This window comes from Misgurnus anguillicaudatus, chromosome 7, assembly GCF_027580225.2.
Source record: "Misgurnus anguillicaudatus chromosome 7, ASM2758022v2, whole genome shotgun sequence".
Classification (NCBI taxonomy): domain Eukaryota; kingdom Metazoa; phylum Chordata; class Actinopteri; order Cypriniformes; family Cobitidae; genus Misgurnus; species Misgurnus anguillicaudatus.
In genome coordinates this window covers 27,063,540-27,207,718 of record NC_073343.2, presented here as the reverse complement: position 1 = coordinate 27,207,718, position 144,179 = coordinate 27,063,540, and the positions used below count along the sequence as shown (strand labels likewise).

Here is a 144,179-nt window from a genome sequence, read left to right as displayed (position 1 = left end):
GATGGAGTAACATATGGAAGCATAATGTTTTTGACGATTCGCTCAAAACATTTCATTATAATAGAGGTTAATGATACAGGCCTGTAGTGATTTAACTCGACTGGATGCATTATTTTTGAATATCACTACGCCTGCTGCAGCCATGTTACCTCAGCAAAGTCATTGATTATTACGCCAGTTTGAGAGTATAGTTCCTAAAATGAAGTTCTTTTAGTTCCTAAAAAGAAAAATCGCAACTTTTAATTTTCTGTTGGTCTTAGTAAACGATGTAACTACAGAAGAGTCAAGTTTTAAATCTTTGGTTATTTTTTAGCACGATGCTAATGGTCTAATCAGATTCAATGGATTGTGCTAAGCTATGCTAAAAGTGCTAGCACCAGACCCAGAGATCAGCTGAATGGATTCCAAAACAGTAAGATTCAAATGTTTAACTCTAGGGGAGCTGGAAAATTAACATATTTTCAAAAAAAGTTGAGTGTCCCTTTAAGAAAGTTTGTTAACAGAATGAAGAATTCAATAGCCCCGTGGTATAAATACCAAATAATTGCACTTTGCGTTGAATTACTAACTGAAAGTTCCACCTATTTGACACCTGTTTAAAATGTAACACTTAATGTAGATTTTGAAATAAAACCCAGCACATGGTCAAATACGACAGCACTTACCATTCTGGCAAAGCATGCAGTGAGATATCCACTTCCTGAACCTACATCCAGGGCTGAAGCTCCTTCTGTTAACTTATCACTGAGAACTTCAAGAGCGTGTGCGTGCTACACAAACAGCAATATTAACAATAAATAAGATGTAAATCGTGACATTTAAAGCACACTCTCATCATCACCTCCTCATATATTATTGCAGTATTACAATACAAAACACATCTTGGAAACCCATGCTTGCTGGCCTACCATATGAGGGGCACTGATGGTGGCCTTGAATCCTTTGCACAGAAAGACAAACATTGAATAAGTAACTTTGGCATGCATTATTTAGATTTTGTTTATGTATTTAAATCATTAAGGTTGCTGATGCATGGGACATAACTGTTACCTATGGATTGGGGGGAGTCGGTATAAGGATGATCCTTGGAATAAATTCCTCTGTCAGTGGCAAGCATGGCATTAAACACACGGTCGCTTCGGATAACCCCATGATCTGTCAGAGTTTTAGAAAAGGCATAATGTTACGTTAGACATATCAGGCCATTGAAGAAGTTGTAGTTTTTATCAGTCTATCCTGCCTCTTAAACGGGTGACGAGTTCAGCATGTGTTTTGCCACTAGATATCCATGCCATGGTTCTGGAAAGCAGCAAACCCATAGGGACCGCTACCGCAATTGCTGCCAGTCTGACCACAGCCTGCATTTCCTAAAAAGCAACGCCTGCGACGAATGAAATTTGATTTCTCAATCACTCTGTAAAAACTCCGACACATGATGTGCTTATAAAACTATAAGCTCTACTATTTTAATATATATGACGTGTGTGTTTACTTGTGGTGTCGTAGCTCCTCAGACTACTGACGCGTCCAACATGCGTACTTGATTCACAACAAACGTATCTGACAGGAAATCAGTAGAAAGATCAGTTAACAGAATAGCATTAACGTTACGTGCTCGACAGCAAGATCACAAACTTTGTTGTTTTCCTTATGCACAAGAAAATATACTTTTTAAGCAACTGTGTACAACGACGTAACATAATTGCGCATTATATATATTTTAGGGCTGTCAATAGATTAAAATATTTAATCGCAGTTAATCGCATGATTTCATGAGTTAACTCGCGATTAATCGCAAATTAATCGCACATTTTTATCTGTTCTAAATTTACCTAAATGTAACACTTTTTAAGATTTTAATGCTCTAATCAGCATGGATTTGGATAATATATATGCTATATGCAAATGTATGTCTACAACAGCCTGTTTACATTTTCAACAGAACCATCAGCCATAGTTTTATAAATGTTTTTGCCTTTAGAAGACCTTGTTCTTTCTCCATTTCTGTTTGCTGCAGCATCATTTGTGACATGTGCTGGCAAATTGAGTTGGGATGAGCACATTTTCAAAAATGTGTCATTTATATTTTAACATTCTCTATTAAAAAACTTCAAAACAATTGGAACAATTGTTGGAATCTGACAAAGCATGACAGAACTATACCTGTTAATGCAGAGCAAAAACAATATCAATATACATACATGTTTTTCTTTTCTTGTTTAATTTTGACATTGAGACAGACCACTTTAAGACTGTAGGATAATGCAAGGGTTTAATATAAATGACACAACAGATACTTTTCCTTAACAGTTAACCAAACATTCACTTCAGATATAACAAATTATAGGTCATACCTGCGTGATTTCTTGTCAAAACAGATATTTTTAAACCTGTAATTTTGTGTTAGATGTCTATATATATCGAGCCCAGTCTCCTGAAGATGCGTATAAATAGCACGAAGTGTCACGCACTCGCCCGTTTGTGTGCATATGGAAGGCCGTGGAGGTCAAAAACGCGCGAAATCTTACACGTAAACAACACGTAAACAACGTGTTGTTTGCGCGTAGAATACGTGTTGTTTGCGCGTAGAATACGTGTTGTTTGCGTGTAGAATATGCGTCGATTTTTCACACGTAAACAACTCGTATTCTACGCGTTGTTTACGCGTTGTTTACGTGTGAAAATTCGCGCGATTTTGACCCTCGTGGCAACATGACCAGTTTCAACGAGTGAGCCTGATGAGTTCCTATTGGCTGCTGGGCAGTTGGGTTAAACCATTACTGTAGGCTTAGGGGGTTCCCATCCATTTCTAGGCTATGACACCAAAATGCAAGTAAAATGCTAAGGATCAACTTATTTCTTTGTGCTTTTTCCTTCTTACATGTTGGCTATAATGTAAAATACTGCAAATAAAATAACAGATTGTCTATACTTACACAAATTGCCCACTTTGTTGGCAAGCACTATGTACATTAACTAAAACAACACTCACTTTTCTTATCAGGCTCAGTGGTGTGTGGTTGGTGATGCCTGCATTTGGCGCGATAGACCCAGGTTCAATTCCACCTTTTGCCAAGCAAGTTTTAATTTTGCTTTTGCTATCCCTGATTAGATTCCAAAAGCATATATATATATATATGGAAGGTGGAAAACAGCACTTCACTGGTACTTCATAATATCCGGCAGGGCCTGCCTGCAAGTGTACATGGAGGGTTCCAAATGTCCCAGTAAAGACACGTGACTAAGCCTATTGCTTGCACATTTGGTGTATGTGCACTTGGAGATAACATTAATCAGAAAGATAACATCAGTCAGTGATATGTAAGAGCCACCCTGCACTTGTTAGAAAGACACATGGATTTTTAACCATTTCAGTGGCTTGTGGTGGGCAAGCTTCTCTCTTTTTACTATCACAGATCAGATTAGAAAAAAACATTTTCAATGCAAAAAAGAATTATGTCTAAAGTGGAAATAAAGTGCTTCACTGGTACTTAATAATGAAGTGTTTTTCTGGTAGTCCTATTGTTTGTACTATAAGCACTCTTTCAGTTTGACCAATACCGTCTGTACAACAACTGCATAATGTTGTAAAGGGTGCAGGTATATATCAAATTAATAAAAAATAAGCCACTACATGGTAGTACTATGATTGTGTTTAAATGTTAAAATATTTATATATAAATGAATAACATATACATGTTCATCAGTAGAAAAAACGTTTTTCTTTGGGAAAAATAAATGTCTTGAAAATGAATACAGACAGTTTTGTACACTTTCTTTATTGTCATCTGAACTTAGTTTAGTTAGTTTGTAACTGCCGATTTAAAATGATGCACTGCAGCACACATAAGCATACATATATTCACATTTAGAACATCAAGAAGGGTGTGACATAAGATTTAAAAACCAAACAATCAAACATTAGCATGTAGAACACCAATGCCCGGTTTCACAGATAAGGCTTAAGGCAAAACTAAAATGAATGTTTCAGCTGTCTTAACTGAAAATAACTTGCACTGAGATATCTGAAAGTATTTATTTAGAAAAATGTGTTATTAACCAACCAACCAAATTAGCATGCAAAACACCAAGTAATTAAACTAAGTTATCAAAATCTTGGAAAAATAGGCAGTATTTTGTGCTCTCAAACGGTGGTGGTATGTACGCCGTCAAAGCTGAAACAACACCCACTTACTGTTTCTCAACTTTCAAATACCACTTTAACCTGAATGGATGGTCACAATTGTGTTAGGGGCGGGGCCACGCTGGGTGGCTCAAGTACATTATCGAGCAACCATTTTAGGACCATCTAAAATATCCTGAACTCAGAAATACACAATCTTTACTCTGCAATTCAGAACTACGTAGTTTACAGTCTTTGTTGTGTATTTCTGCAATACATTTTTTAAACATTTATAAGGTGTTCAGAAACAATTTTTTAAAATTGACTTTACAGGGACTTAAGAAAACATTCAAATTTGTAAACATGTTAAGATTAAGTAGTTTCCATCACTGTGCCACAATGAGTTGGGACCTGCAACACGGTAGGTTCTTCGGTGCAGTCTTTGGGCCAACGCTCTACGTGCAGCTCCAGTTGGGTTACTTGTTTAATAAAAACAAGAGAAAAATTATAGGACAACAAAGTACAGCGGCTCAGATTAAACCGTACTAGTGAGCGGAGTAATAATGTAATGTAACTCTTTAAGTTAAGCTAATGTCAGCCGACCCCAAGGGGTTTAAAAAACTCCTAGGAAAAACCCTTATAGGGGAAAAAGTCACTGGGAGAAAGAAAACCCTTGAGAGAGACCCAGACCTAGCTGATCCTAGAAAATATATACTATATATTGAATAGGCCTTCTATATTCTTAAAATGTATGGGAATTATTGTTAAAGGTTTAAATCATTTAAATTAAAAGTTAAAGTAAGTGGTTGGTTGTCACTAAGCAGAATTACGCGATCCAATAAAAAACTATACTATACGATTTATTAAGAATTAAAAAATTTAGAAATAAAGGGAAGCAGCGGGTGGTCGCTGGTCAGACATTGGCAGGGCATCACGATGATGGGAGGCCAGTAGATCATGGTGTGATGAGCTTCATGGCAGCAGGAACTGGGTCTGTCAGTCTCAGTGTCCTTGGGTTCTAGGACGAGACAGGGAAAGAGAAACAAAATCCTATTAGCATAAGTCATCACATATAATGCAAGTGTCATACAGTATAATGGATGAAAGTGTGCTCTGTTCCAGACAAGCTAACTATTGCGGCATACGTATATTTAATAGGCGAATTATGTGAATCCTTTGTTAAAGAGATATGTCTTTAGTTTAGACTTAAATTGAACATTGTTGGGCAAAACATTCCAAAGCTTGGGACCTAAGTAGGTAAAAAGTATTTACTCTAACCATACAGTCCAAGTCTCCTTCGCGGCACTCGAATATTTATAGCTGCAAGCCTGGACCGAACAGCATTTGCCCCAATCTTCTAATTTTCTCCAACCAAATTCTGAACAATATCATAAAGTTGGGAATCTGAAAGGTGTGAATATCTCAAGACAGAAAGGTTGAACTCTCTAGGAAAGAAAGGAAAGATTTCATTGTAAGTGTATTGGCTTTTTGATGAACATGACAAAAGAAACATCTGATACAGATTAGGACAGCTATAATAGAGAAGCATTTAAGACAAACTCCTTTCAAAATGTTCTATAAAACGACTTTACAATTTATACTTTTAAATATCTTAAAAGCATGCTTTAACAATACTGTAATATATATGTATTGCAAAACTATAAAAAATTATAGTTCTTTATAATTTTGTTTAAAATAATAAGAAGAGTTCATGTTCCCCAAATCAGCATATTACAATGATTTTGAGGGATCTTGTGACAATGAAAACTGGAGTAATGGCTGATGAAAATTCACTGCTGTCAGATGTTGCACATATAAATGACTTTGACAGACAAAGCATTGTTTGTGAAGTTGAATTAGTTAATAAAATAATAGTCTGATTACACAAGTCATGCTGCATGTGGTACCTGATATTGCCATGACAAACACAAGCCCACAAACAAAATAAATCGAAGTGCAGAACAAATGGTTAACACTGTAGTCACTACTAAGATAAATGATTAACTAATCAGTAGGTATAACATACTGATGTTTAGGTTTAAGTAAAAATTACTTGTGCAGTTAATTATTTAATAATTAATATTACACTCTGTAAAAGCATGTGTTAATTTTTTTACACATTTTTTGTGTTATGCGCTTTAACACATTACGTGCAGTTTTAACATACTATGTGTCACTTTGTGTTAAAATAAATAAAAGTGACAACACTTGTATTTAAAGTAACACAAAATGTTTTGTTCCAATAATAACAGAGATTTGTCTGTTTTGGGACAATGCATTTAGTGTGTTGTCCCAAATCTAACACTGTTTGTGTTGTTTCTAACATCAAAACAACATTTTTAATCTGTTTAGAGTGTAGAATGCAATTCTCCATATTACCATATAGAAAGTGCCCCATTTAACTCTTGGGAGTCATCAGATTTGGTCATGTATTGCACAAGAGTGACCATTTTCACATAGTGGTGTACTTGAGGTAATATTCTGAAACATGATAACAGAAATAATAAATAATGATTGTCTAAATATAACACGTAAAAAACATAAGAGTTTACAAACATCAATGATAAACAACTAACTTTACCATTAAGTTACACAACGCACTGATATATGACCAATAAATATCAGCATAAGATAATAACAAACTGCATAATGAAGTAAATACTACAAAACAACAATAATAAATTGAATATAGAAATGATACTGTATTGTTAGTAAAGCAATAATTAAGCAGAAATGTTGCACTTTTGAAAGAATAAACAAGTAAACATTAAACATATTAGCCGAGATGCTAACGGCACCTGCTCATAAAACATTATCAAATTTCACTCAAACAGATCTCGGTGCATCAAAGTTAACACAGCTGCGGTACATTGTAATAATCTGCATTGACGACGACAACAACATAGAAGAAAACTTACTTGTCATGGACTTTCACTTCCACATAAACGCTACATATGAATAACTGCATATGAATCCGCGATCTGACTGGTACTCTGGAGTTACGGAGAGTTCTTCTTCTGGTGTTTTATGGCGGTTTGGCACACAAATAAACAAGTGATTACCGCCACCTACCGATCTGGCGTGTGGAGTGAACAGATTTGGAAAAAAGAAATACAAAAAATAAATTCTATCTCTTGTTCTTGTGTTTTACAGGTATTTAATTACTAATGAATGTACTCTTGGTTGTCTTGACTCGTTTCCTAACAATACTTTTAAAGAAGTATTAACTCCCAACCATAATTCTTGTCTTTACGGTGAGTTCTTTTCTTGAAACACTGCTATACGTGTCAAAACGTCACACACAGAAAACTTTAAGTTCTCAACGATACCAATTAAACCCTTAGCATTGTTATTCTGTTTTCTATCATATTGATGATAAAAAATATCCATAAAAATGCAAAAAAAAAAAAAAAAGGATTCCATGTTTTCAAACCCTGTCCGATTCCTTCTGTTTAAGTGTAGAAGATAAAGACTCAGGAGGTGTGCTTTTTAACATTAACCTTTTCTTAATATTAAGAAAATATGGTACCTATTAATTAATGTAAGTAATTGTGGGGGACGTGAAAAATGTAGCCTACGTTTGTGTGTAGAAGTCTGAGCTAAAGATACGCGGATTGTCCGCTGTCGGTAGGTCAAGCTATTCTGATGAATATGAGAGTGGATGAGTGAAACCACTGACAGTGAAATATTATCTACATTTCTAACATGTAAACGCGTTAAAAAGTTCTGCGGATGTGATAATTTACTGGTCTGCATGTGTGACAGACACATAAACTTTAGGCTACACGTTCGTTTAAAAACATATTAATTTACCATATCTGTCACAGTAATGAGACTATGGAGGGTTCGGGTGAGGATATAAATTAAAGAAAACCATTAGGTGACCCCAAATAGTCAAATTGTCAAATCATCACAGACGTGCTATGAAATGAGGATCATTCAATTTTGGCCATATGGGGGACACATTATCTGATTTCACATAACAGCTTTCTTCCAATATATTAATATAGGCTACAGCATATTATTTGCGTAGCATTATCATAATATGTGAAGAAGTAGCCTAGCTTTCAATAAATATTTAAAAAAATGCGTTAATAAATCCAATAACCCCCGTGACAGGGCTACATGGCCATAAGAGGTTTCTAGGCTTTGTTTCTGCATTTAAAAAGACAAAGCTGGCAATTCTGGCTACTCTTTCGTTATTTTAATAATTTCTTCATTTTATTTTATTTTATTTATAAATTACTCGGGTTAATCTAATTTAATTATTTGGCTTGTGTTTTGTTTCCGTGCACTTCAGGCATTTTGCACATATTTGTCCTGCACTCTGTTACTTCTGACCTCTTTTTATTTAATTTTTATTTATTATAAAGGTAAATTCTGATCTCAAGTTAAGTAAATTTTGGATTGCTTCTTGTTGTAGTTATAGCCTATCAATGTTGCACTGTTGCGTGCTGGCCCTGGTGCTGGCGAATGCTAAGGTGCTAGGTGCGCTCTGAGTGTCATATTTAGGAGTTCATCAAACTAAACTTAAAAAAATATTTTTTTTTCGACAGGTATAAGTTTAAAAATGTATTTAAAACAGGGTGGTTATCTTGTCAAAAGTATAAAACTGCACCAAATTAATTCCAGACGCGACTGTCTCTCTTGTGATTTAAATTCTTGAAATAAATGATATTAGAATCATCAGGTTTTTCTACACTTAAAGTGAATACAGAGATGATAAAAGTCAAAATAAACAAGCAGCAAAATAATACAACGTAGTGTCTATAAAATTATTAATTTCAGTGTTTATCTTGTTATAAATTAACATTCAAGGAATTGTATATAGGCTAAAGCTTAGTTTTTATCATTTAGTAAATCATATTCGTGTGGCTGTCAGATGTTTAATTTAAAATCTTTGTGTACGTTTGTGAATTACAAATTCTGTAGAATGTATAAAAAGTATGTCTCTTTTTTAATCACTAGGCCACCCCTGAAAAAAACCGTTCCGGCACGCCCCTGTGTAGCAGAGTTTGATTTCTGACGACTAAAATAAAATTAATGTGACTAGATTAAAATAAGTGTGCTTTCACCGAATTGACCCAATTACGAAGAGCAAAACATTGAATATTCAGAAGAATAAACCTTAATCATTTAATGGATAAGTGATTGAGATTTCAGCACTCAAGCACGCAAACTCCACCGCACCTTGGTGTAAAGTGCATAAAAATGAACAAGTTACCTTGCGCACATAATGCTCATAATGCTTTTTGCTGTATTATGCGTTTTCATGACATAGCTTTTAGCCTTTAATATTTTATTAATATGTTAAAATATTTGTTCATATATTTGTAGTGCTTTGTAATGCTATTGTTTGCTAATTTTTGCTATTTTTAATGTGATTTTGTGATATTTTATGCTACAGAGGTAGCATTATTAGTTTATTTAGGTCTATGTATAGAGTTATACATTTTACCGCCTCGACTTAAACCTTTAACCTCAGTTTATTGCTAAAGCTACATTTCTGATTTTCGTTTAGTTTAGATTAGTTTAAAATAATATTTAGATGGTCCGTGTACCTTCGGACAACCCGTCCACTCGTTTCCGTCCCCAAAACGGAAAAACAAACAAACAGTTCATTTATTACATATTCCACTCTACTCGTGAACATAAAACACCAGTTTTGGGTTTGTTTTTGTCAGAATGTGATCCAATGCATCAAACAAATCCACAATAAAACCAAAACGAAAAATCAAGCATTTCACGATCAAAGTTCGTTTTTTTCCACCGGAGGTTCTCTTGTGCTGAGCGCTTGTGAGCAGGAGCATTATAAATATTAACATTAAATAGCAACTTAAGGGGAACACTATGTCGCAGTACATCACTTTAGGAAGCGACGGACACATAAAGCTGCCTGCTGTGTTGGAGCGTACACGCGTGTCCCAGCGAACAACATTATTATACTATAATAAAAATATACTATATAATAGGCATATATTATAATATCAATTTAATACCCTAGCAGACATATGCCAATGAAATCATTTTAATAAGGTTGTGCATATGACAGAGCAATCATGCTCTCCTGTAAGTCTTATTCGCTTATACAGTGCCACTTTTAAACTTTTTCTGCTATTATTATTTATTCGGATATGGCATGCACCGTGATAAAAAAAAAATGTGTAGGCATTGCCTAAACAATAAATGGTGCACAAACCTCTTCCACATGAGAAAAGACGTGGCTGCGTTGCGATTTCACTGTTTGCAGCATACCGTGTCAAATGCCTATAAGGATTCTTGTGGTGTGGGATTAAATTTAAGAGTATAAATACGTCAGGGGTCGGAACTCTGGTCTCCCCTGACGGGGACGGGCGGTCTGGCCTGTGTTTCCCGATAAAATTGAACTTAGCACTTAAGAGCGCTTTCTACGAGCTTTCCCAAAAAATGCACTTAAACTAGATCGCACAATGGCTGGCTATACGTTTGTCAAGAGCTGAAATGTCGCCTATAGAATGACTCTTAATTGTAGCACAAGCTTGTTAAAAGTTTAGCCTAATGATCTTCACACAATGTGCATGTAATAATATTGTTAATAATATTGTTTAATGTTGTTCAATGACTAATTGCACGTTTTAATATTTTATGTTATGTGAAATCCTCTTTTCCATATTCAGTTTGGACTCATACCATTGTGCATTGCCTTTTAAAGTTTATTTTATTACTTATTATTGCTATCATTACTATATTAATATCTAATAAATAATTTTAAACAGAACAAGTACCGTAACAGATTACAGCCATAATAAGGGCGTGAATTGCACTGTGCTCCCATGTAAGATCTCATTCGCTTACAGTCCGAGTTTTGAATTTTATTTCCTTTTTTATTATTATTTATTCGAGACACACACATACACACCGCGGCATTTTTTTTCGTCCCGCACCGTGCACCCACTTAAATTCACTCTGTGTTTCACCGCTTAGAATGCTTTTTTCCCAACTTTTTTTCCCTACGACGTTTGTCATATTAGCAAAATATGAATGAAAGGAAAACGTAGGTTTGTATCTAGTAAAAAATTACTTTTAACTGAACTATAGCTTAACTGACATTTAGCCTATAAAGAATGTTCCTAAGACTCTCTTTTAAGGTGCACTGTGGCATCATCGGGATGCAAAGACAAATTGACAGGTTTACAGGGCATATTTATAAAAAACATCCACGGTCAACTCAAAATGTAACAGAGAAACAGACATTAGGGCAAAGCATATCACTAAGCAACATATAAACATATCACTAAAAACCATAAAAACCTATTTTCTGCCAAACTATTTCAAACATTCGTGCAGGTGTACATGTGATCAGAATGAAGTGCGGATTCGCCGACGCTAAACGCTGTCAAAAGATGTCGGGAGTGCGCTATTGTCAGTCAGGGCTGCATTTCCAAAAAGCATCGTAACTTAAGTAGCACAGCTCTACCGTGATGATGTTTCGCCTTTCATCTATTCTTTTAAATGTAGAAGGCAATACAGATTTGCAGAGACATTGTATTATTAAGCTCTTATAATTCATTATTTGATTGTGAAGTTAATAATGACCAAAGGTTGTGCTTAATATAATGTGTACAGTATGCATAACAGTGTACATCCGTGCTGGTAAAATAAATGTAAAATAAACATTACATAGAATAGAAAGATATTAATATATCAATGATAGCCAAATAAGTAATATTATAAACTTAAAAAGGCAACCCACAACGGAATGAATCCCAACTAAACATAGAAAAGATGACCCCACACGGCATAAACTACCAAGACGTGCAATTAGTCATTGAACAACACCAAACAACATTATTAACAACACCACTACATGCACACCGTGTGAAGATCACTAGGCCAAACCCCCAACAAGCTTGTGCTACAACCAAGAGCCATTCCACAGGCGACATGTCAGCTCCCGACAAACGTATAGCCAGCCATTGTGCGATCTAGTTTAAGTGCATTTTTGGGAAATGCACGTGAAAGAATAACTAACGTTCATTAAAGCTCGTAGAAAGCGCTCTTAAGTGCTAAGTTCAATTTTATCGGGAAACACAGGCCAGGCCGCCCGTTCCCGTCAGGGAAGACCAGAGCCCCGACCCCCGACGCTCAAGGCCGCCTTAATGCACGGGCTTACCTGGGCTGAAGCCCAGGGGCCACCCAAGTTCAAGGGCCTCCGAAGTTTGCATTCATGACGAGCTGAAAATGTCATATTGTTTTGTAAATTGTCGGGTTTTCTGTCAATCACTCTAATTGCACGTTACATGGCTGCTGATTGGTCCGTTGTAACTTAACGTGAAATAAAATGTCAGACGTAACATATTTTTTATTCCGCGTAATGTAATTAAGTGCGCGTTGTCAACTTGACATTCCTGCACGTTAGACTGAGTGTGACAGAGAAACGGGAAATAATCCACCAACAAATATAGGAGTAATTTCTGAAATTTCATAATAAGCACTAGTGAGGTGCAGGTCTCTCTCTCGTGCGCGCGCGCGCTCGTTCGCTCTCTGTGCTCGTTCAGCTGAGTCTCTGGCATGCAGAAGTCTCTCCCACCGTGCACAAGAAACTGTGCCGCTAAATTAAGAAAGGAGTTCCCGCACATAATGCTGTTAGTTGTTATAAAGTTTAAGTTTACTCGCGTTTATATCAGTGACGCGTGCGCAGCTGGAGCGATGTAGTTTGACGCGACGTCAGCTCACAGTACACACATCTGTTGGTAGAAAGACGAGAAAGAGACGCAACGGTAAAGGTGCAAGTCTAAGAAAGTAAAGAGCGACAAAACCATCTCAAATGATCATCCCCTGATAGCACCATTATAATCTCATTATCTAAAGATCTTATATACAGGTATGTTCCCTGTCTGTCTTGTGCATATTCATACTTGGTCGTTTTACATATGTATGCATAAATACTAAATACAATGCATAGGCCTACTATATCTTCAGTAGCCTACAAAATAAACAACTGATTAAAAAACAAGATTCTGTCTATAAAGACTTATCTTTTGTTATCATTAATGCATTTAACGAGATTCTGTCTATAAAGACTTATCTTTTGTTATCATTAATGCATTTAACAAGATTCTGTCTATAAAGACTTATCTGTTGTTATCATTAATGCATTTTCACTTTAAAACTAACTTTAACTTATTCTATTTTTAAAACTGTGGTGAGCATTTAGTTATGAGAGGCAATTTTCTGCAAATTTGTATATTCCAAAAACTATATAAACATAAAGCTAATATTAAACATATATACTTTTACACATTTTGATTTTATTATCACCACATGTTGCTGTGTGTGGTTGTTAAATAAAGTGTCTAAAGTTTATGCTTAAGTGGGCTCAGTGATATGTTAATAACAATATTATGGTGTTTTCTGGCTCAAAGAGGGAAAACTCACTGTTGTATATCTCGAAAGAAACTAATGCATTTTGTGATGTAGATTACCTATTACACTTAAAAAAGAGACTATAAATCGAGGGGAAGGGGGGCCTACAAAACCTCTTAGCCCCGGGGCCTCACATTAGGTTAAGGCGGCCCTGCTGACGCTATACTCTTAAATTCAATCCCACACCACAAGAATCCCCACAGGCACCCGACACGGCACGCTGCAAACAGCGAAATCGCAACGCAGCCACATCTTTTCTCATGTGGAAGAGGTTTGTGCAGCATTTATTTTTTAGGCAATAGCCTACACATTTCCCTCACCACGGTGCATGCCATATCCGAACAAACAACAATAGCAGAAAAAAGTTCAAAAGTGGGACTGTACAAGCGAACAAGACCCACAGGAGAGCATGATTGCTCTGTCATATGCACAACCTTATTAAAATGATTTCATTGGCATATGTCTGCTAGGGTATTAAATTGATATTATAATATATGCCTATTATATAGTATATTTTTATTATAGTATAATAATGTTGCCCGCTGGGACACGCGTGCACGCTCCAACACAGCAGGCAGCTTTATGTGTCCGTCGCTTCCTTAAGTGATGTACTGCGACATAGTGTTCCCCTTAACTTGCTATTTAATGTTAATATTTATAATGCTCCTGTTCACAAGCGATCAGTACAAGAGAACTTCCGGTGGACAAAAACGAACTTTGATCATAAAATGCTTGATTTTTCGTTTTGGTTTTATTGTAAATTTATTTGATGCATTAGATCACATTCTGACAAAAACAAACCCAAAACTGGTGCCCCATGCTCACGAGTAGAGTGGAATATGTAATAAATGAACGGTTTATTTGTTTTTCCGTTTTAAAGACAGAAACGAACAAACGAACCATCCGAAGGCACACGGACCTGAGATCTATATTTTATTTGATATCAGTTAAAAGAAATTATTAAAAATGGTTTAGTAAATGATAATAACCCTACTATGGTAAAGAAATGAATGAAAATGAATAACAAAGCATGCAGTCTGAAAATGAAAATTCTGTTGCATCATGCTGCTGTTGTGCCCTTCCGAGGTTGCAAATACAAATATATCATGTGATACGACATTTGATAATATGCGTTTCCATCAGCTATATCTGTAAACTGTTTAATAATGTCTTTTTATTTAAAAAGTGTTACGGATCAAATCATATCTGTTATATTTGCTCTTTGTATGAAAGTGACAATCAATCAGAAGATATTTCAAGATTTTAAATGTTTCAAAGCATGAAATTATTTTGCCCACATGTGCCATGAGGGTTCCACATTATCATCCCACGTGGGCAAACCTTTATATGGGACCCACCCACATAGTGAAACCCACATGGACCCACACATATTGCCCATGTTAAGCCCATGCCCACATGGAACCCATGCTGAACCCACGTAGGTCCCACATAAAAGAATATTATGAGTTTGCATACATTGAAATATAAAAGTGTACGCTTAATAAATAAGAAAAGCACACTCTTTTAACTAGCTTTTTAAAACAGGACATGGCAATGCCTACAGAAACTACATCGTCACATCTGAGGTATTTTAATGCAGAATAGCTCTTATAATTAATCTTACGAATTTAATGCAGTTAACTGAAATAAACCAATGAGTTCTCCATAGGATGCAGCCTTCCCAACCCAGTTAATGAAAAAAAATTTAATTCATGGTTACAGATAGATTGGACGCCATTCCCGCTGGGGTCAAAGCAGTCCTTAAAGACTCATCCCAGCTTACTGTTATACTGTATGAATCTGTTTGGCACTTTTTTGGAATATATTTTTTTTATCCAGTTGCGTCGCAGCACTTCTCGTCCAGTGTGCGACCCCCTATAGATTTTTGAATGCATGTGAAGATTTTTTTTTCACTTAATAAATAATAGTACTGTCAAATGTATTTCAGATAATAAAAATACTCTAGTTCACTGTATGTATTTGTTTGTTTCATTAAGAAAAAAGTCTGAAGGACACCATCAAATAATTATATAAATTCATACAGGGCTAGTAGTATGCATGTACAGCTGTATGTACAGATACACCGCCAGGTATCAGCTTAGACTAGTCTTACACTAAAATATAAACGTAAGATCAGTCCAAAGTGAAAACATCTTGCACTGTCATATCTTAAAACACATCAGTGCCCGCTTTGCCATAAAATGCACACAAGTAATGATTTTAGTAAGACATGTTTGTTAAAACTTGTTATATTTCCTAATTAAACTAAGACCTAGTCCTGACTTAAGATAATCCCCGTCCAGGAAACAACCCCTATAGGTGTAAATATGTATTACACATTTAATCATAGTACTAGCATGTAATGGCATCCTTGTTATTCTTTTAATGTATTCCTGCACCCTTTTTACCGTTAATGTTGTTCAGCCTGTATTGGTAAAATGTTTTGAAAACTGAGACATTTAAAACCCTCCATATACACTTACAAGCAAACCCTGCCAGATATTATGAAGTACCAGTGAAGTGCTGTTTTCCACCTTCCATATATATATATATATATATATATATATATATATATATATATATATGCTTTTGGAATCTAATCAGGGATAGCAAAAGCAAAAATAAAACTTGCTTGGCAAAAGGTGGAATCGAACCTGGGTCTTCCACGCCAAATGCAGGCGTCACCAACCACACACCACTGAGCCTGATAAGAGAAGTGAGTGTTGTTTTAGTTAATGTACATAGTGCTTGCCAACAAAGTGGGCAATTTGTGTAAGTATAGACAATCTGTTATTTTATTTGCAGTATTTTACATTATAGCCAACGTGTAAGAAGGAAAAAGCACAAAGAAATAAGTTGATCCTTAGCATTTTACTTGCATTTTGGTTTACTTGCATTTTGGTGTCATAGCCTAGAAATGGACGGGAACCCCCTAAGCCTACACAGTAATGGTTTAACCCTACTGCCCAGCAGCCAATAGGAACTCATCAGGCTCACTCGTTGAAACTGGTCATGTTGCCACGAGGGCCAAAATCGCGCGAATCTTCACACGCAAACAACGCGTAAACAACGCGTAGAATACGCGTTGTTTGCGCGTAGAATACGCGTAGAATACGTGTTGTTTACGTGTGAAAAATCGACGCGTATTCTACGCGGAAACAACACGTATTCTACGCACAAACAACACGTGTTCTACGCGCAAACAACACGTTGTTTGCGTGTGGGATTTCGCGCGTTTTTGACCTCCGCGGCCTTCCATATGTGCATGCGCTTCAGACGTCTGCGTCAGACATCGCTTTTGAGCTTGTCACTCTTAATAACTCTTTTAACATCAATCAGATCCCGAACTTTATCTCTCTTAATAATTATTTTAACATCAAGAAAGTCCTGCGGTCTATTTTCTATAATTTCTGAATGCTTTTTAAAACGAAACTAAAAAGTGAAAGAAGACGCATCTTTGGTTTATATGGATTTGGGACGGTACACCTCACAGAAAACGTGCAGATAAAGAAAACTGCACGTGCAGAAAACGTGCATTTTAGATGTTTAATTACCATTTAGAGCATTGGATTCGCTAGACGAGAGCTTAATGTTCTTATTTTTATGAAAAGCTCCGACTCATCTAAACAGCGCCAGTCACTTGCTGCGTCTCAATTCATCCAGCTGTGGGTCAAACAGAAATTGCGTGTTGCCTTAATCGCGCGTTAATAAAATGAGTGCCGTTAAAATGAATTTGCGTTAACGCGTTATTAACGCGTTTATTTTGACAGCCCTAATATATTTTAAAAATTATATATATTTTAAATACTTGCACAGAGTAGAGCAGTTGATAACATTCACAACTATGTAACTGTCAAAAAACAGAATAATCTTACCTATAATCTTTAACGATGTCAGCGTGCTAAAGAAGTACACGGAAGTAATGTTTCTAAACAGATCGCATCAACCAATCACATTCACGTTACTGATGACGGACAGGTATAATGGCCAATCAGATTTGGTGGGTAATCCCTGCCGGTTACGTCACGTGCTCGCATTGCGTGCATCCAAGCAGTAAAACATAGTCGGGTAGATGGATTTTATATGCTGAAGTTTGTATTTATTTAACAATTTTAATAAATCTTCTTAGATCTGAGGTGCTTCGAAAGTATTCTGGATAAGGTAAGTATAGTTTAATATAACCTACAGTCATTTATTAACAGGTTTTATTTAGGTTTGCCTGATTGCTAGTAATGTCAACAATTATTCAGACTAACGTTAGTAGTGGTCTCCCATTGGTGTTAACAACTAGCAAATATAGATCTAGTAATTTATCCACTGAAAGTACTTGACGTGTCTCTTTTTGTGTGTTTTATTTTAAACGCAGAAGCGTGAATTCATAACGTGCGTGAGTGTTTACATCTGAGGTTTATTGATCGATGAAGGACGCGATGATCGACGATTCTGAAACCCATGTGGTCCGATCTAGTGGAGATCTGTGGTCTGAGATCTGCTCGAGTTTGCCCCAGCCACAGGAACTCGATGGACAATTTACAGACTCGTTTCAGCCCTCTCAAGGGTCTCCACAACCAAACTTCCCTAGGGCTTCTTTCAGCCCATGGGAACCAATGGCTGACTCTGAAGTTTACATTGCCAGTTTAGGTACAGGAAATGATATACATATACAAATATGCTTTATGGCCTGTTTATTCATTCCTAAAGAACATGTTATGTATTAATACTTTTTAGAAAATCGGTTGAAGAGAATCAAGGGACAGTCAAATGATGTGACATCAAGGGAAATGCTCCGTTCTTTGTCCCAGGCAAAGAAGGAATGCTGGGATAGATTCCTCCACGATGCCGAAACATCAGAACTGTTTCAGGAAGGAAATTTTGATCCGAGGTGGGGATATAATCTAGATCAGATTTGTAGATTCAAACAAACATATACAGTAATAATTACATTTCTGTTTTAATTGGGAGAAATATTTGTTAAAGGGACAATCCATTTTTTTAAATGCTAATTTCCAGCTCCCCTAGAGTTAAACATTTGATTTTTACCATTTTGAAATCCATTCAGCTGATCTCCGGGTCTGGCGATACCACTTTTAGCATAGCTTTGCATAATCCATTGAATCTGATTAGACCATTAGCTAGGGTGACCATACGTGACATTCTTCCCGGACACGTCCTGGCCAGGAATTCGGTGCGTCTTCCGGAAGTCGTATTTGTTGACAGCATACGCCATTCAGTTAAAAACATAAGACATACAATCGTAGTTTCATTCTTACCTTAAAATGTAATGGTTGCTTTTCTGTAATAATAATAATAATCATCTATGACGTATGCGGTCGAAAATTACGACTTCCGGAAGGCGAACACGAAATCCTGGCCAGGACGTGTCCGGGAAGAATGGCACGTATGGTCACCCTAAATTAGCATTGTGCTTAAAAATAATTAAAGAGTTTCATTATTTTTCCTATTTAAAACCTGACTATTCTGTAGTTACATCGTTTACTAAGACCAACAGAAAATTAAAAGTTGCGATTTTCTAGGCCGATATGGCTAGGAACTATACTCTCATACTAGCCTAATAATCAAGGACTTTGCTGCTGTAACATGGCTGCAGCAGGCGTAGTGATATTACGCACTGCCCGAAAAATAGTCCCCTTGGTTACTTTCAATAAGTTTAGGAGGAGCATGATAACTATATTGTATGGCGGAAGTGCACTTAGTTTGCAGCAACTTTGCAGTAACATCATCAATCCCCTCTCGCTTAAACTTCCGTCAATATTACTGCGCCCGAGTTTGAAGTGCTGCAAACTTAAGTGCTCTTCCGCCATACAATATAGTTCTCATTTTTTATCCGCTTAAAACAAATCGCCATGTTTTATTTTGTGCCACCATACTTACTCGTGTAACTACTCATGTAACAGTCTTTAAATAGGGAAAACATGGAAGTGTTTGGTGGCTTCTAAATTCATCCCTGTTTGGATCCTAAGGAATGAATGGGGCTTGGCTAAATGCTAACACATTCACGACGCGCTATACAAAGATTAAGTACACGCATTTAAAAAAGATAGGTATGTATTAATTCGTCTAAGTTGAGGTAAGAACATAATAAAATATTGAAAAACGGCGGTGTTTTCCTTTAAGATGGGGGGGTACTCTGGGTTCAGACTAAAATTCCAAGCTCAAAGCCCTCCCCTCGGACAGCACACCAAATATGCTTAATATCATATTTGATTACATGTATTAATATGAATTTGTGAACTCGACAGTCTTTAAAAACCTTTCACTTGCAGGGTCCTCTGAAATAAATGAAGATTTTAGTTTTGATCTATTCTACATAATTTCAAAGGATTATTTTTCATCGTAACTAATTGTCTCTTATTATGTTGAAAGCTGTTGAATAAATGCCATTGATTACTGCGTTCTAATGAATTCAATATGCTATTCAGTATGCATGTGGTTATTCTGCATTGTCTTTTTTGCAGTGCTTTGGAGCAGTTCAAGCGTTGGTTGTCGCCTGAAAGGGTGGCCATCAATGCAGAAGAGCTAGAGTACCTTCTTCTGCCCACACAGAACAGTGAGCTTCCTGTCAGCTCTGCCCAAACTGATCAACTATGTGAGGAGGAAGAATGTCCAAGCCCGGAGAAATAATCATACAACAGAAACACCGGGAAGTTTGCTGTACTGACATGCAGAGAGATGAGCGTAGGTGGGGTCTTGTTGTGAAAAGCAACCTGGTATTGTGATCCATCTGAAGGAACCATACTATAGGGGGGCACAAATAATCATGTACTAGTTCCTAAACTAATATATGCTTCAACATGAAGAAATTGTGAATAAAGGCATTGACTATTCAGGAATGAATGGAGTCATACTGACTACCTAAGAATCAGACATTTTTAGCATAGCTGTTATTATTCTATCCTCAATACTTTATAGAAATAGTTAGGTTTTGTTTCTGATTAGTTACTGTCAGTTTATGTACATAATGCACTGGTTCATTATAATTTGTTTTGTATTCATTAATGCATTAAAGGGATAGTTCACCAGAAAATTCTGTTTTTACTCACCCACCAGTTGTTCCAATCTGTATAAATGTATTTTACACCAAGGAAGATATTTTGAACAATGTCTGAGGTAACAATCTGGGGCACCATTCAGTTCTATAGTAGGAAAATAATAATATGGAAGTGAATGGTGCCCCAGATCTGCTTTATGAAAGTGAGAAAATGATGAGAATTTTCTTTTTTTTGGGTTAGCTATTCCTATAAGACATCATTTTCTTTACAACAGTGTTAGGCGTTTACAGGATTAAACACAAAAGAAATGGAGGAAAATACTTCTGAGTGTTATGTAACATTCCACAAATGTAAATTTTATTATTGGCTATTGAATATAAATTAAAATTGTTTCTCGTCCCTTTTTTTGCAGTATTGACTCTGATATGCACAAATCCAGACATTGTGTTATTACAATTATGAACGTTTCAAGTATGATTTAATGGTAATATCCTCTCAGACTGAAATGTATAGATCAATGGACTAGATAACCACTATTAAGGGTGGTTAAAGAATGTTAAGCTTTATATTATGCCCATTGTTTCTACATGTTAGTAAGTGTACACTTGAAAAAATAAATGACAAAGGTGTGATAATGAGATTCTTGTGTGACCTTTGTTGATTCGTAATTATGTTTTTGTGCAGCAGTAACCAATAGATGTCACTAATGTAAATGAATATGGATGAGGCAACACAACAGGGGGTTTTCTGTCATTATATTGTTGCTTTGTTCTAAAGTTGTATGCTGATATGAACTGCAATTCCTATTAAATGTGTTAAAACATTTATTGTTGTTGTTTGATTGATTTATTTATTTATCTTATCTTAAAGGGATAGTTCACACAAAAAAATAAAACTCTTGTCATTTACCCTCAAGTTGTTCCAAAAAGAGTTTCTTTGAACACAAAAGAAGATATTTTGATAAATGATGACAAGCTGTTTTGTAACAATAGTAACTTCCAGAGTAGGGAAAAAATAATATGGAATTCAATGGTGCTCCAAAACTGTGATTACAAAGAAATTTATACAGGTTTGAAACATAATTGTGATGACACAATTTTTTATTTTTGGGCGAACTATCCCTTTAAGACTATATAATTATGAACATCAATGAACATTTTTCTTTATTAAAACGCGATACAGTTTCTCTGATAGTTTGCTAGTTTTCAAAAGGGCACTTTGATCAAGCTTTTGTGCGTCTGCAAACTATAGTTTCTTCAACCTGACAAAAAGTTAACCGTACAAAAAAAGTCTCTTCATTTGCTGTAACAGTCATTACTGTTGGCAGGTCTTGAAATTTATGTTTGGTTAACACAAAACCTTTTTCTCCCATTATATAAATAGGCTGGTGATCGTGAAGGTTTCTCGCGTGCTCGTTAGTGACTTGAATCTCCAGTCGCCTGTGCGCGGCGCGTGTCTGAGGTCCGCGAGCCAAATGAACACGAGTTATGAAGCGGCTCACACAGCATACACGGCAGGTTGGAAATGTCTGTCTGGATCGTTTTTCATAAAAGCAATCTCCTGATTTACTCGTGAAATCTTCAAATCCAGCCGTATATTTGTATAAAGTACGTGCACTTGGATGATGCTTCGCCCACAAGAGGTGAAAATAATCAAAGGTGAGCAAAATATTTTCTTAATTTTTATTTATTAATGTTTAGAATACTTAATAAGGTTTACCCACCGGTTGGGCAGACTGTACAAAATCGGTAATTTTGTGCAGGAAAATTTATATTTTTAAAAGTAGGCTTTTGTAATGATTAATAAAGTAATAACAGGCTTTAGATTTATGTAAAACATGCATGGACTATTATTTATGTAACGCTTGTTAAACAGTCAATATTTTTGCCGATCCTTATTATTTTAAACAGAGGGGAATAAGTTATTTCTGCAGGCTGTTGTCTCAAAACTGATGTATTGCAGTATTGAATTAAATCTGTGTCTTTGGGTATCTACCAGCACAACTAAATTACCTTCTAGGGATGCTAAAGACAGAAATACCTGGATAATGCAACTGCTGCTTTTTACATTTTGAGATGAATTTACTGCTGCTCACTGCTATAGTGTTTCTGTGATGGTCAAACACATCATACAATACTGATCACCAATGTTTCTTTCTGTTCCGAATATTTATTTTACTGAAACACTGTTTGATATAATCACTCTACACAGTCAATACATGTTTAGTGAACTGCTTGAAATCAATTTGAAATCAATGCTTGAAATCAAAATTTAATTAGATAATTAGATTATGAGACTTTCACATTTAACATAATCTAATAAATTACAGTCTCTTTTGTGTAGACAATAATACAGATCATTTCATGTTTTAAAGACCGAAATTACTACATGTGGACAATTACTGTCCTCTCATCACATTGATCATCTTCATCTCCCTCTACTACACACAGTCACCTGACTATACAGGACCATTCATCTCTCTCTTGCTTCCTCCGTGCTACCTACTGATATTTTATTCAATTTCTTTAAAACTTGTATTGCAATTTAATATTAAAATTAGATGCACTGATATATTGGCCAATAATCAGTATCGGACGATAAAAGCAATTTTGTTTTGTTTAATAACAGTCGATAGACTTGGCCGATATCAATAAAAAGAGAACAGGAAAATGCAATGAATTTGAGCTCTGTGTATAGATAAAATCACTATTTTAATGTTCAATATAGTCATTATATAAATGACATAATGACAATAACATTCAGAAAATGTAATTTTTCGAATATAGTTAATGCAAGTTAATATAACCACCAAACTATCAATATTAGCATCGAGTATCGTAGCCGATGTAAGTCAGAATAATCGGTAAATAAGTTAATATCGGTGTATCTCTCTAAAATCTATAATATTGTTTAAAGGAACAGTATGCAGGATTGTGGCCAAAACTGGTACTGCAATCACAACTCCACTTTTTAAATGTCAATATCCTGGCCGGACCACTGTTGTCAGTGATAAAAGTATTTGAAATGAACATGATTTCTTAATGTCTAGTGACATATCAGGGCCATTTTATGATTAATTGATATAAATTTCTTACATACTGTTCCTTTAACCCTCAATTGGTCATTGGGGTATATGACCCCAAGCAACAAAAGGTTCCCTTAATCTCAGATATATATAATTGTGTGACTTTTCCTAAATAATCTATCCATACAAAAAAAAACTGGGCTTGATTCGGTTGCTCTGAAGGTATGTAAAAATATATATATCTATGAATCTGGTCTTTGTGGTCAATATGACCCCAATTGAAAATGAATAGAAAATGCAAAAAAGTATTTTTTCCCATTTATCAAAAACATATATATCAATAAATACAGCATAAATTTGAAAATTTCCACACAGAAATAAAGGCCTGGTACTTGTGCTCAAATGCAATGTAGAAAACACATGCTCACACAAACACACACATGGTATGACTGCCACAGAGAGCATTTGTATTGAATATGGCAAATAAATCAACCACAAATGCAAAAAAAAAAGATATAAAGGGGTGTGACCTAATGCACTCACATGTACACACACACACACACACACACACACACACACACACACACAAACACATGTGCACGCACACACAAACGCACACACACTTACATTCAGTCAAATTTCTGTGGCATTTTGTAAAACAGACATTTCAAAATGCATCAAAAACTAAAAAAATCTACTTTTTGAAATAATATTTATTTTTAATGTCATTTCTAATATTTATATATACATAAATTCACAAATATATCACTAAAGTAGTGATGTGAGCAGTTGGCCATTTCCAGTTAAATGAATCTGCTGGTCAAAGCTATTTCTTTCTTAAACGGTAATTCCTTTAGGTTTAACTCTAACCAGCAAAAGGTGAAATTCTACACCTAACACCTATCAATATCCAGAAACAATTTAAATTCAATTTAGATAATCATTTAGGTGATTTTTTCTAAATTTCACATGCAAGCTAATGGTGTAGTTGTATTTTTGTGGTAAATGGGTACAAAAGTACTTCAAATCTCTCAAAACACAGCTTTATGGTATAGATGAGAGTTAAACAACAACAAAAAAAGATATATTATTTGTATTATTGAAAATGTATATTTTTCTTACAATTATGCTTTCAATTTTGGGGTCATATAGAGCCCAAGGGCCAGTAGTGTAAACAGAAAAAGAGGACCATTTGAGGGTTAAATGTCAGTGTGAGAATCGCATTATTATTTTACATTTAAAAATAGTTACAGTAGAGCTGAATGAAAAAACCTTGAACAATCCAGTCTAGTGTCCTACACAGTGTACAGATGTTGTACACAGATTATACTTTCTGAAGGTGTTCCATTTATATAAAGATAAAGTATGGGTTAGTCATCAATCATAGTGGTTTGGATCTTAAAGGTCAAAACGGCCTTTAAATATCTGCCCACTGTAGTTGACATTATGCATTAGAGGATTATTAATCACACGAGTGATGAATTGGTTTGGATTACTTAGTTTGGATCTGACGTGACTAAAATGTTTTAAAAGTTTTAAAATGTAAGTGCACTATGGATGGAAATGTCAAATATCATTTCAGTCTTTCAGTTTTTGTTCTGCATCATTTCTCCCTGTCTATTATTTGCCGTGGGCACTGTTAACTGAGAGAGTAACAAACAGTCTCGCATGACTTTTACATTCACGTAAGTGTCCTCTATAACAACAGCCTTGGGTGGAAACCAAAGGGTTTGCTGAATCATTCTAGTCCATTTTACCAATTTAAAAGTGCAGGTGGCTGCTCATAGAATTTGATCTCAGAAAAGCTTTCTTTAATGCACTGTAGCTTTTGAAAATGAAGAACAAAAGTGGAGTCTGATTGATTTTAGGAAAGAAAAAAATAAGACCCCCCCCACACACACACACACCACCAGTATTATTAAATTATTTCAAGATGATTTTGTGCATCATTTGGCTTAGAGATGAAACATTAATGACATTATTTATTTGCAATATTTTACATTTAAAACTATTTATTACATATTTTATTTATGAAAGGTGCTAATTCGTTTTTCATGTAAGTCTTTCCCTTTGATAATTAACAGTGGCCGTTTTGCAAACACAGATCACATGACCTCTCCACTCTTCATCACCACACACAAATAATCTAAAGTTAGGGTCACACCAAAAGATTTTTTAACATTTTCGAGATCACAAACATGACAAATTTTTTACGATTTAACAGTTTTGTTCCTATAGTGACAGAATTTTCATTTTTGGGTGAATTATCCCTTTAACACCACACACCACAGGAAAGTCTGCTAAGATAATCGGTTCAAGATAATCGGTTCAACCGCGAAGATGATAAGGACTTTACCTAGGCTTGTTGGGGAAAATTGGCCCAAAATCATCCTGATTATCTTGTGGTGTGTACCGGGCTTAAGTGCACATTCAATCAGGTTCCGGGTAGCGTAGTGATCAATTATCTGTGCTGGAATCACAAATGGCACAGTTTTGATCCAGAGTTACTGAATTTGGTACAGTATGGCTGGTCTGGCGAAGCATTACTGTAATTCATATCTGAAAAACTACAGAGAAATTAAAGCTTTTGATATCAAGGACCCCTAAATATGATGGTCCTCTTGCAAGGGACCCCCAATCTAAAATGAGGCAGCTATACATGTCTACGTATATGATGACATTTATGGTGGTACTAATAAAGTTATTGTAATTAAAGGGATGGTTCCCCCAAAAATGAAATTTAGCCTAATCTTAACTTTCTTGTTAATACGCGTACGGCTGTAGTTATTAATACGTTTGAAATATAAATGTTTTCTTACAAAATCATATTACACTGGGTTGGAAGGCATTTAATAACTGTATGAATTCATTTTTAATGTATGGATCTGCTTTTTAGAGCTTTAAAAAATGGGGCACTATTCATTGCTATTATAAAGCCGAAAAGAGGCAGGGGGCTTAAAGCACGCAGTTTAAAGGCTGTGTCTGAATCCACTTTTGCTAGTTTAACGACACAAAAACGGTTTGTGCGCCTAGAACACAGTGTAAAAGGGTTGTTCCTATTTACGTAATGAGCAATGGATGTGTTTTGGGCGTAATGTGCAATAAACCAATGAGAGTCTCATCTCCAGTCCCCTTTAAAAGCCAGTTGTGCTCGCACCATGTCGAATCCCTATTTAGATGGCAGAATTTGTAAACTGAAAAACTAAGCGAAGAAAGAAGACCACCAGTGAAAACTACAAAAACTTGCTTTATGGCAGACCTACAATCCAATCAGAGCCAGCTATGCTGCAGTATTTATGACAGTGGTAATGGACAATTACGCTTCTAACCTGTAGGGGAGGCAAAGAGTAAAAACTCTTTAGTGTTGCTTTAAAAGTCATTTTTTTAGTCATGGAAGTAAAAATAGCAGGCTTTTAATTGCTGTAAATGTATGGATAGCCTACATGATAAGTGTAATCTCGAAGTATAATTTACAAAAATGCAAGAAAAGGTTTGCAAGAAAATACTTTATTTGTAACAAACAGAAGATAAAGAATTTACAAACGTGTGGTGAGCGGAAACGTTTCAGCACTCGGACAGCGCCGTGAGTGTTTCGAAAAGCATTACTTAAAAAAGGTTCTCATTTCACCATATCCACAAGTATAAAGTCATCATGTACAATAAATCAGTGTGTAGCATTTAAAAAAAACATTTCAAAATAAATGCAAAATTTCCATTTGTTTAAAGCAAAACATTCAATTACTTACCAGGCTACAGGTGAATCAGCTCTTTACGCCTTTTAACATCTCTAATCGGTCCTCATTTATGTCCAAGAGACTCAATAATAATATTTTACATTTTAATCCTTTAATTTTTCCAAAAACAATACTGAGCCATTGACTTTAGACCATGTGCGCAAATGCATTTGCTATTTAACAACGTGGGGCTGAACGTAAAATGCTAACCGTGCAGAGCTCAAACTAGCAAAAAATACTTGTGTCACACATTGCGCCATATGTATAATAGGGCGAAGGATATTATTTTATATAACTCCAGAGGTTGAGTAAATTTTCCAAGCATCTGTGCTTTATCAGAGTGTTTGTCTTGGGAAAAAATGTATTTACTAAAAAATGTTCACTACATTCTAAAGCATAGAATCATATAGTGTATTTCTTATATATTGCATATTAAAACTGATTTAATACCTAATTACATAAAAATTGTGTACTTTTACTTTTCTTGAGTAAAAGTACAAAACTACTAGATTTTTATTGTACTTAAATATTAAATATAAACCAAAAACTTGAAATTATGAAATGTAGTGGAGTTAATATTATGATAATATGCTTTGGAATGTCTATTTTCCAAAGAAAAACACTGATAAAATACGAATACTTAAAAATTTACTTTTATGTAGAATGTAAAAACACTTAAGTAGTGTCCACCTCTGTATAACTCAGATTGTGTTTGGCTGAAAGAAAGGCGCATATATCTTGGATGGCTTGAGGGTAAGCCTAAGGACTTATTTTTATTTTTGGGTGAACTATTCCTTTATTATCATGAGTCATTCTCACTTTACATTGTTTACATCTCTGCACATCATCTGTGTAGTAGCCTAATATATTATGTATTATCTTCTTACTTTTATTCTCGTCTTTTTCTTTTTTTGTATAGTTCATTATTTGAACTTAATTTTGTCTTATTTTTCTAAAAAGATTATGCAAGATCTACATTTCACTGCTTGTTGTATGCCACAATCTTAAAATGGCTGGGTTATTTTTGACCCAAAATGGGCAAATATTGGACAGAACATCTGCTGGGTTAAAAAGTCCCCCATGCTGGTTTAAAAATTACCCAATGTTGGGTTGTTGTTATGTAACCATGGGGTATAATAACCCAGCAGTTGGGTTAAAATAACCCAGCATTGGGTCAATTTTTAACCCAGCACGTGTTCCAGGGGCGTAGCCACAAGGGGGCCTGGGTGGGCCTTGGCCCCCTCATTTACATGTCCGGCCCCCTCAGATTTCCAATTGCTTAAAATAAAATAAGGAAATATTTATTTCTTAGTTTGATTGATAGATTGACCAATCAAAATGTAAAATGCAGCTATTTTCAAACTTGATTGGATTAGCTCATGTCACGCACTGTTGTGCGTAACTTACGCTGTCATCTTCGCATGAGAGTTCATTAATATTCGGTGACAATGTGCCATCTACATCATATATACAGTTGAATTTCCCCCTAATTTTAGGATAGGACCCCCCCAAAAATAAAATTCCCTGAAATGTTCTGTCCAATTACCCATTATGGGTCAAAAATAACACAGCCATTTTTAGAGTGCGTAATACATATCATTAGTTAACATCTTTAGGTAAAGGATTTAACTTGGTGAACTCTTTATTAGCTCACTTTTTTACTGTGCTTACTTTTTTACTTGTCCACATTGTGACCAAATCAATTACAGGATTTTAAGAAATAACCAAACTTACCATGTCTATTTGTTTGAAACAGGTACCAGCTTGTAGCATGACAAACATGGACTATATCTATAACGAAACCTGGAACAACACAACCATAAATGCGTTATCCTCATCATTCACTGGACTCCAGCTTCTGATGGATCTTAAACCTCTCTTCATACCTCTTTATGCCATGCTGGTCCTCGTAGCGGTCTCTGGAAACCTCCTCCTCCTCATCTTCATCGGCCTGAACAAGAAACTTCACAGCACTACCAATTTCCTGATTGGAAACCTGGCCCTGGTTGACCTAGTGATGTGCCTGTCCTGCGTTCCTCTGACTGCGTTTTACGCCTTTAATGAGCGCGGTTGGATTTTCGGCCGGTTTATGTGCCACTTTGTTACTCTCATGCAGACGGCGACTGTGTTTGCTGCGGTTTTATCTCTGACTGCTATTGCAGTGGACCGTTATGTAGTGGTCGCCTACCCTATTAGGCGGCGTGGAGGTAAATGTTTCTGCACATGTCTGGTGTTCAGTATATGGCTATGTGCTTTGGCGATGTCCACCCCTACTGCTCTACACACTGTGTACCTGGATCTGAGCGCAGCGGGCCACGAAATGATTATCTGTGAGGAGTTCTGGACCGAGCAGGAGCTCGGTCGCCTAATATATTCTTGTTTTTTCCTGGTCCTCTCCTATTTTGTTCCTCTAGCAGCGGTTTCCATCTCATATTGTGCAATTTCTTACCACCTGCAGCACAGAGCTACACCTCGGTTAATGGCCTCCACGCCCTCCAACCAGGAAAAGTGGGGACGCAGGAGGCGCAAGACGTTCCGACTACTGCTGGTGTCCGTTCTTTCGTTCGCCTTCTCCTGGCTCCCGCTCCAGGTGGTGAACCTCATCCGTGACCTCGACACCGACTTCGCCATCTTGAACAAGAATCACGTCAATGTAGTTCAGGTGTCGTGCCACCTGTTAGCCATGAGCTCAGCCTGCTACAACCCCTTCATCTACGCCTCCCTGCACAACAAGTTCCTGCTGTATCTTTGTCAGAACATATTTCAAAGAAGACCTCATCACACCCAGAACAGCCTCACAACCTCGAGCCGCATGATCCGCGTACGTACTTCCAGTACTCTTGCTGACATCCCCAGGGCCATGAGCAAGATCTCACAAGACTGAATCCTAACCCGTCTGAGAAAAAGTGTATCTGCAGGGGTAGGACTGAAGACAGATTCTGTTCTACAGCTCAACTGGCAGATGATGACATTAACAACCTCTGAATCATGATAAAAGGTGCAAAAGTTGTCACTGGGAAGGTGCCCTTTTAAAATACAACTTTCACATTTTTTTGGGGGGGGATTAAAGTATTAGTCAATTTTCTTTAAAAAAAATCCAGATAATTTACTCGCCACCATGTCATCCAAAATGTTGATGTCTTTCTTTGTTCAGTTGAGAAGAAATTATGTTTTTTGAGGAAAACATTCCAGGATTTTTCTAATTTTAATTGACTTTAATGGACCCCAACACCTAACAGTTTTAATGCAGTTTAAAATTGCAGTTTCAAAGGACTCTAAACAATCCCAAACGAGGCATAAGGGTCTTATCTAGCGAAAAGATTGTCATTTTTGGCAATAAACAATATGCACTACTTCTCTTCTACCTCCGGCTGTGTGATGCGCTAGCGCAACCTCACGTAATACGTCATCACGTCAAAAGGTCACGAACCTACACCCCAGTGTTTACAAGTATGGAGAAAGAGGACCGTTCCGACGTTGTTGTATGTGAAATGATACTAATTAATGTCTTTTTGTCAGTTTATTGTTTAAAATGGTCCGCAAATGTGCGTTTCATATAGGTAACACGTGACCTTTCGGCGCCATTACGCAATTACGTGAGGTTGCGCTGGCGTGTCACAGGACCAGAGGAAGAAGATAAGTTGTGGTTTAAAAGTGCTTTTTTTTTGTTGCCAAAAATGACAATTGTTTCGCTAGATAAGACCCTTATGCCTCATTTGAGATCGTTTAGAGATCTTTGAAACTGCTATTTTAAACTGCATTTAAACTGTTAAGTGTTGGGGTCCAATAAAGTCCATTAAAATAAGAAAAATCTTGGAATGTTTTCCTCAAAAAACATAATTTCTTCTCCACTGAACAAAGAAAGACATCAACATTTTGGATGACATGGTGGTGAGTAAATTGTATGGAAAATGGACTAATCCTTTAAGGGATTTTTATTAAAAATTTGGCGTTTCCATCACTCATTTTTGATGCGATACTTCAAATTTCGCATAAGATCATGGTGATGGAAACATGGCTATTTAAAAATGTCTGTAGAAATGACAGTATTACTGATAGCTGTTTGATAGTAACTTACTGTAGATTTGAATTTGTGTTGTTTGCTGGCAGGAGTTTGTTCAAAGTTTGAGCGTTGAACATTGGCAGGTCGTTTGCAGAATAAAACTAAAATAAAATCCAAATCTGAAGGAAAAAACAGAAAAAGGTTGAGGATTTCTGGTTCCCAGAATGATTTGCATGAGGCTTTTATTTTGTAGTTTTATTCTGTAAAGACAAAGACTTGTTAATGTTTAACGTTCATTTAACTTGGAACAAACTGTTGCCAGTAAATAACATACATTTAAATCTACAGTAAGTTACTGGCAAACAGCTGCATAACTACAGCACATTTTTAATTTCTAATTTTCTAGCTTTTTTATAGTACCTCAGTAGTACACAATGTGTACCTAAATCATACGTTTCTTTAAGGGCCAGTGACAGCTTTTGTACATTTTTCCAAGAGTGAATGAACTGAATGCACTGTAAATGCTTTGGATAAAAACAAATTGATAAACTACTGAACTATATAAACGATTCTTTTCATAACTATACAGAAATATATGCTTTTTTAACCATGGAGAAATTGAATGTACAGTGTCTGCTATAAAGGTAAATGTAACTAACAAACAAATCTTTTCATATATATATATATATATAGAAATATGTGCTTTTTTAACAATAATTGGGAAATGTAATGTACAGTATCTGCTTCAAATGCAAAAATTATGCATTCAGAATTATTCCGCTGACCGATGGCAGTTGTCTTGACACCATTCACAGCAGCATCTTTAAAGAATGCATAAAAGATTGTCGAAATTATGTTTTGTCTTATAATGATCATAAAATTATTAGAATTAACTACACATTTTAAAAACTATAGCTGTCACTAGGGCTGTACCCTTTAAAAAAGTACAGCTTTGCATCTAAAGACTTCATATTAGTACCTCAGAGGTACATAATGTTACCAAAAAGTGCATATCGGCACACTCTAAAAAATAAGGGTGCTTCACGATCCCATAGAAGACTAAATGGTTCTTTGAGGAACCAAAAGAACCTTTTAGGCACCTTAATTGTTAAGAGTGTACCTCAAAGACATATGTGACCCTGGACCACACAAAACCAGTCAATGTTTTTAAATTGAGATTGATACTTTCATATGGAAATAAATATAATAAATATAAAAAATATGAATAAATAAGCTTTTTATTGATATATGGTTTGTTATTTGGCCGAGATAAAACAGGAAAATCTTAGGGTTCAAGTCCTTAGCAACACATATTACTAATGATAAATAAATGTTTATATATTTACAGTAGGAAATGTACTAAATATCTTCATGCAACATGATCTTTACTTTACATAAAAAAATTATAATTTTGACACATAAAATGTATTTTTGGCTATTGCTACAAATATACCCGTGCGACGTATGACTGTTTTTGTGGTCCTGGGCCACATATTAGTATCTCAAAGGCACATATTAGGACTAAATGTATACATATGTGTGCCATATTTTCGGGACTATAAGCCGCACTGGAGTAGGCATATAAGCCGCATCATTAAAAAATGCGTCATTAAGACGAAACAACATAAGTCGCAGTGGACAATACGTCGCGTTTATTTAGAAAATTATTTCACAAAATCCACGCCGAAGAACAGACATTTAATCTGGAAAGGCGAGTTATTCAACCAAACAATAGCAGATAGAACAGCAGGCTGAATAGATGTCTGTATGTTAAAGTAATATTATCAGTTATTTAAACGATAAACCATATCATACAGAATTTACCTGGAAGGTTGAATAGGCTAAATCAACCGAACAGGCCAACTAGCGTGAAGTTTGCATACTCGTCATTCCACACTACTGAATCCATTGAATGACATAAATACAGAAGCAGCATATGGTGGCTGTAGACGGTAATGATGTCTCTTGCCTCATAAATGTCAAAATTAATTCATACTGACTTACAAGGCGCACCTGACTATAAGACGCAGCACCTCCAAGATATGAAAAAAACGTGGCTTATAGACCGAAAAATACAGTACATATTTGGACCTTTTTAAAGGGTACTGGCCCAATGACAGCTGCGGTACAAATACACACAGTACATAAATATTTTCTGCTAATTATGCTGGCATTGTCAGCATATTTCAAATGTGTTTAGTTTGTCCAGCTGCCTGTTGTTTCGTGCTTTTTTCAAATAACAAAAAACAGTGTACTGTAATATACACCATATTGTTCTTAACAAATAAAGATCTAGCAAACATAAAATGCATTTTATATTTCTATAAAGGTAAAAATCAAATTTTTTACCTGCAGTTAGTGTGTAATGTTGCTGTTTGAGCATAAACAACATTACAAGCAACGTTACAATGCTCAAAGTTCAATCAAACGGGAGATATTAGTTTTAACAGAAATCACTTCTAAAAAACTACAGCGAATGGCTGGATTGCCTCTTCCTGGTATAGTGATACACTATGCCCAAAATTTACAGGAAAAAAATACATTTCGAAACAGCCAATCACAACACAGTGGGATAGGTAACCAATCTGACCATATTGAGTATTTCTGCGGGTGGGGCTTTATAGACCTAGGAACTAATTAGGCTGTTTTTATTAGAATAGAAACAGCGGTGCAGAGTTACCCCATGTGTGTACCCCATAAACACAATCAAACCTTAGAAAACTTCAGAATTACATCCCCCCAAGAATACTTCACGGAAAAAGCAAGTATACATTAAATCAATCTTATCTTTACTGGTGCAAAAAGCTCTTGTGTTTAGTTAAGCAGATAAACCAAATTACCTAATAAACATCCTGCCTTTAAAACAATTACGATGCCCATTACTGTAACAACATTACATTATACACATCATACACCAGACTGTGACCTCACATAAATTAATACCTGATTACATTTTGAGCAATTTCTTATTACAAATTGATGCATTACGCAGGTGGATTTCAGATTGCCAGTGAATGTAGATAATATTGTAGATCAGCTCATTATTGTTTATTGTGTACAAAGGAGTATGAAGATGCTGAATGTGGTTTGTGTTTTGCGCAGTATTAGGTTTTATTGCTCACTGTCTTCAAAGGAAAAGCACAAGCCACCGTCACGCTACATGAAAAGCTTTTGGACTATTACTGTATTATGAAAGTACTTTCATCTGCTGCACCTTCTGTTCAAATTTGTCCTTTTTGTTTTATACACTTAGCTGCTTTCATATTGTTGCATATCAACAAACAGATGGTGCACAAATATTAGACCCACAATGTTTTTATTCATATTTTTAAGGAGCTCTCAGTGTGGTATCTTTAGATTTTCTTTTCAAGAGGTAATCTACTAATAACATCGAGCCAACTAAACATGCTCTTATTAGTTTTGAACTAAAAAAATAAACAGTATTGAAAATGCGAAGTTTAACTCTGAACTTATCTTCTTGTTTTGTGTGTGTGTGTGTGTGTGTGTGTGTGTGTGTGTGTGTTGAGGGTCATGTCATAGCTGTAATCCATTATTCTGTGGGAGACATCATACTAGCAGCTGAAACAATAGTTTTCTCGGTGGTGTTTGCATTGGCAATTGTCACTTTTACTATCAACAAACCTCTAACACTATGTTGTACTCTACTGTGTAACATGCCTTCTAGCATTTGTGCTATAGATTTGAATGATGCATTAAATCAAGCTGTGTTTTAACTAGCCTGATCTCACATAAATGTGTACATATTTTTAAGTTGTCTTATAATTCGTATGAAAGTAAATCGTATAAAAACATATGATTATCATAAAAACAAACAATAACGAAACCCACCCCTAACCCCAACATTCACAGGCAAATCGCAAAAGCAAATCGTACAAAAACAAATGTGTTCGTACAAAATAATATGAATTAGCCACCTCAAGATACATATGAATTGCCAGCCTGATTTCACAAAATGTTTATTTATTTAGTATTTTACGAGTTGGCTATTTTCGTATAAATTCATACCGAAAAAACAAAAGTGAAACCCCAACCCTATCCCCAGTGTCAGAGTGGTGAAAGCAAGTCGTACAAAAACATATATGTTTGTATGAATTATGAATATCAAATTAGCCACATTGTAAAATATGTACAGATTGCCAGCCTGATCTCATGAGTATTCGTACGAGAGTTGGCTAATTCGTATGAAGTAAATAGTACAAAAACATACGATTATCATAAAAAACAAACAATAACGAAACACCACCCCCCTAACCCCAACATCACAGGGGCAAGAGCAAATTGTACAAAAACTAATGTGCTTACAAATTAATACGAATTAGCCCCCATATAAAATACGTATGAATTGCCTGCCTGATTTCACTAAAATTTGTGTGTATTTTACGATCTGGCTATTTTGTATGAATTCATACCGGAAAAAAACAACAAAAGTGAAACCCAACCCTATCCCCAGTGTCAGAGTGGTGAAAGCAAGTCATACAAAAACAATTATGTTCATATGAATAAATATGAATTAGCCACATCGTAAAATACTGTATGTACGAATTGCCAGCCTGATCTCATGAGTAATCGTACGAGAGTTGGCTATTTCGTATGAACCGTACAAAAACTTACGATTATCATAAAAAAACAAACAATAATAAAACCACACCCCTAACCCCAACATCATGGGGCAAAAGCAAATCGTACAAAAACAAATGTGTTCGTACAAAATAATATAAATAAGCCCCCTCATAAAATACATATGAATTGCTAGCCTGATTTCACAAAAATTTGTGCGTAGTTTATGGGTTGGCTAATTTGTATAAATTCATATAGCAAAAACTAAAGTGAAACCCCAACCCTATTCCCAGTGTCAGAGTGGTGTAAGGAAGTCGTACAAAAACAAATATGTTCGTATGAATTAATATGAATTAGCCACATCGTAAAATATGTACGAATTGCCAGCCTGATCTTATGAGAATTCGTACGAGTTGGCAAATTCGTATGAAGTAAATCGTACAAAAATAGACGATTATCATAAAAACAAACAATAACGAAACCACACCCCTAACCCCAACATTACAGGGGCAAAAGCAAATCGTACAAAAACAAATGTATTCGTAAATTAATATGAATTAGGCGCCTCGTAAAATATGTATGAATTGCCAGCCTGATTTCAATTAAATTAAATTTATTCAGTATTTTATGAGTTTGCTATTTTTTATAAATTTCTTTCGAAAAAACAAAAGTGAAACCTCAACCCTATCCCCAATGTCAGAGTGGTGAAAGCAAGTTGTACAAAAAACAAATATATTTGTATAAATTAATATGAATTAGCCACATTGTAAAATATGTATAAATTTGCCAGCCTGATCTCATGAGAATTCGTACGAGTTGGCTAATTCGTACGAAGTAAATCGTACAAAAACATATGATTTCCATAAAAAACAAACAATAACGAAACCCCACCCCTAACCCCAAAATCACAGGACAAAAGCAAATCGTATAAAAACAAATGTGCTCGTACAAATTTATATGAATTAGCCCCCTCATAAAATATGTATGAGTTGCCAGCCTGATTTCACAAAAATTTGTGCGTAGTTTACGAGTTGGCTATTTTGTATTAATTTCTTCTTGAAAAAAACAAAAGGGAAACCCCAACCCTATCCCCAGTGTCAGAGTGGTGAAAGCAAGTCGTACAAAAACAAATATGTTCGTATGTATTCATATGAATTAGACTCATCGTAAAAAATGTACGAATTGCCAGCCTGATCTCATGAGAATTCGTCCGAGTTAATCATACAAAATTATCATAAAAACAATTATCATAAAAAACAAACTATAATGAAACCCCAAAGCAAAATTTAATGAATCTGGTCATATGAATTAATACCGATGACCACCTCGTAACATGAATACAATTTGCCATTAGATAGCGTTGGAATTGCTATGAGATGTGTTGGTTTTTACTTTTTTACGTGATTAGAATTGTTGTTTTGACACATAAGAAAATGGGTAAAAAAAATCACATTGATGACTTGACTTACCCAGACCTGTAAATCTACAACACCCTAGCAACCATCTAGCAACAACTTAGCAACCACATAGCAACACACTGAAGGTACTCAAAAATTGCTCTTAGCAACAACAACAGTGATGTTCTGGCAACCATTTTAGCACTATGGCATTGATTTTTATACACGCAAGTGTCACACATTTAATTTCAAATATGTGTCATTTATCTTTAAAATGTTCAAAAAAATTTCAAAATGCTACCAGATTCTTAGAGCTATAGTTGTATCAAATGCTTGTTTTCAAAAGCTCCTGAAACATAAGGAATAGTAATTACCAAAAGATGTTTTGAGCACTTCTGCCAAATACATGTTTGATGTTTGCCAAATCCTAGCGTAATTAAGAAGAAATTAAAGCCCCATCAGCCAGGTGTCTAATAACATATTCATGTCTTTCATTTCCCCATAACACTATACATAATGTGCATTCTCAATTATGTAAAATTTTATGTCAAACACCTGAGAGCCCCACAATTGTACCATTAAACACCAAACTTTTACATTTATGTATTTGACCCTGTATACACGTTTAACGCCAAACTGATGTTGTGCCACAAATCAATCTCCGGTCTGAAGTGTGTTGAGTAATGAACGTGCAGACTAAGTGCAGTGACAAAGGAAATAAGAATAGCTAAACAAATTATTTCTTTGTTCTGCTGAACACAAAGGACGATATTTGTAATGAAGCAAGAAAGAGAAGCACCATTGACTTCTTCTAGGAAAAAATATACCATGGAAGTCAATGGTGCCCAAAAATCAAAACATCTTCCTTTGTGTTCAGCAGACAAAGACATTAATACAGGTTTGAAGCTAATACAAGTTTCTTCCTCGAGTAAGGTTTGCATTTCTTATAAGCTAACAAACATACACTCACCTAAAGGATTATTAGGAACACCTGTTCAATTTCTCATTAATGCAATTATCTAATCAACCAATCACATGAAAGTTTCTTCAATGCATTTAGGGGTGTGGTCCTGGTCTCCTGAACTCCAAACTGAATGTCAAAATGAGAAAGAAGGGTGATTTAAGCAATTTTGAGCGTGGAATGGTTGTTGGTGCCAGACTTGAGTATTTGCTCAGTTATTGGGATTTTCACGCACAACCATTTCTAGGGTTTACAAAGAATGGTGTGAAAAGGGAAAAAACATCCAGTATGCGGCAGTCATGTGGGCGAAAATGCCTTGTTGATGCTAAAGGTCAGAGGAGAATGAGCCGACTGATTCAAGCTGATAGAAGAACATCTTTGACTGAAATAACCACTCGTTACAACCGAGGTATGCAGCAAAGCATTTGTGAAGCCACAACACGCACAACCTTGAGGCGGATGGGCTACTGCAGAAGATCCCACCGGGTACCACTCATCTCCACTACAAATAGGAAAAAGATGCTGCAATTTGCACAAGCTCACCAAAATTGGACAGTTGAAGACTTGAAAATTTTTGCCTTGTCTGATGAGTCTCGATTTCTGTTGAGGCATTCAGATTCAGATGGTAGAGTCAGAATTTGGCGTAAACAGAAGTAGAACATGGATCCATCATGCCTTGTTACCACTGTGCAGGCTGGAGATGGTGGTGTAATGGTGTGGGGGATGTTTTCTTGGCACACTTTAGGCCCCTTAGTGCCAATTGGGCATCGTTTAAATGCCACGGCCTACCTGAGCATTGTTTCTGATGTCCATCCCTTTATGACCACCATGTACCCATCCTCTGATGGCTACTTCCAGCAGGATAATGCACCATGTGACAGCTTGAATAATTTCAAATTGGTTTCTTGAACATGACAATGAGTTCACAGTCATCAGATCTGAACCCAATAGGGCATCTTTGGGATGTGGTGGAACAGGAGTTTCGGGCCTGGATGTGCATCCCACAAATCTTCATCAACTGCAAAATGCTATCCTATCAATATGGGCCAACATTTCTAAAGAATGCTTTCAGCACCTTGTTGAATCAATGCCACGTAGAATTAAGGCAGTTCTGAAAGCAAAAGGGGGTCAAACACAGTATTAGCATGGCGTTCCTAATAATTCTTTAGGTGAGTCTGTCAAGTCAATAATTTCTGTACATAAATTTACTCATGTGGCCTAATGTCAGGGTCCACCTTGTCGGGGTTTATTCTGCAATAACAACCGGCTGTTTGTTTGTTATACTTTACTCCAATCTCATGGCAATTAGAATGTATTTTACAAAGTGGCTAATGCATATGAAGTTGTATAATCAACTTTGTATGTTTTTGTACAATTTCCTTTCCTCCCTTTAGGGGTGGGGTATTATCGTTTTTCTTCCTAAAACGACTGGCTGCAGGATGACTCAACCTTCTCGCTCATGTTTTATCAGACAATAACTAGGCTACTCAAGATTTTGCTTCAGTATAATATTCGGGACAGTTAAAGCAGGATTCAAGATTAAGATTTTGCTTAAGAATAATTTTCGGGACAATAAGAGCAGGATTCGGGATTCCGAACAGCAGCTTAGATTTCGGGACTGTCCCGAATTTTTCGGGATGTCTGGTCACCCTAGTCACCTCCCTAATGTACACCAAGGCGTTTTCACCTGCGGTTGGTGTACATTTTCAATTGTTTCCAATGTAAGAGGCGCACATGCTTGCCGTTTTTTCCGTGTACCAAAGTTGGAAAATGTTAAACTTTGGGTCAAATGCTTAATCAATGTCACTTTTTACTCAGCCGTCCAATCACAGTAGAGGAGAGTTTAACTTGGGACAAATACAACACCAACCAACTGGGACATCATACACGACAGATGTATAATAGCAACCAAAGCACTTAGCTAAATAAACGCTAGCAAGTTGGTGTCCACCTGGCGTTATTAGCCGCGTTAGTGTACATGCCCCTTACAATGGTTTTGCCCACTGCTCACTATTCAATTTCAGTGTATGATAAAGATCTCCATACATGTAAAAAGATCATACAACATGAATATGAGTATATGTGTGGGCTGAATATTGAGCGCAGGGAAAAACTTATTCAGAGCTAATTACAAGAAAACAGAGGAGGCCCTTGTGGGTTTTATTGTCGAGTCTGGCTGGTTTAAAAGATGAAAAGTAAATAGCCATCTGAGTCAAAACAAGGCTCTCAAGGCGCTCACCAGCATAAGGGCATCAATTAGGATCCATTTGAAGTGCTCTCTCTCCTCTCACCCCAACTTTGCTGATCCTTTGCTTCATGTATCTAAGCCTTGTCCTACACATATAACACCAGGTCTTTCACAGCACTTGTACTAGTATGACAGTGGTTCACAAGGTTTTTGCCGTGCACCCAATGTAGGGTGCGTCCCTACACGGCCACATAAAATGTGATTAAAATGTCATTAATCAAACCCCCCCACCAACCGGAACCATCGCTCACCCCCTAGTTAAGGAACCATTGTGGTACGTGTACTAAATTAAGATTGCTTCATAATGCATAAGTAGTTGATCAAACCCCCTTCACATTCTTGAGGTAGATTTCTTACGTATGCTTTCACAGTATAAGGCTGTATTGCATAAAATTAAATAAATAATCTGTAATTACTCTTTATTCATGTTCATTTTCACATGGACGCGTTTTACAGGCAATGACTTCGTGCTAATCGGTGTAGACAGAAACAGCTATTTGCTTGCTTGTTCATGCAGAAAAGTCGAACACCACAGCAATGGTTTATTCATTTGTTTCAAATGCTCTTATCTGATTTAATTCATATGGCTCAGCATATGAGTAGACAAGAGTAACTAAATGACTTCATTATACACCGAACATAATAAAACGCATCTTATGGGAAAGAATGGCAGATTTTCATGCCGATGCTGATGATACCGTAAGTGCACATAAACAAAGAGAACATATCAGAAGCTAACTGAATTACTTTAGACATTCACTCAAGCCAAATTTCACACTTTATTAGACAAAATGCATTCCTGCGTTCGTTTCTGCTTGGCCGGATGTAGCGTAAACTTGAGATACAGAAAGATTTGTGAGGGGCATGTGCCTCATACACTCGAATATTTATATTTCATAAATATATTTTCAATAAAAATGCAATGTCATGTTGAAATATAAACTTGAAATCTTTAATCTGACTAAGTAAGGCAATGTCAAAGATTAACTGTAACACTTTAAAATAAGGTTGTATTTGTTAAAGGTAAACATCACAGTTTTTCAATATTTTACTATGTTCTTACCTCAACTTAACAAATTAATACAAACCTATCTTTTTTCAATGCGTGCACTTAATCTTTGTACAGCGCGTTGTGAATGTGTTAGCATTTAGCCTAGCCCCATTCATTCCTTAGGATCCAAACAGAGATGAATTTAGAAGCCACCAAACACTTCCATGTTTCCTAGTAAAATATTGAAAAATGGTGTTTTCCTTTAACCTCCTAAGACCTGGTGTGTCCACATACGTGCAAAGCATACAAACCAAAGCTCGGGTCTTATGTTGCGTTCAGACCAGCTGTGGTAGAGGCGTCAAGCGTGAGTGATTTCAATGTTAAGTCAATGTGAAGATGAATTGACACGTGTCTGGAGGTATCGCGGCACGAATGAGGCACTTAACGCGACGCAGTAGACGCGATTCCGTCTCATGCGCGGGTCTAGATTGCGCGAATTCCTGTTGCCATAGGAAACGCCTAAGTTGAAAATTTTGAACTTTGGCGGAAAAACGCGCTGCGTTAACCAATCAGGAGCTTGCTCTAGTAGTGACGTGATTACAGAAAGCGAGCGGAGTTGCAGAAGCCCCTCCCATGACGCAAATTTCCGCGTGAATGTCTCGAAGACTAAAATTTCACCTGCGGCTTTCACGCGTGAATGAAGCGAGTAAACTCAAAATGTTCAAGCGGCAAACTAGACACGGTAGACACGAATTTGATGCCTCAAACATGGATGGTGTGAACCCACGGTTAGGAGGTTAAAGGTGCAGTGTGTAAATTTTAGCAGCATCTAGTGGTGAGGTTGCGAATTGCAATCAACGGCTTGGTCCACTGCTCATCCCTCGCTTTTAAAACACAGAGAAGCTATGGTAGCCGGCACCGGACAAACATGTCATCGTAAGAGACACCTTAGTAAAAAAAATTGTCTGTTAAGGGTTCTGTAGAAAAAGGGCGGCACAAAATGGCGACTTCCATGTAAGGGGACCCTCCGTGTATGTGGATAAAAAGGTCTCATTCTAAAGTAATAAACACATAACGGTTCTTTATGAAAGGTCTTTATACACCCCTGATAATATAGTTTTGTATATTATTTTGTATTTCTGTCAAGAGTTCCTTCTAAAAATTAAACACTGCACCTTTAAAGGAGTCACATGAAACAGATCATGAGCCCCATTCACTTCCATAGTAGGATAAAAGAGAATACTATGGAAGTGAATGGGGCTCATTAACGGTTTGTTTACAAACTTTCCTCAAAATATCTTCCTTCGTATTCATAAGAACAAAGAAATGTATACAGATTTGTAACAACATAAGGGTGAACTATCCCTTTAACTAACATTAAAGGCAGGGTGCATGATCTCTGGAAGCCAATGTTGACATTTGAAATCACCTAAACAAACACGCCCCTACCCCAACAGAATCTGGACATTCTTTTGATAGACACATACGCAACCAAGGCAACAAGTAGACATGCCCCTTACTGCTGATTGGCTACAAGTGTGTTTTGGTAGTCGTCCCGACTCCAAAGTGTTTTTTTAAAAATCACGCACCCCGCCTTTAACAAGAATTAATGCATGCTGAAAAACTATATTCTTCATTGTTTGTTTATGTTAGCTAATGCGTTTACTACACAAATACAACCATTGTAAAGTATTACAGACAGCAGACGACATAAGATCATATCCGCACCGCATCCGTTCCGGACCAGCTGACTTCAGTGCAGATCCGGCCCGGAGTGGTTTGCTCTCTGAAATTGAAGTGAAATCAAACTTTAATGCTTCTAATCTCATCATTATATTATAAAACTTCAGCCTGGATTTCACAGACAGGGGCACATTTAGCATTTAATCAGTACATTATTCAAATGTAACTTCATTATGTTAAGGTCCCGTCCCCACTGGTTGAGATCGAATGAAACGTGTGCCTTACCCGGCTGACTCGCGTTTTGTTCTTAATGTAGATGATCCCTTTCTCGTTTTAATTATACTGATTTTACTTAGAAGTCAGTGTGTGAGATTCCAGAAAAGGTCTCCATAATAGCTTTAGATTAAGTATAGCTCTGTAGCACCTGATCTCCAGTGGCTAACCCATTTACCCTGACCTGTTATCTGTGCCGGCTGGAGGCGGCCGTAATGAGTAACCTCGAGTGAGCGAGAGAATGAGACCAAAGGCAGAAGGAGGTAATGCTTATCAATCTACACTTATTTGAATAAGTCACTGGGGGTGACACTTTAAAGCATGCAATGCCACTAAACCGCTACACTTCAAAGCAGAGCGTGATGCAGGCCATAAGGCTATTATACAAGCTCTAATAAAACATTTTTATTTAAATGCACAAATGGAGCTCAACAGCGGTTCAGCTAAAGGTTGTTAACTAGCATTCAAAGATGAAAACAAAAGTATTGTAGCCTCTTAATGATCAACAGCGGGTTAGGTGATATGAAATAAATCTGGGCTGTTAGTTTTCTCATTACCATGCAAATGCATGACTCATAAGAGTTCAGGGACCTATAGCTTTAGTCTATATTAGATTCAACACTGGGTAGACTTCTCATTTTCATTCAGCACCAGGTTACAGTGTCTGGTTTACAAACACTCTTGTTACTTTCAGCCACTCAGGATAAGAAAGCAGCGTATGCTTCATAAATATTTTTCTGTTTATTGAGTATTCTGGGATGCATGTCTTACATGCAAATGACATACAAATAAAGATGAGAGAATATATGCACGAGTAAATATGTGCATATAATTTTAAAGCTAAGACAAATTGTGCAACTGGGTGGATAAAATGATAACATATGTTTTCATTGTGATCTTGAAAGGGTAACATTTGCATTCAGTATGTTCTTATGCATACAGTGGGATCCAATAGTCTAAACTACATTAACAATAAGATTCAACATGTGTATATATATGGGAGACTAAAGTCCTAAAGTCATTTGATTAGAATTAGAAATTAGGATTTAATTTCATTTAGGTTTAAGAGATGCCTGCTATTGCTCAAGTGAAAGGGGAGTTTACCCTGAATACTTTTTTAATACCACATTTCCTGTATTTTCTGGTTGTATTCTAATAAAGAGACTGAGAAATGATTATATATGATCACTTTACAATGCAAAAACAACAAATCTAATGGTAGCATGATGGCTTAAGACTTTTGCACAGTACTGTATATATGTATCCACCTTTTCCTCAAACGCGCAAGTAAGTGATGCGACATATTTCCTTTCTGGTCCGAAACTGCCGGTTCAATAGCCAGCCGGTAGAAAACAGTGAAGTGGGAGCATGCATAAAACATGATTTAAACAGTTAATATTTACTATACCTGCCATTTATGAACCAGTGTGAGGATGAAATTTAGAAGTGTCTTGATATATGAAGATTTATTTAATCATTTTGTGTTATTGATCGGAGGTGACGGGTCTTCAATGTGCAAATATAAAAGCACAGAGACATACTATTATCTTTACAATGCGAAAGTCAGTCGAGTGTTTGTACATGGAATTGACCAAGACTTTGTGTTTTTAACTTTTCAGGGGCTGGTTTAAAATGTCACAACTGTCCCTCTAATGTGAGATTTTTTTAACAGCAATTTTTAATAGACTTGTTTATGGTGACACGTCGAGCTTCACGCGTTCCGACACAGTCAGCAGTATCTTTCTCATTCAACACACTGTAATTGTTATTTGAACAAACTATAATAAACATATTAAACTCCATGTATTGACTTGAGTATTGTTTTCGTTTTATGAGAATTTTATTACATTGCTTCTTACGCGGTGGTGACATGAGCTTTTGAAATCATTGCTTAATTTTTAAAGTATTTTCTTTTTCCTTTAAAACATAACAAAAGTACACGCAAACACATTACAAACTATTATAAACATTAACTAAACAGATTATGTCGTATATATTCTGTACTGTAATTTCATTTTTGGAATAATATCAGAATAGCCAAATAAATAAACCAGCTAAATCAGCATATTTTTATCAGCATAATATTAGTTGTTTAAAAACAATTATTGTATTTATTGTTTCTATGAAAGGTTTTACTGGATGGATTTGTTAATACAGATCATAAGTGCATGTGTGCCACATACACATTCAGTTCTTGTGCATGAATAATGGTTAAAACAAATGTTTTGTAGAGATTTACTGCATTTCTATTAACTATTCCCTAACTGCACAAATTATGTCGGTCTTCCTGGATTTCATAATAAACATTAAACACCCAGTCACAGGACAGCTTAAAGATGGCGGTGCCCACATTTACGTCAAGAAACAGGTGGATAAATATAAACCTGGAAGGGTATCGAATAAATAAGTCTAGATTGACAAAAGCATCACAAATTATCTGTGTTTTAAACTGGCTTCTTATTTCAAAACTGCGCTTCAGTAGACTGAAATTACACCTAAAATAACAAAAAATTTCAGAAATGCAGACATCTAAAAAGCACAGACTGGCTTTAGGACAATGTGATGTAGGCAAAAATATTTCTGCAAGATTAGGCAAAAAATTGGTGGACATTTAAGATTAAAAAATATATTTTAACTTTTTATATTTGAGGCAACTTTAAGTTATGCTGATAATATCAGATGTAATGTATAATATATTAAAGGGTATCTTGACTATGAACCCTTCTACTAAAATCTGTTGATAGAAACACATTATATATTTTCATTATTTCAAAAAATCCAAACATGTAATGCTCATTTCAAGCTGTGGAGGCCGCCATTATGTTTCGCCCACCAGCCGCGGTAGAGGCGTGAAGCGCGAGTGATTTCAATGTTAAGTCAATGTAAAGTCAATGTAAAGATCCGTCTGGAGGTCTCGCGGCGTGGATGAGGCGTTTGGCGTGGCGCGGAAGATGCGATTCCGCCTCATTCGCGCCTCTAGTTTGCACGAATGGCGCGAATTGAGCGCCTGGTGCGGTACGCGCGAATTGTGCTTTTTGTGCATTTTGGGTTTGCCGCAAATTGCCGGCTGACGCCCGGGTTGAAAATTTGAACTTTGGCGGAATTTCGCGCCAAGTTAACCAATCAGAAGCCTGCTTGCTGCCGTAGCGGCAGCCCCGTCACCCGGAGCTAAACGACACAAGTTCTTATTTCTATAGAGACAGGAATAAAAAGGAAGAGTGTCAGTGAGGACATCGGGCAACCTGGTAAGTTGTAATAAACATTTCACTTTTGAGTCACGTGACGTTTATCGACCGAGTCGTTTATATTCCCCCCTATAGTAAGGTTACCAAATACAAACCGGTAACTCTTTCGATAAATGCACAATCAATATCAGTCATCTTGCAAACAGACCACCGCATAGCACTTGCCCCTCCCACAAGAAGCGGATTTCGCCTCTGACGTGCGTCAAATGCTTGCTTTTTCCGCACATCTACTTGGCTCTAGACACGCAAATGCATTCAAACAGTTCAAGCGGCAAATTGAAAAAGTAGACGTGATTTTGACGCCTCAAACGCGGTTGGTGTAAACGCAGCGTAATGGTTGTTGCGGAATATTACCAAAGTTTACTATAGTGAATCGTCTCAGATCGTCTTTATTCATCTTCATTCGTATTTTTTATGTATTATTGTTCATTATTATCACTTAAACAAGAAAGAAAAGTTAGTTTAGTGATCACGCATGTGTTGACTGCCGGTGCAGATGCTCCTGTGTGCACGGCTGTGCGCTTCGGATGTGAGCCCTCATGCTGTCTGAGGAACATACTGTATACGAGCTAAACACAATTTTAAATAACGTTAGATGTAAAGTGTGTTGGGTTCCTGTTTTCTTGTTGTTTGTTCTAAATTTGTTTGCAGTGATACATGCGCTACTTTATCTGCACATCATTTTCTGAATTATATTATACCAAATACACAAAATACCATTGTTTTTAGCAATGAAATAGGTGCACTTTAATCTATTACGCCAAATGTGTGTTTATAGTCAGGGTACCCTTTAAGCATCTTCTCTAGTGGTTTCAGACATTCAATGACATTCATTCAATATTCTGATTATTATTTTTATTCATTTATAGCATATTTGTATCCATTTGTGTTCAGATAAGCCAATTTACGTTTTATGTCAATATTGGTCAATAGCTTTGATGCATCACGCTCTAAAACTAAGACAGGTGCAGTACTTTATGTCTAGAGTATTACAGCTGCAGGACATTTTATTCCTGGCAACATCCATCACATCATTATCAGACATGCTTAGAAGCCATCGGCAGCATACTAAATGTGTTTGTTACATATTTACTGTCCCTCTTACAGATTCATAATGTCTGAACATCTGAGTTCAAATAGTGGACGACGAAAGATCTATACAAGAACTATATGGCCACATTTAACATATAACAAAGCAAAATGTATTATTATTAGCATTTTATGCTAAAAATCATCATCACATATGCCACATATGTTTTCCCCCTGTTTAAAATTCCTTCGCTTCATCAGCTGTGACAGATTGCGTGTTAACTGTTGATTTGGGCTCTTTTGCAAACAGTTGGGGGCACTTGTTTTCTAGATGAAATTAATGAGCACTAAAAACAGCACCAGAATTGTCAAAAGTAGAGACAAACATAAAAGTGATTGGACATTTTCCCACAGCAACACAAATGGCCGTGGATCCAAAGAAAGCAAATTTGCATGAGTATAAAAACTTTAACGTGGTAACACTTTACATAATGGTTGCATTTGTTAACAGTAAATGCATTAACTTGGTGTTTTAATGGTGTTTTAGCATTTATTCATATTTGTTAATGTTCGATAATACAATTGCTCACATTAATTTGTGCATTAGCTAATGTTGGTTACAACTTTTGATTTAAAAAAAATATTATTAAATGCAAAAAATAACATGAATAAGATTAATAAATAAAATATTGTTCATTGTTAGTTCATACCAAATGCATTAACGCATTTAATCAATTATTATTATACAAAGTTTTTTAAACTGAATTTTGCCTTCTACCTTTATAAACTTTACTTTTGGTTGGGTTGTGTAATGCTTTTTAAGACATGTTATGTCATGGTGTATGCTGCATGGGGAAAAACATGACAAGAAGAGGTTTTTAAGATCTCTCGCTCTCTTTACCCAGTTCAGTAGCGAATTTCAAGCGCATACATTTAGCCATGACATTCATGTTTCGGCACATAATGCAATACAAATGGAAGTGAAAAAAAGAGCAAGAGTTCCTAGAACTCTTCAAGTTTGTCCATACACAGAAATAATGTTGCATGAAAAACAGCCTCCTATATGTTTATAACCTGACACACATCGTTAACTAGGTTAATAATACCACCCTTTTTAGTCCATTTAGAATCTAGACATCAGATCACACATATTTGTTTAATATAGTTTATAATGCATTTTAAAGTTAACTGAAGAAAAAAAAGTACATGTAACCCTGTCTGTGGAAACCCAGTTAAAGTCATTTTTTTGTTTTACTGTGTTCTAAAATCATCCCATCTAAATGTAAAGAACATTCTGGGAAAATATAACCTTGATATCTTTAATACTGACTAAGTCAGGTCATGGCAAACATTGAAATCAGTGTAAAATCAATGCTTGAAATCAAATTTTGTGATTTTGTGCTCCACATTATGAAACCTTAGTCTGGATTTCACAGTCAGGGTTTCAACATATATATACAGTTGTGTTCAAAATTATTCAACCCCCAATGCTGTTAAGGGTTTTAGGGAATTTAGTGTACATTTGTAATTGTATTCAGAATGAAATCCTACAATGACTTCTTAAAGAACCATATGCAACTAAAATGACATCAATTGGTTTTGTAATATAGTAGTAAATGTTTCTTTTGTGAATTGTTCATTGACACAATTATTCAACCCCTTAAAGAACTACCACTCTGAAGAACAGAGGTTCATTGAAGTGTTTTCAATCAGGTATTGAAAACACCTATGGATGTCAGGGAACAGCAATAAAGCCTAATAATGAATTATATATTAAAAAATTCTACATTCATAATACTGATCTAATTTCTCAAAAATAATTTGCACACATATTTCTCTTGGCCAAAGTTAGGTGCAAATGCTGATAAAAGGTGGAGAAATGCATATAAACTGATATTATTTTTTGTCAAATTATAGACCTGTAAAGGTGCAGTGTGTAAATTTTAGGGGCATCTAGTGGTGAGGTTGCGAATTGCAACCAACGGCTCAGTCCACTGCTCAACTCTCGCTTTTGAAACGCATAGAGAACCTACGGTAGGTGCCACCGGCATAAAAATGTCATTGTCGAAGACAACTTAGTAAAAAAGTTTGTCCATTAAGGGCTTTTGTAGAAACATGGTGACACAAAATGTCAACTTCCATGTAAGGGGACCCTCAGTGTATGTGGATAAAAAGGTCTCATTCTTAGGTTATAAACACATAACGGTTCATTATGAAAGGTCTTTATACACCCCTAATGATATAGTTTTGTATATTATTTTGCATTTCTGTCAAGAGATGCTTCTAAAAATTACACACTGCACCTTTAAAGATAAAAGGATAGAAAAGCAAAATACAGCAGCCACGATTTGATGAATTCATTTACACTCATTCACTTTCTGACAGCTGCTGATGTTTGCAGTGGGGATATTCCTTTCGTCTCATATTTAAAGCTTTTATTTAAGTCACTGATCTCAATTTGTGGGACTGGCCATAAGGTTCACCATCAGGGACCCTCGCAGTGATACGTGAGATGGAATACAACAACCAACACGAATAAAACCGACGCCTCATGAATATTTATGATGCTCTTTACCCGCTCAATTAACTTACAGGTTTAAATGCCATGGAAACATTTTGAATAGCTGTGTGCATTGGTTTGATAAGGGACAAGTTGCCAAATTTTCATTTCGGTTTATGCCCTTTTATTTGCTTGTATTATCTTGATTACCGCTGTGAAATTGTTTGGGAATATGTTGTGGATTTGTGCATGTATTAGACCACTATAAATAATAAATAATGGTGTGTGTGTTTGGGGATGTTTTGCATACAGTCGGGAAGAACGGAGTAAGCTGTCACACTTTTCACACTATCTAACATTTACTGAGCACCATACATCAAAATATTATAAATCTCATACCATTACATTGTCATATCTCATTACGAAGTTGTAGACTAATTAATAGATAATGTTCTAATGGACTAAACCAAATAGGCTACTGAAAACCCTAATAAGTTGATTGAAGTCAAATGATTTGAGTAAACTCGTTCCCTCAATTTAATTGAGTAATGGGGTCTCCCAAAACATGCATATTTAAGTTTACTTAATTTGGTGCGCCTCTGTAGAGTTGACTTAAATTGTTTCGTTCACCAAACTTTATGATTATTTAATGTACTTAAACAATAAAGTTCACTAAACTTAGTTAATTTCAAGTGTACTTGTATATTTAAGTAAACTCAACATGTGAATTTAACTGAAATTAGAATTTAATTCTAAAGAATTAATTCTAATTCTATTTCTTTCATTTTAAAGATATTATTTTTGACTGTAAGCTTTGTGCACACTGCCCTTAAATAAAACAATGACAACAATTTTAAGTTGAATAGACTTAATGTTTTAATTTCTTCCAATATTCCTGCACTCTTAACCCTGATTAATTGACATTACTAGAAATTTGTAAGGAAACCCGTTGCATATAACTTTAGTTTTTATCACTTTATATAACTTTTGATTATATAAATGGTATTATAACACAAAATTAATGACTGACTTTAAGTCAATCATTGAATAAACGTGATTCTCCACAGAAACAAACAAAACTGTGTTTTTGACATACATTGTCAGTACTGGGGAGAGAAATACAATAAAATGTTCTGAACAGGGTTCATGTACGGAAACACTGATCATCTGAACGGTGACTTCACAAAATTATCATTTACAACATCAATAATATAAGAGCTTAAACCTATATGATATTTTATTAACAAATATTTGAGTAGAGAAAGTTCTTATCAGTTTTTATTCTGCGAAAAAGCAGAACATAATAAAAATATTCAGGCGCAAAAGGATTATGGGTATTCCTCACAACATGAACTAATAATTTTAAGTTCACTTTACTTGAATGTTTTACTTTAATAGATTTTGTAAGCTTAAAAGTTAAATCAACTAAACTTTTTAAGCTTTGGCTTCAAAACAGAAAATATTAAGTGATGTTTACTTGATTGTTTAAGTAAAGACCAAATCTGGGTTAACAGTGCTATAATAATTTTTAAAAGCCAAAATAAGCTTTTAATTGAATTATGCGGATACAATATTTGGCAACTATATAAAAATCTGGAATTGAGGGTGTAAAAAAAATCGGAATATTGAAAAAATCGCCTTTAAAGCTGTCCAAATGAAGACCGTAGCAACTGCATCCACTCACAAAAAAAAAAAAACTTTTGATTTATTGTAGAAAATGTAATATCTTCATGGAACATGACCTTTACATTAATGATTTTTGGCATAAAAGAAAAATCAATAATTTTGACCCATACAATGTATCGTTGGCTATTGCTGCAAGTATCCCCGTGGGACCAAAGACTAGTTTTGTAGTCCAGGGTCACATATGGCTCTGATATATTTGTGTTATCTCAAATCATCTATACATGAAGCAGACCACACTGAAATGATGGACGTATCAAACAGTTTCCTCTTTAGTATAACCAGTCATTATTCAGTATTGACTTTGGCTTAAATCCAGCTGAGTCGCTATAAATTTACGCAAGCAGGCAGCACTTGTTCAATGTGCAGATGGCAACATCAAAATGCGCTTATCTTACATTAGCATATAACCAAAGAACAAAAAAATCATTACTGCTCTCGAGACAACATCATTTTTCACATTGATCATTAATAATGCAAACAAAAGATTGCAACAGAATCTAATTTAGTTCATGGTGTAAGCTCCATTCATTTTGTCTCATGCACTCAGGTATTGAGTAAAAAGATCTATGTTTCTCTAATGGCCATAATCCAGAAATACTTCACTGTTGTCATTAGTAATTCTGTTTAGCTGAACGCGTGCTGGGCATTATACAAAATGCATTTGTGTCTGTTTTATGGTGCAGAAAAGATGCATAAAACATAGATGAAGATAAAAACTGTTCTCTCTCTCCAAGCTGCAAAGAACCGAGGAGAGATTAAGATAAAGTGAAATAAATGAGAATTAGTACACGGCTAATGCAAAGATATAACGTTAATTAAAAAGTAAATGATTAAAATCTTACCTCATAGGTTAACAGATGTTTCTAGGCATCATAAGTATTTGCCACACACTAGCAGTTTGTCTCATTTCTTTTATAAGGTTTGGCTGTGTTGATGTCTGACAAAAGAGGGTCAAGGAAGGTTCAGTATGACACCCTGTGGTCACTGTGCTCCAGTGCAGCTTTTATTAAATTATGACTTGCCACTAAAAGTGATACTTCAGCCAAATTACCCCGTGATTTACTCACCCTTAAACAATCCGAGATACACATGTCCATCATCTTTCAGACGAACACATTTGACGTTATTTTAGTAAATGGCCTTGCTCTTCCAAGCTTTATAACAATAGAAAACAGAAACAAATGTCTGACTTTAAACCCCAAAAAGTGCATGTATCCTTCACAGAAGTAATCCACATGGCTACAAGGGGTTAATAAAGGTCTTCTGCAGGTAATCGATCCAATAATATACAGTACTGTGCAAAAGTCTTAGGCTACCATGCCACCATTAGATTTGTTGTTTTTCCAATGTTATAGTGATCATATATAATTGTTTCCCAGTCTATTTAATATAATACATCCAGAAAATGTGTATGTAGTATTAAAAACTGTATAAAAATGTAAACTGATGTGTCAAGTTTTTAGGGTAAACTCCCCTTCCACTTGAGCATTAGCAGGAAATTGCGGGATCTCTTAAACCTAAATAAAATTAAATCCTAATTTATAATTTTAAAGAAATTAGTCTGTTTACTTCATTCTGCTCAAAAACGCTTAAAATGTGTTTAGTGCCAAGAGAGGTCACACTTAAACACCAACGATGTCTAAAGAAGACATTTAGGGTGTTTTCACATAGCTCATTTTAAAAGAACCAAACCCAGTTCAATTAAAGTGAACCAGAAAAAGAACCAGCTGAATATGACCGCAGTCCTTTTGGTGTTCACAATATAGTAGGACCCAGTTCTTTTTTTGGTCATCAAAAGTGATCTCAGACCCCTTCTTGTTCACATCACAACTTCATAAGAACTCAGATCCCAGCTTTCTGTGGAGCAGTTTATTTTGATTCGATGTCCAAACATCACGCGAATTGATTTCACATCTCAAAAAGAAATCAAACCACAAAAGAACCCAAAAGCGGACCGTATACCACCTCCGGACGTGGTCTGAGTTCGGTTCACTTTTGGGTCCTTTTAGGGGGGTCTGAGATCACTTGGTTTCTTCACATATACACCCTGAACTGCTCCGAGAGCGTTTGGAGGGCTCAAACGAACTAGGTGTGAAAACACCCTTAGTCTTGGAAATGTTTATTTTTTTGTACATATTTCCTGCATTTTCTGTTTGTATCTTAATAAAATAGATATGGATGGACATTAAAACTTCTAAAACAACAAGTCAGGTGGTGGTGGCCTAAGACTTTTGCACAGTACTGTACATTTTTCAAACTTTATAACTATAAAAACTAGCTTCCAATAACAACGCCATCTGGGACTACATGATTCTCGAGAGTCACTGCCCAACGTAACTATGGCAACCAACACTCACAAACTCTCGGTAATTGATTACCCCCAGAAGACCTTTATTAACCCCTTGAAGCCGTGTGGATTACTTCTGTAAAGGATGGATGCACTTTTTTGTTGTTCCCTGTTGCCTGATCCCTGTTGTCCATTATAAAGCTTGTATAAGCAAGGACATTTGCTTTTTTGGTTTTACTAAAATAACTTTAAATGTGTTTTTTTTTAATATGGACATGTGTATATCTTGGATTGCTTGAGGGTGGGTAAATCATGGGGTAATTTTGTTATTTGGCTGGAGTATCGCTTTAATAAGGACTTGATATAAACCACATGACTTCTGTTTGTTTTATGCATTTGGGTTTCACCATACAATCATTCTTAATCATAAATCCCAAGAGGGCAACTATAAAATTGATAATTAAAATACTACTGTAGACGGAAGTTAAAGTAACAAAGGAACCCACTTCTAGCCAAAATATACTTGAATTTATACATGTCATTTTTGCTAAAACAACTTGCAAGATGTTTGAAATTAAAGTAAGCAAAAGTCAACAGTGATTACAAGGGATTTGGTTACATTTATTTATTTCATGTATTTTTCGGTTAGACATATATTACATTTTCACTGACAGCCCAAATTTTGTCTGGTTTTAGCCTCTGGGTTCTCAATTATTAAACTTTGCATAGATTTCATCCTTAAAATGTGCATACACATGCTTTATAAATGAGGACCCTGCCTGTGCTTGGACGCCTTTTTAAATGTAAAATTTTCATGCTGAGGAGCCTCCAGGTGATATACACAGATGCTAGGATTTTTTTGACATGCCTCTGGACCAAATCTGAATCGGGGCCATTGAGGAAAAAAGAGCATATTAAAAAATAATAATAATACAGGGTTCCCACATCTTAGTTAACTTCAAAGTCAAGGACCTTTCAAGGACTTTCCAGTTCCAATAATACCAAATTCAAGGACTAAATGTGGGGACACATTTCAAGTAAGAGTAGCCTACGGTTACATCGTGTTACCTTTTAAGATACATTGTTACAATTCCCTTTCGAGGGAACTCACGCTGCGTCACTGCGGTGACACTTTGGGGACGCCTACAGGGGTAAGTGCGTCTGAATGTGTATATCAAATTCAACCAATGGTGAGGCTTAACGACAAAGACAGGGTGACATGGGAGCCAGGAAGTATATCACTATCTGAAATATTGCCAAAGACGGCATAACAAGGACGCAGGAAGTATGGCAAGGGAGACGCAGCGTCTCATTCCCTTCTCAGGGAACAACAGTTACATACATATAACCCGTGACGTTTTCATGTGTCAAACACAACTATGCAATTTTTTGGTATGAATCAACATTCGCATACAGAATATATAACTATTTAAAGCAAACAGTGTAGCACGTGTGCTTAAAAAGTCTAGAATTTCATGATATTATCCTACAGGAATAATATGGATTTTTTTCCAGAAAAATTCTTGCATAAAATAGATTCAAGCACTTTCAATGACTTGTATGTATATTTTCAAAAACTCCCAAGGGCTTTGAATTTTTTCCCCCAGATTCACAAACTTTCAAGGATTTCAAGGACCAGTGGGAACCCTGTAATAACTTAAAGAGCACCTATAGTACGATTCACGTTTTTACATTTCCTTTGGTGTGTAATTGTGTATTAGTACATACATGTTAGCAACCGAATCATTCAAACATGGTAAGGAGCGTCACGTTCCGGCTGACCTCAGAGATATTCAGGCCAATCACTACGTACAGATTAGCTGGCCAATCGGAGACACAGAGCTTTTCAAATCTGTGCGTTTCAAAAAGAAAGTAAAATCTGGAGCTACAAAAATGTGGAAAATAATGTGTATAACGCAAACACATTCCATTATACCAAATACACAAAATAACGTTGTTTTTTAGCAATGAAATAGGTGCTCTTTAAATTATTTGACTGACGGTGTTGCCTTGAACACACCTCAAAAAGGCAAACATACATAAAAACAACCCAAACAAGGACCTTGATACTCATATATTATTTATTCCTTTTAAATATTTTCCTCTTATAATATACATTTCTATTTTAAATAATACAAATGCGCTGTGCTAGATCTATAATTTCAAAGAATGCCCAGTACTTCCATGCTGCACTGAAATATATATATATATATATTTATATAGACACACTCGCCCACATACAGTCGCACATCAAAAGAGCAAAGGACTTCATGGTCAGTTTTGTATACAGAGGAATGAACGTAATCCTCTACCCAATTTTGGTACACGTTGACAAATTCATTTCCAGAACATTCTGCTATACAAGCGCACACATTTCAAAAATACTTAATTTTCACACAAACGGCAAGAATCTACTCGACCACACTGTCAACCGAAGCAAAAAAGAGCTCTGCTTAAATGATCCGCAAAACCGTTATGGCATTACCACGTCTAAACTGGCATATCTGACGCTAGCAGATGACATTAACTGTGTTAACTGACAAAACAAAGCATAAGATCGGGAAGATACTGTGATATTTCAGTTCTGTTTTTTATATTTGGGCATGATAATGCAAAAGGACTATTGAATATTAAACTATTGAAAGGACAGATTAACATAATTTGAAAGGAATGGATTCTAGTATACATTTAAAAAAAAGTTTGTTAACCTACACAAACTGTCTTTGTATAAAAACCAAACAGGTCTCCTCATGTATAAAAAGTTACCATTTGAATGCGAAATCACCTCACATCTTTTGTAAAAGTCTGTTAAGATGATTTGTAATGTTACAAAACAACTCCAAAACAGTTTAAAGAGGCGAGTGTGAAGGTCAGCATATGGCGGGCAGACAATCTTATCAATGCTTTTTAGTACAGATAACAGATGCGAAACAAGCAGGCCGAAAACGTAAAGCTTGATAAAAAGTAAACTTCTGACACCGATAGCAGACTCTTAAAGGCACAGACAGACCATATAAAACAGCGTTTCATTTCTTAATTAAAGATCTTGTAACAAAACCACATCGTAGGACGAGAAGCGAAGGGCACGCGTTGAAAGCAGGCCTGTGCCAATGAGATAAAATTTGTCCGTTCACATTTGTAACTGACAGTTACCGAGCACCTCCCGCATTAAGATTAGAGTTATCTCGTTTCTCTTTGTACACGTACGACAAATACACAGTATTTTCCTGCATTTGGAGATCAGTAGCAGGTGACATTTGAATCACAGTCAAACTGCTGACTCGGTAAATGATACGTTAGTGCAATTTTATGGAGATGCAAAGGTGGTGGCCTGGGATGCTAAGGAGTGCTGTGATAACCTTTGGTTTGCTGGGAAGGCAGAAAATCGGATGAGGGGAAACTCTAAGGCAAGTCTCGAGGGAAACAAGAGGACAACAGCTTGACATACAAACCTTTCGTTGGTCGATTAACGGAGCACTTACATGGGATACTTGGTCCATCATAATAAGTCCTCCACACCCTTTTATGAATTTAATGAATGTTCATGGATCAAATTGATTGGAGGAAGAAATACGAATGGTGCCTGCTACAATAAGGAGCTTGTGTTTAATTCATCTAAAAATAAATATATCTTTAATTCTACAAATAATCAGGATTAGTAAGGGTGCATTTACTACCAAATTGAGCTCTATTCCGTTATTCAAGGTAATGTTCCTGCATTATTATCATTTTTTTTGTTCTTTATACACGTATACAGCACATATAAAAGATAACTGCAAAAATAAATACTCAAACTCATGGAGTGAGAAATCACATATTGGCGATTGGTACCTTTAAACTCAAGGTCGTTGTGCTCAGAATGCCATTATACGACGTCACAAAGAAAAAACTAATGTAAACTCGTGGAGTCCTACACAGAGAGCATTTATCCTAAAGGGAAACTAATAAAAAACAACAACCCAATTCCCTGTGGCATCCGGTTGATAGGACTTGATTGTGTCATGACGTTTTGGATTTGAATTTTCAGTGTATGGCTCCATCAATTCACCCCTGTGAGACCTACTGCAGGTTTTTCAGCAGACGGCCGAAACGAAAGTCGTAAACATGGCGGCAGACGAACACCAGGTCAGGGTCTATGTCACTGGGCACGCAACGATGAGCAGGAATTACGTAGTTAGAAGGAGGAACCAGGGGGCTACGTCTGGGAAACCCCTCCTCGCGACATTTCACCAAGGCACAAAATCTGAAATGTTTAAAAGCAGCTTATATATAAAACCACATTACATATTATATTTTATTTAGAACAGTTTAAATATATTAAAACATATGATATGCGTGACCCTATCTGTGAAATTCATGTTGAAGTCTTATTTGTGTCTCTAATTATGAGATTTGGAGCATTAAAGTTTGACCTTAGTCAATGAGTATGTTTACATGGACAACAACCATTCGATATTAACTCGATAAAGACGATATTCTGATTAGGTAACTACCATGAAAACAGAGATTTTTGGTTATAATCCGACTAAAATCATAATGGAAGTAAACACATATCGAATTAAGACGTGGAGTATTTCTATTTTAGTCGCATCATTGAAGTGCATCGTAAACATAATCATAATATTAACATTGTGTGGGAGTTTTCGCTGCAATTTGCGACAGGACACAAACACACATGGCAGTGGTCAACTGTTTGACGGCAAACAAAAGAGCAAGGCCAAAGGCACCTTAAGGCAAGCCAGCAAGGTTAACTCTTTCCCCACCATCGTTTTATAAAAAAGTTGCCAGCCAGCGCCAGCATTTTTTATGATTTTCACAAAACTTTAATGCCTTCCAGAAAATGTTCTTCTTTAAATATATAAGCATACAATATATTAAATGAAAGAACAGACCCTCTCCTTTCAAACTAATTTTTTTTTCATCCTACCTTCATTATTTCTCTTTTTATCACCTGTCAAATATAGGTAGGTTTCTTCAAAAACACAAAATTTTGAGCAAAAAGATAATTCCAATTTTGTGAAGGATTTTTGATTGAGATCATATGGAGAGCGATCCTCAAAACCTACACGGACATACAGTTGTTTGCCCTAGGACAATACTTTGGGGTTTTATAAGTTGCCACCTGGTGGACAATAGCGGTATTGCGGAAAGCCGGACATACTCGTCATTGGTAGGGAAGCGTTTTCTCTTAATTGACGAGGTAAATCGACAATGGTGGGGAAAGAGTTAACATAAAAATTCTTAAGGGTGCAGTCAAACTAGACTTTGAACATGCTAATATTTTTCGGACGTTACTGCAAATATGGGCAGAGAGTGCTTCATTAATGTACGATCTTTGACTTGTTCCAATTTTGCTTTTCAGTAGAGAAAGGTCACGCCGTGACGTACCATTTTTCTACTGGTTACATGTCTCCACGTGAAACGAATTCGCACAGTACAGTTTACCAGATCTTTGGTGCGCAGCAAAATGTGAAATATCTTCACACAAGCTAGCGTTTTCGGTCTGACGCATTCGCATGCGTATGAATGGAAGTCAATAAAACAAAAAGTGTAAGGGGCGGTTCACATAACGCATCTTTTGCGCGCTCAAGTTCGTTATTTCAAATGTATCCACGCAGTATGTGCGCTCAAAACGTAAGCGGCACGTACAACGCGCATGTTTTTTCCAGGCGCGTCTGCACTGCATCTAGTTAAAAACATTTCAACTTTTTAGAATGCCGCATGCGCACCACAGGTCATGTGACAAGAACCAACCAACGGTCGCGTTTTCTGCACGGTTTCAGACGCGAAATGTGAACCGCCCCTTAATGCTGCAGTACGCACAATGCAGGTAAGGAGACTAGAGGCCGTTGTCTTTGAATGAAAGTCAATGAAGGAGAGGCATCAGTTAGCTGAATGAAAAGTTTTTGTGAAAAAAAATCGACACTGTCTTCCTTAATCCTTAATGTGTTTTACACTAAACAATACTTTTTGTTGGAAATTGTATTAAGGTATTCCTGTGAATAAAATGCTATTTTAGAAGGCAAAGTAGAGAGTGTTGCGACAGGTAGGACTCACTTTTTTTACCACCAGTATTGCTATTTAATCACAGATATTGTGTAGTTATGTGATATTGTATTTTGTCTAAAGAAATAAGAAATTCAATGTTTTCTTGCACTGGCTTTCAGATTTCTCCTATTAAAATAAGACATAATAAGAGAATAAAGGGAAAATAATATTATTATAAATTATAAATATCGTATTATATTATTAAAAAATGTGCATATCATGAAAATTAACTACATTTAAAGCTTTCGTAAAATTAAAAAATGTAACACCCAAAACTGTATATGGGTCATTCCACCGAATAGGTAATATTTCTGTCCCCAGGATATTAAAAGTATAAAAATGTATGAAAACTAACTCCAAAATACATTTTATTATTAAGCAAAGTGTCCTGCATGTTAATCTTACACCAAATATAAATTTAATCTTACACTAAATATTTTAAAACATTAATAAAAACTACACAGAAAACTGAAAAATTGCATTTTTCTCTATCTCTATACTTTACCTTTAAATATAAAGCAAACAATTCTTTAGATATCTTTAATTTTTTGCATTTTTGTGTGGGTCCATATTCCATCTTTGCTTTAAATTTTTTTTTACCATGGAAAAGTAATAATATTTTAGATAAAATGCACATTTAATTATGTCCCCAGTGTTTGACTCAGTCATGTTACCCAACATGTTCCCCCCTCTGAATATTTAGGAATATCCCGCAATTCACATTTTCAAGAGGAAGTGACATCATCTGGATCTTCTGAAGGTCATGTAAAGATTAAAAGTCACTTTTCTCATTTTCTTTTCTTGTATATTTTATGATATTGATGCTATGACTGTGAATGTCAATCTTAAAGGGATAGTCTACTCATTTTCAATATTAAAATATGTTATTACCTTAACTAAGAATTGTTGATACATCCCTCTATCATCTGTGTGCGTGCACGTAAGCGCTGGAGCGCGCTGCGACGCTTCGATAGCATTTAGCTTAGCCCCATTCATTCAATGGTACCATTTAGAGATAAAGTTAGAAGTGACCAAACACATCAATGTTTTTCCTATTTAAGACGTGTAGTTATACGAGCAAGTTTGGTGGTACAAAATAAAACGTAGCGCTTTTCTAAGCAGATTTAAAAGAGGAACTATATTTTACGCACACAGATGATAGAGGGATGTATCAACAATTCTTAGTTAAGGTAATAACATATTTTAATATTGAAAATGAGTAGACTATTCCTTTAATGTTCAGTATTATTTCTTTGATGTTAATGGACAATTTTAAAATAAAACATTTTGGTAAATCACTAGAACTTGCTAAGTGTCTTTATGCTATTAGCACATATTTAATGCAGCTATATTTCATCTATTTGCTAAATCTATGCTAAAAACTCAGTCCTGTTACTTTCAGTCCTGTTATCAAAATGCCCCCACCCTCCATTAACCCTTTAACTGCCACACCAAGAAAAAGGCATGTGAACAGTTTTTTGTTTGCATTTCTTTCTGAAACCATGTTAAAAAAATTACTAGTTACCTGAGATTGACCAATACTCATTTTGAAAAGTAAAACGTGTGTTATTAGATTTAGTTTAAAAAAAAGAAAAATATCAACTTCAATTTTGACAAGTTACAACATGATTCGGTGGAATGACCCATATGGTGCCATAAGGAAGACAAACTGTTTGTTAATACGGAAAATTCTAGGGGGAATGTCTGACGGCATGGGATGGGGACGTAATGACGTGTGCAATTAATTGATTTGTATCCTTAGAGCAACTTATGTAAACACCTTAATTCGAATATTGTCTTATTCAGAATAAGGTTAACAATTAGTTTACTGCTGTCCATCTAAACATAGTCAATATTAAAGATATCAATGTTATATTTTTACAGAACGTAGAAAACAGTAAAATCACAAAAATATGATTTTAGCTGGGTTTTCACTTGCAGGGTCACACATTTGACACAGATTAGCTGATTAGAACTAATACAATTAAAACAGATCTTACCTACAGTACTGTGCTAATGTTAATACATAGCACTTATCCTCGATACACGCCACACTGTTTTCGTCCTGATGCCGAGATGCGAAAATCTCATTCTGAAAAATGTACACTGCATCAATACTTTGTTTTCAACTAAAGAAACCCCATGCTTAAAACACAGGCATTTAATATTGCAATAAATACAAAGGAAAATAGAAAATCTTCATCTAATTTATGATGATCCAGAAATGGAAGTTGTTGGAGCATGTAAGCTTGTTAATATGATTATTGCAATGAATAAATAAACAGTATATTAACAGTAGTGGCCATATGGGTGGAGGATTTCATAACATTTTTGAGGTTGTTGTGAGTCACGTGTTTGTCCAGTGGCCCAGTTTCTGTGCTGTAAACCGGAAGCTTGTGCTGCCTTCAGTACTTCCTGTGTGAAAGTCATAATCAAAGGAAGTCAAATGTTGACATTGCAGTGCCATGGGTAAATTGTAGACTCACCTCACAGTGCATGCTGGGAATGCGACCCCCCTGAGTGTGTTCTGGGCGGTAGTACCAAAACAAGCTCATCATCAGCTCCCCTAAAATATAAGCGGAGGAGATTTTACTGGTTTCGGGTTTAGCAGTCACTAAAAGCCATTAATGTGGGAAAAGTGCCTTGTGACAATGCAAATCAACGCTTATCGACATTTGTGTCTCTTCAACATCAAGAACCCTGACTCTTTCAGTGAGTGCTGTTGTGTTCATTATCCCATCCATTGTATTATTATGTCAGTATTAGGATAAAATAGATACCTGATTCAGGATCCTCCCAGAAGGCAGACACTTTAGCCACATAAGGCAAGGACTTCTTTCTGGGACCTGAGCGCAGCAGCACTGTGTCTCTAACCCTGATCACCTCCCCATCTCTCTGTACTCCTTCATAGCACCGACGCAGGGATGTTGAGTCCTCACCCTTTAACACAATTATAATATAAAGAATTGTAAACAATGACCTTCACAGTCTATTGTATGTAACTATGTGATCCTGACTGTGAAAACCCAGCTGAAGTTTTTTTTGTTAGTGTTTTCTACATAAAATCATTGTACATAATGTAAAAAACACACTGTGAAAATATAACCTTGATATATTTAATATTGACTGAGTAATTTCATGTCAAAGATTGAAATCAATGCCTGAAATCAAACTTTGATGCTCCTAATCTCATCATTAGTTGATATATTTTCTGGATTTCACATACAGAATCAAACAGAATATACAGTAAGGACGTAAATTAAATTTTATATTAAAGGATTAGTCCATTTTCTTAAAAAAAATCCAGATATTTTACTCACCACCATGTCATCCAAAACCCCGATGTCTTTCTTCTTTCAGCCGAGAAGAATTTTTTTTTGAGGAAAACATGCCAGGATTTTTCTCATTTTAATGGACTTTAACGGACACCAACACCTTACAGTTTTAGGCCCTGTTTACATGTACATGGTTATTTTTAAAAACTGAGAGATTTAGCTTCGTTTGTGCCCCTCGTGTACACGCAAACGGAGAACTCGCCTCTGAAACCAATTGTTTCTAAAAACTCCGGCCAGAGTGGAGATCTTGAAAATCTTCGGTTGCATGTTAACTGAGACAAATGGATGTTTAAGCAGGCAACGTCACAGAGTATGTGCCAGAGCTCGCATCTACATCAAAAGTGCGACCTATGTTTACATGTGACTGCTACTCTGAATGCTTCCAAGATCACATTTATGTTCGTGCAAACTCGTTTCGTGTGTTTGCAAATACAGCTGCTTTATTATGTCGAAGAGCAGAGATGAGTGCTCGGAGGTCAGCAATTTTACGCGCGTTCGACTTCATGCGGTGCTGCAAAAACCGACATACGAATGATGTCAACGTACCGCGAGGCCGAGTTGAGAAATCACACGTAGAGGTCTATTTCGAATCGTTCTCGCGGTACTATGACATCATCAAACACCTACTGCAACAACTTCTCCCTCCAACACAAAGAACCAGTCCGCGTCACCACCAGCGCTGCTGGTGATTGGCTTACGTCCGCTTGAGCTTCTCTTGACGGCATATATGCGCGGGTACGTGTAAATTAACACTTTTCTGAAAACTGACAAGTGTGCACAATATCATTTTTGAAACCGGAGAGGTTGAAATGTCCGTTTATGAAAATAGCCGCCCACGTGTAAACGTAGTCTTAATGCAGTTTAAAATTGCATTTTCAAAGGACTCTAAACGATCCTGAATGAGGCATAAGAGTCTTATCTAGCAAACGATTGTCAGTTTTGACATGAAAAATAAAAATATGCACTTTTAAACCATAACTTCTCGTCTATCTCCAGTCCTGTGACGCACCAGCGCGACCTCACGTAATTGCGTAATGCTGTGAAAAAGTCACGTGTTACATATATGAAACGCACATTTGTGGACCATTTTAAACAATAAACTGACACAAAGACATTATTAGTATCATTCCACATACAACAACGTAGAAACGGTCCTCTTTCTCCACACTTGTAAACATTGGGGCGTAGTTTCGCATACGTCAACCGTGACCTCTTGACGTGATGACAGATTACGTGAGGTCGCGCTGGCGCGTCACAGGACCGTAAATAGACGAGAAGTTGTGGTTTAAAAGTGGATATTTTTTATTTTTCTTGTCAAAAATTACAATCGTTTCGCTAGATAAGACCCTTATGCCTCGTTTGGGATCGTTTAGAGTACTTTGAAACTGCAATTTTAAACTGCATAAAAACTGTTAAGTGTTGGGGTCCATTAAAGTCTATTAAAATGAGAAAAATCCTAAAAATGTTATCCTCAAAAAACCAATTTCTTCTCGACTGAACAAAGAAAGATATCAACATTTTGGATGACATGGTGGTGAGTAAATTATCTGGATTTTTTTTTAAAGAAACTGGACTAAATCTACTGTTTAAAGGGACAATTCATCCAAAAATTAAGCTTCTGTCATCATTTACTAAGCTTCATGTTAGCCCATAATCCATAAGCCTTGCATGAAGCTATAAAGATGTCAGTCAGAATGCAAGTGACTGACAGACAGTAAAGACGGTATGTTTAGAAATTCTTTGATCAAAATAACCTGTTTATGTTTTTTTTACCTACAGACGACAACGTTTTCAAAATTTGCGAACATTATTAAAAGCGTTGTATTATGCATGCCAGGAGAGTAGTTGGCAAATCAGACATTGTCTGAGCAAATAAAACAAAAGCACATGATGTCACTATTTTCACAAAATCATGTTTTACTGAAAAAAAGTAATTCAATCATCTGGGATGGAGTAGATTATGAGAGAATTTTCATATTTGGGTGCACTATTTGAAAACTCTAATTTGGCAGACCCAGCCAGTCTGTAGTGATGCCATCCCAGGACAGAAAGAATTTGAGTACGTACCACGATGAATACCTCCTTCTCTGTTGCCACACCAACTGGCAACCAGCCGTTTGTTGCCCGGCGACGGTTGATCTTAGACTGCTTGGCAGCTGTGCTGCCATGGACTGCTCCCAGCTGGCCATCCTTAATGTGGGGGCAAACAGCAGAGTCCCGCACCCCAGACCGAGAGCCGCTGGGCGGTTTGGCCCTTTGAGGGCACTCCCGACCCACTCTAATCTGCACCTGTGCCCGACTGGCATCATCAAGAGGTGTCTGAAGGTGGGGTACTGGCTGGGTGGGCGGAGGCACATTAGAGATAGGGCAGATGGAGAGAGGCAGGGCAGGAGGGATGCTGATAGATGAGCTGTGGTCATCCAGTGGGTAGGAGTAGTCTTCTGCAGGGGTTGGAGGGAGTAAAAATGTTTGGTTTAGAAATGTCCCAACATGTATTTCACAATCATAAACATACATACAATGCACCATATTGGATGATGTAATACAACACTGCAGGCTAGTGCAGTTATAGTGCAAAGCCAAGTGCATGTAACCACAATTAAATTCAGCCTTGAGAATATTGAATTTGACTGACATAACACTTATTTGTTAATAATAAAGTGTCATACTATTTTCATGTATCCACAATTTACCACATCCCGCATTACAAATGTGGCGATCCACAGATGAGGTAAATGCAAAGCTTGGTTTTTTTAAAAAGCAATCTTTGGAGGATGAGCCAATCTTTGGAAACCTCCTTCTGTGATGGGAAAACAGTGGGAGTTGGACATCTTAGGCAAATAGTGTAAGTCTGTACATGTGATGCATTCTTATGTTACAACATGAAAAAAAAGAAATGTGAATTTTTGAATGAGCATCACGGTAAAGTTAAACATTCAAGTTGAGTGGCAAATGTGGAGATGTAGAAAAATGGTGTATCAGTTTGGCAGCTGTCAAATGAGGAGGAAAAGACCCTAGCTCTTCAATCATTCTAATGTCACGGTCACACTAAACTTTTGATGGCACTGACTTCCATTCATACGCATGCAAATGATGCAGACCGAAAACGCCTTTTGGTACATTTTAGGGAGTTTTGTGAACTCTGACCTGCAAATTTATATCAATCAGTTTTCACATTTTAAATCGATCTTCTATTTATCAAAACAATACTGATTTAGAAAACCCTGAATCGATTCTTTATGTGTGTTCCTTTCTTCAGGCAGGGCTTGTAAGGTGTGCCCAATGGCCCGGGGCAAGCGTTAACGATGCTATGAACAGCTGACAGAACTGTCATTTCCCTGCACGGGCCAGTGCTACATCGTCATAAAAGTTTAGGCTTTGCCAATATAAATATTTAAGAAAACAGATTTCAATGCGCTGCTTGCGCGCTGTATGAAGTCCAAAGTGCCATGCAAAGCACGTCTCAAAGCTTCACATATCAGGCAAATACTTGGTTCATGTTTCCTTGACCTTGAACGGGCATATTTACAAAAAATTATTAAAAAATCCCTGATTATCGTTGTAAATGTAGTCTATTGTGTGAATACAAAAAACGTGGAAAGTAAACGCATGTGTAATAGTAAATTGGATCTGTGTATTACATAGGTCTTAAAGTGACAGTGTAACTATGTACTCTGACCCTGTTACGTTTTGCATCGTGTTGTTATTAGATTCTAAGTATGTACTCTTATTTACATCCATCAGAACCAGTGGCGGCTGGTGACTGCTGTTCCGAGAGGCTCAAATTCAAAATAAGTGTTGAACTTGGGAGTGTAATGTGTGTTGCTTGTGTTTTCAAAATATGTGTTTGTTGCGTCATGTGAACCATGTGCATCAGGTGTTTTGTCAAAATAAGTGCCTGCTGCCCACGCGTCAAAACTGTTTATGATAAAAGAGACGCTCAGGTTCACAAAATACATGCAAGACACTTCCCTAACCGTAAACTCTGATTACGCATGAGATTATGCGAGTATCTGGCAAATGCGAGCGTCTCTTTTATCATAAACCCTTTAGACGCATCTGCAGCAGGCATTTATTTTGACAACACATGTGATGCACACAGGTTCACTCGACACGCGCCGAACACATATTTTGAAATTACGAACCACACACATGACCGACTACAAACATGTCGTGACGAACTTCGTATAATGCGCCCTCGAAAAAATAAGTCACGGCTGCCACTGATCACAACAGCACATCAAATAAATTCAATGTGTGCAAAAAAGTTTAAAATCAATATTGATAACTAATCGATATTGGACTGAATCGAAATCCATGTATCAAACCATATACAAAAGAATCTTATAGACAAATTAGACGCAATTCCTTGCCTTATCAAATTACCTTTTCAGGTGGAGAAAAAACTGATAATAACATTATCACACAATCCTATTACAATAATAATAAAAACAACAATAATGAAAATACAGGATTTTTCAGATGAGTCACTCAGTGAACTTTGACCTAATGCTCTTTTGACCTCACATAGAGTATATAAAGCACAATACATGACTGAAAACGAAACTCTTCATCTGGCTTATCTGGGCTTTTCATTGCAAATGTTGCATGCATGTCTGAAAACATTACGAGTAATTCAAAAAGAAAAACAACACTTTGATTTCATATCCAATTGCTGCCCATATACACAGAAATCTGTTTATAAAGCCAGAGGAATAAAGCCAGATGAATAGTTTCGTTTTCAGTCATTTAATGTGCTTTATATACTGTATGTGAGGTCAAAAGAGCATTAGGTCAAAGTTCACTGAGTGACTCATCTGACAAATCCTGTATTTTCACTAATGTCCTTTTATTACTTATACTCATTACCTAATTTACTGCACTAATTTAGTAATGTAAGATTGATTAAAGCCACAATAAAACGGAAGTAGTGATTGTCTTATTTTCCCCGTTGTGATGTATATCCAAGTCAAAACAGCTTCTGAATTTGAAAGAAAAGGTAGGGCGGGACTTGAATTTGTCCATCGAGAATTGATTGGATCGTTGAAAGTCAGGTCATGTTGCTATTTGCTAATCGCTGCAATCTTTTCCTGGGCCCCGCCATTCCTCATGACTGGAAGATAGATCGTTTCGAGGAGGTGAGGAGATCTGCATTTTTAAGTAAAGATTATGAGGGCCATGAATTTTTTTAAAGTAACGAAGCTTACAGATAAGTCATTTGTAAAAAAATACCACATATTCCAAACAAATTTCAAGTTTTTAATTTCACTTTCATTGTGACTTTAAACACTTAAACAGGGCAAAGCTCCTGTGCAAATAATCAGATGAGCAGAACTGATCAATATTATCAACCAAACCCATCACAGGGTTTTACAGTATATCAATGAACAGAAAGCACACATGACTAACCATTTGTTTTTAAGGTTTTAACATAAACCATTGGCATGAACTGGCAAGCAGTAGGGGTGAGCGGGGCACAAACTAACACAAGGTTAATTACTTTACATACAGTATTTATACAGAGCCAAGCAATCTGTGCTTTTGATCTTTTTCTCTTACTGTCAAAAGATGATCTCATGTGAATTTGGGAAAAGTTTTGATGTGTTTTCATTAGGATATTGAAATAAGAGTGTTTTGGAGGCATGGAAGTAAATTTCTTCATCTTATGTTTTGTTCGATTTCTGAGTTTGGTCACTAAATCCACCTTTTATTATTTTAATCACTGTCTTGTTGCCTAAAACATAACACCATTTTGAAACATGTCAGCAACTCCTAGTAACTGCCAGCTAGGATTGAAAACATTTTTACACATTGGGGTTAGTTGTAACACGGTGTTACAATTAAGCCTCAGGTATACAATACGATAATGAAATGATAACAATATGAATACTATTAATCAAAATGATAACTGTAAAAACAAAATCAGGGGAAATAATTGAAAATTATGATTTTTTTGTCTTAATTGTGCAACCCTTTCAAAAAATATATTTCTATGCATTAATGCATAATACAAGGATGGTTAGATTAAGCATCATGGATGGATAAATGTGTAAATATATATCAATTATAACAGTAGGACCCATAAACAAACTTTAACTGTTCATTTGTAGCACAGATGTGTGTGTAGATTAGGGCTGGGTATCGATTCAGATGTTCTAGATCGATTCGATTTCGATTCACACGCTATCAATTCGATTTTCGGTTCAATTTTCGATTACGGTTCTCGGGTCAGTTTTTATACTTGATTCTCGATTCAACTCAATGATACAAATACTATATTAATAAAAAAAGAACAGTGAACAGCAGTTTACAATCGCGCAAGGCAAAAAAAGAGTGTGACAACTAGTGAAAAAGACTAGTAATTAGATTAACGGTAATCTTACGTTCAATGTTTGTGGAAATAAATATTAAAGAGAAAAATCAATTCTGGTCTTTGAGAATCGATTTTGAATCGACCACGTTTTAAAAAAGGATTAATCGAAAAATCTATTTTTTTGCCCAGCCCTAGTGTAGATTGTGTAAAAAAAAGATTAATCGTACTTGAATATTTTTTTAATGATAGAGCCAAAGCCAAAAAGCATAACTTTGTTCCCCGCTCTCACCTACTGTAAGCAGTAATCCCTAGCTACTAGCATGCTTTGCTTTTACTTCACAAATAGGTGAATTTTACATCAACTGATTAATATTCATGAGCCAAGCTGGAAACATTTACAATGTGTCTCTTTCACTTTTCAAATAGTTCCTCCCTAAAAAAACTATTGTGACCAAATCAAAAAGCCTCCAGACTAAAAGCGCACAATAACATGCAAGTTTGTGTGCTGTAATTGTATGCTGCCGACTTATATAACAACATTTAAACCTTTTCACAGTACTTGACCTCTATAGTGGGGAGGGTTGAGACTGGGTATGCATGTTAAGAGTGCACTCATTGTACATTCACTCAGGTGTGAAATGTAATTGCAGGAAAACATTACTTCTTATATAGTATTCCTATACAGAGAGCTTTAATAAATTTAAGCTCCCCTAATAATTATTTAGGCATTCTATATTAAACTGTTTAGTAGAGAGTGGATTATGTTTGTGAAATATACAACTTTTTCAACAAATGCCTTCGGTTCCAAACATAACACGATTTGCACCCCTAATGCAATATCAAAGCAAATGCGGGAGCCTAAGGTACAGTAATACAAAAATGTCTTTGCCTTGTTTGTCAAGATGAAGTCTTGCTCTGCATACAAGAAACTTACAGAATATCAGATTACCATCTGATTAACGGAGATTACAGCCAGTAAAAAATGACCCTGCATAGTGCAGCTGTACGCTTAAAAATCGCCAAGGGACCATGTCTGCTGAGTTTTCTGCCTGTGCCGAGGTTCACAGGCGGCTGCGAAACCACAGCTGCCACCTCACAATGAACAGACAGTTCAAGTCTCCAGCCAACGAAAATAACCAGCGCCCTCCCCACCTGTGACAATTACTCACATTTAAACCAGCGGTGAACAGACTGCAGGGAACATGAAGCCACAATGACGTGGCTGGGGAAGGGAATTTCAGTACATTTTTCTCACATTCAAGCCACTGAAACAAACTCAACGGGGCTTTTCACATCTCGTCATGTCATTGAGCTTGTGTGTTAAACACTTTTAGATCGCTCATATTAGAGCCTGCATGAGCTCATTCATAAAGACAGGTCATGACTGAGGATACAGAGATTGGTGTGGATTGATGGATGTGGAAATCACTCCATTCATATTAGAAACAAAATTGCCCTAAGATTCATTTTACTCAAGAACTGATAATATTTGCTCTTTATTATTATTTTTTTATTAAAGGGACACTCCACTTTTTTGAAACTATGCTAATTTTCCAGCTTCCCTAGAGTTAAACATTTTATTTTTACCACTTTGGAATCCATTCAGACGATCTCCAGGTCTGGCAGTACCACTTTTAGCTAGAGCCCGACCGATATGCGTTTTTTCGGGCCGATGCCGATACAGATATTAGGGAGTAAAAAAAGACCGATAACGATATATCGGCCGATATTCTTTATGTGTATATTATAGTTAGGGATGCACCGAATCCAGATTTTTTAGGTTCGGCCGAATCCCGAATCCACCGTTTAAGATTCGGCCGAATCCGAAACCGAATACCGAATCCTACTCGCATCCTTATTCCAACACAGTAAAACACATTAATGAAGTAAAAAACGTCCACAGCAGTGTTTTTTTTCATTTTATTTAATTTTAACTGTACATTATGCCAGGATGACAAGTTGGAAAAACTATTTTGACAATAACCATAAGCCTATGCATAATGAAAGCGATGCGTTGCGACACGCTCGTTTTTCCAATAAGCAAGCAGCTCCGCGCTGAAAACTATATTTAACTTTGAGTGAGAAGCTCCGCTCGTCAATGTCAGTCTTCACACGGCCGTCCAATTACAGTGGAGGAGGGGCGGGACATTACCACAGCAACCAACCGGCTCACAGCTGAAGCATCACAGCTACCAAGCGCTCGGCTGAAAAACAGCTGGCATTTGGGGTCCTCAAGGCGTTTTCAGCGGTGTTTAAAAGTTTTGGTGTGTCCAGCTGACCGAAAGAAAAAGCTCATCTCCACGTCAGCACCCGATGTGTGTAATCAACGGCTGCGTGACGTCGACCAGCGTAGCGCAAGCCTAGGGTTCGGTTCGGTGGGAAAAAAATCTAGGATTCGGCCGAACCCGAACCCCGCCAAAAAGCCCAGTATTCGGCCGAATCCGAAACCGAATCCTGGATTCGGTGCATCCCTAATTATAGTTCAGTATGTACTACAGTATATTATACTACAGTACTGTACATAGAATACACTATATACTTTAACATAATATACTGTATATGAATAAATACAATGCAATGCAATGATCACTCACAAATGTGGTGATCACTCACAAATGTGGTGATCCAACACTTATATTGATGTGACAAAGATATGTACTATAGGCAAGAAGTTAACAATAAACTTTATTATCCAAAATTAGTTGGATATCAGTGCACTAAACAGTAAACTTGACTTATTATAAATAACTTTAAAACACAAAGAGAACAAAATACATAAAACTTGCATCATTTGCAGTTTTGACAAGAATAACGTTATAAAGAGAAACTTATGAAGTCATTGATTAATTTTGGCTTTACAGTAAGTTGTGTACTTCACAAATTAGTTAGCCACTCACAGTTACGAAAACAATGATTGACGGAGCACATACTAATGTACGCTATGTTTAATGTTGTGCACGTTTTTATAACACAAACCCAGGGTTCCGTGCAAACTTTAGACTTTTATAAAACTAAAGCGTCTTCGCTCCGCCTCTTTTATTTAGCAAGGGTGTAGAGTTGCGCGAGCTTTTTGAATCAATTGCGTCATTTCTCCCGCTTGCGTTTTGCGTCGACAAAGAGACGGATTAAAAACACCAAATGTAAGCGGGAATGCGTCTCTCTTGTCCATTTATAATCCAATCGACCAAAGCGCGTCTTAATACCAGGTGTAAAAATGTTGTGAAGAAGACACTGCGTGACTGCTTCCATGCCACCTGAACTGAGAGACTGAAGAGAGTAGACTGACTGAAGTGAAGGGGGTGGGGGATTGGCTGGTGTCACTACAGTGAGTGATCTGGGTCACCATTAGCAACCAGTATGGCGCACTCTGCTGGACAAACAAGTACTTACATCTTTCAAATGCATTTAATGTGTTCTGTAACAAACGTTCATATCGGCGCATATCTGCGGCTTATACACCGATACAGATATATCTGTGACATGCTCATATCGGCCGATAAAATCGGCAAAACGATAAATCGGTCGGGCTCTACTTTTAGCATAGCTTAGCATTATCCATGGAATCTGATTAGACCATTAGCATTGCGCTCAAAAATAACCAAAGAGTTTCGATATTTTTTCCTATTTAAAACGTGACTCTTCTGTAGTTACATCGTGTACTAAGACCGACAGAAAATTAAAAGTTGCGATTGTCTAGTCAGATATGGTTAGGAACTATACTCTCATTCCGGCGTAATAAGGACTTTGCTGCCGTAACATGGCTGCAGCAGGCGCAATGATATTACGCAGTGCCTGAAAATAGTCCCCCATGTAACTTTTAATAGGTACGGCAGCAAAGTCCTTGATTATTACGCCGGAATGAGATTATAGGTCCTAGCCATATCGGCCTATAAAAACGCAACTTTTAATTTTACATTGGTCTTAGTAACTACAGAAGAGTCAAGCTCCAAACAGGAAAAACATCGAAACTCCTTGGTTACCCCTAAGCGCGATACCAATGGTCCAATCAGACTCAATGGATTATGCTAAGCCATGCCAAAAGTGGCACCGCCAGACCCAGAGATCGGCTGAATGAATTCCAAAATGGTAAAAATCAAATGTTTAACTGTAGGGGAGCTGGAAAATAAGAACATTTTAAAAAATTGGAGTGTCCCTTTAATGTGTCCTCATAATCTTTAATCAAAAACGTTAAACTCCTCCACTCCTCAAAATGACCTCTCTGCAAATCCTGTTACAAGAAATGGAGTAAAAGCGGGGCTATTGGAGACTTGTTTCTGCCCGGGAAAGGCTCACACGGATTAGCAATACGCAACGTTGCCCAATTTCGGTTTTTGGCTAGATAGGATACAGCTACGGCCTAAATTCATGAGATGGAAAATTGTAGTGGAAAATTAAAGTCACGGTGAAATTGAAATTAAAAACTTGTAGTGATGTTTGTAAATGACTTATCTGTGCTCTTCATATTTTTTTATTTATTTGCCCTCATAATCTTTAATCAAAAACATTAAAATCCTCCCCTCCTCAAAATTACCTCTCTTCACTTCCTGTCACGAGGAATAGCGTAAGTGTGGTGCTATCGGAGACTAGTTTTTGCCCCTGGAAATGGTTGCGGCAATTAGCAACATGCCCTAACTTCGCTTTTGGCTAGATGGGATACAGCTACGGCCTAAATCTTGCAAGATGTTGGGTTTATGGTTAGGTATGGAGGAAGGATTAGGAAAAAACATCGCTCGTCTGACAGGATTTCACAATTATTTGGCCATTGCTGTATCCCTTCTAGCCACAACCCCCAATAATCCAATCAGTTCTTTTGGATAAAATCTAGTCCAACCCTACATTTTGTCTTATTTTAGAAGTCGTTCCATGATACAGAAAAGAAGGCATGGTGACTTTAGGTAAGACATGCCAGTTGTGTCCCCCACTTTATCTTTAGCGGCAAAATAATGCATTATTAAAACTCTTTTTTATTGTATTAATTTATTAAATTGTATTTTTTGAGTAACCCATTTATGTTCATGTATTCATTAATAAACGTAATTGTTCACATATTCCCATCCATTTACAAAGCATAGCTTTGTGATAATTTTACACAATAGGAGACATCCTGAAATATAATTAGCTATATTAATTTTACCTCTGTCTCTTCTCCCCTTGTCTAGTGGATAACTTAAGTATAAAACTGCCGCAGCTTACTCAACTCTTCCCACAGTTAAAACATAATAAAAAAGGAACAAAAGTTAAAAAGCAAGTAATCTTTTCTCCCCACTTAAATGTTCAAACTCCTTATTCTTATGGCAGCCTGACAAAATGAAAAACTTTCATTTCATTTTCCATCCTACCTGTTTCCATTTTGTGCATGCAGCCCGAGCATCCTGCACTGTACGAGCAGCCTCTGTTAGCGATGGGTTGTGTGGGTCTGTAGGCATAGCCGGTGAGCCTGCACGGTTCTCCATAGCAGGTCCCCACAGAATTACAGTATGCCGGATGAGGGATCCCCGTAGGATGGGACACTGAAGAGTGAATCAGTTTGGGTCTCTGGACCCCACTAGGGCACATTGTCAGCGGGGTTACAGAAGAAGGTGCGTGAGTTCCAGGATTTGAACTAACAGGAAGTGTTGGAGTCCCGTGATGGGCAATGTGGACATAGTATCCGGGGTAACAGGGATAAGGATGGGCACCGATGGGCATTGCTGGATGTGCCAGGGTGTGAGGAGTAGGTAGAAATCCTTTTAGAGAATGTTCATCTGTTTCAGGGTAGGTTTTTTGACCAAGAAAGAGGGCTAGTCTGTGGCAATACTCGACTGATCTCTCTTGGGAACAGCAGTAATATGATTTAACTTCAGTTTCGTTTTTTTCTTCCTTCACAGGCTTCAGGGGGAATCCGAGCATGGATCTGCACTGATATCCAGGGCTAATGAAGCCATGGCTTCCTGTATTCCCATCCCAGTGGAGGGCTTGCTTCTCACAAAGGCTGCAGCATTGCTGCGATACTTTAAGTTTGGACTGACATGGCAAGTTGTGCTGCTGTTGACGTGACTTAGCCTGAAGCTGTTTCCCTCGCAATCCTCCGTTTCCACTCGTTTTATTGTCTGTTTTACCTCTGCGTTTTACTCCCGCAGACGTGCTGGTCAGCTTGAGCAAGGCAGCCGCGGTTAATCCTGCGAGACGTTTTGGAGTGGGAGCAGTAAGAATTTGCAAATCAATACCCTCAGTCTTTGCTTTTTTGGGGTTTTTGCATTGTTCAGATTTTCCGGAGTACAAACGTTTTCGTCCATCTTGCCTTTTTTTAGTAGAAATGTTATCTTTCACTGTATCTTTAGTGAAAGAGCTGTCACCCTTTGTCTGTTGTTGCTTCTTTGAAGCTTTTAATGTCTGTTGCGGGTCCTCTCTGTCTAACAGCAGACTGTTAACAGCTTCAGCATTCAGAGAGGCTAGCCGCCTTTTACGAGGTTCAAGAATGAATTCTGTGCATAAGGCAAATTTATCAGGTTTCACTTTGCTTTTCCGTTCAGGCGCTGACTGGCAAGATTTACAGGTTTTCTTGCGACACTTGCAGATTTTTCCCTTTCCCCGCATTTCCTCCTGCTTCCCTTCAGTCTTACGCAGAGCCTTCATGCTGGTCTTACGAGTGTCACTTTCATCCAAACGTGTCAGTACAACACAGCAGTTAAGCGTGCCTACTTCGCCCAATCCATGTCTTCCCCTGAGGGGGTACAGCTTCCGGTCTCTCTCCGTGTTCTTCCCTTTTATTTCCTTACCTTTTCCTCTTTTGGAAGGACATTGTTTAGCCTTCTTTTGAATTGGGCGCTCTGGCCAAGTTCTGTCCATAGTTTCAGCATGTGTCTGACAGCTCACCTGGTCCACAGATTCACTCTTATATCCACATAAAGAGCTCCTCCGTCGCGCATGGGTCATCACACTTTGCCATGCAAAACCTATAAAGTAAATATAAAGCATGGTCAATTTCCAGAAGCTAGAACCATAACCATAAAATATATAATGTGTACAGGAGCCATTATGACTTGCAAATTAATATTAATGCGGCTGACTGTGTGAATTAATGTTGAGTAATCAGCATAAATGTGGCCTTATGTACAACCTTAATCAGGCTGTTGGACTGGTAACGTTTTAAATAATTTTAATTGGGCAGGGAATAAAGCACTTACTAAACGGTGTAGATGCAATAAACAATTACATTTTTAATGAGCATCTGTTGTCTTGGCCTTTTGCAACAAAAATCTTTTAACCCAAGTAAACAAAACGCATAAATCACCTTAGGCTTCATTTAATGTTTTCGCTTAATAGGCTAAAACAGTTCTGAGATTTTAACTTGTTTTATTCACTAATCTTTAATAAGTAGTATCACGCTGACTAACTATTCATTACAAATAGACATTTCAATTAAATAATTTCTTCTTTACCACATATGGGCATTACAGTCACAAGAATTCATGTTTTCTTTACCAGATCTTCATAACTCTGTTCATTATTCACATGCATGAGGATGTTTTGCTCAAACATTTGCTGAGAAACAAAACATAATATTATTACATTATTTATTAAAAGAATTGATGAGTAAGAACCAAAGTGTCTCGAGCCTGAGTCAGCTATTCCTGTTTACACAGGCATCCCGCATTATTTAAGAGGAAGTATCAATGATGTTTCTCTAAGACACTCGTGCTGCATCCGAAACCGCCTACTTCCATACTATATGGTACGCGAAAAGCAGTAGGCGAGGCGAGTAGTATGTCCAAATACATAGTATTCGAAAAACAGTATGCGAAAAGTACCCGGATGACCTACTACTTCCGGTTAGATTTTGCAGTGTCCATACGCTGGACACTTTACTATCCCATGATGCCCTGGCAGAGGAGTTATCCAACGAAGAAGAAGAGGCATGCGGCTGTTTTCGCGCTGGAATGACATGACGTGATGACAACGTATGTCACATGATGTAGCAACATGGCGAATGTAGTACGTCCGAATCTCATTCATACTACCAGGAGTCATACTATACAGTACCTACTGTAGGTACTTCATCTCATTCAGTACCTACTGTACAGTATGCGGTTTCGAACGCAGCCTCGATCAGTAAAACACATGAAAATGTTACGTAACGCATGTTTCTCTAAAGGGGGTCGCACACCGGCTGCGCAGCTCGGCACCGCATCAAGTCGCGTCTAGGACAACTCGGAGGTATCGTAAACCGGAAGTGCACATTAAATAGCGCGAGCTTCGTCAGATAGCATCTACTTCAAAATGCAAAATATACATTAGCAGCCAATGTTAATCGTTAAAGATTTGGGACAAATATGAAGTTATTTAATGTTAAACTATGTGAGTGGCGCTCTGTGGCGCGACAGGGATTTGAGCAACTTCCTGAGTTGTAGCTGGGCGGTGCAGACAGGCGCCACCTGTCGGCGCCAGTGTACTAATAGAAAGCAATGTGTTTGAGATTTTTAGAACGACGCGGCGCTGTGCGCCCTGTGTGTAGGGCCCTATAATTTCCGCGATCACGGAATCGCGGACGGAATCGCGGAATTGGCTAATTAACACGGAATCGAGTATTAATGCGGAATTTTGCGGAATTTTACATATTTTGAATAAAATTATGTTTTTGTGTGGGAGACGAACGTATGTCTGGGGGAAATGCAGACCGGGGAAAGTAAATCTGGGCGACACGCCCCCTCCCGTCGTTTCAGACCCTCTCCCAAACACTGAAACCCTGGCGAAGCGGCTCTCCACGACTCTGCTTTCGTCAGCGAAAAAATTAGGAAATTTGACGCTAAGCACTTAGTTCCGAGCAGGTCTCACATGACTTTTATGTGACCGGAGAACTGTTATTTTGGAAGTTTTGTCAACACTCTGTTCACGGTGAGCACAAAGATACATGCACTCTTTCATCCACGTCTGTCTCACTGCACCTCTCACACGTGCACGCGCTCACGCATCCTCATGTATTTGTTCAGTTTTATGCATTTCAAGCGAGCTGAGGCAAACTAACTATCCCTCGCATTAAAAATATAATCATCTGCATCATGGCGCCTCTCTGTCTCTCTTTCGCTGGCACGTGCAAAGAGCTGCGTGCTCATGCTGTCCTAAGTCAGATCACTATCCTGTGTATGTTTGTAAAGTTATGCATTTCAAGCGATTGTGTATAAAATATGGATCGCGTTCCGCTGGATTGATGTGTTTAAGGCACTTCTGAAGGCACCACTGCTTTGACACCTTGTTGTAGCCTCCTGCAACAACACTATACAATGCATTGAATTGAGTTGTGTGTGCGCGCGCGCGCGCGTGTGTATGTGCGTGTGTAAATGCATCTTTTATAGTCATTAAGTAATCCTGTTATCCAGTTTTTCCCCAAATCATTTACATTTTAAACATTAAAGGCACACTCTTTTTATGACTAAAATAAAAGTAAAGGGTAAAAAATATAATTGCCAAAAATTAAAACGGATAAAACGGAATTTGCAAAAATTAAAACGGAGAAAACGGAATTTGGGAAAAAATAAAACGGAATTTGGGAAAAAATAAAACGGATTTTATAGGGCCCTATGTGTGCGACCCCCTTAACGGTACATTCACACGGGGCGTAAGCGTTAACACTTAACGGAAGGCTTGTCTGAAGCGTGGCCAACAGCCAATCACAGATGCCGCAGCACATGCTCTGGTCTTTCATAAGCGTAATTGTCTGGCTCTGCCTAGGTTATTTGCATAAGGCAATCTGATTGGCTGACACTCGTGTTGCCGCTTGAAAAGTTGAGAAATGTTCAACTTCTTTCGTGAGCAACGGCAGTGACACGGCGCCGAAGGATCCACAATTCAGTTTGCCACCGCTTGACGTCACCCATTAAGCTTACTCCCCGTGTGAATGCGCCGTAACAGTGTCTTACATTGTAGCCTTCCTGATAAAAAACAATATCTGTTTTATGAAATAATCCAATACGGAGATAAAGAAAAACGTAACTGAATACGTTTATTATGACATTCTGAATCACATTCAACACTTAGTTTCAACATCTCAAAGATTTTTCGATTAACTACAAAAAGGGATAGAAGGCAAACGTACAGTATACAGTACCATTAATTGGACTTCATATGAAACTTAACTCTCACCGGTTTGACCTATTGACTTGTTCTGGAGGATCACTACCTCTTTCTATTAATGGCACCAAAGTCCTTGAGTCTTTCCAATTGGCACATTTTGACCTAGAGAGTATTTGTGCCTCTTTTAATGATGCATTGCTATTATTTAGCCAAGAATTTGCATTGTTCCACTATCAAACTCAGAGCTTTGAAAAAGTCTGAATGTATGTAACAGGCTTGCCTGGATTGTGCGAATAGATTCATTTATTCATGGGCTCGGTTATTAGGTTTGACAGCTGCTGTATTTGAAACTCCATCTGTCAAATAAAAGAGGTCATCATAACCATCAGTCAACCTCAGAGGCAGAACTCTCCCTTACAACCAACTGAGCAATTTCAGCACCCGTGAAAAAAAGATTTTATGCGAGATTCCCAAAAACTAAACATTCAAATATGGACACAGAAAGGCATTTATCATGACAACTGTGGCATTCTCTCATTTCAGCAACAATCCCATTCAGCTGTCCGACTGCTCTTTAGCATTTAAAATCATTTAAGCGTGCCAGATAGGGAATCATTCTGCGGTTAAACAAACTACTACAGTGACTTTTTGTTTTATTTTTATATACTCTGCCAAGTTGATTGACCCACATTCAAAAGTAAAATAACCACATTTCACAATTACAGAAGATCGACGTTCACTCAGAAAAAAATTATAGCCTGACACTTTACTCCTTTCTTTTTTGTTTATAATGGCAGACGATTTTATCCAAAGCGACTGACTGTGCATTAAAACGAGAAATTTTATCAGTATGTGTTCCCTGGAATTTGAACCCATGACCTTTGTGGACCTAACGCAATACTCTACCAGTTGAGTTAGAAGAAAAAGGATGAAAGTGTTTCAAAAGTCAAACAACTTTTATCTACTTTTTTAATAAAACAATAACTACAGCTGTGTATGCATAAACCATATCTTAACATTTCATTTAAAATATCCATAAAGAAACCAAATTAACAGCCTGTAATTCTGTGAATGTTACAAATGATTAGATAATACAGTATAGTAACTGCTGCACATCCAATTGAGTGATAAAATCTCAATGTTGCTGGAGGATTAATTGTTGGCTCCTGTTTGTGGAAAATTAAATGGTTATTTTCTAGTTTCCCAAAGAAGGGAAATGAACTGATGTCCATAATTCATCATTTACTGGATTGGGGTATCAGCCCGTGACTTCCTGGCAAATAACTGGATTGCCATCTGGCGTTTCTGGCGTAAAATGAAAACGTTAAAGAGAAATAAGGGTTTCCGCCTGTGCTTTTGTGAATGCGGTTAACGCGTTACCTGACGTGAGGAGACGGAAGAAGTTGCTCTGATCTCCGTGTACATCGAAATTCACCCTCAACTCACTCACTGTACAGTACAAACAGATGCTGCCTTCCTCCACTGCAGATATGAGGTGGAGAAACAGACTAAACGGAAAGAAACACGTCTAAAAAGAAGAAATGTACAGCGCTGACGGTCTTTTGCAGCGCGATTAAAGTAATCCTGGATAAAGGCGGCAAGCGCGTGCTGGAGGTGTATGATGATGCGAGAAGCTCGCGCAGCTCGTAGGGCGTATCACACGCGAAAAATCTGCCTCAAAACAGCGCTTTTTACATCACCCCATGATCCTCATAGCCACTCCATACCTCGACCCAACTGCGAAACCGAGCCGTCACAGTCAACTCAAACACGACTCATTAACGTCAGTGCTGAAAATGACACTGAACGACCGACCGTGACAATCAAACACCGAAGCCGAGCGCTGCCAAATCTCCCAACCTCGCGATTCTGTCCCGAGCACGATAAAAGCACAGTTTCGTAAGTCTGACTAAAAACGATTCAAGAAACGAATTAATAAAGCAGTGAAATGTTTAGGGTTATTTCCCAAAGGAGAGAGCGAGAGAGAGCGAGAGAGAAAGAGAGCGAGAGAGAAGCGCACAAGCAAGATAAAACAGATTAGTAATCCTTCATTTACCTCGTCATCAGGGGCGCCGTTAGGGGGGGTTCAGAGTATGCCAGGCATATGGGCCCATAAGTATGCTAGGGGGCCCCACCGTCATCACTTTTCCTTTTTTTATTGTACACGTAAATAATAACACTGCAGTAAAATGTAAAGTAAATTAATATAAAACTTCTGTGAATGACTTTGTGTTAAGTAAAAGTGAGACACTTTTAAAAAAACAGCGTGCAAGCATGACGATGCAATTACATATTTGTCGGTTCTGGTGTTTTTTTTGATTGTGCGGGTATGGATATGGGTGAGTAGGCAACATTTTGGTTTGGGGTCAGTTTGGTGGGTTTGCTATGCAAAGTTACCACAAATAGTCGACAGCCCTACAGTTTGACATTTCAAGGTAAGATCTCACATGCCACTAAAAAGCGTTCATGCTGATCCCAAACTGTATGTTTCATGAAAAATGAAAAATATTTGTGTTAATACAATATTAGCATAGCGACTGCTGACAACTATTCGATTTTTAAGACGGACAATAACTTAATAGGTGTAGTTAAAAATAGTATTTTCTAAATAAACATAAAATAGGAGAATTGTCTAAGCCATAATTGAGTTAAATTTTAAATGACTAAAAGCAGGTTTTAATGTGACAGCGCATCATTTTCAAAGTGAAAGTGATTCATTTTTATTCAGGTTTGCAACGGAGGTTTTGCCCAAAATAGTAAGTGCAGCTATTATAAACGCTATATCAGATTGTTTTTAACATGTATCCTAATAGAGAATGTCTGTTTTATATTTATGTTTGAGTATTGTGTTTAAATATTGTTGTAATGTTGTTAATGTTTTGTTTTAATTTAATTCGCCATGGGCGTTGTAATGGATTGAAGGCTAATATGATGATACAAATGGAGTTATAAGACATAATTTTAAGTTTAAATTAACTTTTGTTTGCTTCAAACGTTTGCTTCAAATGAATTTCTCTTTAATATAATTTGTCTCTTAATTTTAATCAATGTTTTGTTGATAAGTGTTGTGAATATTAAAGAAAAAGAACATTAAAAAGAACACCGTGCATCTCACTACGTTACAAATAAACTACTGCAATATACTACGAAATGCCAAAACATGCAGTATTAGCCTATCTTTAATCGCTTTTCAAAAAACAGCCTTCAGTGCACAGAAATTAAATTTGCATGCCCAGCACATTTGATTGCAGCATGCTTTTGATTTTAAAAATCAACGTCATATTTAAAACTTTAGCCGATTGTGCTTTTTGCAATTTCTGTGTCAGCAAAGGGCGTGCGCGTGCGAAGCGCATACTCTTAAAGATCAACGTAATATTAATTTAAATTTTGCCGGCCACGCTTTTTTGTCATGAGCGGAGAACGGAATACCACACATACATACAGAGAACAGCAACATAAAGAGAATTTAAGTTATTTTGTGTTTTTCTGACGAATACGGTCAGTTTGTAAGAACATTTTTAAATGGACTAGGCTATATAAGATCATCAATATGAACTCTGAAGAATGAACTATTATAGGCTAAACATAATTTTACACATTTAGCTTCTAAAACCGCGCAGAAAACTCGACTGCCGCGACTTTCAAAGCACCTTCCATAGATTTCCATAGATTCAGAAATGCCTCTCCATTCATTATTCTTCTTTTAGTGATCTATTTAAAATCACGTGAATGTTTTCTGCCTTTCCGGATTAAAATGGTATTTGTTTTTCGAATAAATCTTTTTTTTTTGCTTCATTCATTTATTTTTAGTTGCAAATTCGACCTGTAAAATTAAATAAACGCACTCGAGTAATTTTATATAGTTACACATTATGGTATGAAAATCAAACATTCATCTAAAGGAAGGGGCCCAAAATTCTGTCTTGCATACCCCCATTGAAACTGTTCATTGCGCCCCTGCTCGTCATCCACTCACTCCGCGGTTTTCCTAATAAAATAATCCCATTCCGCGAGTGACGATGTTCCTGTTGTCGGGTTGTTTTAATAATATCGATGTTCAACAGTGAAATGAAACGAGGAGAGAACACACAGCTGACAAGACACGTTTAATCGGTGACCTACTTCCGAAGTCGCGCGCTGCTCGAGATAATATTCATGCGCTGCGCTCGTGAATGCCGCTGTTGCGCTGGGACGAGGTCTCGTTGGCATCGCTCGTGTTGTTGAGTGGTGATAAATGAATAACATGCATGGTGCAGATCAAGGTAAACGAGACTGAAACTCACTGTTGACCAGGGGTTTTCATGCAATGAGTAAGTGCCTGGGATCAACAGCTATTACATAATAGACAGCCTTGGACTAACTCATCATCATCAATATTTAGAGACTGGATAATCAGATAAATGACAGGAGACAAAGTTTAACTGAGATGTCAGCCACAAGTTCTTAAGTTTACTAATAAATGCTGCTGTAGTTCCTTCCGACTCTTAAGAACAGTCATTATATTTACATTTATTCATTTAGCTAATGCTTTTATCCAAAGCAGAGAGCATATGCCTTAAGAGCCAATAAGCTAGTCTATAAAGCTATATGGTTATTTTTTGGTCATTATTATGTTTGTCAAGTTTAAGACTTTGTGCAAACAATACCTCAGCATAATACTCAAACAAATGTTATTACTCCCTTCACAAAGTGTGTCAATTATAGTTATGGGATATAGAGTTATTATTACCCATCTCACTTAAGAGTTCATACTCATGTCATCCAAGATATTTATGTCTTTCTTCATTCAGTCGAGAAGAAATTATTTTCTTCTAGGATTTTTCTAAATTTAATAGACTTTATTGGACCTTCAACAGTTTTAATAGAGTTTAAAATTGCAGTTTTAAATGTAGCTTCAAAGAGCTCTAAAAGATACCAACTGAGGCACAAGGGTCTTATCTAGCAAAAAGGTTGTTATTTTCGCCAAGAAAAATAAAAAATATGTACTTTTAAACCACAACTTCTTGTCTTGCACCAGCTGTGTGACGCGCCAGCCAGCGCAACCTTACATATTACATAATCATGTAGAAAAGTCATGCGTTACATATGTGAAACGCACACTTGCGGACCATTTTAAACAATAAACTGACACAAAAACATGAATTAGTATCATTACACATACAACAACGTCTGAACGGTCCTCTATCTCCACAGTTGTAAACACTGGGCCAGTAGTTTCACATACGTCATGCGTGACCTATTGACATGATTACGTAATATGCAAAGTCATGTTGGCATGTCACATAGATAGTGCAAGATAAGTTGTGGCTTAAAAGTACATATTTTACATTTTCTCGGAGAAAATGACGATTGTTTCGCTAGATAAGACCCTTATGCCTCGGTTGGGATCGTTTTTTTATTTTAATGAACACAAAAGAAGATTTTTGATAAATGATGGTAAGCACACAGCTGCCGTAACCATTGACTTCAATAGTAGGAAAAACAATTATTATGGATGTATTGTGATAAATGATGAAGATTTTTTGATAAATGATGGTAAGCACACAATTGTATTCCATCGTATAGTTTTTTTCTTATTATAGACGGTTTCAGCAGTAACAACATAAACACACGGCTTTCGTGATCATCACGTAACATCCGGAATAATTTTTAACAACAAAGTCCTTTTAAAGTAGTTTATTTATATAACCAGGGATGGGCAGTATTTCAAATACATGTATTTAAAATACGTATTTGAAATACAGAATAGTATTTTGTATTTTGTATTTTAAAGCCTTTGAAAAAATGAAATGTAATTTGTATTTAAATACATTTAAGATGAGTATTTTTGTATTTTTAAAATACTCAAAATACTTTGAGCCAGTCAACCAGTCAGGGTGCTGTTTTCATGCATCAACTAGTTCAGACCAGACACCAGAGTTCAGGTAAGCAAATATATCTGTGCAGCTTTTAGTGGGCAATAATTGAAATGTAAAAAGCAAGGGCGATTGAGTTATTGGGTGTGATGTGATTTGTGTTATTATTACTGTCGCGAAAGGAAATTCTAATTCACACTTGCACGTTGGCAAGCAGTTTAATGCACGACTGAGAGAGTGTGAAACGCTGACAAATAGGTCTACACTTTTGACTTAAAGGAAAACCACCATTTTTCAATATTTTACTATGTTCTTACCTCAACTTAGACAAATGAATACATAACTATCTATTTTCAATGCATGGAGGAAGAGCACTTAGTTTGCCGCATTGCGACCTCAGTGCACAGTAACATCTTCACAGGAGTGATGATGTTACTGCACCAGAGGTTGAAGTGCTGCAAACTAAGCGCTCTTCCGCCATACAATATAGTTCTCATTTTTTATTCACTTAAAAATCCAAACATTTTATTTTGTGCCATCACACTTACTCGTGTAACTACTCATGTAACAGTCTTTGAATGGGGAAAACATGTTTGGTGGATCCTAAGGAATAAATGGAACTAGGCTAAATGCTAACACATTCATGACACGCTGTGCAAAAAATGCACATATTGAAAAAAGATGTATTCATTAATCTAAGTTGAGGTAAGAACATAGTAAAATATTGAAAAAACTGTGGTGTTTTCCTTTAAAGCCCTTTCACACGTGACGCGGCAAGTGGTGGAATCAGCACACAATTGCCGATTTCTTTTTAGCTTTGTGCAGTTGAAGCCTTGTTTACACTTTTGCAATTCGCATGGCTCTACTCTACGGCGTGAACCTGCAGGCTTCCCAGTAAACCTACAAGACTTTTATGCTTGACGTGCTCTCCGTTGTATAATTCTGTGAAATGACAGAGGGCGACTCGTGAGTAATTGTTCTCAAAACCATCAAAAAGCAGCGATGAGAGGAATTAGTTTGCCGAATAATTTGTCAAACACTTGTCTCGTGAGAAGTAAATACGTGGATTTCTTCACATATACACTGATTAGGTTGTGGGTCATTTTGACGACATGAAAAGTTTTTATGATGTTTTTATAAAACATAAATTTACTTAAAGGGTTGTTCATAAGGCTGACATAACACCTTCATAACCATGACATGACACATTTCATGAACATGAAGGAGATTTTATGCACGTTTATAACTACTGTCATTAAGTGTCATTTGTTCAATTTTGTCATTTTTATTACAAAGATGACATTGTTTGAGATGTCTTTGTTATGACAACTTGACATTAACCAAGACAACATAACTGACCACTTTTTACCAGTGATACAAATTGAATTTGTCATTAAAATGTCATTAAGTGTTAATACTCTGTTAAATAGTTTTATAACAGCATCATGAATATTCTTCAGTTCATATGTATTTGACCGAGTATTAATAATATTTGATATAGTATTAACACTTAATGACATTTAAATCAGAGTTTAATGTAATGTTAATCCACAAAGCTAGGTAGTTTTTTAAGTTTGATAATTATTGTTTATGATTTATAACAAGTTGTGTTGTATTGGTTTATGTCAGTGCTTCTCAAATAGTGGGGCGGGACCCCCAGGGGGGGCTCGAAGCAACACCAGGGGGGGCGCGGGAGACCCCGGGGAAAATACTTTTTCAGTGATAAGCCGCTTGAGTTTTTATTATTATTTATTGATTATATTTAATTAAATTTTTCAGTATCAAATGGTCAAAAAATATTATACTTTAAATAAGGATTGGGTTTTTTTTTTCAGGCAAATTGATGCATTTTAAGTCTTTTTTGTTACAGACTAAAAAACAATGTTAATAAAGTTATTTTTTGTTGTAAGTTGATCGATATTTCTATTTTTGTGTTTTCTTTAATGTTAATAAGGATACAATGTTTTGCAGATGTGTCATTTTATAGACAAATTATACTATTTACAGTCGCGGCGGAGAGTTGGGGGGCGCGAAATGTTTACTTCTTCCTGGGGGGGCGTGCCAGAAAATAATTGAGAAGCACTGGTTTATGTCAAGTTGTCATAACAAAGATATCTTAAACAGTGAGGTATGTAAAATAAAATGAAAGTTTCTAAGCAGTTGCACACATCTAAATGCTTTTTGGCATTCAAAAATAGACCCAGATATATTTCAGCATAATAGGGATACTTGCACTGAATCACCAATTTCACATGTATTTTGTGTATTTTCAAAATACAAAATACTGTATTTGTATTTAAATACATTTTTTGACACAGTATTTTGTATTTGTATTTAAATACATTTTTCGACACAGTATTTTGTATTTGTATTTGAAATACATTTCCATGTATTTATGCCCATCTCTGTATATAACAAGCAAAATAAACAACACGTAGATGATAAGAACCCAAAACATTTGTTATTTTTGATGAGGTAATTGTTTAACAGTTCAGTTTCAGCAACTAGTCAGACTATTAAACAAACAGAAACCGGAAGTAAAGTTCGGACCAGACGCTTATCGCGTCACCGCACGTGCGCCCGATGAAACGGTCTATAGAAGTCAATGGTTACAATCAGCTTTGTGCTTTTCATCATTTATCAAAATATCTTCTTTTGTGTTCATCAGGAAAAAAATTAATTCATACCGGTTTAGAAAAACATGGCACATAGATTCATCTGGAAGTGGCCTGAAATTTCAGAAAAATCCATCGCCTATGGATTACTAGTGATAATGTTGTAAATAGTTTCTAGCACACTGTGATCTTTCCCTCAATAAGACCTCAATATATTGCCAGGAGCTGCAGGTATTACTTGTGTGTGGCTTGTGCTTTTTGACTTCTAAAAAATTGAAGCCTGAAGACTTAAACAATGTCAAATATTTCAAACGGCCTGAGGATGAGTAAATTATTTAAAAGTAATACAATTATTCTGGTAACTACTTAAAGTTACATAGCAGGATTGAAACTTAACAGCTCTTTAAGTAACCCATAAATACACTTTTGAACAATAAATGCCAACAGAATTATCTGAATGGAAGTTTCAAGGTCCTCCGAAGACTAATCTAAAAGAAACCCTGGATAAAATACTCAAACGCTTCATTTTCCACATACATTGATATTTCAATATCCTTAAAAATGACTAAATTAATGAACACAGCATACTTAGACCTTTAAGCTCCAAGGATCAAATGGATAAGCTCTTACAAATCTTCACAAGACTAAAGATCTTATAATACATAGGAAATGAACTATAAGCACACTCAAAAATGATTTCTTTGCGCATGCAATAACTAGGTAAATGTTGTATTTTTTACAGTGTGCCTGAAATGATTGCACATCCTATGAATCATATAATCAGTCTTACGAAATAATGAGCCTTTAAAACACTTGTTTGTGACAGGAAGGCAAACCTAGCCCGAGCTACGGCATCAACATAGCAACAAATGGATGGAAATATGGCACTTACTGTATATCTGAGTCCATTAGTGTCATGGGTGGAAAAAGCTTCAGAAAATGAAACAGTGATTTTCTCCTTTATAAATGAATCATGTAAAATGCAAGGCAAATGACTGTGTTTTCAGTCAGCTCAAATTTCCATCTTACCCATAGTGACTTCTGAAGGGTAGAAATCACTATAACAACTAAAAACAAATGAACATGGGTAAGAATTAACACTCGGGGGAAAGCCTCCTTTCATACAGATCAACCTTAATCAATTCATCATTTATTGTTTTTTACACTCCAAAGATCTCTTAAAGATGTCAATAACATGCTGTTTCAACTCTACATTATGAGATATTATGGTATACATTTTTTTAGTATTAAAGAATCAGGTGGTAATAAGCACGCACGCTGGTCCATTTGCACACTGACATCTGAAAGCAGAAACTTCACAGAGCTTCATCGCACCAAGAGTGCATCTGAACAATCTGATACTGACACGAACACATCGGCCGTGAGATCACTGTCCACCACGCAACTTTCTGCCAGTTTAGCCACTCACAGTAATCGCTTTAGTGAACAGTAAAGCTTTCTGACATTCCCTTAAAGTATCGCAGGCGCACCTCATGGACATTTTCCCATCACTGAGGATTTGTGGTGAGTATATAATGACTATGTAGCGTGTAGTGGCAGCCACAGTAGAAATTGAACTGTCATGGTTTTTTGTTAGACATCAGCATGACGTAGCAAAGCTCATTGCAGGAAAAAGTGTCATTTTTACTTGAACCTTACAGAGACTTGTGATGAGATTTATAGGGCTTTATTTCTGTTAATGTTCTGTTAAAAATCTTTTCAAAAGGTATTCATTATCCAAAATGTATTTATTAATCAAAGGAGGCAGTAGTACATATTTAATCAAGATTGCATTGGAGAATAAGCAATAATGCATTATGCTGATAACAATAATTAGAACCAGGAAAAGCTTATTTCAGATTAATAGATTAAACTAGCAAGGCAAGTGAACATTGTTTTTCATTTCAAGCTACCTGAGGACAGTAAACATTTATGAGATCTCTTTAATATCTCAATTATTTCTCCTAGACATCAAAAGATCGATTAAAAGTAAAGCAAATGGATACTTTTGCTAAAGTCTCCTGCATCTCAGATATTTCTCCTGAGAAAACGCACAGAAAGCTAGTATGTATCCGTTTGGTAGATCTTTACAATGTCACAAACAGAGATCAGATTTGCCAAGATTTCAATATGAATTCAAACAATCTACATTAATTTTACAGCTCCATACTCTTAAAGGATTAGTCCACTTTCCTAAAAAAATCCAGATAATTTGCTCACCACCATCTCATTCAAAATGTTAATGTCTTTCTTTGTTCGGTCGAGAGGAAATTGTGTTTTTTGAGGGAAACATTCCAGGATTTTGCTCATTTTAATGGACTTTAATGGACCCCAACACGTAGCAGTTTTGATGCAGTTTAAAATTGCAGTTTCAAAGGACTCTAAACGATCCCAAACGAGGCATAAGGGTCTTATCTAGCTAAACGATTGTCATTTTGACAAGAAAAATAAAAAATATGCACTTTTAAACCACAACGTCTATCTACGGTCCTGTGACGCGACAATGGGTCATCACATCAAGAGGTCACGGATGATGTATGCGAAACTACGCCCCAATGTTTACAAGTGTGGAGAAAGAGGACCGTTCTGACATTGTTGTATGTGGAATGCAGTTTATTGTTTAAAATGGTCTGCAAATGTGCGTTTCATATATGTAACATGTGACCTTTTTACGAGAATACGCAATTACGCGAAGTTGCTCTGGCGCGTCACAGGACCGGAGATAGATGAGAAGTTGTGGTTTAAAAGTGCATATTTTTTATTTTTCTTGTCAAAAATGACAAACGTTTGGCTAGATAAGACTTCTAGAGAGTCCTTTGAAACTGCAATTTTAAACTGCATTAAAAGTGTTACGTGTTGGTGTCCATTAAAGTACATTAAAATAAGAAAAATCCTGGAATGTTTTCCTCAAAAAACATAATTTATTCCTGACTGAAAAAAGAAAGACATCAACATTTGGATGACGTGGTGGTGAGTAAATTACCTGGAATTTTTTTAAGAAAATGGACTAATCCTTTAACTCTTTCCCCGCCATTCAAGAGTTATCTCATCATTTAAGAGAAAACGCTTCCCTGCCAATAATGCTTCCCTGGCGAGTTTTTATGGTAATCTATAATCTATCTACAATTTATATGAATCTATAAAATCCACTAGGTGGCGCTCTTACCCAACTTATAAAACAGTGAAGCATCCACTGATCCAAAAACAATAAATATGTGTATGTTCTTATTATTGGTCAAAATCTGAACATTAACAATAATGCAACTATTTTAGATTTTTGCTCAAAATTTTGTATTTAAACATACCCATATTTGAGAGGTAAAAGCACAAATGAAGATGGGATGAAAAAAATTCCATTTGTTTGTTTGTTTGAAAGCAGAATGTCTGTTCTTTCATTTTATGTATGTTTGTTTTATGTACTTTTCATATATTGTATGTTTAAATATTTATAGAAGAAAATTTTTTGGAAGGCTTTAAACTTTTATGAAAATCCCCCAAAAAATGCTTGTACTGGCTGGCAACTTAAAAAAAAAAACTGGCGGGGAAGGAGTTAATGTATTTTAGCATTTGCCTCATTTGTTTATATTTTTTTTCTCTTAAGCAATTTTATGAGAAACATCTAAGACTAAGTTTATACTTAAATGAAACACAACCAAAAACTGAATCAAATGTCCTGAGTTATGAACGTTTGATGACAAATTAATTTCAAATATCAACTATCCATTATCATTGTTCACAGCTACAAATTTCCACTTTCAAGTTTCAAGACGATTATTAATCAAAAACCAATAAAACGCTCAACCTAACATCTCCCAAGCACAAACTGGTTGCATTTGAAAAACTGATGAGCCTTTCCTTTTTTAATGAGCTACGGAGATACCGATTAAGCAGTACAGGGTGCATCAAGAAATCTCCTAAGGAAACCTTTAGTTGTAATAGTGAATTAATTCTCACTAAGGGAGTGCACAAAAACAGATTTTCCAACAACAACTATGTAAACAGGTAAAGACATTCTTGCTATGTTTACATCAAGCGTGCTGCAAAAGCCCTGAAAAGTGAAGCCAAAACGTCTCGATTGCCCCCCAGTGACTGGTCCCAGTATAGGTCATAAACTCCACCTCCCCATGTTTTTCAATGGGACTTGAGACCAACTAAAAAATTTAATTACACTTCAATTATCTTTTTTCCGAAGATGGTTTCTGTCATTTACTGTAGTTTTTATCACGCTGATGTAAATTCAAGTGTTTAATGTTTAAATAAGTTTGTTTTTAGTTAGTTAGTTAATAATATAAAAACGGTGGTGTCACGTCATGATTGACAGCTGTGATATCGTGTGATATGCGCATTCTGCGAGAGCGAGGTCGGGGGTCTTGATTTCGCAGCTTTACTTCCTGCTCACTACTGCGCAGGACTATCGGGACACTAGCGGCTTCACTTTTCACCAATGGAAGAGAGCGAACAGGCGTCGTCCATCTTTTTTTACAGTCTATGGGAGGGGTGGCGAACGTCGGTCCTGGAGAGCCGCAGCCCTGCAGTTTTTAGCTCCAACCCTGATTAAACCTCACCTGTCTGAAGGTTTCTAGTACCTCTTTAGACCTTGATTACCTGTTCAGTTGTGTTTGATTAGAGCTGGAGCTAAACACTGCAGGACTGCGGCTCTCCAGGACCGACGTTCGCCACCCCTGGTCTATGGTTTACATGCACAAAATTGTATTAATCCGACTGAATTTAATATGATTGAAGGTTATGACAATAGTTTACATGCACCCTAAACATTGCAATCTGATTAAAATACTCATTTACAAGTACATTCTATGTAAACTGAACCGAACGTCTGTGCAAGCGCACAGCCAGGGTTGCCAGCTTTACATATCAAAACCATCCTAATGGACAGTCAAAACTAGCCCAAAAGCATCCTTATGACTATTCACAGTGAAATACCAATAACTAATGAACGAAATCCTTTCAACATTAACCTGCAGAAAAAATCAACTCGCTGAAACAGTTTAAACAGTAGCCCGAATCTGAACTTGAAAAAAGCAGAGTACTTGGCAACGGCAACCAGCACACAGCATCTCCCATTGAGTTCACGGTTTATCTCTTGATAAATGTACAAAGCTGAATTGGAGAAAGTTGTTCTTAAAAAGTTTTCAGATATAGGGAATGAAAACACAATTTTCAAATGGCACGACGCTATTTTATTGCTTTATGTAGCCTAATGTTATGAAAGTACACATGAACCCTGTAGAATGTACAAAGCGTGACCCAAATATCTTAAAAATGCGTGTTGCTATTGCCTTGCTATTGCATGTTTCTGTGACGAGAATTATGTGATATGTTAATAAGAGGTAAATAAGACGTGAACCTATATGCACAATTCTTCTGCGCATGTGCACAATTTATTTTTGCATCTGATTGAGAAAGTACTGCGATTCACGTGTTAACGTGTACATTACTCCTGACGATCGGATCACGGATCAGAGTACACCACCCCTTTCAATACGATCAAATCCATCCAAACCAAACAAATTGTATTGATTAAGGTGTTTACATAAAGGCTTTTTAATACGATTGAGCCATCAATACGATTACAAATGGATTATTTGGTTGCATGTAAATGTACCTACTGAGAGGTATGTAAAGTCAAATAGCATCCAATAGAATTAAACATCCTTATCAATATACATGACTCAGTGTGTGAAAACCCAGCTACAGTCATTTGAGTGTTTTCTACATAAAATCATCCTATAAAGAACATTCTGTGAAAATATAAACTTGATATCTTTAATATTGACAGGTTATGTCAAAGATTGAAATCAATGTGAAATAAATCAATGACATCAAACTTTGATGGTCCTAATGTCACAAAAGATTATTAGACTTTACCTTAGTCACATATAATCACACTTTAAGTTTTTCTCAGTTGCTTTGGAGCATTTTTCAGATCAGAAATACATTTTTCAAAACATTTTGTTCACCTGCACTGCACATCATCAAGTCAGTTGTGCATAACACATGAGCAAATTTTCATTGTTTTGGACAAATTGCAAATGCTTCATAAAATCATGCAGTTGATCACAGTACAATTGTCTGCTGTTTGTTACATTTTCAATCACTTATGTAATTATCATTTAAATACATTATTATTGTTTCTATTGAATACTCTTACACCTCAAAACATTTAGAAATTAGTTAATCGCATAAGTCAGGACATGCAAAATTGTTGATCTTTGGGTTATAATCTGTTACACTAAGCATGTTTTCTATAGATTTTCTTTAACCTTTTGTAAATGTGAACTGAATTGATAAATTGCTGTCAAGTGAATGTTGAGGTACAGAAAATTTGACATTTCTTACAATGTCATTCAATGTATACAAACCTTGAAGGGGTCTATTTGTATTGTAAAATATGATTCTTTTTTTCTAAATCGCAATGTGTGTAGGGGAGAACCAGGGCAAATACGTATAAATTAATTTAAAGAATATTTGTTGAGTTTACTGCAATATTTCTTTTTCCAAAGTAAAGCGACAATATATCAATTTTGGATGTGGAGGGCATGTTAACTCCTATGGTTTTGTTAGTTCAGACTCTCAAATGACAGTTTGCTGCCAATGAACTGACAGAACACAGGAAGTCAAACTCTTGCGAGTTGTTAAAGACTGTTTCTTCAAAGCCATGAAAGATGCAGGGCAACATGCCCAGAAAATAGCGAGGGACGTTCTCTCTCTCGGAGTACACTTTTATGACAAATCCTGTTAAGATTACAGCGAAGGACTCAACTCCTTTAGATTCTTTTAGCATTTGGAGAGTAAAATTGATTGGCTGACTGGATTTCCAGCTGTGTAAAAACCGGCAGCACAAACAACTGGTTGTATGTTTTGTTCTCGTGCACTGTGTGTCGTCATCTGTGATCTGAAGACCGATTCCTCTACGACTTTAAAGATTTCTGTGTGGCTCGCGAACTGGCTTAACAGTCTTTTTATGCAAACATTTGAGCAGCGATAATAGATTGGAAAGCTTTATCCCTTTTACACTGACCCCAGCTGCGAAGCAGAAAACAGCTGAATCTGGTATCGGTGGCCGCCCTTACCCCCACCCCATTCTCTCTACGAACAGACTAGTAAATTTCACAGCTGCGGCTCCTGGCCCAGGTCGTGTCTGATGTGTTTAAGACTGGCCACATGAAACAACTTTTCCTCTTCGGGCATATGTGAGGGTTGGAAATCTCAGGGACACGAATCCTCTAGGTAAGAAGAACATTCCAAAGGGTCCTCATTCAAATAAAAAAGTAAGTAAAGTAGTTTTGATTTAGTTTCCTTGCCTTTGGGGTTGAATAAAAGGGATAGGAGTAATTTGTGAATTTTTGAGTTTGCACCCAACTCGAATATCATCAAACTAAATGATCTGAATAAAAATACACCTTTGTGTCATATAGTTTCACACCGAGGGGTAGATTTGAATGATTGTAGTAAACAGCTTAAAGTACATCGCCATCATGGAAAACAGCAATTAGTCATCAGCGATTAGTCAGCTGACATTTGGTATTCTGGTGCACGTAATAATTCAAAGAAACATGGAGGTGGAGAAAGACACACAGAATAAATGATAAGCAAGAACAATTGGTTTCATTTATCTGGTTAGACTATAATTCATGCCTCATTTTTCATTTCAAGGGAATACTTTTAAGCTTGGGTTACACCTTAAAAAATAAAGATGCCACAAAAGGTTCTTCACCGTGATGCCATAAAAGAACCATTCATTTAAAAGTTTTTAAGAGAACTATTTCTTTCTTATCATCTTATAGGCTAAGGGGGCGTGCACACCAAAGCATTTTAAACACGGCTAAAAATGCCAGACGGATGCCGACTGCAGGCGCTTGCCAGCTTTTTTCAGCTGAGTGCTTTAGTTGCTACTGTATGAAACTTCTGCTTTGTTTATCAGTCGTTGAAAGATGCGCCAGTTGGTTGTTGTGATGTTTATCCCTCCACTGTGATTGGACGGCTGAGTGAGAAGTGACATTGGCGAGCTGAGTGTTTCACCCAAAGTTGAGAATTTTTCAACACTCTGCGCTCAAAACCCGCCAGCTGCTGGTGTTTTTGAAAAGTGCTGCGCTTTCATTTGAAACAAATACATACGTTGGCCGCGGGCGTAAACGCCTTGATGTGCGCGCTACCTAAAGAACCTTAATCCACTACAAAAAGCCTCTTGTGAAACAGCAAAGGGCTTTTCACATTGGAAAAAAAATTAAAGAGGCCATGGCATGAAAATCTGACTTTTTCCATGTCTAAGTGCTATGATTGGCTCCCCAGTGCTTCTATCAACCTAGAAAATGTGAAAAATATCAACCCAGTAACTTAGTTTTGCAAACCATTCTCTACAAGCACATGAAAAAATAGGTTGTTGAAATTTGGCTCTCCTTATGATGTCATAAGGAGCTCTTATTATAATAATACCGCCCCTTAATCTGCACTATCCAACCACAGCACTGCCATTTAGTGCACAATTGAGATTTAATTGCAACAAACCACCATCATTGTAATCAGTGTTTAAATTTCATCAGCCCCTTTGCATTTTAAAGGACACACCCAAAACGGCACATTTTTGCACACACCTACAACAAAGTGGCAATTTTAACATGCTATAATAAATTATTTATATGGTATTTTGAGCTAAAACTTCACATATGTGCTCTGAGGACAGTAAAGATTAATTTGACATCTTAAAAAACTCTTGTGCCATGGCCCCTTTAACTCCGGGTTATTCTAAACCCCAGGTTAACAGGTTATCTGTTTCACGTTTCACACTGTTCATACTTAAGCAAGGGTTAAAAGATAATCCTGGGTATTCATAAGTGGAGGTTTCAAACTATGCATTTAGTTAACATTTTTATTTGCATATTTGCAGTGTCAACAGTCATTATTGGATAAAAAGCGATGTCAAACTGACTGAATTAAAATAGCGTGCTGCCACTTTAAATAACCGTGACAGAACAGGTAGCAAAGTAAATCTCTCTTGGCTGTTTTAAGTCTCCTGGGATGTCATTTTTACTCCAATTCAGGTGTTTTTAGTAAACAGACCAAAATGTACCTTTGACGCACTAAAATGCACTCTTACCTTTCTAATATGACCTTATCTGCAAAGGTGTACTTTTTGAAAGGGTACTGACCCAGAGACAGCTATGGACCATTTGTGACTATTTGTTCTTAGCCTGGAAAAACCCGGACAACTTCCGGCAAATTAAGATTTGCTCTGCAAATAAGTCTGGCAAAGAGGCCATTCAAGCCCATTTCTAAACTGTTGAAATCAGCGACAGTGAAGAAGAGTTTGTACATTACAAAGATAAATGCCGCCGTGGAACATCACTCATTCGAATCAGCTATCGCGTCTGTTTTTAACAATTTAAACTTTTCCTTTTCGTTACAGGACAAGTTCGGTATTTTACACTTGAAGCCATGTTTTCGGATTGTTTGTGATGGAATATAGCGGTTTTGACTGAAATTTCGACGTATGCGGCTGCCCCGAGAATTTTCGGGTGTTTGTTGTTTCACCTCCCGCCTCTGCGGTGGGTGTGTGGGTGCACGGGGACAATCCTTCCTAAAATGCATTGAACTTTCGTTTGCGGGGACGTGGGACTCACCGAGTGGTCGGGGGTGTTCACTGATGTGCTCACGCAGAGATCGCTGCAAAAGATGCTTGCCAACAGGTGTTTTAGCATTCGTTGTAAACTCGTGGACCTATTTTTCCAAACGCTTCACACATGTACATTCTTTCGTTGAGAGCTTGAATAATAGACACTCCAGCCCAGGTGGTGGTGATAATCCGCCTTTGTCAATTGCAAGAATACAAACAAAGTTCCCTGGCGGCGGGGTAATACCGTACCTCACAGCACATCTAATACAAGTCAATGGAGTTGGACAAAAACTATGCTAAAACCTGTTGGAAAGCATTTTTTGCAGCGATTTTTGTGTGAGCATATAAATGAACACCCCTGACCACTCTGTGAGTTTCACGTCTTTGTAAACGAAAGTTTTATGCATTTTAGAAAGGATTGTTCCTGTGCACCTATAAAGCCAATCTAAAGGTGGGAGGTGATACAAGAAACACCCGAAAATTCTCGGGCCAGCATCATGTCATCAAAACCGTTCTATTTCATCATAAACAATCTGAAAACAGGACTTTAAGTGTAAAACACCGAACTTGTCCTTTAAAACCCGAGAAAAGAACACTCGAAGCCTTCATGTCTAAAAAAGATGTTATCGCTGTCTTGCCGACTGGATTTGCCAAAAGTCTGAAATAGCTCTGTATACGTCATCTCCTTCATCGCTCTGTCTATCCAGTTGCGCCCAGAGGTATTTGAGTGACGTTCGTTGGTGACACCCCTTTGGAAATGATTTGTCTTTGAAGCTTTGCCAGACCATAACTCGGTAACTACCGAGAATGGTCTGGTTTTAACCAGGCTAATTTGTTCTGGCAGTATATATGAGAATTTCACAGTATGGGTTTTTAGCGGAATCTAGTGGTGAGATTGTGAATTGCAACCAACCTCAACTACCTACACTAGAAATCAGCCTGATCTCACGAGAACTCGTACATATTTTTTGAGTTGGCTAATTCGTATGAATTCATACGACGTTAACCGTGCAAAAACGTACAATTCTCATGAAAAAAGAACAACGAAACCCAACCCCTAAACACACAACGTCACAGGGGTCAAGATAAATCATACAAAAACTTACGAATGTGGCCATTTAAATTAATATGAACTAGCGTAAAATATGTACGAATTCTCATGAAATAGCGTTGGTAGACACATGAGGGCAACTTACATGTAAGTGTATGTAGATAAAAACAATACAGTTCATTATGTAAGGTCTTATACACCATTATTACACGGCTCTCTGGAATGCTTGATTCTGATTGGTCAGTTGAGACATTTGCAGGTTCGTTCTTTTCAAATAATAACCGCTCCAAAGTAATAACGCAAAGCCGGTACTACTTGTACAATTAAAATCGCTCCGCGCCAATAAAGACCAATAAAGATTACTGTTTGGCGCCATCTTGTGACAAACACTGGACAACCACAATTAAAAATGGAAAATTTTGACATTAATTTTAACATGTACAGAAAAAACAGCGGATAGAAGAACGAACAACGACAAGACACAGAGAGCTAACTGAGACTGAACTTGACAAAATAGAGCATGACAGCTACGAAGCCAACACACAAAAAAATACAGAATGGGCATTAAAACTTCTCAAAGACTGGCTAAAGGAGAAAAAAATGGAGACAGACAAGTATGAAGCAGAGGATCTTAATAAGGTATTACGATCATTTTAAGCATCTGTGCAAAGTTTCGCGGAAGGATAAAAATGTTAATTTAAAACAAATATGCCAATAAAATGTTTCAAATTCATATTCATGTCCGTTTTTTTTCTTATGTGACAAGTAGCCGTGTAATAAGCGGGATAATGTAGAGGCAGCCGGTAGTTATCGGGAAAATAAGCCCCTTCAGTGTGATACAAGACCCTCCGCTTCGCATCGGGTCCTGATCACACTGTCGGGGCTTATTTCCCGATAACTACCGGCTGCCTCTACATTATCCCTTACTTAATAATATAGTTATGTATATTATATTGCATTTCTGTCAAGACATCCTACATCCATGTCTAAGTAAAACAATAATGCATTAATCTGTTTTATATACCAGGTTACCACTGAATTGGATTATTAAACATACGTCTGAAAGGGTTAAATACTCTGTTGTGTCAATGGCAAAGAAAAACATGCCAGGTATTTGGATGCTTAACCTAGCTCAAATTCTGTAAGTGACTTTGGCCCTGGGACACACCGTAATACATTTAAATTTGCTCAGGCAGCAAAATCACTGGATTGAATCAATAGTGGTTATCATTTTATATCTTGTTTGTACCAGCAGCACGAATCAATGGTCTAAAGATAACAAGAGGATGCATGAAAAACAAAGAAAAAGCTGTGTAATCATTACAACCTTACCATTTCAAACCCAATTTTCCATACTGTATCAATTTTTTTATTTGGCATGAAACTAATAGAGAATGGGCGGTTATGTTTTATACTCCATGTTGTACAAATTTGGTAAAAGTGGTTCTGGACCATTAATCTGAAAGTCAATTTTCTGTACTGAAGCTGCCGTATGTAATGGGATATCACTGATGATCCGCTCTGCGATCCTAATCATGCACACACGTTTGATGGATTTCTCTCTCCCAGGAGGTGATAATTCATGTTAAACACAAGTTGATTCTGTGAGAGATTGATCTGTGCTAAGCACATTAGACATGAAAATGGGATGAATTCAACTGAAAATTATTTTTATATGTGCAAAGTTTTTTTTGTGACATATAAAATGACAAAAGTGAGCATTAAAATTCAACATTCAACTTTAAAGACCATTTATTACTTTTAAAATCTTAATTGTGTATAACTTCCTATAAAAGCTAATGGGCTATATATAGTCCACTACCCTGATGTTTAAAAAGGTGTAATTTAATCCATTAAACTAAATGATAAGTACACTCTTAAATGTAGAGTTAAACTACTGGACTTATTGAAATGGTTCAAAATCACTACCTATTCGCCAATCCTAATATTTGCATGAACGCTAATATCTGGGGACCACTATGTATGATGTGCTTTGAACTCAAAACAGAGAAAAAAACCCTCTCTAATCTTTGCTCATAAAGTCTTTTCATTTCCCTCTGGCTTCTACTTCAGGCTTTCCATCTATGTAACACTGTAATTACTGTCACTTTATATTCAGCAGACCTGTGTGTTATTTTTATCCTCTCTTGATAGTAGCATTTAGACGGTAGGTTATATTTTACTTTGTCAGTTTAATGAAAACATTTCACCTTAAAGCTGACTGTTTAGGATTGAAATGGTTCTAATGAACATTAGCTTGTATGGTAAGTGTATAACGTTTCAACTTACAGACATGTTGAATAAGACCAATGAAATGCAAAAACAGAACTTGACTCCATTAATATGCATGCAAATGCGTCAGAAACGTAAGCTCATGCGAAAATATTTGAAAGCTTGTGAAAATTTCCTATGTTGACCCTTTTTGAAGACCTCTGCAATTCACCATTGCATGCTGTCAATCAACTTCTGGGTAATTTCCTAATTCGCAGCCCATTTTTGTCAATGCTTGGAGTTTGACAGAATTGGTGGGTTTTTGTTTGTCCACGCACCTCTTGAGGACTGCCCACAAGTTCTCAATGGAATAAAGGTTTGGGGAGTTTCCTGGCCAATTCCAAAATTTTGATGCCTTGTTCCCCCAGCCCCTTATGGCACTTTTCCATTGCATGGTTTAGGTCGGGTCAGCTCACGTCACTTTGACTTGGTTAGCATTTCCATCAAGTTTAGTAACACTTTGCCGTGGGAGGGATTATAGGCGTGTTGTTATATTTGCGTTGCCTACTGCTGTGACATCATACAAGTGAGAGAGTCCCCATACATTCATTTATTTCTCAGTCCGCCTCAAAATTAAAATTGTCCACCACAAATAGATGTTTGCACATCGCCTTTATCACTACCTCTGACTCACATGACAGTTTCTGTATAAACACCCTTGGCGTCAGTCGTGCACGTCATATGTCTGGAAAAAACTGGTATGGTGTTCCTGATTCACAACCTGTTGATGTTTTTTATTGCTAAAAGGGAGTTTGTGAACTTACAGCAAAGCACAGATGACAACAGGTTTACTCGAGACAGCGCAAGCTAGCACGAAGGTAAAGCTAATCTTTTACATTATATAGCAATGACGCTGGTAGTGACGATCCTCTCAGACCAATCAGTGATCTACAGTGTTTTCGCGTCATGTTTTGGTATCAGCTCGGGTCGCTTGAAACCCCAACCGAGGTGGTACTAAAAAAAGTATTGGGTACTACTGCAGTGCACAACTGGTGGAAAAGCCCCCAAAAGTAAGCTGACCCGACCCAAACCGTGGGGTGTACTACGCAATGGAAAAGGACCATTACACTTAGTTATCACTTTTGCTTCATTATGCTGGAAAAAGCATTTATCATCACCAAACTGTTCTTAGATGGTAGTGAGAAGTTGGTTTCGGAGGATTTTTTGGTAAATTAATATGTGTGTCATTCTCAAAAACATTTGGCCATGGCTGTAGACTTTAGATCAGTGCACATTGGGTTTTCGCATGTTAAATTAAAGGATTAATCCATTTTCTTAAAAGAAAAATCCAGATAATTTACTCACCACCATGTCATCCAAAATGTTGATGTCTTTCTTTGCTCATTCGAGAATAAATTATGTTTTTTGAGGAAAACATTGCAGGATTTTTCTAATTTTAATGGACTTTAATAGAGCCTAACATTTAATACTTAACTCAACACTTAACAGTTTTTTTCAATGGAGTTTCAAAGGACTATAAACAATCCCAAACGAGGCATAAGGGTCTTATCTAGCGAAACGATTGTCATTTTTGACAAGAAAAATAAAAAATATGTACTTTTAAACCACAACTTTCATCTAGGTCCGGTCCAGCGCGACCTAACGTAAATGCGTAGTGACGTAGGGAGGTCACGTGTTACATATATAGACCCTTTCATCGGACGCACGTGATACACGTCCGGATCCGAACCTTACTTCCGGTTTCGTTTTTTTTAAGGTCTGACTAGTTGCTAAACTGATCTCTTGAACAAATGCCTCGTCGAAAAATAACAAATGTATTGGTTTCCTAGGTAATCTATGTGTTGTTTTTTTGCTTGTTATATAAATTAACTACGTTTAAAGAACTTTGTTGTTATTTATTCTTAGCGGAGTTTACCGGAAGTTACGTGCAGCCTCTTGTTTATGTTGTTACTGCTGAAACGGTCTATAAAACGCACATTTGCGGACCATTTTAAACAATAAACTGACACAAAGACATTAATTAGTATCAGTTGACATACAACAACGTAGGAACGGTCCTCTTTCAACACACTGGGGCGGAGTTTCGCGTTCGTCCTCTGTGACGTCACGACATATTGCGTGGGGTCAGCTAGCGCATCACGACCGGATCTAGACGAGAAGTTGTGCTTTAAAAGTGTATATTTGTTATTTTTATTGTCAAAAATGACAATCGTTTCGCTAGATAAGGCCCTTATGCCCCGTTTGGGATTGTTTATAGTCCTTTGAAACTCCGTTGAAAAAACTGTTAAGTGTTGAGTTAAGTATTAAATGTTGGGCTCTATTAAAGTCCATTAAAATTAGAAAAATCCTGCAATGTTTTCCTCAAAAAACATAATTTCTTCTCGACTGAACAAAGAAAGACATCAACATTTTGGATGACATGGTGGTGAGTAAATTATCTGGATTTTTCTTTTAAGAAAATGGACTAATCCTTTAAATTTTAGCATGTTACAAAGTAAATACGACCTTGTGTTCTCACAAATCACAAATCAGAATTTATCTTCATCCGAATGCATGAGTTTTACCACATGCAAATATATTTTTACAGACATCCTCATGAGAAACAATTACAGTAATTGACTTTGGATAAAAGAGTCTGCCAAATGCATAAAATGTAAAAATAAAAATATAAAATTGATACCTTTAATATTAATATTTAATATTGAGTAAGGTCATGTCAAAGATTGAAATTAATGTGAAATCAATGACTAAAATCAAACTTTGATGCTCCTCGTCCCATAATTAGAGATAAATTACCCTCCTAAAGATACATCGCATTATTTTCTTCATTTTTCTTTAAGTTGCTTTAGATAAAAGCATAAAGATCTAAATGTAAATGTAAGTGCCACAGTGACTACTATTAAACTACACAACAGATCATATAGAAGTGCATCCTCTGAGTACAGATCATTTACTAAAATTAACATTAAGGATCTAGGCAGTGATCGAAATGGCCAAGATTCACTGGGTGGGGAGAGTCCATATTTTATATTTTTAAACCACAGATGCAAAAAATCCCACTGTAGTTATGTATAAAATTTGCATAGCATTTTGAAGCTATTACACGGATAAAAGATGAAAATCCTCAACATTTAGAACTGGAACTCCACCTCCACTTAAAATTGACTCCTTGGACTCCCAATTTCCAGCACTTAAAAGTTGGAATAATAATGTACTAACTGACATTTCAGAACACTATGAACAAGCAAATCCTAATGCAAATTTATTCTGCACTTCAATAAATGTGGATATTCAAATAAGTGCATATATAAAATACATACATCACTCACAACGTCTAGTCAATAACCAGGTGAACTCTTCATCATGTCCCAAAATACACAGTCATAGTCATCATGTTATAACTGGACATAACTAGAAGGCACAAAGAAGAATCACATTGTAATATTTTGCTGGATGACAGTTAACAACTAATTTGCATTTGTAATGATCCTCTGCATACAGAACCAACAGGATGCAGAATAAAAGAGGCAAAGTAGTCAATGGGACAAAATGTCAGTGACGTTCTGCACATCAGATCCCAACGGAACTTTACCTGCCTGAGTTCGAGCCCTTGACTTTCGAGTGAAAGTCAGATATGATAAACTGCGTAAAATGGTTTAAACTGCTGTTCTAGTGTTTTCGCCAGAGAACCACTGTGTTTGTGCAAAAGACTGCAACCCGTAATAGCGTTACTACTAACAAACAAAAGATCACACACACGAAACATCTACACTCTCGGCGACGCGATGGGTGCGTTCCAGTTTGTCGCGTCGCGAAATATAATGTTAACAGATGAGTCTAAAAACGCCGTTATTGATTTATGAAACGAACAGTAATTACAATTCACATTACCTTTCTCATTTATAATTTACAATACAATAAGAAAATGTTTAGTAATTGCCATCCTAATTAAATTAGATATAGCCTACCAGTGGATACAAAACGAAAGTTAATATCGGGAACATCACGATAAAAAGTAACCATATAAAACTTTCCGTACAGAAAAATCGCATACCATTACCCCGCAAACGTACATATATTGTCTTACCTTCTGTTGTGTGTCGTGTTTATATGACAGACTTTATTCCCACACACTCGTCTGTAGCCTCTGAAGCTCACAGTCTGCTGTCATCCTCAGCAGTACACCTGGAATACAGCGGGCACATACAGTAAAAACTGACACAAACACTTTTGCCATGTAGTTTATGTAACGCCACCATCCGCGTTCGACGGCTGTGTCTCAAATCCTAGTGGGTTGTCCACTTAGATTGCATTTTCGGGCATCTTCGGTTAGCTGAAGTGATTTGTAAGGATCAGAAATTTTCCAAGAATTACCGTTCACAATTAAAATGCTCGAAACGCAGGGCGAGGAACGCGACGCTGTTGCCCGGTGTGCGGTCTTGTTAGGCAGCTCACAAGGTTTTGTGACACCACCAATGTGTTGACGTAACACACGCTGGGATATCATGAAGCTCTTAAAGGGCTATGGGCACATTTACAAACAAAACCATTAATGTTTTAAGTGGTTAATGGCTGTGTGCTTAACGTAACTTACTGTAAAAGCAAAAGTGACTCAGGTTTCCTATTATTTTATAAGATAAATTCAAATATACAAAAAAATCTGTACAGGTAATAAAGCATACTACAATTTTATTTTTTAATAATTTTGTTGATCCAGTTTTGTGGTAATGTTTTAAAGTCAATGTGAGGTTTGTGCAACATGCATACAATTTTTTATGCATTTTTAATAAACTATTTGAATAAAGAGCAAAAATTCAGGCAACATCACTTTTGACCACTGCTGTACATGACTCTCAGATATTAACGTAGAATAAAGAATAATGCATTTTCTTTGTAAAATTGCATTTGAAATGGAGTTAGAAAAATTTGGGGGAAAAAATTCTATCACCTAGCATTGCACATGTCTTGAATATAATATGTAGTAGGCCATCCACTATGCACCTATTATTTTTATAAAAATATTCTATTATATTTTATAAATAAATTAACTCCTATTAATGTATTTGAATAAATTAAAACAATTATGAAAAAATATACCATTTATAATTTCATGACTGAGGCAGGTCCTAGACAAAAAGAAAATCCCTGTTCCTAGGCATCTTATATTGCATATTATGGCTCTTACAAATTAACCCTTATGTGTTGTCTGGGCCATTTTTGTTATTTTTTAGTCTTAATTTGGCCAGAACTTTCTCTGTGTTTCAGCAAATGGAATGATTTTGGTGACAAATCTTATATTTACACATATTTTAAGAAAATGCTTTGACATTTTACAAAAACGTAATTTTGGGCAAATTTACTACCCTTTCTTGTTGTTAGTGGCCCCTAAATTAAACAGCTGGAAAAATGTATCAGATGACTTTTTTCTTTTTCGTTTTTTTTTTCTTTCTTTTTTTGCATAAATCTGTTAACAAACTTCATTACTGATCAAAACTACCAAATGTTTACAAAAATCCCATGATTTTAACTCTTTAATTGCCAAGTTTATAAGTGGCGTCACTGATTTGGGAAAAAACACAAAATGACGATTTTCAATATAAAAAGTGATTGTGAACAGGATTTTCTTTTACCATTTTCACAGTCTTGGGCATGTAAAAGATTAATAAAAACATTGCCTTTGATGCATTTTTAGTTTTTGTGCATCAGATTTAATTTTTTTCTCCCTCATTTGTTGTTTATGGCCATTTTTGCCGCATTGACTTCCATTATAACAACATTTTTAGATTGCAGAGCCATGACAACTTATTTCATGCATTTTTGATTCTTTGTGGTTTTTCCTTTTGCAAAGAGGTAAAATGTGTCATTTTTACTGTTGATCACCATGTGGCACCATTAACCCTTTAGTAGGCCTGAAATGGCCACAAACCATAAATGAGGGAGAAAAAAATAAAAACGGATGCTGCACAAAAACTAAAAATGCATCAAAAGCCAATGTTTTTACTAATCTTTGGCATGCCCAAGACATCACTTATGAACTTGGCAATTAAAGAGTTAAAATCATAACATTTTTGTTAACATTTGGTAGTTTTGATCAGTACTGAGGTTATTAACAGATTTATGCAACAAATTGAAAAAATATTAATCTGATACATTTTTACAGCCGTTTAATTTAGTGGCAATTTTTGGCCACTAACAACACGAAAGGGTAGTGAATTGGAACAATGCACAAGGGTTAAGATCTTACAAATCTTATTAGTTGTTTTCATCAACACTTGCTCAAAGGATATAATCTTGAAAAATATGTTATTCAATATTGAATGTAAAATTATTTTAATTTTTTTTAAATCCACAGAATTGCAGTGATGACATATGCAGAGACAGCCTTTGCATTTCCAAATACAAAAAAAATCTCCAGCTAACAAATGCATGACATGAACACCTAATGAAGTCTGACAGACTGCCACCCCATTTTTAATACAGTAAAACAACATATAAACAATGGAGATTTAAAGAGCACATTTCATTGCTAAAAACAACGTAATTTTGTGTATTTGGTATAATGTGTTCGCGTGGTTTATGGTTAAAAAAAACATTATTTTTCACATAGCATACATGTTTTATAGCTTCAGATTTCACTCGTTTCCTGAAACGCACGGATTTAAAAAGCTCTGTGTCCCTGATTGGCCAGCTAATCTGTACGTTGTGATTGGCCTGAATACCTCTGACGTCAGCTGGAAATTTGATGCTCCTTACCATGTTTGAAAGATTTGCTCACAATTCAATGCTAACAGGAGTTAACTTACAGGCTGTGAGTCCAAGCATGAGGAATTATGATAATGTCGGTCTTGTCTACATCACCAATCCAAGGAAGCAAACTTTTACCTACAATCAGTGTGTTTGTTGTAGTCCAAGAAAAGAGATTTGTGTTTGAGATGATAATGCCTGTCATTGTTTACATTGGGGGTATGTAGCTTTTGCATATCGTTAACATGTACACACTTACACACAAAAGGAAATTTAAAAATGTGAATTGAACAATGTGTGCTCTTTAAGTTGTTTATTCTAAACAAGCATTACAACAAACAACATCTGATTATTTTACAGACAAGAAATGATTAACCATCAAGGCTGAAGTCGAATTTGATGTGATGACAGTTTGTTTAAACATCCTACAATTTCTTAGTAAATTACAGAATGTTTAAATGCAAATGAATTACAAACATTTCAATTACATTCACTGCAATAAATATCTTCTAAAGCACTTTTTTTCACAAAAAAAGCAACAAAACATCACATTAGAAAGGCAGGGGTTGTATGCAAAATATGTTAGACATCATGAATAACACCCAAGACACACAACAAAGGCTTCTGGAAAAAATAATTTGTGATGAGTTTGTGCGTCACCACTCCTTTTCTTCAAAAGGTTGAGTACAATTAAAGGTATAGTTCACCCAAAAAAATCTGTCATCATTTACTCACTTTCATGTTGTTACAAACCTGTATACATTTCTTTGTTCCGATGAACACAAAGGAAGATATGTTGAGGAATGTTTGTAACAAAACATACTATGGAAAAACTATACTATGGAAGCCAATGGGGTCTCTGATCAGTTTGGTTACAAACATTCCTAATAATATCTGTGTGTTCCTCAAAACAAATACATCCATACAGGTTTGTAACAACATGAGTGAGCAAATGACATAATATTCATTTTTGGGTGAACTATCCATTTAACTATCCATTACCCAATGTTATTTCTTAACATTGCATTTGACCCTTTTATCATGGAGGTATACAGGTAGTTTGAAATCAAAGGTTTTTGACATTTAGAAAAGTAGTGAAGAAAAACAAAACAGAAAATCATCTATTGTAGTTCATGTACTGGATTTTATATTTAATGATATATTAGCTGTGCTATAATTCTAAGTGCTATAATCTGACCCTCCCATTCAGTAAGTGCTGCTTTTATTTGAACATGGCATTGAAAGCCCTGCCAATGACCATTCTTCTGACCTCACTGGTCCCAGCTCCAATCTCATAAAGTTTAGCATCCCTCAGAAATCGTCCCATCGGGTAGTCATTAATGTACCCATTTCCACCTGTGAAAGCAAACACAAGGTATTGAACCATGATGGCACGTGCTTAAGACACGTAGTAGCATCATCTACTCAAAACATAGCAACTGGTTAAAGGTTCACACGCTGCCGTCTATCCATCTGGTAATTTACTGCTGCAGCAAGAATGAATGAAGATGAAAGGGTTTGGCCCTGACAAGAGGAGCCATTTCTTTCAGTTTCTGCTGTGCTAACTACTAGGCACTCACCCAGGCATTGAATCCCATCCAAGGCAACTTGAGTCGCATTCTCAGCACAATAAAGAATTACCCCAGCGCAGTCCTACAATAACATCACAAATCAATATTGCTACTATGCAGTCTGAAAGAGCTGCATGCATCAGTTCCAGGTCAAACATTATGAAACAAAGCAAGACAAATAAGAAAAACTGTTACCTTAGCGCTGAAATGGCCTTTGTCGCAAGCGCGGGCGACGTTGTATAAATATTGCCGACACGAACTGAGTCGTGTATACATATCGGCCATCTTTCCTTGGATTAGCTAGTCGATAGATAGGTAGGAAACAAGTTCAATAACCCACTAAGCATTGAAGCCATTGTGATATATTATTTTTGTTTGTTTAAAGGAAAACACCACCGTTTTTTAACATTTTACTATGTTCTTACATCAACTTAGATGAATTAATACATACCCATCTTTTTTTCAGTGCGTGCACTTTTAATCTTTGTACAGCGCCTCGTGAATGTGTTAGCATTTAGCCTAGCACCATCCATTCCTATGGCTCCAAACAAACGTTTTATTTTGTGCCACCATACTTACTCATGTAAGAGTCTTTAAATAGGGAAAACATGGAAGTGTTTCTAAATCCATCCCTGTTTGGATCCTAAGGAATGAATGGGGCCAGGCCAAATGCCAACACATTCACGACACGCTGTACAAAGATTAAGTGCACCCATTGAATAAAGACAGGTATGTATTAATTTATCTAAGTTGATGTAAGAACATAGTAAAATATTAAAAAACGGTGGTGTTTTCCTTTAATGCCTATTGTATTATGCAGTTTTCCAAAAACATCAAGTTAAAGCGATAGTCAGATATCAAAAAATCCAGTCAAATATCAAAATTACCCCACGATTCACTCACCCTCAAGCAATCGGAGAAACACATGTCCATCATCTTTCAGACAAGCACATTTGGAGTGTTTTTTAGTAAATGTCCTTGCTTTTCCAAGCTCATAACGATAGAAAACAAGGAACAACTTTTGACTTTAATGCCCAAAAAAGTGCATCCATTTTTTACTTAACCAGGTTAGTCTCATTGAGATATAGAATCTCTTTTTCAAGAGAGACCTGGCACAAAATAGCAGAACAGATTAAATCACACAATCACAAAACAAACACAAAAACGCAAAGACAACTCAAGTACATTTCAATTTAAATAAAAATGCCATTAATTAAAATATTTGCACGTGTGGAAGGACTCATATTCTATAGATTTAACAATGTTTAAAATCATTTAAGGAAATTAGACACTGTAGTTTTAGTGATTTCTGTAGGTCATTCCTAGGCATCCATCCCTAGTAATAGAAGTAATCCACACAGCTCCAAGGGGTCAACAGCGGTCGTAAGTGGGAAAATCTGTGCGATATTGTAAGAAACATTTCCATACTAGCTTCTGGCAACAACGGCATCTTGGACTAGCGATTTGCACTGCCCAACCAACGTACCCATGGCAACCAACGGTCACTTTGCAAAACTCTTGCATAATCCCAATATGGCGCCATTACTGGAAGCTAGATATTACAGTTTATAAAGTTTAAAATATGGATATTTTTCTTACACAACTGCGTCAATTACCCACAGAAGACCTTTATCAACCCATTGGAGCCGTGTGGATCACCTCTGTGAAGGATGAATGCAATTTTTGGGGTTTAAAGTCAGTTGTTGTTTCCTGATCCCTCCTGTTTTCTACTATTATAAAGCTTAGAAAGCACATTACTAAAACAACTCCAAATGTGCTCCCCTGAAAGATGATGGACATGTGCATCTCGGACTGCTTGAGGATGAGTGAATCACGGGGTAATTTTGATATTTGGCTCGAGTATGCCTTCAACTTCCTTCCAAGACAGTTTGCCATCGCTCTTAAAAATTACCATTTAGATTATCTTCTTGTGTTAGTACAGATTTATACACACAAAAACGTCACATATTTCACATACTTAAAACATACCTGAAAGTGGCCAATTTTTTGTCCAAAGGCTTCACGAACATGCACATAAGGGATTGCATGGTCCAACACAGCTTGCATGATACTAAAGTGTCAAACAAATAAATTCACATTAACTGTTGAACAATTCTTTCAGCACATATACAAAAAATATTGGGTGCAATATTTACCCAACAGGCCCTGCAGCCAGTACCAGTCTCTCTAGGTCCAAACCACTCATCAAAACATATACGCCTTTATTTAACGGACCCAATACGTTTTCCTCTAAAACCATAAGAGAACATGTTAAATATTTAAGGAGGACCTTCAACAAATTCACAATGCATTACACACTTGTGCACCTTCACCCACCAGGAACCTTGCAGTCCTCAAATACAAGTTCACAGGTGCTTGATCCCCTCATTCCTAGTTTATCCAACTTCTGAGCAGTGCTGAATCCCGGCATTCCCTTTAAGAACCAACAGCAAAATGATTAAGGAAGTGCAGCCTTATTGAACCAAACGTAATATCATGGCAAGCAAATTTGCATTTAAAAGACGTCTAATAGCAATCTAAACACAGCCCAGACGTCTAGGCTGAAACGTGGCCAAATTTGGGCAGTTTGATATTCCATCATACATCTCTCAAGTTATATTGGCAAAAATTACACCAAATTCAAGACTATTTTGGCTAAAAGTGGGGTTACTCATAGCCACACTATATCGGGTCTACACTCACCTAAAGGATTATTAGGAACACCATACTAATACTGTGTTTGACCCCCTTTCACCTTTAGAACTGCTTTAATTCTACGTGGCATTGATTTAACAAGGTGCTGAAAGCATTCTTTAGAAATGTTGGCCCATATTGATAGGATAGCATCTTGCAGTTGATGGAGATTTGTGGGATGCACATGCAGGACACGAAGCTCCCGTTCCACCACATCCCAAAGATGCTCTATTGGGTTGAGATCTGGTGACTGTGGGGGCCATTTTAGTACAGTGAACTCATTGTCATGTTCAATAAACCAATGTGAAATGATTCGAGCTTTGTGACATGGTGCATTATCCTGCTGGAAGTAGCCTTCAGAAGATGGGTACATGGTGGTCATAAAGGGATGGACATGGTCAAAAACAATGCTTAGGTAGGCCGTGGCATTTAAACGATGCCCAATTGTCACTAAGGGGCCTAAAGTGTGACAAGAAAAAATCCCCCACACCATTACAACACCACCATCCAGGCTGCACAGTGGTAACAAGGCATGATGGATCAATGTTTTCATTCAGTTTATGCAAAATTCTCACAGAAATCGAGACTCGTCAGACCAGGCAACATTTTTCCAGTCTTCAACGGTCCAATTTTACCCGTTGGGGTCCCAATTTTTACCCGGTGGGGTCTTCTGCTGTTGTAGCCCATCCGCCTCAAGGTTGTGCGTGTTGTGGCTTCACAAATGCTTTGCTGCATACCTCGGTTGTAAAAAGTGGTAATTTCAGTCGAAGTTGCTCTTCTATCAGCTTGAATCAGTCGGCCCATTCTCCTCTGACCTCTAGCATCAACAAGGCATTTTCGCCTACAGGACTGCCGCCTACTGGATGTTTTCCCTTTTCACACCATTCTTTGTAAACCCTAGAAATGGTTGTGTGTGAAAATCCCAGTAACTGAGCAGATGTGAAATACTCAGACCTGCCCATCTGGCACCAACAACCATCCCACGCTCAAAATTGCTTAAAGGAATAGTCTACTCATTTTCAATATTAAAATATGTTATTACCTTAACTAAGAATTGTTGATACATCCCTCTATCATCTGTGTGCGTGCACGTAAGCGCTGGAGCGCGCTGCGACGCTTCGATAGCATTTAGCTTAGCCCCATTCATTCAATGGTACCATTTAGAGATAAAGTTAGAAGTGACCAAACACATCAACGTTTTTCCTATTTAAGACGAGTAGTTATACGAGCAAGTTTGGTGGCACAAAACAAAACACAGCGCTCTTCCAAGCGGACTCAAAAGAGCAACTACATTCTACGGCGCAATAGCACCCTTGGGAGTACTCCGACTCGCCTGAAAAGTCCGCTCCCCCTCTCACTCTCATAATGGGAGAGGGAGGGTGTTACTGCGCAGAGTCGAAGTACTCCCAAAAGTGCTATTACGCCATAAAATATAGTTACTCTTTTGAATCCGCTTAGAAAAGCGCTATGTTTTATTTTGTACCACCAAACTTGCTCGTATAACTACTCGTCTTAAATAGGAAAAACGTTGATGTGTTTGGTCACTTCTAACTTTATCTCTAAATGGTACCATTGAATGAATGGGGCTAAGCTAAATGCTATCGTAGCGTCGCAGCGCGCTCCAGCGCTTACGTGCACACACACAGATGATAGAGGGATGATTCAACAGTTCTTAGTTAACGTAATAACATTTTAATATTGAAAATGAGTAGACTATTGAGTTTGGAGTTCAGGAGATTTTCTTGACCAGGACCACATCACCTAAATGCATTGAAGGAACTGCCATGTGATTGGTTTATTTGATAATTGCATTAATGAGAAATTGAACAGGTGTTCCTAATAATCCATTAGGTGAGTTTATAGTTAACCTATACCAGGAGTGGGCATAGACTGCGAAGTGACGGCTATTGCTTGCTGGGATAGGACAGATCACAAATGAAACAATTATATTTTTTATCAAATAATAGCAATATCATCATCTCTAACCTTTTCTACAATAAAAGCAGTGATGCCACGGGCTGCTGCCTCTGGGTTTGTCTTAGCATACACAATCAGAACATCCGCTTCAGGTCCATTCGTAATCCAGAACTTATTACCATTTAACACATAGTGGTCACCTTTAAAAATGTTATACATTTTATTTAAACAGAGACAGAGTAAATAATAAGATGAAATGTGTGGGACAATTTAACAAATTATTCAACGACCATGCATGCATGCATGCATATCTAAGCAAATGACACATCCATGGTTCTGATGATTATAGCTCTGCTTATTATAGCTCCACACAAGGATGTGTAACACAGCGGCACACAGTCTTAACAGAAGGCCACTCACCTTGTTTTCGGGCTGTCAGTTTCATGGACACCACGTCAGAGCCAGAGTTGGACTCACTCATGGCCAAGGCTCCCATGTGTTCCCCTGTCATCAACTGAACATAGATAAGCAACAATTTAACCACACTTAAAGGGACATTCCACTTTTTTTGAAAATATGCTCACTTCCCAGCTCCCCCAGAGTTAAACACTTGATTCCCACCGTTTTGAAATCCATTCAGCTGATCTCCGGGTCTCGCGCCAAGCACCCCTATCATAGCTTAGCGCAATCCATTGAATCTGACCAGCCCATCAGCATCACGCCAAAACATAACCAAAGAGTTTAGCAGTTCAGCAGGCGTAGTGATATCACGCACTGCCCGAAAATAGTCCCCTTGGTTACTTTCAATGGCAGGGGACTATTTTCGGCAGTGCTCAACATCACTTTGCCTGCTGCAGCCATGTTACATCAGCAAAGTCCTTGATTATTACACCAGAATGAGAGTATAGTCCTAACCATATCTGCCTAGAAAATCACAACTTCTAATTTTCCGTCGGCACGATGTAACTACAGAAGAGTCAAGCTTTAAATAGGAAAAATATTGAAACTCTTTGGTTATTTCTAGCGCAATGCCAATGGTCCAATCAGATTAAATGGATCGCGCCAAGCCATGCCAAAAGTGCCAGCGCCAGACCCGGAGATCAGCCGAATGGATCACAAAACAGAAAGGATCAAATGTTTAACTCTAGGGGAGCTGGAAAATGAGCATACCCTCAAAAAAATTGGAATGTCCCCTTAAATATTACCACACAAGTGAAGATATATGCAGTCTACATGCCTTTACATATTTGTACCAAATGTTTGAAATAAGTGAACAATATTCATGTCCCACTGCTATTTTTATCGCAGCCATTTCTCCTATTTAAAAAATTTAAAGGTCATTTCCTAGACAATAATAATATTTGGACTCCTACTTTAGGCATGTACTTCTCCTTCTGCTTCTGGTTTGCGTGTCGAACAAGCTGGTTTACACACAGGTTGGAGTGCGCTCCATAGCTGAGTGCAATAGCTGCAGAAACTCGGGAGATCTCTTCCATGACGATCACGTGATCGAGATATCCCAATCCCGTTCCACCGTACTCCACTGCATACGTGAATAAAGAAATCAAAACCTTTGTCTCAAAGACAACAAATACAAGAAAAACCTGCAACAATCTTATCAGATTTTGCTCAATGTTGTCTTAAAGGGGTAGTTCACCCAAAAATTAAAATTCCGTCATATGTCTATTGACTTCCATAGTAGGAAAAAAATATTTTGGAAGTATTGTGATAAATGATGAAGAAAATATTTTGATAAATGATGGAAAGCACAGAGTTGACTGTACCCATTAAATTAAATTCATCATATTTTTTATTCCTACTATGGAAGTCAAAAGACACTATATGCTATGTGTTAACCATAATTTCTCAAAAAAAAGAAAAAAAAAAGAAATTGATACAGGTTCAGAACAACATGAGGATGAGTAAATAATGACAGAATTTTCATTTTTGGGTGAACTATCCCTTTAAGAGTTTGCACAACTATATTTAAAGGTGAAGTGTGCAGATTGACTTTTTGATTCTGCTTGAGGAAGTCTGTTTAAAATTACCAACTTGTGACTCTCTTTGGGGGTCTCCAGTTTTGTTTTTGCTGGTGCATCCAAAACATCAGCTGTAAAAGGCAGAGCCCGTTCTTTGGTTAGGTGACGTTAAGAACAGCTCATTTGCATTAAAACATACACACAAAAATGGGGGAGGAATGGCATGGTATCAAAAATGATCCGTGAGGTATTTTGAGCAGTATGTTTTTTTGGGTCACGTGAGCTTATTTTACATCCTGTAAAAAAGGGGAATAAAACATCATCTTTAATTCCACCGCAAGGAACATGGATGTTTCCAAGAGAAGTTATAAGTGAGAATACACAGATGTATCGCGTACAGGGAGGTATTTTGTCAACAAAACCTGATGCAACTATAAATTCACTTTATAAAGGGAAGAAGCGAAGATGTAAGATAAAAAAACGAGAAAAATGGAAGCGTGGATGCACATATAAGACATGTGAAGCATCGTCTTTGCATTTCCAGTGGAATTACACACTTCACCTTTAACATAAGTTGGGTGTGTAAATGGTCCAACCTGGAGCAGTGATTCCAAGCAGTCCAAGGTCACCCATTTCCTTCCAAAACTCCTATAGCACAAAGAGATTATCCTTTCGATATAACATACGTACATACATTTGACTAGGGCTGCAACGATTCATCGAGTTACTCGATTAACTCGATTCAAAAAATTCCTCGAGGCAAAAATTCTGCCTCGAAGCCTCGTTAAATTCCTATGACGCGCACTACACGCGCCGAGATCTGATTCACACGGACCGTTGTTCAATGTTCAGGAAGTACATCATAGCCCGTGATACATTTTGAATTTAGTTGGCGCGATGGCGGAGAGTAAATATGTCCATAAACGGCAGAGAGAGAGAAAGTCTAAAGTTTGGGATCATTATTCTTATCATTACATTACATTCAGCATCTGACCGAAAACGGATGGCTTGCAGGAATGAAACACATCCACTGGTGTGTCACCAAGCGTCTCTGAAACAAGGTAACGTAGCTTCCGCTGATTTTAATCCCATAATGTATTTGTAGCGATGACGTTATGCGGTTTGACTAGATATGATGTTTAGCTTTGATGTTTTTAAGTACTAAACGTATTCACGGTCAATTGCAAGAGAGAAGCTTAAAAAAGAACCCCTTCACACACGCATGCACCCTTGTCTCTCTCTCACGCGAGTCAGACCGATCGCGCAATGCATCACATATGCTTAAACTTTTATGTAGCCACGCAACAATAATTTCAGCTGCATGCATTCACTGTATAGAGCGGGACGTGATGTTGTGATTTTTCGAACGGATCCTTAACCTTAAATGCACCGCAATGCAAGTGATGCAAACCCAATGCAGCGTTCTATTGAAAATGAATGTATGTATTTCTGCCGTAACAAAATGCAATGAAGCAACTGAACGTCTGAGTGGGGTTTCACTCTTCCTCATGCACAGCACGCGTGCATGTGTGTGTGTGTGTGTGTGTGTGTGTGTGTGCACGTGTGTGTGTGCACGTGCGCGCACACACAGGTTGTTACCATAGCAAATAGGCTCAACCTAGAAATGATATATTATTTGTTAGTAATGGTAAATGCTGCAGGTGTAGAAATGTACATAAACCAGATATTTACTTTGATGTAAGGGCTAGATTACAGCATAAAACCTGTTGTGCATATTAATAAATTAAAGTGCTTAATTGTTGGCACTGGCACTTATAAACACTAAATGGGTAAAAATGGAAATAAATAGGCTAATTTTTGCAGCCAAATGCCAATACCTCTGTTTTGTTTAAGAAATAAAAGCCAAATGCTTCAACATTTTACAGCCACGTCATTTTCGTTATGCATTATTTGTTTTGGTTGTTTAAAAACACACACAAAAATTTTATCCGATTACTCGATTAATCGATCGATTCAGTGCTAGATTAATCGATTACAAAAAGAATCGATAGCTGCAGCCCTACATTTGACTATAACAAAAACACTCCTTAGCAACATTGGAACACAACATTTTTTACCCTCATGCGAGGAAACTTGTTTTTCTTGTCAATCTCATCGGCCTGTGGAGCGAGTTTCTCCTGGCAGAATCTCTGAACCGTCTGTCTGAGCTGGTGGTAAAAGAAGATGTGTGTGAAAAACTTCACATACGTACTCTGGGGACACCAAAGATTTATTTGAGATCTCAAAAAGGTCTTGTAAAATTCACTTTAATAATTATTTATTAGAAAGCCAATTATTTAACATTTATTTTAGCAGAATGAGTAATATTTTATGATACACTCAAGATTAGTGGACTCCAACCTTTTTGTGAGGAAGGGCTACTACAACAATGGATAAAACAATCTGGAGGGCTACTTTCTGATATAGTTGATTTTATTTTATTTTACAAGTTGTTGATATGTTTTAGTATCATTTAAAATGTTAACATACGTAAACCAAGCCAAGCTAATATAAAAATATCTGCAATAAATAAATATTACAATTGAGACCATTAATAGAACGCGTTTTGGCCATTTTTTCTAATTCCAGGGCATGTTTACCCCTCAATAACATACAATATTGTCAACCCTACTAAAAAAAATGCAGTTAAAACCAGCATAAGATTTTAGCTGGCTTAAGGTGGCAGTAGCTGGTTAAAGCTGGTGATCTCCCAGACTTGCAAAGCTGGTCAAGCTGGTGGGTCAGCTGGTTTTTGAGCCTGACCAGTTAAGTCCTGCTTTAAAAGTGACCAAAACACACATAGACCAGCTTGCAACACCAGCAATACCAGCTAAAACCAAGCTGGGAGACCAGTTGAAACCAGCTCACCCGCCTATGCTGGTCTTAACTGGACTTTTCAGTAGGGACTGTACCTCTGATACAATATAATGCAGGGCATCTAAAATGATTCTGGCCAATCAAAAGCTGCTATTTATATACACCTCCTCTGGCCAAAATGTTTCGTTTCCAGAGGCAACACAATAATAAAGTTCCGTTTTATCCTTGTGTTACCGAATACATTTGCATTACATAAAATATAATGCAAAAGTGGGCACACATCAAATCTCTACGACAGTAACTTGGCCATTGTGATACACACTGCAAATATTGAACAAGTACTGCGAGCATGATCACTAAAATACTCATTAATTGTGTTAAAGGTCATCATGTGACCTGGCTGGGTGATACAGCTCATACCTCTAAAGTTCTGTGAATCAACGTGACTTAAACAAGAAACGCTGATATTATGCAAACTTTTGCGTGCAGTTATGCAAGCCAGATACCTGGATTTGCTCGTCGGTGAGCCCGTTGACGATGTCATCTACAGGAACAGCACCAGCACATCCGCGTCGCGATAAATTAATGTTTGCAACTCTCTGACAAAGACGCAGCGCTCGTCTGGCAGCAAACATTTTGGGAAATCGAAATAAATGCCAGACAAAGCAGAAAGTTACACGACAGCAAAATGAGAGTGCAGAGGGCAATGAAAACTTCACTTGATGCCTCTCTGGAAAGAACTCTGTTCTCCTTCTCTGGTATTTTATAGGTGGCATCCGCAAATCAATAAAGCTTACTACTGCCACCTACTGTATGGACGTATACATTACAGCCTGAAACAATTCACAAAGAGACGGACTGACTTTTCCATGTTGTTTATTGTATTATTTAACGTTATAAATGAGATATTTTATATACATAGCATTGTTAACTCGATTGTTTTTTTTCTTTAAAGTGTAATTTAAATATAAACCTAATTTATAAATCTCGAAACTGAGGTAGTATTATTTATTATTCTATACTGTTTTTATAAAAGGTCTGTTGTTGCATCGATAGGAAAGCATAAACTTTACATGTAATAAAAACTATACATTTATTAAATGTGTATTTTCACCTTAGCCTACTATACTTCATCTTACTGCACCTACTACTTCAACAGCCTACATTGTTGACATTTTCATAAATCTTTCAAGTTCTGTGGTTTGACAAAGCCAACTTTATGTTTACTCCACAATAACACCACTCTGTCAAAGTTCTACACTGAATGAGGAAATAACATATCAAAAGTCAATTTAAAAGTCAGGAAGAGAGGTGAAACGCTTCAAATGCGGAAGATCTGACTTCACAGTGTACAGTAGACCGCGCTGAGGTTGCGCGCTATTACTGGGCTTCCCTAGGTGTGAATTGACACCTTAAGGTAAACAGAATTATCTGGATGGACATCGATTGTTACATAACTTCCTGCAAAAAAGTGACTGAAGTGGCGACACATTTAGACTGGATTGATTTTTGGGGGCCCCACTTCAGCAACCCGTGGCCCCTCGGACCGAGGGAATAAACCCAACCCCGAACCGGGCTCGATGCCTAAAGAGAGGCGGAGGTCGCTGAGAGAGGCGGCGTTATCCCGGTTGTCTCCTATTTGCGACGGATCGGGCAGAGGAGGAGTAGGACGCGAAAGAAACTTTTCATCCACAGAGATTTGTGATGATCAGACACACATGGCGGAACAGTACAGTGGGCGAGCGAGCTCAGACGCTAACCCGGTGAGAGAGTGCCAGGTGCCGCAGGTGACGATCACTTCGGATGGGGACTCGCGGGAGATCACGCACGATGACCTGGAGGAGGAGGGGGAGATCGGACGACTGCGCCGTAAACTCTCAAACTCATCCCTCTCTTCCAATGGCTCCTCCACGGGGTTTGAAGAATCGGAGGATGACATCCTCAGTGACAACGAGACCAAAAGCAAAGGGATCGTGACGTTGGAGCATTGCGGGGACTCTGGAGCATTTGGAGAGGTATGTTAAGCTATTGATTTTAGTGGCTCACGTGCTTTAAAACAAATGTCAATAGAGGGGTCGTGCTCATTTTATAGCTCCATTTCTAAATAGCCTACAATTGACTTTTTCAGTTAGGCTATTCAAAGGGTGCATTTTTTCATTGTTTTTATATAATAGGCCTATCGGCAAATATATATAATATGAAGCCAAATCTTAACTATACAGAATGAAAAGAAATAATAACTGATAATGATCACCAGATATAATAATAAAACAATTTGTACTGTAATTCATGGTGCACTGACATGAAATATTATATATTGTGATTTGAGGTCAATATATAAACAGTAGCCTATTACTGTAAGTGTCTTCTTAAAATAAAAGCAGACTCTTCGAAACCTTGCATTAGAACATAGACCAGTAATGAGGAACTGCTGAGTTACAAGTTATGAAATACTTTTATCTGTGCTGCTGGAGTGCTTGATGAAGCTTTAACTTGTACCTCCAGAAATTTCATCTGTTGTCAAAATGAGATCAGACAACATTTTAATCCAGATCTGTATATTTCTCACGATTCAAGCTGTGTTTGGTTGGCACACGGCTTGATCAATACGTTGCCTTAGTCCTGACCCTTGTATGTTTTATCTAATGAAATGTTTGCACTATTGAGAGTCTATAGAATGAACAATTGCGGTGTACCTCTTTGAAAAAACTGTAACCAAAATATCAACATCAATTAAAGTCAACTGTTTACAAAGTAGGCTGTTCAGAATTTTGCATAAAGCTACTTCAGGGTGATTTGAGTTATATATAATATATGTAAATATAACCAGGAGGCAAATATTGTTGCTAAAACTGAAGATTAGATTCATCATGCTCTTGTAATCTTTACTTCATTTTTTTTTTTTAAAGTAGTGACCTTTGCAATATGTTTAAAAATAATGCTTCTGTGGATAAGACAAGGAATGGACATCATTTCAAATGACTCAAATTTGTAGATAACAACTATTAAATGGATAGTTTACTCACCCTCAAGTTGTTTCAAACCATTTCTTTGTTCTGCTGAACACAAATCAAGATATGGGCACCATTCACTTTCACAGTATTCTTTTTTGTTTCCTGTGATGGAAGCCAATGGTGCCCCAGATCTGCTTGGTAACAAACACTTTTTTTTAAATATCTTCCTTTGTATTAAGCAGAACAAAGAACTTTATACAAGTTTAATGACAGATGCCAAACTATTATTTTAGGATTGTGCATACTCAAACATTAAACAAATTTACGTTCACACTACTATCCAAAGTGACTTACAGTGCATTCAAGCTATACATTTTTATCAGTATGTGTGTTCAAATCCAAACACAACACTTTACCTGTTCAGACAGAAACACAAACTAAGCAAGCACCTCTTAAAAGTAATGAGCTCAGCTTATTCTGAGCGTGGTGCTTGCAACACTAAAGTTGTGGCTTTGATAGACTTGATAAAATGTCATTTCAGGGCACTTAAAGTTGGTTTGGATAAAGGTGTCTGTAAGTCTTGAAGAAGATCTAAAATAGATCAACATTTCTAAAAATTAATTCTTTAGAAAATGTTTTTATTTTTAATACAGCCGTGTCATGATTAATTTGAATGGATGTGATACACGTTGTGATCCTTAAACTCATTCACAGCCATAGAAGGTATCCGCTGTCACTGTACTTTAAACACCCTGTGTCTGTTTAAGTCAAGAGGCCATGTCTGCATAGTGTCTAAAAGTTACACACCTTGCATTGAATAAACTCGTCTTTGTTTAACTTTTGCATCACACGATAAGTCAAACGGCAATGAAAAATGCCATTCATGGTTTTTAAAAGAGTATATGCGTATTAAAGGCCGATCCCAGACACCTATCAAAAAAGCTGCTCACACGTACAAACCACGCACAGTGACAAGAAGTTATATTTATCAGAAGATAAACTTGACATTTAAAATGAAGCCACAGTGTCATAAACAACAGCATTTGAAGGAAGAGTGACTTCAAATGTCAGGCGGCTCTTTTTCCTATCGATACATTTCATGCAGTCTTTAAAGCTTTCTGTTGTTTAATAAAACGTTCAGACATTTATAAAACTTAATTGGTATTTGTTTGAGAGTCGATATAATGTTTGCATTATCTGCATGACTGTCCCGTTCAATATTTAGTTATGGGTGTGTTAGAAATGTGTGTATGCACAGCTCTACAAGGTGCAGGACATAGCCTTTGGTTTATGGCTTCTTCAGTATTTATACAGGGCCGTACACCGTGTGCTTGAAGTTAAATGTGATGTACGCTCTGGATCTTGTCCAACCCACCTATAAGCAGTTATAAGAACTGCTTTTCAATGAATGACTATAATATAATAGTCGCATGCTGACAAACCTGACCTTGTCTAAACCGCACTACTACTAGAGGAAAAAAGCAACCAAAAGTATATTACATTGTTTTTGCAGTGTCAGGTGAAAGAAAAACAAACACTGCTGCAGCTTAGCTACGCCCTTATGATTTCAACACCTTTCAACAGTATGCATTACAATTTAAAAGACAAAAGAGTCAATAATTCAGGCAGCAAAAGTTTTAAAGGGATAGTTCACCCTAAAATGAAAATTCTGTCATCATTTACTCATCCTCATGTTGTTACAAACCCGCATAAATTTCTTAGTTCTGATAAACATAAAGGAAGATATTTTGAGAAATGTTTGTAATGAAACCGTTTGTGGACCCCATTTACTTCTACAGTATTCTTTTTCCCTACTATGGAAGTGAATGGGGTCCACGGTTTGGTTACAAACATTTCTCAAAATATCTTCCTCTGTGTTCATCAGAACAAAGAAATTTATGTGGGTTTGTAACAACATGAGGATGAGTAAATGATGACATACTTTACATTTTTGGGTGAATTATCCCTTTAAAATGGTTATATGTAAAACAACAACAAAATTACATATTCCCAAAAGAGCTTTAAAATTTGCTTTAAAGGTGCAGTGTGTAAATTTTAGTGGCATCTAGTGGTGAGGTTGTGAATTGCAACCAACGGCTCAGTCCACTGCTCACCCCTGGCTTTTGAAACACATAGAGAAGCTACTGTAGCCACCACCGGACAGACAGGTCATCATCGGAGACAACTTAAAAAAAGTTTGTCCGTGAAGGGCTTCTGTAGAAACATGGCGACTTCCATGTAAGGGGACCCTCTGTGTATGTAGATAAAAACATCTCATTCTAAGGTAATGAACACATAACGGTTACTTATGAAAGGTCTTAATACACCTTTGATAATATAGTTTTGTATATAATTTTGCATTTCTGTCAAGATATCCTTCTAAAAATTACACACTGTACCTTTAAGTTTGTAAAAATTTACATACACTGTAAAAAATGCTGTCTTAAAGGAAAACACCACCATTTTTCAATATTTTACTATGTTCTTACATCAACTTAGAGGAATTAATACATCCCTATCTTTTTCCAGTGCATGCACTCTTAATCTTTGTACAGCGCTTCTTGAATGTGTTAGCATTTAGCCTAGCCCCATTCATTCCTATAGCTCCAAACAAAAGTTTTATTTTGTGTCACCATTCTTACTCGTGTAACTACTCATGTAACAGTCTTTAAAAAGGGAAAACATGGAAGTGTTTGGTGGCTTCTAAATTCATCCTTGTTTGAAGCCATAGGAATGAATGGTGCTAGGCTAAATGCTAACACATTCACGACGCGCTGTACAGAGTAAAGTGCACGCGTTGAATAAAGATATTAATTTGTCCAAGTTGAGGTAAGAACATAGTAAAATGTTAAAAACAGTGGTGTTTTCATTTAAAGGGGTCACTTTTTCCATGTTTAAGTGCTATAATTGGGTCCCCAGTGCTTCTATCAACATAGAAAATGTGAAAAAGATCAACCCAGTAACTTTGTTTTGGTTAACCATTCTCTGCAAGCATGTGAAAACAGGTAGTTCAGATTTTCCCTCTTTTGTGACGTAGGTAGCGAGTCTTATTACAATAATACCGCCTCTTAATCTGCACTATCCAACCGCAGCACTGCCATTTAGTGCAGAGAGAAAGAGAGAGAAAAATAATTGACAGCACAATTGAGTTTTATCATCATGGCGATCAATGTTTGCATTTGTTTTTTTTTGTGATAAGTGATATTTTTTGGCAATTTTTGCCTTTAAAGGTGCAGTGTGTAATTTTTAGAAGGATCTCTTGACAGACATGCAAAATAATATACAAAACTATACTATCAGGGGTGTATAAGGACCTTTTTATAATGAACCGTTATGTTTTTATTGCCTTAGAATGAGACATTTTGTCTACTTACACAGAGGGTCCCCTTACATGGAAGCAGCCATTTTGTGCAGCCATGTTTCTACAGAAGCCCTTAACAGACAAACTTTTGTACTAAGTTGTCTCCAACGATAAAATGTTTGTCCGGTGGCGGCTACCGTAGCTTCTCTATGTGTTTCAAAAACAAGAGGTGAGCAGTGGACTGAGCCGTTGGTTGCAATTCACAACCTCACCACTAGGTGCCACTATAATTTACACACTGTACCTTTAATTGTCAGTGAGTAAGGAGAGGACAGGAAAGTACAGGGAGGAATAGGGGTATGGGATCGGCAAATGACCACGAAAGTGCGAAAGCACCACATGTTGGAACGCTGCCCACTACACCATCGGCTCTGGCAGCTTATTTGCTTTTTAAAGGACACACCCAAAACAGCAAATTTTTGCTCGCACCTACAAAGTGGCAATTGTAACATGCTATAATAAATTATCTGTTTGGTATTTTGAGCTAAAATTTGTCCCCATCTGGGACAACAAAGACTTATTTTACATCTTAAAAGTCTTATAATATGACCCATTTTTACTGCTAAATAAAATATACTATAATACATTTGTAGATATTTAGGAAACAGTTTGTCTGTTTTTGTTTTGGTCTGTGTGATTCTGCCCACTGCCAATTTAACCAAGCAACCCAAAGGGCAAAGGCCGCGGATCTAAGGCGCCCGAGCTACGGCCTTTTGAGGTTCAGGGAGTGGTACGCCGTATCTCGGCCGGGGAAAGGTTAAGAGAGACGGGGGTTGGCTCGTTTGAAAGGGCCCCTCTGGGATGTATTACGACAGCTCCATAAATGAAGCCACAATGGCCCCTAAATGCGACCTCTGGTGGACGCAACCTCCGAAATGAGCCGCAGAAAAATCCACATGAGCAGGTTTGTAATTTGCATAAAACAAAAAACAGCAGATAAACTTATGCTTTCCATCATCAGTTGCACTCCTGTATGTGTCTGGCTAAAGGGAAAAAACATCTCCAATGTTTTGAATTTAGACTGCGGTGCCAAATTTAAACCCTAAAAATCAATGTTAACATATAGCTCCTTTAAAGTAAAACACCACCGTTTTTCAATATTTTACTATGTTCTTACCTCAACTTAGACAAATTAATACATCCCTATCTTTTTACAACGCGTGCACTTAATCTTTGTACAACGCGTCATGAATGTGTTAGCATTTAGCTTTATCCCCATTCATTCCTTAGGATCCAAACAGGGATGAATGTAGAAGCACTTTCATGTTTTCCCTGTTTAAAGACTGTTACACGAGTAAGTATGGTGGCACAAAATAAAATGTAGCGATTTTTTTAAGCGGATAAAAAATGAGAACTATATTGTATGGCGGAAGAGCACTTAGTTTGCAGCACTTCGACCTCGGTGCACAGTAACATCATCACTCCTGACTACTCCCCCTCTCGCTCTGTCAATATTACTTCACCAAGGTCGAAGTGCTGCAAACTAAGTGCTCTTCCGCCATACATTATAGTTCTCATTTTTTATCCGCTTAAAAAAAATTCCCACCATACTTACTTGTGTAACTACTCATGTAACAGTCTTTAAATAAGGAAAACATGGAAGTGTTTGGGGGCTTCTAAACTCATCCCTGTTTGGATCCTAAGGAATGAATGGGGCTAAGCTAAATGCTAACACATTCATGACGCGTTGTACAAAAATTAAGTGCACGCATTGAATAAAGATAGGTATGTATTAATTTGTCTAAGTTGAGGTAAGAACATAGTAAAATATTGAAAAACGGTGGTGTTTTCCTTTAAGTTTAACATGCAAGTCAAGTCAACCTAATATTATCGTTTAGTTTTGACTAGTGATTATTTGACAGTTTGTATTATTCTTTTTGTTCTGTTTTGTCATGCTGTTTGCATCATCTTGAATGATGCATTGGTTCAAATACATTATTGGGCAATTTCACAGACACGGTTTAGATTAATCCAGGACTAGGCCTTATAGTTATATTATGACATTTAAGTGGTTTTTACAAACAAACCTTACAAAAAACAATACTGGTGTGCATCTTAAGACAAAACCATAGCCTTGATATACAGTATGTTAAAATGTCAGTACACGATGTAGCTCAAACATGCATTTAAGTCTGGGACTAGGATAAGCCCTGTCCCAGAAATGAAAAAAGCAACAGCAAAAAAGCGGTGCCGTGCAGATTTTCACTTCTCAAATGAACAGAAATGGTTTCCAAAGCAAATCAAACGTCTGTATGTATTGGGCTGAAGTGCTAAAGATCTCCAGTCTTCACAGCTCAAACTGAGACCAAGTGTGTGTGTGAGTCAAAGTCACACAGTTAAAGGACATTGTGCAGTGCTCGAAACAACACTGTCAGTTGGTTTTGGTGACCGATCACAGTGTTTTTATTGGATCCACTAGCAGAGGCTTATGGTTGAGCTCAAATCGCTTTGGGTACTAAAAATGTGGCCCTGATTTGCTGTATTCAAAAAGCATACATAGTCAAAAGAATGTTTGAATTTATATCAGATGGTCCATCATTAATACTTATGCTTTATTATCTACCAGTTCAACAACACCAGGTGGAAGCTGAAGACCCTTGTCCATTGCCATTTGCTAACTTCACATTCAAGGCGACTGCCATGGGTTCAGTTGGCAGGCCATGAAGGTAAGTGGAGCTATGGTCTGATATCTCTAAATTGTAGTATGTCTTTGTCTTTTATACTAAATGCACAAGGGAAGTAGTCATTTAATCCTGTTTTTAGGGAAGTGGGATTGAACAGGGTTATGATACTTGACTTGTACACAGTATTCACATGACGGTTTCACGGTTTTATTTTTTCCTCAGTAAAATAATTAAGCGTTGGTGCATATATTAAATAAATCATTCTTTGTGTTGACTAATTTCCCCCCCAAAAAACATTGACTTATCCTAATGTCATTTCAAAACTGAAATAGTTCAGCAAATGTTCAGCAAAATGTTGAGCGAATGGTATGTCTAGGCTCAAAAAGGACAAAGAGTGCTTCAAGCTTAAAGTTAAATAGACAGTTCACACATAATTAAACTACTTGTCATTTACTTCCTATTATTCCAAACGTCTATAACTTATGCCGTACATAGCACACAGACAGACATATTATGGCTGTGTGCACACCGCAAGTGACTTTGTCTCTTTTAAAGAGGTCAGTTCCTAATTCTGTTTAACAGTCATGAACAAATGAGCTACTGTCCAACACAGTAACTGTTGAGCTACGGATAACGTGAGCTCCACTGCAGTGCAAAAAACAACTTGCTTTTGCAAGTCAATTACTATTTTAAGTTTTGGCTTAAAAAAGTTGACATAACTTATAAAATCAAGTTGAAATTGTTTAAAGTAACATAAAAATATATGTTGATTTGACAAAAAGCTGCACATTTTTTACTTCATTCTCATTTTTAGTCGCTCCCAAAGGTCACTCATCATTTGCATAAAGTTGAATTTTTCTTAACTTGGTTAAGTCGCTGGACATGCCCACTTACTGTCATTAATGGTCACTTGTGTTGCAGTTGCTTCCATTGGAATGAATGAGATTGAGTCATTCTGCCATTGCTAGCCGCTCGCATTGTACACCCAGCTTTAAAGGTACACCTAGCCCCATTCATTCCTTAGGATCCAAACAGGGATGAATTTAGAAGCCACCAACACTTCAAGTTTTCCCCATATAAAGACTATTACATGAGCGGATAAAAAAGAGAACTATATTGTATGACAGAAGTCGAGCACTTAGTTTGCAGCACTTTGACCTTGGTGCACAGTAACATCATCACTCCTGACTACTCCACCTTTCGCTTAAACTTCCATCAATATTACTGCGCCTGAGTGCTCCAAACTAAGTGCTCTTTTGCCATACCATATAGTTCTCATTTTTTATCTGCTTAAAGAATCGCCACGTTTTGTTTTGTGCCACCACACTTACTCGTGTAACTACTCATGTAACAGTCTTTAAACAGTGAAAACATGGCTTCTAAATTCATCCCTGTTTGGATCCTAAGAAATGAATGGGGCTAGGCTAAATGCTAACACATTCACGACACGCTGTACAAAGATTAAGTTTACACATTGAAAAAGATAGACATGTATTAATTTGTCTAAGTTGGAACATGGTAAAATATTGACAAACTGTGGTGTTTTCCTTTAAGCCAAAAGTGTAGTATGTTTTTTAGGTATACGAGAATGTCGAACACACAGCCTTGAAAAGTATACTTTATTTGACTCGTACGTGTACACAGACATTCACGTGACCTACGCATATAATGTACGCAGTGCTTGTGCAGCAGTGGTTCTCAAATTGGGGGCCCCAAGATTGTGCCATGGGGCTACAGTTTTATGACAGGTTATAAAATACATAAATTTATCATGAATTCTGTGTAATTAAACCTAACCAACAGCACAACATTGTATATTTTAATAAGTTTGTTTAATTCAAATTTGATATTTTAAATATTTTATGTCATACATTTTCTTTGAGGGGGGCTCCGTGCACACGGGGGGCCACATGGCGAAAAAGCTTGAGAACCACTGTTGTACAGTACACATGCATTCCTCTGATGACGAAACTTGCATGATGCACATTTCTAAAAAATCGATCATACTTCGACCTTTAGGCACAGGATTAGCTGTAAATCTCTGGGGTCAAGTAAATGCTGACACGATTTAAATTTTTGGGTGAACTGTTGGGTTGGGCGATGTCCCCTAAATTGGCAGTTGACGATGGTTATGTTAAACCATCGCGATGGACGATATCGTTTTTTCTATTTAAAAGCTATAATTTCGTTATTTTACTAACCCAATGACTCCTCCAAGTCCGCACTTTGCAACAGGTTGCACGTAAACATCTGTGCATATGTGCCACCAGTACTCCGTCAGAGCGCGTCTTCAGCACCGCGGGGAGCAGCCAGCACTCCAATCCGCAGCTTATTAAAACTAGACAAAGTGAACAAGTTGGTATTTCTTGCCTGAAACATCGAAATTTAAACATGGTCTGTGTATGTAAATCCCGCGTTTCGGTCAGAGTGTTGTTCCCGTTTTTTTGTTCTTGGCGTTCGCTGAATTCTGGGTTTATATCTTAATCTGCTGTTTCATAGCCACATAGCTATGTAACAATGAGCACGATCTCCCGAGACACTACAATAGGCTACTAATAAATTATTAATATGGGCTGTTTTCTTTTACAAGATTAAATATTTTAAGTTAAATGTACAACATGTAAAAAGACAAGATTCTAGCAATGTCAAGACCAAATGCCTGACAGGATATTTTCACAGACTAACACACGTCACGTCTCAAGCATAGACTACAGTATTTAAAATAGCATATATGCATTAGTTATATTTTCAATTTAATTTATAGAGCAATTCCCGCAACGATTTTAGGTTAACTATAGTCTATAGAAGAGAGTTAGTGTATGTCGACTCGCAGCTGAGTGGGGTGGGGGCGTGGCATCACGATGGTGTCTCTCCATCATCCATCGGCACAACCCTAGTGTACTGTCCCTTTAAGGACTGACAAAGCCCCGTATGCTTTGCTGTTGATTATCTGTGCTCCAGTAGGTTCATGTCTGTGTTTGTGTTTCTGCCCAGGCAACTTCAAAGCAGCAGATGAAGGCTCCATATTGAAAAAGTTCTCTGAGAATGAGAAGATGTGTTTCGAGTGGCTGAAAGAGGATGCTTTATATTCCTTCGTGCCAAGCTACTATGGAGTGGTGGACAGAGATGGCGAGCTCTTTCTAAAAATGAAAGACTTGCTGGCCGGCTTTGAGTCACCAAATGTCATGGACTGCAAGATGGGAACGAGGTAGATTGACAGAAAGACCTTTAATGGGCCTTTAATGCAAAACATGTTGTTTAGATTATTTTGTATATTCTTACACTTGGTTAGCCTAGCAAAACAGCATTTTATTGTCAGTCAAAATTATTTGATGATTAAAGGGACACTTCACCTATTTGCATTAAGCTTTGTATAGTTAGAAACCCAGTCATGTTTTTGAATGGTCGTGCATCATTCCCTCTGTTTTCCCTGAGACGGGAGAAATATGTATTTCAGTGTTGCACTTCCTTCTTTCAATGATGTAAAAATCCTAATTTTTCATCATTGAAAGAAGGAAGTCCTATATCTTTGTAGAGGGGGTGAGACTACAAACACTCCTTTTCTCGGTCAAATAGGCACCAAATTCTAAATTTATGTTACATTTCGACTATAAATATGATCCACTTTTAATAAAGATTAAAGGTGCTCTAAGCGAATTCACACGTTTTAGACCATAATACATTTTTTGTTACATACAGCAAACATCTCCTCACTATCTGCTTGCTGCCTGTCCGCTGATCAAATTGTAAAAAACGCGATCTCTGTAGACATCCCAGGCTCCACAAACTTCAATATAAACACAGTGGCCAAACCTACAAACAGAAACCATAACAAAGTGTTCCAACCAATAAACGACAAGAAGAATTTGGGGGTGGGGGTTGGGCGCGTTCATGAAAGCACAGAAGGGATAGGGAGGGGGAGGAGTTAGCTACGCTCCATCTGTTTGAAAACATTTGAAACATCAACAAAAACTGACGTCTTGCAGATTCGCTTAGAGCACCTTTAATGTTTCCACGGGTAAAATGCTCCTTTAAAAGGTACAATCCATAACGTTTGCTCTCTATAGCCATCTTTGTTTGAAAAATAAAATCGCAGATTGCTTTACAAAATTGGGTGATTCTCACGAAATCCAGATTTAGAAGGTGTCCAGCATCCAATTTTTTTAAAAAGCCCTTGAAGCCAATTTTTTAAGTTTTGGTAATGAGAACTAAGAAGTTGTCTAGGTTCAATGACAAACAAAATTTTAACTTGGAGAGAAATCTGAAGAGAAAAAATAAGAACTGCTTACCTGGTACCCATCTTGAGTGTCACAGTCAATTATGTCCCTTCCAACACATTTTTTTTTTGAAAATGTTAGTTCCTTGAGGGCTTAAACAATGATTGAAAATTTGTTGCCGAGGATGAGAAAATTGGTCTTATACACATTTATATTCCTTATATTTTCTCTACATTTACCAATGATCACCAAATACCACATGTTTCTTTACTGTAAATGTTTATAGTATAAGATGCACTGAAGCTTTAAATTTTTTAGATTTTTAAATTATAAATATTTCCATGTCAAAGAACCCAAATCCAGTCATGGACACATTGTGGTAATGAAAATGTTCCCCTTAAATGTGGAAAAAACAACAAAATTGTTTTTTATGATGTTATTTGAAATCATGTGCCAAATAGTACACAAAGAGATGTTTATTATTACTGTATGCTTCTTATTTTGGTAGCATTTACTTTTATTATCAAAATGTTTCATGACACTCGCAAGTCTAATTTCGCAAGAGTCACCCACTTATATTTATCATGGGTTGTTAATACTGCAATCACATGAAGCAGATTTGTTTTTTCAGCAGTGACAGCGGAGGTGGTAAAACACGCGACCTTTGTGCCTGAACAGGCAAATATTAACAAATCAAATTACAAAACACTACTGCAATTAAAATATTAACAAACGTGTAACAATTTAAACTAAACTAAACTCCAATGACTTTTTTACATCACTGTACTTCAGCAGCGCTGTGCAGATCTATCAGTGATCTATCCGTCAAAGACGGAAAATTTTCGGTTAATGCAACCTCTGATCAGAAATGAAGCAAATATATGCAGTGGCATAGCTTTTTGTACCATACTGCCTAATTATGATTTGTACATTCTGATCTTCACCAGTACCCTTACAAAAATTAACCATGTGTTTTTGTGGTAAAAGTGTAGTGACCGTGTTTTTTTTTTTTTTTTGGTGTATTGATTTCTAATAACAAAACCATGGTTTTACTTAATTTAATTAAATAAAATTTAATTTAAATAAATAAAATTAAAATTAACCAAATTAATGCAGAAATTTGTTTTAATTTACACTCCTAAAATTGAAATGTTATTTTGAAAACTTAAAAAAAAAATGACAGTTAACTCTTGAGTTGACTATTTACAGTGCGTAAAACACTAGAGCCGATAACTGATTTAAGGGACATTTTATGCCGCACCAAAATATAACACAGCGTTTTCTAACGTGTAATTCTCTCCTTTGTATAGTAAGACTCACACTTCATGAGCTTTTTTTGTGTGCGGTGGAAAACTAGACCTGCTAAACACCTGTTTTGGTACTTGGTCTGCTTCCTGTCAGGGCAGTGGGTGGAGCTCATGAAGAGAGAGGCTCTCTCACAGCGAACAACAATAATAACCACTTCCTGTGCATATGCAGTCAAAACTACATGCATTTTTACAGAGGCAGACGCAGGGCGTCCCTGAGGGCTTCCTTCTCACAAACATTTCACGCATTTAATACACTGAGAGACACTGTGTGCAAGGAGTCCCTCTGTGACTTCCTTTTCTAGCACACAGGAAGTCACGTAAAGTTCAAGAAAGAAATTGAAATCCGCGCTGACTGACTGATCTCATCAGAGCTCTCTCTACTGGCTTATACATGTGCAATTATAACAAAAACAATGTATTATTTCTGTCTTTCTGTCTGTCAGAACATATCTGGAGGAGGAACTGGTACTGGCCAGGGTGAAGCCAAAAATGCGTGAAGATTTGTACAAAAAGATGCTGGATGTGGACAGTACGGCACCTACACCTGAGGAAAAACACAAGCGGGCGATAACAAAACCACGCTACATGCAGTGGAGAGAAAGCGTCAGCTCTACTAACACACTTGGCTTCCGTATTGAGGGTATCAAGGTACCCACAGTGCCCTATAATTTGTAGCTGAGATATAAAACAGTTTAAACACATAGGTGTCCATGACAAGTATTGATTTTAAAAGGGACATATGATGAAAATCTGACTTTTTCCATGTTTAAGTGCTATAATTGGGTCCCCAGTGCTTCTATCAACATCTATTGCATCTATTGAAATTTGGCTCCCCCTTGTGATGTCAGAAGGGGATAATACCGCCCCGCCCCCTAATCTGCACTATCCAACCAGGGCACTGCCATTTATAAAAATAAAATTGCTTTTTAAAAATACATATTTTAAAACATAATTCTTCACATTTCTTTTATGCTTTTAATACTTTTTAATATGAAAAAAGTGCACAAGAATTACAATATATTTTTATTTCTTTTATTTCAGAGGGGTGACAACTGCAGCACAGACTTTAAAAGGACGCGGTCAAAAGAAGATGTCACTCAAGTCTTCAGGGATTTTGTCCATGGCAATAAAAACATAATCGTGCGTGACTTTTTAAAAACTAGATCAACCGGTTGTGTTATGTTAGGCATGCACACCTATTTCCATAAAACATTGTTTGCATTCATGATAACGTAATGGAAATTACACTGCATGTACTTTTAATCCTGGATTTATAAGTCTGACTAAATAGATATGTTTATCCATATGTTTTACTTACTAGATGCTCCCACAAAGTGGTTAAGTAAGGGGATAATATATAGGCAGACGGTTGTTATTGCAGAAATAAGCCTCGACAGGGACTCAACGCAAAGCGATGGGTCTTGTATCGCACTGAAGGGGCTTATTTTACGAAAACAACCAGCTGCCTGTACATTATCTCGCTTATTACACGGCTATTTACCTCGCAAGTATACACTGTAAAAAAATGCAGCATGTTGTCAAATCAACATATATTTTTGTGTTACTTTAACTTAAAAAATTAAGTTAAACAATTTCAACTTGATTTTATAAGTTGTCAACTTTCAAACCCAAAACTTAAAAAAGGTGGTTAAATTGACTTGCAAAAACAAGTTGTTTTAACTTCATGCTGCAATTTTTTACTGTGCAATGTAAGAACATTAAAGGTGCAGTGTGTAATTTTTAGAATGACCTCTTGACAGAAATGCAAAATAATATACAAAACTATATTATCAGGGGTGTATAAAGACCTTTTTATAATGAACCGTTATGTTTTTATTACCTTAGAATGAGACGTTTTTATCTACATACACAGAGGGTCCCCTTACGTGGAAGTCGCCATTTTGTGCTGCCATGTTTCTACAGAAGCCCTTAACGGACAAACTTTTTTTACTAAGTTGTCTCCGTCAATTACATGTTTTTCTGGTGGTGGCTACCATAGCTTCTCTATGTGTTTCAAAACCGAGGGGTGAGCAGTGGACTGAGCCCTTGGTTGCAATTCGCAACCTCACCACTGGATGCCGCTAAAATTTACACACTGCACCTTTAAATATTAATTTTAAATATTTTGTTTGCTCATTTTTAACTAATTTAGACTTTCTACGAACAAAAACAAGTTTCTTTTTAAGACGTTCAAATGTCACAAACACATTATTTTGTTTAAAGGCGAATTGCACGATTTCTGAAAAACGCTTTGGAAAACGGAGTCGGGCCCACTACCAAAACACACTTGTAGCCAATAAGCAGTAAGGGGCATGTCTTCTAACAAACATCATTGGCTTTCAGAGATCATGGACCCTGCCTTTAATCATTTGTAAATGTAATGTCATATAGACAGTTTCAGCAGTAACAACATAAACAAACGTCTTTCGTGGAACAAACGTAACTTTCGGTAAACTTCAGCAAAGAATCAATAACAATACAGTCATTTTAGAGTAGTTTATTTTTGATAAAAAACAAAATAAACAACAGTAGATTACCTTAGTACTACAATAAAAATACACTGAGCTAACCCTACTGTGTAAAATATGTAATTTATAATATATCGTCGCTGTCCAAAGAAAACCACGTATGTCCATTTTGTCTGTTTTTTTTCATTTTGAATATATTGTATGTTTATATATTTATAGAAGAAAAATGTTCCTGGAAGGCATTTTGTGAAACTTTTGTGAAAATCATCAAAAAATGCTGGCGGGCAACTTTTTGATGCAGTATCCGGGTTATCGTGTGTTATTAGTTTTGAGCGGTTGTTATCCAGGAACAACAAACCTGCAAATGTCGCAACTGGCCAATCAGAATCGAGCATTCCAATGTGCCGTGTAATAAACAGTATTACAATAGCCCAAATGAATGCAGTATGGAATCTGTGTTACTTCACAGAAAAAGGTGCATTTAAACAAAAACTAACATAGTTGCTGATTTAAATTCCTGTATTTCAAATTTAAAGTTAAAACAGATATTCATTAATGCTCAATATGTACCATCAGTATAATAATTGATTCATGTTATGCTTTTCTTCTTCACATACCTCTAACAGAACTCATATATTACAAGACTTGAAGATATTAAACAGGCTATGATGAAATCAGAGTTCTTCAAAAAACACGAGGTAAAAAAATCGTAATTTTTGTTCCATAATTAACCGAAACTTTAATTTTCTCTTAGATTTGTTACCAATATATTTGTAAAGAGTTGCCCTATATTATATGTAAATATTTTACTATACTTTTTTGCATTTGTAAGACTCTGGTAATTTAGGTGTTGAGTGAAAGTTAAATAATTTCAATATTTTTGTGTAAAAAATTTTTTTTTTACTGAAATAACTAATATCCTTAATCTGTGGCATCATTTTTGCTACTAATAAAACATTTTATTGAATGTTTAATGTACCTGTTTACCAGAGAGACACCGGTAACAATGGATAACACAAATTATGTAACAAAATGTTCATAAATTTTGCCAAATTTTGGTCCTTCCCAAAATGTTCCATTCATGTCTTTAAGGTCGTTGGAAGCTCACTGCTGTTCATTCACAATCACAAAGGCAGAGCTGAAGTCTGGGTCATTGATTTTGGTAAAACCATTCCTCTCCCAGAAGGACAGACCTTGGATCACTACAAACCCTGGGCGGAGGGCAACCGAGAGGATGGATACTTATGGGGCTTTGACAACCTGTTGCAGATACTTGCATCACTGGCCAGAGAATAGTCTTACTGACTTCTCATTGCAAACTTTTTACTGTGACAGGACGGATGATGATAATAGACATTTACAGTACAAACCTTTGCGGTGCATTATGGGGAGGCATCATTGTGTAAAAAGAATGATTACTTTACAGTATTAAGCTGTAAAAGCATTTCACTGTCAGAACATAATCGTGGCTTTGAAAACTCAAATTTGTCTTAAGTATTGCAATTTATTTTTAACATATTGTCTGTATTTGTGTGCATTTTATGTGCTCTACCGGTCAAAACTTTGGACACACAAACTGAAGTATGGAAATTATGCTGCGATCAAAACGGTATTGAAACACGTTATACTTTATCTTTGATCAATTTGTCTAGATTACGCACCATCTAAGCATTCAACCTTAAAGACGGAGTGCAAGATTTTTTAAAAAAGCTTTGGAAAAGGCAGTCGGGCCGAGTACCAAAACACACATGTAGCCAATCAGCAGTAAGAGGCGTGTCTACTAACCGACATCGTTGCCTGGGTTGCGAATGTGTGGGGCGGGTCTATCAAAAGAAGGTCCAGATTCTATTGGGGTAGGGGTGTGTTTGTTAAGGTGATTTCAAATATCAACACTGGCTTTCAGAGATCAAGCACCCCCCCTTTAACTTAATGAGGTGCATGCTGGGATACTTCTACAGTATTGGAGTGTTTGGTAGTTACCTGTTGACTACTTTACATTATTAAAAATAGTTTTGTAAAGAAATTCATACAGAGCTTAGTTGATGCCTTTAGCTCAATACAAACATTTTGTGGAGTGCGTCCAAATGTTTGGGTGGTAGTGTACATGTTGAAACCTGTCAAAATATTGATTAATTTAATTTCTGTTCACTTTGTGTACACTCTAAAAAAATGCTGGGTTTCAACTTATGGTTGTGTGTTTAATGGACAAACCCAACTGTTGTGTTAACCTAGAAAAATCTTTAACTTCAGCCGTTGGGTTTGTCTATATTTAATCCAACCACAGGTTGAAACAAGCCAGCATTTTTTACAGTGTAAAACAAACTCACAAGAACAATTGGTTCTATGCAGCTATGCAGGCCCAACAAACACTAGTCAAACTGATTTACAAACTTATAGTATACACAAACTAGTGGGAGGGTGGGAGTACAAATACAAATTTTGGTTACATTTTATTTTACGGTGTCACTGTTGCAGTGTTATACATTATAATATATATACTATATACATTTGATTACTATAGGGTTGGGATTAGGTTTTGGTTTGGTTAGCTGCATGTTATATTACTATAGTAATTTACATGTAACATGTGGAACAAAGACACCATAAAATAGTGTTACCCAATTTACAATATGTTTGATGATATTTAATGCTTTGACACTGCAGTAATCAATCAAGGGTGGTGTTACAGGTTATTCTTTTGATGATTACACGGGTGTGTTTTATAGGTGTTGTATAAAGATCTGGGTCACAATCTTTCTGCACATCAGCAAAAGTGTTTTGATTTTATGGCTCACACAAACTTAACCTTGTGACACTATTTTATTTTGGAGTGGGTGAGTTTTGTTATAGTGTTCATTGGGCAGTAGGTTTATGACAATAAAACGTCTGCTCGAAAAAAACTTGGTATTAATTTTCAGCAAAATAACCAGAAGGGAAACAAGAAAGTTTGGGTATCATATTTCTGATTTTTTTAGTAAGCTTATTCATTACCACAAAAAATAGTCGAAAACTTTTAAGATTTGCTTTTACTGAGCAACATCCTTGTTTTAGCATAAAAATAGATAAGATTCACTTTTTCGTGATGACACTGTTATGGCGGGAAAGGAACGGGACACAAGTGCAGGTAACTGTTGAACTCAAAAGGTTTATTTAAACTAAGAAAACAAAGGCCCACGTTGGGGAAAACAACATGACATAAACTGATGACATTGACAATACAGATGAGACTATGACGTGACAAACACACTAATTAAAACGAGATTAGACTTACTTGACAATAGCTGGGTTTTAATCCAAACGTGAAGCGAATCTTTCCAAAATTCGCAAAGCAAAAAAAAGAAAGAAAAACAAACAAATGCGTTTCCATCAAGTTGTTTGAGCGGATGACGGTGATATTGGTAACCTAGTAACCAACAGTAAACAAGGCGGGGCGCTTGGAAAATAAAGACAGGACTGCATGTCACAATGTATAAAGTTATTGATTTATTAGCGGTGCAGCTTGTGGTTGCCGGGCTGAATGCTGTGCACAGAAGAAGGATTTTTGAAGCAGCAGTAGCAGCAAGGCGACGTCGAGACCCGTATATGGTAGAGACAACTTCAGCGGAAACTAGACGGTCAGTCACGTGGGTTTGATGTTCGCTGTGTCAGAATATATTCGGCAAATAAAAGTGCGTTTCCGTCTCCCATTATTCGCATTCTCTCTTTTTCGCATTAATAAAAAAGACACCTCAGGCCAGCGTAAAAACTTTTGATGGATTTTATTCTAAATTTGGCTTTTCCATCACGTGTCCAAACATTCAGTTGGCAGCATTCAGTTCTGCTAATAAATTAATAACCTCATCGTGACAGTTCTGTCTCCATTTTCCACGAGTGCTCTGTTTTGTTTACTGTTGGTTACTAGGTTACCGCCGTCATTCGGAAACGCACCTAATTCGCATTTCTTTGTTTTTCTTTTTTTCCTTAATTCGCAAAAAAGTTTTTATGCTCGTCTGAGGTCGTTTTTGATTTGTGCGAAACAGAGTTAATGCGAATAAAGGGAGATTGAAACGCATTTGCCGAATTAATTCTGACGTAGTAAAAATTAAACCCATATGGGACTGACCATCTGTTTCCGGTGGAGTTGTCTTTACCATATATGGGGCTAGACGTCGTCTTAATTTTCTTGAGCGTCTTCATCCTTCTTCTGTGCACAGCATTCAGTTTGGCGATTAGGCTGCACTGCTAATAAATTAATAAATTGCCCCATCGTGACTATGCAGCCCTGTCTCAATTTTCTACGGATTGTGTAGCCTACCTTGTTTTGTTTACTGTTGGTTACTAGGTTACCACTACCATCATTAAACAACTTGAACAAATTCGCATTTCTTTTTCTTGCGAATTTTTGGAAAGATTCGCTTCACGTTTTCTTTCCATCACCAAGATTTTATGCACATTTTGAAGTATCGCATCAAAAACAAGTGATAAAAACGCCAAATTTCAATTAAAATACATGTAGCCTACCTTTTGTTTACTTTTGGTTACTAGGTTACCAAATTTGCTTAAACAACTTGATGGAAACGCACCTAATTCGCATTTCTTCGTTTTCTTTTTGGGGGAACTTTAAAAAGATTCGCCTCGCGTTTTTATAGAAACCATCTAGCCATGTTTTCATCACCAAGATTTTATGCGCATTTTTAAGAAGCGCTTTAAAAACGAGTGATAAAAGCACCAAATTGTCCCTTAATTCGCAAGAAAAGTTTATACACTCGCTTGAGGTCGTTTTTGATTTGTGCAAAAAAAGTGTTAATGCTAAAAAAAAGGCAGATGTAAAGGCATTTGCCGAATTAATTCTAGTAAACACCCACGGGACTGACCGTCTGTTTCCTCTGTAGTTGTCTTTACCATATATGGGGCTCGATGTCGTCTTAATGTCCTTCATCAAAAATGCTGCATTCCTTCTCTGTGCACAGCATTCAGTTTGGCAATTACAAGCTGCATGGCTAATAAATTAATAAATTGCCCCATCGTGCCCCATCCTGTCTCTATTTCCACCTTGTTTTGTTTACTGTTGGTTACTAGGTTACCAATACCACCGTCATTCGCTTAAACAACTTGATGGAAACGCACCTAATTCACTTTTTTTGTTCTTTTTAGCGAAGTTTAAAATATTTGCTTCACGTTTCGATGGAAACCCAGCTAAATTACTATAGTTTCCATCACCAAGATTTTATGGGCATTTTGAAGTATCGCATCAAAAGCGAGGAATTAAAAACGCCAAATTTCGATTAAAAGTCCCTTAATTCCCAAAAAAGTTTATACGCTCGCTTGAGGTGGTTTTTTGATTTGTGCGAAAAAAGGGGGGGAGAGATGGAAACGCATTTGCCGAATTAATTCTGACATAGTAAACACCCACGGGACTGACCGTCTGTTTTCGCTGGAGTTGTCTTTACCACATATGGGTCTCGACGTCGTCATAATGTGCTCGTGCCTTCATCAAAAATGTTGCATTCCTTCTTCTGTGCACAGCATTCTGTTTGGCAATTATAAGCTGCACTGGTAATAAATTAATAAATTGCCCCATTGTGACTACATGCAGTCCTGTCTCCATTTTCCACGCGCACTTTGTTTTGTTTACTGTTGGTTACTAGGTTACCAATACCACCGTCATTCGCCCAAACACCTTGATGGAAACGCACTAATTCGCATTTCTTTGTTTTTCTTTTTTTGCGAATTTTGAAAAGATTCGGTTCGCATTTCGATGGAAACCCAGCTAGGCATTTTCCATCAAGATTTTATGCGCATTTTAAAGTATCGCATCAAAAGCGATAGAAACGGCAAATTTCGATTAAAAGTCCCTTAATTCGCAAAAAAGTTTATACGCCCGCTTGAGGTGGTTTTGATTTGTGCGAAAAAGAGTTAATGCAAAAAAAAGGGGGAGATGGAAACGCATTTGCCAAATTAATTCTGACGCAGTAAACACCCACGGGACTGACCGTCTAGCTGTTTCCCCTGGAGTTGTCCTTACCATATATGGGGCCCGGGCTCGACGTCGTCTTAATGTCATCAAAAACGTCCATTCCTTCTTCTGCATTCAGTCTGGCAATTACAAGCTGCACGGCTAATAAATTAATAAATTGCCCCATTGTGACTACATGCAGTCATTTATACGCGTACGTTGTTTTGTTTACTTTTGGTTACTAGGTTACCAATACCAAACAACGTGATGGAAACGCACCTAAATCGCGTTTGTTTGTTTTCATTTTTGGTGAATTAAAAAAAAAATTCGCTTCACGTTTGGATGGAAACCTCGCCATGTTTTCCTCACCAAGAAAAAAGGCAGATGGAAATGGCATTTGCCGAATTAATTCTAGTAAACACCCAGCTGGGACTGACCGTCTGTGTCCGCTGGAGTCTTTTTTACCATATATGGGTCTCGACGTCGTCTTAATGTCTTAATGCCATCATCAAAAATGTTGCATTCCTTCTTCTGTGCACTTACAAGCTACACTGCTAATAATAACTTGCCCCATCGTAATGCAGTCCTGTCTCCATTTTTCACACTTATTTGTTTTATTTACTTTTGGTTACTAGGTTACCACGCATTTGTTTATTTTTCTTTTTTGCGAATATTTAAAAGATGGAATGAAAAACAAACAAACCAAAATGATTCAGCAATGGACAGAACACATTGGGGCCTTAACTATGAAAAATTAAACAAAAGCTCAGGTGAGGGGAGTTAACAAATAATGAATAATGAACGAGGAAACAAGGGGGGCGGGGGCAGACACAAGAAAGCACACATCCCAAACAAAGGCCATGTGCTACAACACAAAACATGGGAACCAACAAGATCCTGCAACATGAACTATAACTGTGACAGGCTGGCAGGATCATGACAGATACATTTAATCTGGATGACACTGCAAAGCCTTTAATAAACAGAATATGCAGAACATTGGCAGTGATGACATCAACATAATACAACAAATAATAATAAAAACCAGTACAAACATGAGATTAAATATTACAGCTACATAAGGGTTAGTTTAATGTGAAATGAATATTAATTCTACAATACAGCACTCATTTTCTATTGCTACACTTCTAATTTTACATAACACGAAGAACCCAAAATGGCAGTCAAAATATGAAACAAGAGCCAAAACAATATAAAAAACTAGCAATAGATTGTGCTAATGCCAATTCGTAACTATTTTGCTAATTTGTAACATTTCTACTGGTCGGTACAATCTGAGTTCACCCCAATGACCACGGGTTTAGGGGTGGGGCTTTATTTATTGCTTTTTTAAATAATAGTATGTTTATTTTTACAAATAAATGACTACGCTTTATGACGATTATTACACATTTATATGGCCACATTGTTAACAAATTTCTGTGAGATTAGGCTGGTTTTACCCTCATCTGTCTATGTCTTTTTGCATAAGAATCTATTTAGATTTCCCTGACTAAAATGACTGAAACACAATTCCTCTTATAAAAACCCTTTTTATAGTCACCTTACCTTACAACATGTAACAAAATACATAAGAACGATCTCGAACTTGAATAATCTTAGGAATCATTAAGAATAATCCTATACTGTATAAGCCAAATAAATATAATGTGTCGCATTACACACACTGAGGTGTTGTGTGGTCTGTGATTGTGAAGCTACTGTATGCACTGCATAGACAGACATGAAAACAATAAGAAAATTGGGTTGTTTATCAATGTTAGTTTAAAAAATAAAAACTTATTGTTGAGGAAAAATGATGCCACAACTCACACTAAATAAAGAGACTGCAAAAATTTCACTTTCACAGGACGGTTTTTAACAACCTAGACGAGTGCATTGAAGTGAAAATCAATATTTTCTTCACATCCGTAACAACTGCACCCAGTGTCACATGCCTCATTTACTTCCAACTCATATGGGTGCTACACCGTTCTTATGCCCTCACATTACCTCAGCAGTTCACAAAATACAGCCTCTGTAAAACAGCAACACACTTTGTAAATGTCTTGTTGTTGTCAAAACAACCCCCAAAACACAGAACCAACTAAACAATAGTCTAAATAATTGATCTTTGATGCTATTTTCCAGTCAAAACACCCATGTACCCCAGCTGTACCCTTTTAAAAAGTACAGCTGGACCTAAAGAGTTTAAATTAGTACCTCAAGGGTATTGATACAGTGTTAATAACAAATGTACACACATCTGTACCTAATGGT

At 36.9% G+C, this 144,179-nt stretch overlaps 6 protein-coding genes and 1 long non-coding RNA gene across 14 annotated transcripts in view; 3 read left to right on the top strand and 4 right to left on the bottom strand.

Annotated features, from left to right (window-relative positions):
- Positions 1–17,491, bottom strand: part of pcmtl (l-isoaspartyl protein carboxyl methyltransferase, like) — a 21,259-nt gene extending 3,768 nt beyond the window's left edge. The window contains exons 1-6 of one of the 3 annotated variants that reach the window (XM_055172526.2): positions 17,404–17,491; positions 1,493–1,560; positions 1,241–1,381; positions 1,051–1,155; positions 909–940; positions 666–770 (exon numbers count right to left, since the gene is read on the bottom strand). In XM_055172526.2, coding sequence (XP_055028501.2) covers positions 666–770; positions 909–940; positions 1,051–1,155; positions 1,241–1,364 — 366 coding nt within the window. In that variant the 5' untranslated portion in view covers positions 1,365–1,381; positions 1,493–1,560; positions 17,404–17,491. Of the gene's footprint in view, positions 1–665; positions 771–908; positions 941–1,050; positions 1,156–1,240; positions 1,382–1,492; positions 1,561–17,336; positions 17,361–17,403 lie in introns of those variants that run through there. The other 2 variants (XM_055172527.2, XM_073869669.1) reach the window with 2 other exon arrangements.
- LOC141365363 (uncharacterized) lies at positions 3,764–7,190 on the bottom strand. The gene is made up of 4 exons (XR_012370586.1): positions 7,042–7,190; positions 6,503–6,604; positions 5,402–5,568; positions 3,764–5,141 (listed from the first exon to the last, which is right to left on the bottom strand). It is a non-coding gene; the product is annotated as an uncharacterized lncRNA (long non-coding RNA).
- Positions 17,492–17,529: 38 nt separating the features above from the next.
- ccdc32 (coiled-coil domain containing 32) lies at positions 17,530–21,363 on the top strand. 2 transcript variants are annotated; one of them, XM_055172529.2, is made up of 4 exons: positions 17,530–17,689; positions 17,898–18,169; positions 18,257–18,410; positions 20,005–21,363. In XM_055172529.2, exons 2-4 carry the CDS (start codon positions 17,947–17,949, stop codon positions 20,168–20,170), a joined length of 543 nt encoding a protein of 180 aa, XP_055028504.1. In that variant the 5' UTR covers positions 17,530–17,689; positions 17,898–17,946; the 3' UTR covers positions 20,171–21,363. The 2 variants fall into 2 exon arrangements, with proteins under 2 accessions (XP_055028504.1, XP_055028503.1); XM_055172528.2 differs by having other exon boundaries at positions 17,895–18,169.
- Positions 21,364–28,858: 7,495 nt separating this feature from the next.
- On the top strand, positions 28,859–30,342 carry prlh2r (prolactin releasing hormone 2 receptor). The gene has a single exon (XM_055172908.2). It carries the CDS (start codon positions 29,033–29,035, stop codon positions 30,179–30,181), a length of 1,149 nt encoding a protein of 382 aa, XP_055028883.2. The 5' UTR covers positions 28,859–29,032; the 3' UTR covers positions 30,182–30,342.
- A 25,898-nt stretch (positions 30,343–56,240) lies between these two features.
- Positions 56,241–105,776, bottom strand: bahd1 (bromo adjacent homology domain containing 1). Of its 5 annotated transcripts, none has more exons than XM_055172227.2 (7): positions 105,396–105,776; positions 75,214–76,809; positions 65,629–66,002; positions 63,007–63,166; positions 62,713–62,792; positions 62,227–62,318; positions 56,241–58,421 (listed from the first exon to the last, which is right to left on the bottom strand). In XM_055172227.2, exons 2-7 carry the CDS (start codon positions 76,787–76,789, stop codon positions 58,238–58,240), a joined length of 2,466 nt encoding a protein of 821 aa, XP_055028202.1. In that variant the 5' UTR covers positions 76,790–76,809; positions 105,396–105,776; the 3' UTR covers positions 56,241–58,237. The 5 variants fall into 5 exon arrangements, with proteins under 5 accessions (XP_055028202.1, XP_055028205.1, XP_055028204.1 ...); XM_055172230.2 differs by lacking the exon at positions 105,396–105,776 and adding an exon at positions 84,047–84,175; XM_055172229.2 differs by lacking the exon at positions 105,396–105,776 and adding an exon at positions 81,305–81,936.
- Positions 105,777–108,350: 2,574 nt separating this feature from the next.
- On the bottom strand, positions 108,351–119,794 carry ivd (isovaleryl-CoA dehydrogenase). Its single transcript, XM_055172349.2, has 12 exons — positions 119,537–119,794; positions 118,292–118,381; positions 116,810–116,861; positions 115,608–115,777; positions 114,655–114,748; positions 114,304–114,434; positions 111,961–112,057; positions 111,780–111,873; positions 111,613–111,694; positions 109,819–109,923; positions 109,633–109,705; positions 108,351–109,408 (listed from the first exon to the last, which is right to left on the bottom strand). The coding sequence occupies exons 1-12, from the start codon at positions 119,663–119,665 to the stop codon at positions 109,275–109,277; spliced, it is 1,251 nt and encodes a 416-aa protein (XP_055028324.1). The 5' UTR covers positions 119,666–119,794; the 3' UTR covers positions 108,351–109,274.
- A 540-nt stretch (positions 119,795–120,334) lies between these two features.
- On the top strand, positions 120,335–137,964 carry itpka (inositol-trisphosphate 3-kinase A). Its single transcript, XM_055172350.2, has 7 exons — positions 120,335–121,045; positions 127,912–128,011; positions 130,964–131,177; positions 133,940–134,144; positions 134,538–134,636; positions 136,591–136,662; positions 137,057–137,964. The coding sequence occupies exons 1-7, from the start codon at positions 120,611–120,613 to the stop codon at positions 137,258–137,260; spliced, it is 1,329 nt and encodes a 442-aa protein (XP_055028325.2). The 5' UTR covers positions 120,335–120,610; the 3' UTR covers positions 137,261–137,964.
- Positions 137,965–144,179: the final 6,215 nt, after the last annotated feature.

Coding starts and splice junctions, on each gene's coding strand:
- ccdc32 (XM_055172529.2), top strand. CDS start 17,947: ATGAAGGACGCGATGATCGACGATTCTGAAACCCATGTGGTCCGATCT. Junction 18,170..18,256: donor AGTTTACATTGCCAGTTTAG/GTACAGGAAATG, acceptor AATACTTTTTAG/AAAATCGGTTGAAGAGAATC. Junction 18,411..20,004: donor GAAGGAAATTTTGATCCGAG/GTGGGGATATAA, acceptor TCTTTTTTGCAG/TGCTTTGGAGCAGTTCAAGC.
- prlh2r (XM_055172908.2), top strand. CDS start 29,033: ATGTCTATTTGTTTGAAACAGGTACCAGCTTGTAGCATGACAAACATG.
- bahd1 (XM_055172226.2), bottom strand. Junction 63,167..65,628: donor AGAAGGAGGTATTCATCGTG/GTACGTACTCAA, acceptor ATTGTGTTAAAG/GGTGAGGACTCAACATCCCT. Junction 62,793..63,006: donor CTGGGAGGATCCTGAATCAG/GTATCTATTTTA, acceptor CTTATATTTTAG/GGGAGCTGATGATGAGCTTG.
- ivd (XM_055172349.2), bottom strand. CDS start 119,665: ATGTTTGCTGCCAGACGAGCGCTGCGTCTTTGTCAGAGAGTTGCAAAC. Junction 118,382..119,536: donor TCACCGACGAGCAAATCCAG/GTATCTGGCTTG, acceptor TTTTACCACCAG/CTCAGACAGACGGTTCAGAG. Junction 109,924..111,612: donor AAAAAATTGGCCACTTTCAG/GTATGTTTTAAG, acceptor TCTATCGACTAG/CTAATCCAAGGAAAGATGGC.
- itpka (XM_055172350.2), top strand. CDS start 120,611: ATGCCTAAAGAGAGGCGGAGGTCGCTGAGAGAGGCGGCGTTATCCCGG. Junction 134,145..134,537: donor TCCGTATTGAGGGTATCAAG/GTACCCACAGTG, acceptor CTTTTATTTCAG/AGGGGTGACAACTGCAGCAC. Junction 134,637..136,590: donor ATGGCAATAAAAACATAATC/GTGCGTGACTTT, acceptor TACCTCTAACAG/AACTCATATATTACAAGACT.